The 127,434-nt window shown below is 40.8% G+C and overlaps 1 protein-coding gene across 1 annotated transcript; it reads left to right on the forward strand.

Annotated features, from left to right (window-relative positions):
• Window positions 1-2,425: 2,425 nt before the first annotated feature.
• Window positions 2,426-117,543, forward strand: LOC5566777 (dorsal-ventral patterning protein Sog). The gene is made up of 8 exons (XM_021844237.1): window positions 2,426-4,583; window positions 67,822-67,925; window positions 76,242-76,374; window positions 104,473-104,535; window positions 104,606-106,426; window positions 106,495-106,745; window positions 106,818-107,024; window positions 114,792-117,543. The coding sequence occupies exons 1-8, from the start codon at window positions 4,430-4,432 to the stop codon at window positions 114,987-114,989; spliced, it is 2,931 nt and encodes a 976-aa protein (XP_021699929.1). The 5' UTR covers window positions 2,426-4,429; the 3' UTR covers window positions 114,990-117,543.
• The last annotated feature ends 9,891 nt before the right edge of the window (window positions 117,544-127,434 follow it).

Consider the following 127,434-nt stretch of genomic DNA (forward strand, 5'->3'; position numbering starts at 1 on the left):
AGCAATTCAAATTTCAACAATGGATGAAAGCAAAAGAGAGGCTACTCGAAAATTTAAATTTCGGCCGCAGCCTGTAAATTTTTAGGTCTAGAGCTGTCTAGAATATAATCTACAGTAAGGCCCATAAAAAATGCGAAAATTGTTTGAACGTAAACATAGCATACACAGGCGTTATTTTCATTGTATCTGATAGAAAATGTAATTTCTGATTATTGTAGTATATTCTGACACAACTTCGCTATCTAGGACATTTTTTGTGATATTTTTTTTACTGTCCTAATTAATGCAATAGAGCAAATAAGTTCAAAGGTTTTGTCCGCCCAAAGCTAGAAACAGCGTCTGATTGTCGTATACTATGGTGAAAAACTTTACACCTTCAAAAATTACACTTTATTGTTGAAAATTTTAGTGTGTTTGGTATCAGAGGATGGAGGAGTTCTTAGAGAACGTGTTTTTCATGATCACAATAAAATATTTTGCCAGGGTCATAGTTTTGAGGACATTTGCGTCTTATAGGTTTGATATGCCTTTATTTTTTGTTAAAGTGGAATAAAAAATAAATACGGAGGCCAATAACAGATTTTTGGGGATGAAATTTGTTTCTTCGGTTAGAGACAACTTATATCAATACTAGCTCATAGGTTTTGAGCAAAACGGAGCCGCTTATCACACTTATATGAAGGTTCAATCAAAGCTCTTCAAAATGAGCCGTTTTTTCGAAAATATGTGTAAGTCTCCAATTACCCAGGTATAAACCAATTCTATCATTTGATATGGGCGTATGCTGGAGACAAGGCCTATGAAGAATCCCACGCCATCGTTGATGTTTTAGAAGCTTTCATCACACAGATATTGAACTCGACGTCCGCATGATAAAATTTGAAGGTATGCTTCCAATTCCTCTCTGGTAAGGCGAAAGTAACAGATAAATATCATGTCCAAAGTGAAAAACTGAGTCTTAATAGATTTAACAATACAAGTAATGAATAATATTTATGTTCGATCCACATTTTCTATGTAAAAACTACCATAAAACATGATATGACGATTTTCGCATTTTTTTTTTATGGGCCATACTGTACAAGATATTGACACTAGATTTTTGCAACATTCTCATCTAAATCCGTTTCAACAGTTTACCTCACCAAAATTTATTGAGTTACGGTGCATTTAAAATTTTATTACAAATAACAAAATTGAAAAACAAAAAAAAAATGCACTATACCCCCCGATGGATTATTTTCATTTTAGCAGCAAATGTCTGTCATTGGTCCAAATATGAGACATGCCGATTTTTTTGTTATAAAGTAACATGAAAAAGACACCGTGACTGATCTCTAGCGAGAAAAAATCCGATGTACATTCGATTTTTATAATCGTCTGGTTCAAACATAGCGTGACACGCTCTATCGTGTTATTTAATAAAAAAAAAAAGATTTTATTAGAATTTTCAGGATTCTATTTTACTAGATCAAGCGATTACTAGAATTTTGAAGGTTATAAATTTGAAGAAGAAAACAACCAATCGCACTGATCATTTGATCGATTAATAATGATTGCATTCAATAGATCGAATTAATCGGATATTTTTTCGAAAACGTTCAGCATTTGGGCTTAAATTTTGTAACTGGACGTTTAAAAAAATCTATTGGTGGAACTTTTCCCATACATTTTGTATGGGACAGTTCAAGCTGCAACATTGGGTTTTCTTGAAAAAATCATAGAAAAAAGTCCTTAAAGTTGATAAATTAAACTTTTCTTGTCAGTATATTTCCAAACTTTTAGGGTGTAAAAGTAATGTGAAGATACTTTTCCTCGTCGAAAAATAATCTTAATTTTGTCAATTCGATGGGGTTGGTATAAGCGTGTTTGTCATAGACCTGTGAATTGCATAGCCTTATTTGAAGAAACAGTCTCTACAGTATAAATACTGCAGATTAAGTAATATAAATTGAAAAAATAAAAGTAACTTGTTTTCAAACGGAGTGTAACAGGTGCTCTGCGAAACAATTTTATAAAAAAAAAATCTGCGAGCCAAACAGGCTGAAAACCCCTGTTTTAAATGATACTACCTACCTACTGAAGCAATAAAAAAATTCAATCATGTAGGTATGTCAAATCCCGTGATTAAATGCGTTGTAAATCTGGCATCATTGCACAGCTAGGGCAGTCGCGGTCGCTGCTGCGATTTGCAAACCACCCACCACCAACGCATCGCCCACTATGATCGAACTCAGCTGGGGCAAGCCATTGCGAGAGAGAGCGAGTATCGGCGAAGGGAGAATGAGAGAACCACTTCCGCGCGGTGCGCTCACGGCGCGCCAGAACGGAGAAAGAGTTGAACAGTTGGGCGAGAGCGAACGCTAAGCCGTTGCCGCAGCTGCTGCTGCTGCAGGCAGGCGCGCGCGAAGGGGAACGGCAGTCACCTTTAGCTTACCGCGCGAGCGACATACGCAAAACGGCAAAGTCTCAGTCTCAGAAGCCCCGATTGATCCGTCTGTCTGTCGGTCTGTAGTTCGGGTGAGTGAAGTGAATAGTGTCGGATACCCGCTAACCAAACCAAGAGTCTCGCGATTCGCGATTCAGTTCGGGTTCAGCCAGTTGAACGGGATCAGTTCAGTCTAGCAGCAGACGTTCCGCGAGTCGCGCATGCGTTCTCCGTATCTCCTGAAGATATCGCAATATATCTGGTGTGCCGTAAAGAGGCAGTCCAAGTGTCGAAAACTCAACTAGCATTTCGGAGATTATCCGTCACAGGCGGACGCGAGTTTATCAAAGTGGTTCTATAGACTTTAGAGGAATCTGTGTGAAGTCGTGACGACGTCCGGGAGAAGGCAGTTGTTACGTGTGGTGGAAAAGTGTCACCACTTCGCGGTGTGTTGCCACAAACACTTCTAGCCAGAGACGTCGTAGTCTCGAACTCGAGAGCCGTCACAGATAAAAACAGAAAAATACGCGACACACCGAGTCGCAGGAGAGACTTTGCAGCTTTTATGTAACATGTTATCGCAAAATAGACGAAATCGCGGCACAGCGGCGGTGACAGGAGTTTTGGTCCGAGAGGAAGCGAGCGACTAGGATATACGACAGTAGCCCAGGTGGGTTCAGCAAGCCCCGTGAGGGACGCGTCCACGTGCTTCGAGGATCGAGTGGAAAAATTGCCAAGATCAAGAATCCCTTCGCACGAAGGTGTTGGGAATTTAAAAAATAAATAAACGACCACGAAGACGACAGGGAAAAACAATCACAGCAGCGCACAAGAGACGAAGCAAACGGGTGAGAGAGAGATCGAGGGGAAGGACGGAAGAGTCCTTGGTTGGTTGTCCTGCACCTCTCTGGAAGTGCAGTAGGCGGCGGACGAGTTGACAAAGGAGAAAGAGAAGGAGGAGTAGGCGGAGAAGGAGGCAGAAGAAGGTGTGAAAACTAACAGTACCTGCTGTGAGTGAGGCCGTGAGCCGTGTGTGTAGAGATTAGAAGGAGGCGATCGACGACGAAGAATACGGGTGCAACCGCAGAGCGCAGCGCAAAGGGGGAAGAAGAACTAGCAAGAGCAGCACCAAGAGCGCTCTCGGGAAGAGGCGACGGCGGAGGAGAGCTGCGAACGAGTGTGTAGACATACCAAAAGGAAGCAGTATCCTAGCCGAGCGGTGCATTTCAGTTTCGACCGCCGACGAGCGACGAAGCAGAACATTCCGCGCAACCAGCCCAAGTCGAGAGCTCAGCTGAGTGAGTAGCCGACAATTGCAGAGAGTGCGAATAAGTCAGTCGCGTGTTCAACCCGTATTAGAGCAGGTCATGAATTGACTCTGGTGTGAGGATTACTCATCTATATTTATTAAACGCATCATATTAGGAGCCCTCATCGTGGGCCAACCGTCCCGGAATCGCTCATTTGTGCCGCACACGCGGGAATTTAGAGTTGTTCAGTGCAGCTTGTCGTTTCGCTTTTTGCCGCCGGGTCGCACACCGTAAATCGTAGTAAGCCAGTCAGTCAGTGTGTTGAGAGAGTGTTCTGCGGCCTTTCGAGATTCCTCGACAGTGTGAATCGCGTATAAATTTAAATTTTTCCCACGACTACTTGATTCAATTTTTGCAACGACTTGTGCCCTAGGTCTCAGTGAGCGACGACGATCTGAAGAAAGCAAAAAAAAAGTCGCTGCAGACGGGGAAAAGAAGAAAAGTGCAATCGGCCTGCTCCGATATAAATATCTACATGGTGGAGAAAATGAAGAAAATGGAAGAACCAAAGTGTCTGCCAAGTGCCTAATTAGTGTTGCCTTTCGATGATAAAAAGTGCTTGAAGAGTTGCATCAGCAGCAGCAAGTGAGAACCCCCCTAATACTTAGGATACAGAAAGTGGCTTAGGCTTAGTGTTTCAAACCGTTCGTAATACAGTAAAGAAAAGTGTGGCCTTCACTAACCCAACGGAATGGCCAACCTCCTGAGGAAGATAATGTCCTCGACGATACTACTAGTGGTGACGGCGGCCTTGCTGGTGATTTTGCTGATCGCCCCGTCGGAGGCCCGCCGCCACTCGCCGCTCCTCGTGGAAGACGAAGGAGCCCGTCGGAATCGACCAGCCGGTAAGTTCTTCATCACGCGATCAATCGCGATCACACCCCCAATAATCTTCAATCCAACTGACGTCAACGTCTTCGACGTAGTCGTTGGCGGCGGCCACAAAGGCCAAAGGGCCCGAACCTCGAAGTCTTAATTTAGCGCTTGGTCTAAATCCGGTGAACATGTGTTGACGGCGAAGGTGCGGTGACTTCCTCAATTCGCCACCTGAGTCGGGCAAGTACACAGGTACTAACCTGCCAGACAGCTGGGAAATCACGCGATTGGCCGTGACGAATAGTAGTGGTGGGACGGAATCGTCACCCGTGATTTTTTGGCCACCGATCGAAGTAGGCGGGATTTTTCCTCTGTTGCACGTGATCTAAATTGCATCGGAGTTGCGTTTCGTAGTTCCCTCCTCGTAGTCTACGGTGGATCACTCATCCAACGAAAACCGCAAACCATCACTCACAATTGAGGGAAGACAGGGGATGGGATCGAGGCTTCTTGAAGGTATCCAATTTCATCCGGGAGAACGCGGGCGGCGCCGACGATGATTGGGCTTGAGCAGAATCCGTAGGAAACCTGTTCTCGCCGAGACTGACGTCGAGTTGCCATGGTGATGGTATCCAAGGGCAAAGTGCCGACCGTTTTTCGATCCGTTTGCATATCGGACGGATGTTTTCATATGGGCATTTTGTGATTTATCCTATAGAAGCGTGCGAGAATCTGTATTTTCACCGGTAGAACGCAGTGCTGAATTGTACGGAGTGCAAATTTTCAGTCAAAAATGCCCCGACATTCAGCAACAAAAATTCATATCTAGCATTCTCTGCTGATATTCCTGAAACCATTTTGCTTCTCGATATCTACTGATCTCAATAGAGAAGTAATTTGGTGTATTTAAAATTTTTGGTACCCTCGTTTCCTTTCATACAGCCTGGTAGCCCAAGTAACATTGATTGCTAAATAACAGCTTATTCAGCTCAAATGCTGTTTAACCAGCCTCTTTCAGGCTATCAATGTTACCTGGGAGGTCAATTGACTAACTTTTCCGGATTGCTAATCAATATATATATTTTTCTATAATCGCAGTACGCATTTGTAAAGACATTTCAAATAGTGATATTGACAATTTTGTGTGCAAAATGGAGCTCACTGTAGAAATGGTTTTACTTTTCTTGACCGGAAACTTATCTTTATGCTGTAAAAATGTACAAAAGAAAAAAACAAACCAAATGAAAGATGTTTGTCTACAAAAAAGTTGTTTAGCACAACAATTGCTCACAGTTGGTAAACTGCATGGTTCAGATTTCTATTAGATAGGACTAGTATACAGTGAACTTAAGGCTACTAGTTGTTTGAAAGCTAATTCGATATGCAAGACAAATAGAATATTTAGATTTTCTGAAAATTGGTTGAAAGCCACAATCAAAGAAGAATCTTCGCGAATTGTACTCAACCACATGAGACTTATTTCAATCATGTGGCAGAATGACGTTTTACAACTTTTACGGTTTTCATCAAAGTTGTCACATCAAATTTTAGTAAGAACTAGTGGCATCATCTTGCCATCAAGTAGGCTGTTGGAAAACGTCAAGAAATTTCCCATAGAAAATGACACCTTAGTCTTCTCTCGTTTTCCCGAATATTCCGGCGACTATCCCGATCGTTTTCCTCGCACAAACACGACGCATCCCTTGGAGAGTGCAACAGTGAAAAACTTGCGTCAATCCGTTAGCCCGTTCTCAAGCCTTTTTGTGACATACAAACACCACTCCATTTTTATTTATACAGATTTTGCGTGCAAAATTTCACTAGCACGTCCGAATTAACAGCAAATGAGATTCTCTTATAGGTAAAGCTACAAACGAAAATTTTGTTTAGCTTGACCATCTAATATTTTTCATGCTCAACCCTGTCTTGGATATATTGATTAGTAAAACAGTTTTAGTCCTAGGTCATCATGAACTATCATTATAATCATTATAACTATCAGTTCGCATCGCAATCCCATATCATCGTTACATCGTGTTTGTTATTACTAATAATAAGTTTCCAATCAATAGGAAGGATTCATAATCAAAACTCGTGGTGATAGTTTATGGAAGAATTTATACAAACTCTATGAATTTCTTATGAAATTTGTTGAGGAATTTACTCTATTACTCTTCATCGTTTTTAATAAAATTTCAGACAGAATCCCAAAAAGGATTATTTACAATAGGGTCCTAAAGCCCTGTCCCAATTTTAGTGCCAAACGGTTAAGTATAGGCCAAAAATACATTTTTACTCAATTTTCTAATGTTTAAGTCTAAAAAACAATTTTTTAAATGTTTTTTAGATTTTGTCACACCCCTTAGCTTGAACTCAGATTTTGGGTGTAATTTGTTTTCCGTGTCCTTTCCGAAATGTCAGATAGAAACAACCCCAGTGTTGAAACTAAAAACCCTGTGGTATTTTTGTCGACTAAGCGAACGTCAAACATGATCAAAAGTGTCAAGGTTCATTTATGGACCCAATTTTTAAATTAAAGTTTGAACACGATATAACCATTATTTGAGCGGCGACGGGGTTGGTGGTCTGATGGCTACCGTTTCTGCTTCATAAGCAGAAGTCATGGGTTCAATCCCAGGCCCGTCCCTTTCCACGTACTTTGTAGTTGTATATCTCTCACTTGCTTCTATCTTCCATTCTAAATCTATCACACTCAAACTATTCGTTCATAGCAAACGCTAGAACCAGAGACGGACAAGAAACCGTTTCCCTAACGTTTCCATTCTTCCACGCGCATGCCTTTCCTTACGCCTGATACATACACACTAAGCTCTTACGGTGAATTTCACCGTAATCTCAACAGCTGAACAGTTCGGTGAAATAAAACACCGTAATTCCGTCGAAATTTTACGGATTCCGGTGATTTTTCACAGAATACTGTAAAAATTTACCGTACTCCGATAATTTATTTCACCGAACTGTTCAGCTGTTGAGATTTTTACAGGAATCCGTAAAATAATTTAAGTGTGTAGGCAGTCTGCTAACCACAAAAGCAAACCTCTCTGTCATGCCTTTCCCCCAATCCATACACTCCCGCATGTACTGGCTTAGATGCAGTGGTATATACGGTATACGTGGGAGCCAGTATAATACATCATTAATTCCTTCCCCTTCCCCACATTGGTCTGCATTCTGACGTGGCAGGCACCATTGTCGCTAAAAATAGAAGATCACCAGCACTTATACACTGAGAATGCCTGTTAATCCCAAGCAGTCATTCGGTTGGTTCTTTGTGTAAGTGCAGCTGATCTGGCGATACTGGAGTAGCATCCACGGGCGGCCAATCAAGCTCAAGCTCAAGCTCGATATAACCATTATTTGAGCGGGAAAAATTGCTCAAGTAGTTGCAGTAACATGCTCTTTCGTGTAATTAAATAAAAAAAAAATCGTTTAAAATTTTAGGACCCAATTCCTGGGCAATATTAGCAAAAAAAAAGCTTACGAATTTATCACATTTCACGCAAAAACTCCTGCATATTGCTCTGAAATCGCATCTAATGGTTTTCTTCAATTCTTTCACAGCTCTCGTCAACAAATATTTACGGGATTTCGCCTTGGAATTCGTTCATTACGACAGAAGTTCAAGAAGTTCCATTAGAATTTTCATAGCTCTGCATAGTTTCTGCAGAAATTGGGTCCTAAAACTTTAAACGAATGTTTTTTTTTATTTAATTACACGAAAGAGCATGTTACTGCAACTACTTGAGCAATTTTTCCCGCTCAAATAATGGTTATATCGTGTTCAAACTTTAATTTAAAAATTGGGTCCATAAATGAACCTTGACACTTTTGATCATGTTTGACGTTCGCTTAGTCGACAAAAATACCACAGGGCTTTTAGTTTTAACACTGGGATTGTTCCTATCTGACATTTCGGAAGGGACGCGGAAAACAAATTACACCCAAAATCTGAGTTTAAGCCAAGGAGTGTGACAAAATCTAAAAAACATTAAAAAAAATATTTTTTAGACTTATACATTAGAAAATTGAGTAAACATGTATTTTTGGCCTATACTTAAGCGTTTGGCACTAAAATTGGGACAGGGCTTAAGGACCCTATTCCCCCCAAATTCCATTTTTGATACAGACACAGAATCAAACTGATTTCGTCCAAAAAATCAACCATTTTTTTTTAAATACGCCAACAAATTTTCAGAGATAACATTAAAATCTCATCAAGTCTACCAAATATTCCAACAGACCCCTCAAATACTTATTATTACTTATTTCGTTTATTTGGCAAGCTCGAGCGCCGTAGGGCATAACAGTGCCGAAATCTCTTCTTTTTACACATGTTCTACATTTTTTGTTAGTTTGGGGAACCAAAGTACTCGTGGTTGATTCAAGATTAGGGAATGCACTTATACAATACGAAAGGATTTTTTTTTTTGGGATTTCTTATAATGATACTAAAGCTACTTTGGGTTAGGTGTCTGTTGTTTGCTTCGGACCCGGAGAGATTAAGTCAGTTCAGATCTGATGCCTCGATGCTCACTGCATCCCCATACGACATGATTGATATCCTGGTAAGCCACACAGAGATTGCTTTCTGAGAACAAAATACGGTAGGTTTGCGCGTTCAACGAGTACGAATTAAATCGCGCCTCATGCTCAACCTCTTAAACCATGGTTTTTTTTCGACATCAGCTGATCAAGATCTTCCGACGGGCTAATGCAAAAAAAAATCATCGAAGGCGATTTGACGCTCGTAAACATTGCCTTCTTTAGCGCCTACCTTTGGCACAGAGTCCGCTTTCTCATTGCCCGGAATGGAGCAATGGGAAGAGACCCTAGCCAGGTAATAGTGTAAGAGCGATTTGAGAAAGCACTCAATGCTTGGCGTATTCCATTTAGGCAGTACGCTGAGTGCTTCACCGGCTTCATTGACCGTTCGGTCCAGAGAACTTAGACTGTCGGTAAAACTGAAGAAGTGCTCGGGTGGGAGAGAACTATTGTACTCTAAGGTGTAATGAATAGCTGCTACATATACAGAAAATGGCTTTTGAAGCATGAAGGAGGCGCTATGGAAAACATTGTACACCGAAACCAATAATATCATACGTGTTTGGCCCATCAGTGAAGAACTGTCGGCCCTCGCTGACATGACGTTGAATTTATTTGCAAACATGGGAGGAATATACTTTGAACGTAATTGATCGTATACCATGGGTATCTTGCTTCAAAAAGTACAGAGGAACATTTGTCACCATTGGTATTAACCGAGGATGGGCTGTCCTCTAGCGTCATGTACCAGTACTCTCAAATACTTGTTTTTTATGTTCTGGTCAAATTTTTATCTTTACAAACTTCTACGAAAAAAAAAGATTTATACAACGTACACCAGAAACTTTTCTATAATCCTATACTTGAATATTCCGTCGCAGATTAAACTAGAAATTTTAAAAGTTGAGGAAGAAGTTTTATTTTAACTTCCACTTATAACTTTATTTAGTTCTCTCAAAAAACCGTCTACAAAAATCTCGAAAAAATCCACAAGAAATTCACTTACCAATGATTATAAAGTAATCCTTCTAGAGATGGCTGTAATTTCCGTAGATTTTGATTTAGTATTGTTTCGAACAAATATAATGTTGTTTGCATACACTTTGCGAACATCAACAAATACTGATTATACATATTTTAGCGTGTTTAAATTATGTCTGTATAACCTACACAATAAACACATTACATTAAGTGTGTATGATGGACAGTTGATAAGCGTATGAACGTTAGCTATGTATGTTTGTCGCGTGACCGAAAACCAAGGGGTCAGTATGGTGACCATTGTTGTAGCGAAAGGATGTGTCGTAGTTTTCGAGATCAATCATTCGGCTGAGAAAAGCAGATTGATTTGATTCACGGATACAGGTATGCTCCGTTTTTCCGTTTTTATCACGCTCCGATTTCGTCAACAAATTATTCCGTTTTTATCAACAAACAAAAATATTTTTTTTTTTATTTTCGAACAGTTTATAATATAAACTAAATACTTATTTTGAAGCAATTTAAATGCTTTTCAGTAGCTTCAGAGTTGAATTTTCGACATTATGTTAATGTTGAGTACCTGCGATACATGGTAGGTGTCAAGACAAATACGATTCAATAAGTTTTGAATCCTTCCTATCCACTAATAGGGTCCTAAAATTTTTAATGATATTTTGTTTTAATTTTATAAGACCACTCTTGCAATCTTGCAATTTTTCCTGTTCAAATAACGGTTATATCACATTTGAAATTTAATTTTAAAAATAGGTTTAAATTTGAACCTGGACACTTTAGATCATGTTTGACATTCACTGAGTCGGAAAAAACGCCACAGGGGCTCATCTTATTAACACTGGGGTTGTTCCTATTTGACATTTCGGAAGCGACACGGGAAACAAAACACACTCAAAATTTGAGTTTAAGCCAAGGGGTGTGAGAAAATCTCAAGAATCAGAAAAAAAGTTTATTGGCCGTAAACCAAAGAAAAAAATTGTGTAAACATATGTTTCTGGCCTAAACTTAACCATTTGGTTCTAAAATTAGAACAGGGCTTTAGGACCCTATTGGAGTTTGCAAACTAAGCAAGTTTGCAAGTTTGTTGGACAAGTTTCATCCATTCTTCAACAATCGAGAGTTGCTCTGGCCACTAGAATTTGTGATTAGTTGATTACGTACTTGAGAGAGTTGCTGAGAACTCTCGATATTCTTATATAACATGGCATCAAAGAATTTTTTATGTAAATTTGATAGACACAGTCCATTATTACGTAAAACAATTTTGTTGGATTTTCGAAACACCTCCACCCCTCCCCGTATCGTATGTTTTTTGTATGATAATAAAAAATAACTTATATGGCACGTCAGATAGCACTTTTTTATAAGGGATGCACTTGGGAATGTATTGCTGTTTGCATTTGAGGTGCAAATCTTGACTAAATGTCCTCCAAATGCGGTAACACAAACCAATCAAAGGACTCCTAGCAACGATTAACTAAATCACCGCTGACCTATATAGAAAAACCTATCTTTGACATCGCATTTCTTGTGGAAAATCTTACCGCGTTTGGTGTTCCCGCATTTGATATTTGCGTTTCAAACGCACACAGCAATAATAAAGAATGTTTGAGCAACGGCAAGATACCTGATCGAGTTTATTTTATTTTGATAAGACTGTCGATCAGGTATTTTTTTTACATTATTTTCTATCTCTCAAATTCAATAGCATTGCACAAATTATAGCAAACAGCCATTGATAAGATCTTGTTCCAAGGGGTAGGGGAAGAGGTCCAGCAAAACTAAGCAATCTATAGAAAACGACGGATTCTCCATATAAGTTTGCATAGAGGAAGAGGGTTAAGGGCTGAAATGGCAGACAATTTGAAAAACTGTTGATACTGGACGTTCCCACGTCAGATCTTGATCGTTGAGCAGACATGAACCCCTTCCTCACATTGAGATTGAGAGGTTAATTAGGAGTCTTATACCAACAGTCATACGCTTATTCATAAACCTTTACAATAGAGTTTCTTACAAAAAAGTTCCAATTTGGAGATGCTTGATCTAGAGTTTGTACACTTTTGTGTTTTTCATGAACTTCTATATAAATAAAAATGGAATGGTCTGTCGTTTTGTATGGGAGATTGCATGCGATTTTTCAGCAGCCTACTCACGGTGTCTCTGGTAGAAAACATTAATATAAAAAAATCAGTATCGATGAAACACCCACCAAATGAAAGCTTAGGCTTTCCCCTTTCATTTAAGACCGGTTAAAAAATGTTCTATCGGGGGGTCCTGAACATTTTTTTTTTATTTTAGTAAGAGATACGTACCATAGGTGATCTTCTTCCACCAATAGTATGACACAATGAATCGCTTATACCATATGATGACAACTCAATAGAACCGTAGAAGGCCATGACAAATATTTCTGGACAAACATTTTAAAAGGGCTGGAGAGGTCTTGAGCCTTTTTTCAGAAACGTTGCTGTTGAGCCCTTTTTAGCTCGTCCATGCAAACTAATACCACTATCAGAAAAATTAGTGTTAGCTCTTCCTGATAGCAGTATTGGTAAGCGTGATCGAGTTGAATTGGGCTCAACAGCGTCTTACAAAGACATTGTTTACCTATGTCGATGTGCCCTTTTTAAATGTTTGTTCAGATTTCCATAAAACAAGCTTGTTTTTATTTTGGCAGTGTTCAGTTGATTATAAATTCAGTAAATAGTAAAATTGCATATCTTTTATCAAAATTTATTCATTTATACACAACTAAAATAGTGGTAAATAGTATTTAAAATTTGGAATAAAAAAATGTTTAGAGATTTGTATGATTTCCAATTAATAACCATTATTTAGATTCAGTTGTATGCTACCGTCTTAAAATTCAAATATATTTTCTAGGTTCTAAGGTGGTATAGCGAAACAATGGTGCTTGTGTCGCGTGATAAGTTTATAAATTCATTGTTTTGGGTCAACATTTTGGTTTGCTGATTAGAGGTATGTCTGTTAATAATTACAATAAATATATCCCAATTTCACACCTAATAATAAATATATATATTTACACTACACTCTGTCAGGAGACCTGAAACATGAAACCGAAAAGCCATGAAGACAATCGTTCGAAGATTTGCGTATTGTGTTTAAAGAATTTGTGTCTGCAACCGTTATCAGCAAAAGTGGTTGATATTATTGAACAGCACATTTTTCACGACATCAGGTTTACAGTCTGGTATTGTCCTACAAAAATATGTCGAGCTTGCACGTTTATTCATTTAGTAACCAGTTCAAACTTTTGAATATAGCACTGTATAAATATAAATACAATTTAAAACCTACCACTCGAATCATGTATTGATGTGAGAACAACAATCTCACCAAAACTAAAAGGAAAACGTGGTAGGCACAGTAATGCAAAAAGTAAGAGCCAATTGAATTGGTTGGTTGTCGAATCTACTCGGTTTACCACCCAACTGAGAATCTTATTCAACATCTGTGCAACCTAAAAAAACCATTTGTTCGCTGATGACTTGTTTTTGATTAAAACAAAAATTGATTTGAGCACTAGATGAGCGTTGCAGTTGAGCAGCTGTCTAAGGGGTTTGGATGTTGCAATCGCCCCAAACATCGCTTTCAAAATCAGCAGACCTAACCAATCAGTTCAGGGGTTTTTAGTGGCAACACATTTGCACTTTGATTTGAACGATAATGCAGAAACTGTAATAACGTAAATGTAAATGCATATAAAAGCGTTCAAGGGCCTTCCTTAGCCGAGTGGTTAGAGTCCGCGGCTACAAAGCAAAGCATGCTGAAGGTGTCTGGGTTCGATTCCCGGTCGGTCCAGGATCTTTTCGTAAAGGAAAGTTACTTGACTTCCCTGGGCATAGAGTATCATCGTACCTGCCACACGAGATACGAATGCGAAAATGGCAACTTTGGCAAAGAAAACTCTCAGTTAATAACTGTGGAAGTGCTCATAAGAACACTAAGCTGAGAAACAGGCTCTGTCCCAGTGAGGACGTTAATGCCAAGAAGAAGAACGTTCAGGGGTTAGTTGATTATGTGACGTTCAAAAAGGGGGGTTGGCCTGGGCAGTTCGATCTGCAAGCGATGGAGAAGGGTCCTTTAATCATTTACCCTGTCGATTATCTAGCATAATTCCGACGTCATGGGGACTCAAGGCCGATGTAGGGATACTGGCGTAAAAATACTGTTGCTGCTTGCTGTTGCTTCTGGCGTTCCAGAAAAATATGGCAATATTGAGAAAATGTGGACGACACTGTTGCTTTTGAATAATTTTATTGCTGGAGATTTGAAAATTGTCAATCTGTTTTTTCGTAATGATGGGAGGCAGTTCAACATTTCCTTGCCCATACTGTACCACACAAAAAAGATTTATCCAATTTAGCTGGTCATCCACGAGTACTTTGTCGCATACGCGTCCGCGAAATGGAAAAGTCTCGGCTCGGACCATAAATTGGCGGAGCAGTTCTTCAATTGTATTTACTATCCACTGCTCCAAATTGATCCAAATAATGTCGAGGAATGGGAAAGCATCAGCAGTTTGATTGTGTGATTCATAAAGATGACCTTAAAATCATTCTTTTATCACAAGTGAGGATCATCAGTTGCCAACGCCACAACAAAAGTGGATTCACCAGACGAAACTGTCAGAAGCTTTTGAAAAATCGGCATGTTTTGGAAGTGTAATGGAATCTAAGTTTGCTAGCAATTGTAATTTATCGTACTGTTCTGTAAATTTTCTCTTTTAAATGAAAAAATGTATTTCAGGCGCTTGATCATTCTGATCAGGTACATAAAAGTTGTCTTCAAACGAGTCTGGATGATGATTTTGCAGAAAAGTTGAGAACTTTTCAAAAACGTGGATTGCTTACCCAATTGCTCGAAGTTCCATATTTCCGCTAACATATCCCGGAGTTTTGTGAAATCACAGGAAGTGGTTTGAGCAAATACGGGAAACAAGCCAGTGAAACCGTGCATTTCGATTTTCAAATTGCTTGGAATCATGTTAAGGTTCCGGAGAACTCTGAAGCATATGATCGACAGTTTCTTTGAGCTGTAGTAATGTACAATAGTGAGCATTTGTAAGCCGTATTATCCGTATTTACTTTATCGATATGTCGTGTATATAATTGGTTTAAATAGAATGGTATAGGTAATGCTAAATCTAAATCCTTTTTATTAATTGGTTAACTATTCGTAGTACAATTTCTCATGGCTACCTAGAAAAGCATGAAAGAAAATGACTGTATGAACCATAATTAAGAAATCAGTACTGAAAAAACGGCATTGTACTGTTTTGAAAAAAATGTTCAGGACCCCCCGATAGAACATTTCCAAACAGGTCTCAAATGAAAGGGGAAAGCCTAAGCTTTCATTTGGTGAATGTTTTAGCGATACTGATTTTTTTATATTAATGTTGTTCTACCAGAGACACCGTGTACTTGATGGCAAAACGAAATTTGACGGGACCACTAGTATTTAATACTAGTGGTCCCGGCAAACTTCGTCTTGCCATCAAGTAGGCTGTTGGAAGATGTCAATGATACCTCCCATACAAAATGGCATATTAGTTCTCTCCCGTTTTACCAAATTTCCCGAAAACTTCTCTAAACTTTTTCGTCGCACGAACACGTCGGAACCCTTCAAAAAAACAACAGTGAAAGAATTGTGTAAATCGGTTGTCCCGTTCTCTAGCCATTTCGTGACATACAAACACCACTCCATTTTTATTTATATAGATTATTTTTACTTAACAAAAAACTTGAACTTCAGGTTAGTTTTTTGCCAGTCAATTCGTGATCTAACGTAAAGCTAAAAGGCAATGGTGACGCTGTTCTAGATTGGTGATTAGTGTACCCCTGTCGAAGTTGATAGTACAGTCAAACCTCCATAAATCGATATCTGAAGTGTCCCATCGACTCATGTAAATATCGAGTAATGGTACAGAAATGACTTGGAAAGCTGTTTGAGGGGGCCAGCAAAGTAACTATGAAATTTTGATTTTAGTACCGGGTACCCCCGTTGGTTTGACCACATTTAATCTGAACACTTTTTAATCTGTACCCCGCTAATTTGCACATCGTTCAGATTAAAAATGGTTCAAACGTCATTTAGCTCATGGAACGGAGTGAAATGAGATGGAACGCTGCGGAACGGAACGCAGAATCAAAACAAAACAGTAAAAGAGGTAACCAGAAACACGTTTCTAGGGTGACTAGATGTTCAAATTAAAAATGAACCCCGATGGTTTGCATGAGGTACCGTTCAAATTAGTCGATATCGAGTCATGGAACATCGACTCATAGAGGTTTAACTGTAATAATTGTAGAAGAAAGATCATTACAATTATCAACTGATAAGATCTAGGCAATTCAAAACTTTCGCAGCATACCTCCACGTTTAATAGCCAATCGGGTATGTCCAAAAATTCAAAAAGATGTACTTTGGCAAAAAATCTCTCAGTTGATAACTACGGAAGTTATTACAAGAACGCTAAGCTGAGAAAAAAGCTATTTCTCAGTTGGGATGTAATTAATTGAAATTGTTATATTAATTGAAATTTTTACCAAGAAAACTAAAACAATTAATTATTATTGAATCATATTGATTCATAGGAGTCTGCAATCAATATTCATTACGAACATATAAGATTGGTTGGTTTGACTTTATTAACGAGATTTTTAGCCCTGGGCTAGTTCATCTCGGGACCAACAGCTTTACTTCCCTTCCGAAGGAAGTTGTTACTATAACTTTTTACGTCATAAGTGACTATGTCGGGGATGGGATTCGATCCCAGGTCCTCGGCGTGAGAGGCGAGTGTTCTAACCACTACACCAGGTCCGTCCCCTCGGCGAACATATAAGAATGAACAATTCAAATGCTGCTCACAGCTCCTAAACATCAATAATGTACATTTATATGATGAAAATGTTTCTTATCCTGACAAAACTGCAATTTTCTTTTCAAATTTGTAAAATATTTTGTCTAAAAAAATCATTCCGTTTTTGTCACGGTTCCGTTTTTGTCGATCGTGTTGATTAAAACGGAACATACCTGTACTACAAATAATCTATCAAATTTGTTCAGAGACTTAACCAGAAACTGCATTAGATAGATTTCTGTTGGCAATGTACTTTACTTTTGATTACAGTGCTCTAAATGACCACATCAAAAACGAAATAAAGAATTTATTTGTAGAAAAAGAACGTTTGAGGATTTGTACTGTTCTTTGTTGGCTAATACAGCAATTAGAGCAAATCGAAAACGCCAGCTTATGATTATTCTGGGCGTTCTGGTTTGTTTAGGATCTTTTCAAGAGTACAATTTTCAAGAAGGACTTAGTCTAGATTTAGTCTAGAAGGACCGTATTACAGTGTAAAGTCTAGTGAAAAAGCCTTCACATAATGATTCCAAAACGTTTATCCATTTATTAGCTTTTTCAATTCTAAGATTGCGAACCCCAAACTCAAGAAAACAAGAAGTTTTCAAGGAATTTGAATTCAGTATATAGTTTTTAGCTGAGTTCTTCAAAATTCCGTATTCCGACGAAGTTAATTACGTAAGGGTTTAAGGGGGGAAGGGAGTTTGAATTTTCTTACACGCCACACAGTTTATTTTTTTATTTTCATACAGAAAACGATACCATGGATGGAGGAAGGGTGGAAAATTTCGACATTTTGTCTAAAGTTATTTATGAGCAGCCTCCAATCGGCCTGAATTTTGAATTTATAAGGATCAAAAGAAGAGAAGAAGTTGTGTAACTACTTTTAAAACGCAAGTAAAAATGAAGCAAATGTCAAAAATGAAAAAGCAGTTTTACAGTTCATTTTACTTGGGCCTTAAGGCATCTTTAGCAGAGTTACAAATCGTATGGCGAGTTACTTATTCTTGTAACTCAACATACGATTTATAACCTGCTGAAGATGCCCTTAGAGTGTAGCTTATATTTGATCTCTTCTCATTCATTACGGTGAAGATGAATCGAAGCCAAACCTCAAATTTTCAAAGGCACATATCTGGATAAGCAACCATCCGTTTAAACTGCAAAACTGATCTATTGATCATATTTTCAGCTCAAAGTGATGTTCATTTCTCCGGATTTGTGCTCTAAAATATTCGAAGATTGGCGTCCATCAACCTACACATTAAAACAGCTCAGTAAGAATTTAAAACCTCGTTTCACATCAATCTACCACCCACGATCCCTTTCTGCCAGCCTACTACGTTCTAAATATGCCTACATTACATTACAAAACCCACCGGATCATTCAGCACCAACGGACCGACCGACGGGAGGCGGCGCCACAGTTCATTGACCCTTTTGGCGAAGTTTAGCGCTCTTTACTGACAGACGCGGACATCGAATAATGTTTCTCACTTCGCCCATCCACAGCCTACTCCTGGCCTCGATTGGCGCGACAACACTACTAATGTTTGTACGAAAAATACGTCGCCTTTTTTTGCCGACTGTTTAACGAGAATGATTTGCTTGAAATTACGTACCGCTCGCTCGCCTGATGGTCCACCACCACCATTCGGTTGTTTGACTTTTTTTTTTTATGCGCCTCACTACCAAATCCGCAGTTTACCTGGCGCAAAGATATTGCGAGGAATTACTTTTATCAATTCGACAGGTTAACCCCCCGCGCCTTGCGAGGGGGACGGGAAGGGGGCGTCCGGCGCTTCGCGTCCGCTAAGTAGGCGCGATAACAAACTGACGTACGGGGCGTCCATGACGACCACGCGATAACGTAAACACGGTTCCCCCGTTACAACCCTCTCGCTCCGCGAGATCTTGCGAAACCCGCGATAGATGACGGCGGACGGATGGCCCACCGCAAGGCGTTGGTTAACCCTTGCGTACCCAAGGATACCATTTACTTCGGGAAAATCTGTGTAAAAGTGACTGTTCAACAGATGAATATAGATTTGAAAATCCTGAAAAATAGTCGCTGGGGTACGCAAAGGTTAAGGTTGAAGCGCCCGCGGGCGAAAACCAAGCAAAACAAAGAAAGAAAGGCGCTGCTGGACCGCGGCCGATGACTAGGAGGCGGGCGGGCGGCGAGATAATGATGGCAATTATGTGGCGCTTATCCGCTCCGTGTCCAACAAGCGTGAGGCCGGGCGAATTTCGTCAACGCAGCAATGGCGCGGCGGCTTCGCGCCGCAGAGCGAATCGATCGCCCTCGTGATTAATAGGGGCGTAATTGATCGGGATCGGCCCCTCGGCTACTGGACTGACAGTCCGAGACTAACCGACTGACTGACGTTTATGAACCCATTTTCTATTTTCGGACCCATCATCGCGGTCCGATCATGATCGTTTTGGGAATGAACTACTGCAATGAGTAGTAGGCCATGACGGCTGGTGCGCGAATAAATTTCTCGCGAAGAAAAGGGGGTCCATAAACAAATTAAAGCGCTAATTTTTACCCCTGACGAGGGGTTGAGAAATAGCACATAAAACGCGTTTTCGGAAATATATGACAGCTCGAAGGAGGACTTTGCATGCGGGTTTGGCGAGGGATTTGTTGCGCGGAGCGGACTTTCATTTCTCTGAAATATATTGTTGGATGAATTCTGAGGTCGCCGCGACCGCTGATCCAGATGGTTGTGAGTGTTGGTGGAGGAGAAAAGGAATCATAGTCGAAGATTGATCTACTATTGCGGTGATGGGATCTTTCTTGTTGTTAGTCCATGACTTGCAGCTAAAATTTTATAGCAACAGAGTTACTAAAATTGAGTAAATTTTGGCTATTTATTATCTGCCTGACTCTCATTCCGCACTGCTATCCATCAAATTTATATCATCGACATCAGCAAAACGAATTACGGAGAATCTGAAATTTTCAATCGGTAATTTTCAATACCGGACTAATTTTACCGAGATGTCGGCAATCAATTTTTTCCTGCAATCTCTGCAAACATAATAGATCCTCTAACATTTACTGAGATCTCTGTAAGTTTTATCAAGATTTGGCAAATTATTATCGAGATTCGATTCTCGACTATCGGTTTACCGAGGTGACTTCCCAAATTTAAGTATTGAGAATGAATTCCTACAAAATGTTGTAATGAAATTCTTCAAAAATTTGTTGAGAAATTGGTTTTAAAGGTTTCCAGATGAAAAAACCGATAAAAAAAAACTTAGAAGACCTTCATTACATTTCACAATGAATATTCTAGAGACACTCGTTTCATAATCTTGGAACAATCCTTGTAAATTTTGTTCTCGACAATGTTACAAGAAAAATAACTAGATGAAGCCAAAAAAGAAAGCTTGACGGAGTCTCTGGAGAAATCTCGCGTAACGCCAAGGACATTGCCTTTCGATTTTTAATGAAAATTTACAAAAAGCTTCAGTTTCGCACTCTTATAATCGAAAGAGAGCGAGAGAGGAGAGGTTTCCTCTAGAGGACTTCAGGTATCTTGTGTTCTAGTAATTTCTTGAGGAATTCTTTAAAACACTTCTGGAAAACAATTCGTTGCTGATTTTTTTAAAGTTATACCAGGGTGCATCCTTTTATAAAAGCATTCCTAAAGGAAATCTAAGACTGATTCTCAGATAAATGTGAGGAGGAATTCCATAACTTCTGCAAATTTATTGTCTATTTCATGGCCTACAAAACACGCCGGCCACTTTTCAACAGACCGACACAATCGTCGCCAGCAAACGAATCAAATGAGGTGATTTTTCGCTATGTTGGTAAGACTGGTGAAACGTCAAATTCGCAACGGCTGGTTGGCTGGCGACGATTACAAATCGTCGCGTCCGATATGGTGCAAAATTTACAATATCTTATGGGTTTGTCAAGTTTTTGGAACTATCCCAGTAAAGTTTTTGAAGATATCCCTGGAAATATACCATGAACAATCACTGAATAGCTATCTAAAGGCAACGCCAGACAGTTGGAATCGGTCCTTGGAGTAATGTTACAAAGAATTTATGGTAGAATCTTTTTTAAAATCCTAGAGCAAATAATCGAAAAAATATTGAAGAATCGCACATAAAGTAATCACTGGACGAAATTCAGCGTTAGCGTTAGCGTAGCTCATAAAGTAATCACTGGACGAAATTTTAGAAACAAAAACTTATCACTGAGATCCTTGAAGAGATTTCCTCGGGAACAGTTTCTCACTAACTCTTGGTGTTCTTAGAGGAATCTCAAGTGGAACTCATTGAAAAATACAGAGACAAATCCCTAGTCAATTTCAAGGAGGAAGTCCAGGAGGAAATCTTGGAGGAACCCCTGGAGATATTTTATATGGTAGTTCTTGAGGAATCCCTCGAAGAATCCGTAGAGAAAATACAGAAAGAATCTCCGCAGAAATCTGTAGAATATCTTTAGAAAATCTTTGTAGAAATCTCTTGTAAAATTCTTGGAAAACTAATGGAAATATTTCCATAAAAGTCGCTAGAACCATTTCTTAAGGATGAATTATTTTTAAAGTCAGTTCTGAAGAATTCATTGAAAATTTTTCTTGACGAATATTCCGTGGAATTTCTGGAGAAATTCCTGATTGTATTCTGAACAACACCCAGCCGGATACTTAGATATTTTCATGGAAGAATTTCCGAGGCACCCCATGGAGTAATTCCTAAAGGAATCAGATCCTATTTTTTTAAAGAAACTTTGACATTTTTTTCGCGTTCATATAACAATTGATGAGTGTTGAAACGAACCTTGACACTTTTGATCATGTTTGACAATCACTCCGCTAAAAAAAAAATCCTACGGCTTTGCTTTTTGACACTGGGGTTGTTCCTATCTGGCTTTTCGAAAGATACACAGAAAACATAATTTACTCAAAATTTGAGTTGATATCTAGGATTGTGATAAAAACTGAACAAACAGAATAATTTGTTTTTTGAACTTATACCAATACAAAACATTAGAGAATTGAGAAAATGTATATTTCTGACGTAACCTTATGCGTTTGGTGCAAAAATTGAAATAAAGTTTGAGGACCCTATTCTTGTACGGGATCTTGGAGGAGTCCATTTAGAAACCCTCGTTGGTATTCCTAGATGAATTCATGTAGAATGTATTGCAATAATCTCTAGAAAAAATTCAGAAGGTTTTCGTGAAAGAATCTCTAGGAGATTTCTGATTGATATTCGTTGGAAAATAGGATCCAAAAATTTTGAATGAAATCTTTTTTTTTAACAACACAAAGAGCATGTTCTTGCGACTACTATGGATTTTTTTCTGCTTAAATAACAAATAATCCACAATAATTCTCGATAACTTTTTCAAATCGACGTTAGTAACATTCATAAGGTTTGGAGAAAATTAATTAAGAAGAATCACAACCTGTCTTTTAAAACTGTTTTAAAATGAATAAACTTTTTAACATTTTTTGCCGTGCACATCGCTCTAATTTTGCATACTATCAGCTCACGTAAAACTAGGAAGTTTCTATTATCTTCCACAAAAAATATGGTAAAATGATAAGCCATTTCATTCAGTTACTTAAGACGTTTTTGTACCAGTGTAAAATCGACTCAACTAGTGTTTTGTTTTCATTCGTGCTTAAGTCACTTTGTTTCTCCATTCAACGGAGCGGTGAAAGTAGCGGTTAGGTTGCGAAAGTTGAAAATCTTACTTACGCCGTTTAGTAAATCCGAAAATTAAACGTTCTAAGAGGTAAAAATATAATTGTTGTAAAGCGGAACGTGTTGAATTTCGTCTACGAAACAAGTAGGATCGATAAAGTAAGTTTGTGATGTTTTCTGACTTGAGACTGTTTGAATAAGTTTTCGAGAATTGTATTTAATTATTAAATTTCAATTGATCATGTTTGACGTTCACTTTGTCGACGAAAACCCTCTGAAGTTTTGCTTTTCTGACACTGGGGTTGTTCCTATCTGACATTTCGGATGGTACACGGAAAACATAATTCACCCGAAATCAGAGTTAAAATCTATAGAGGCGTGGCAAACACTCTAAAATAAATAATTTCTGGAGGACCCCTTGGATAAATTCGTAGAAAAAATCTTTTAACGTTTTTCTGTAAAAATCGTGAACGAATTTCTTAATATTTATACAGTTTTTAAGAAGATTGAAAGCGTATTACACTAAACTATCGCATATATTGAAAAACATTAGACCTGTTCACCGAACTGATTCAGTTTTCTCTAGTGACCTTTTTCTCTGATCCCAAACTCAACGAAAATCCATTTTTCAGCGAGAAATGATCACCTTTCGTTGAAACATCTGTCTGGCACAGAGAATATATGTGATGATGATGATGAAGAAGCTGATGCTCCGAGTTAAAAGCGAAAATCGAGGCGAAAATTATTCCAGAGGCAATTACCGGCAATAATGAATAGCTCTCTCACTGCTCGTCGGGTTTAAGCCGGGTTCGGTCGGTGGGCGGCGCGGTCGAATTTATCTCCGAGCACGCGGCAATCGTCTGAACGATCTCGATTTCGCGCGGCGTGTGTAGGTTAGGATTTTAAAATAATGACAGACAACTGTCACGCCGCAGATTGAAAAATTCTAGCGCAATGGGTGAAAAGGTCCCACCGCAAGTGACGTTTTGCGAATGAGACCCTTTTCATTCAGTAACAATCCAAAACAAGGCCTACTTTGTGAGTGACTTGCAAATTTTGAACTCGAGGCGAGTCAGCGCTTGCTTCGCCCCAGAAAGAAATTGCATTTTCTAATAATAAGAAATCCGAACCCCGAGAGCCGATCGGACGCGGACCGTCAAATTTGCACGTTTCCTGTGACTTTCCTATGTGTGTCTGTGTGTGTCGTTTGTTTTTGCGCTCCGTCCGAGAAACGGCCAGACTTCGAGTCCATATTTGTTTGATCCCTAATTATACGGCTCACCTATAAAGAGGGAAAAACACTTTTTTTTTCTCATCCGTGTTTTCTCGGGACCCGAATCGGGAGGACAAAGACAAACAGACATCTGTTACCGGCTTGTTTGCTTTGGGATGGTCCTTCGTCCTGGGCTGGCTACCTCTCGCTTATCGCTCCTAAAATGATCCCCGAGGTTGTGCGTGTTTTCATCCTACCCGACGGCTTTTCGGCACGTTCGATCCGGTAGTAAAAATCCGGCCATAATAATTTGACACCCGTAGCAAATTAAATACGGCCGGCCGGCGATAAGAGAAAACACCGCCCGGTAAAACCAACATCGGAAAACGGAGCGAAATAAGTCACCCGTCATCGTATTATGATCGACGACGGACGGAGTTCAACCGAAAGTGGAATTTCCGAGATCTTAACGCTTTGGACTGTGATCGTAGGAGGCTCTGCAATATGCGTTGAGCCCGGTAAAATGGATTTACCGGGACCGGGAACAGTAGGCCCTGGAAATTGGCAATTATGGCTGGGTTTGATGAAGTATTCAGGAGGATTATTTGCAAATGAAATGGGAGAAACATGGAGATGTTGTCGAATCTGTTTTCGGTTTAGGGCAAACTCGATCGAAGATTGAGATCAGCGTAGTTATGGCAAACGTATCCATGAGGTGAGTGTGAACATGATTGAATCGTCGCAGGCTTTGTTCACCTCGTATTTCAAGCAGTGCTAACTTGGATTTAAAAAAAAGTAGGCAACAGTTGTTTGTTTCAATTTATCGGTCATCTACATCTCAATATGAAGTTTTAAGGATCCAATAACCATCATTGGTTCTTCAGCTGTCAAATTTGGAGTCCTTAACAGAATTCTTGGTAAATTTCGAACTGGAGATCTTTAGTGTTTTAATGGAGAAAAAAAAAATTGAAATTGCCCACGTAGCAGGCGCAAGAAAAGATGCGTTATGGAAGATGGAAATAGGCTACTAACGAAACAGTTGTTGACCCGTTGAACCCACGAACGCTATGAGATGTAGATTTATAGAAATATGCATATGGAACGGCAGCCACGTTATCGCCTACCAGGGCCAGTGGCGCCACTGTTTCTCAAAATCGAAATCATGTTTTCGGCGGCGCCGCACCGCGAAAACTCCAAATCACTGACACCTGTCAAGTCATTTAGCGCCGCCGTTGATCGCTTTCCGGTCGATTGTCGCCGACTTGCCGCTGCTTCGATCGCTTGAGCATGGACGACGCCGAAGAAGACCGCAAAGCGAACGGTCACTCCGCACAAAAGTTATGAATGAAAACTAGTTCCCGTTGACATTTCCAGCGTTTCCTAAAGTCCGCGGTCTCCTCCACCATGATGGATGCACGTTGACGCCAGCTTAATTCCGCCGCCAAAGAAAGGCCGTCCGATCGTCAAGAAGTTAAATTTATGGGCCTAACATTTCTCCGTTTCTGGTTGTCTTGTGTCGTTTGGCTGATTGTCGCCCGCGCCTTATAATAGGAGCCGCCGCGGCCGCCGGCTTAATTGCCGGGCAGCAATCAATCGAACGAACGGCTCTAATTTATGCATGTTTATGTGCGCGAAACAGATCGCGAACGAGAGCCCGGCCACGGCGACGACATATTTTATATTTAAATCATCGTTTTACGATATTTATTTACTCGAACGCTAATTTATTGCGCCATCTAGGCTCCACTGTACACACGATCGGCGAAACGGCGGCGGCGGCCGCAAACATAGGGCTGTACCGTTTTTCCGATTCGTTAGCTCGTTCTCTACAGTGGAAGATCTGCTATACCAGTAGTTCTCAAACTTTTTGAGACTAGTCAGTTATTTTTTGAATTGGGCCCTAAAGCCCTGTTTAATTTTAGTACAAGACGCTTAAATTTAGGCCAAAAATACGAGTTTACTCAATTTTTTAACCAAAAAGCACTTATTTTTTCAGATTTTCGTAATTTGTCACACATTTTTGGTTGAAACTTTAATTTTAGGTGTATTTTGCTTTCAGTGCACCTTCTGAAATGTCAGATAGGAACAACCCCTGTGTTAAAAACATGCGAAACATTGTCGATCATGGATCGAAACAGATGCGATGTTTTTCTTCGCTTGCTTTGATCGTGCTTCGTAATCAAATTGAGAACGAATTCGGAAATGTCTGGTCTGAAATAAAGTTTCCCGAATCGCCCACTTTGGAAACCACTGCAGCTAAACTATTGTAATTTATGAGCACGAGCTATTTGTACTGACTGCTCGTCCGTCGGTCGTTGTCGATCGGGCACACAGTCAATTGATCGCCCGCCCGTTGGAACTGATGTTGTTGTTTGCCTTTGGCGAGCTCGTTTGAATTGAACATTGTTTTCCGAACGGGGGTTGACAGCGGAAATGTGCAATATTTTCCACTTGGGAATCGTCGGCAGAGCGAGCGGCATTCGGACGGTACGGGATGATTTTATGGCCGGAGAAGAATGCTCGCTCGAGTTATGCAACCGGCGCGGCACACGACCTTTTGCCGATTTTATCGACCTTGATCGTTCGCCTTACGCACACTTTGATCGATGGCCACGTGACCAGGGGAAAGCGTACTGCGGCAGCGATGACAGATTTCCAGAGTTGCCAGAGATTTGAAGAATACAGAAGATGCTGTAGAACGCGATCTGAGACGAGATTCACGAGTATGAAAAAACTGAATGTCATATGCTGCCAGATTCCACTGTCACGAAACGTCAAATGCAGTCCGTCACTTTTAAGGCTGAAAAAGAGAAAATTTTTGCTGAGTCTCGCGAGTCTCGTCTCAGATCGCAATAAGAAAGAAATTCCAACTAAGATTACCCTTCAGCAACCCAAATCCGTAGATGCACGCAAACTTTCGTAGATCTGGCATCGCTGTGTTGTCCACTGATGGGTTGCTGCGATCAACCGCAGCCGCCGACCCCTCCTTCGACTTTTTTCTTTTGGCACGGCCGACGGGACATTCGGTGCGTGGTTTGTGCAGAGCTGTCAAAAGTAAATAATTACAGTTGACGCGCCACCATCATCATCGTCGCCATACCGCTCCGTGGCAACACTATTATCAGCCAACTTGGATTCGGCGTCGCTCGTCGGCAGCGCGCTGCCGAGTTGACTTTGGACGATCTATAAATGGATAATTGGTGGCGCCATCTGAACAAGCGTGCGATGCTGCGGCCTTTCCTTCTCGTCCATGCGCTACTTGCTCTATACTGTTGCGTGCGTATTGCAAGGCTCTTTCCTTGACGATTCGCGTCCCCATCGAAAATACGCGTGTCTTATAGAGAAAAAAAAAACAGTGTCTGATCACCACCAAAAAACAACGATCAACAACCACAACAACGACGAAAAGGTGCAAAACACCAAGATCCAGTTTCGCGTTTCTTCGACTGCGATGCGTCTACGTCTAGAGAGCCGTCGCGCGGAGGAAAGAGCGGCGGCCGACGGCTGGCGGCTCCGCGCCATGCCGTCGATCTAATTTACATACAATTTGAGAAATGGAGAAGAGGAAAACGAATTGCGCGATTGCTGTTGATCGATCGAACAGTTTCGCGCGTATCGGACAAGCCGAAAAAACAACGAAAACAACCAATAAACTCGAGGGGGAAATACGCGTCTTGCGGCGAGGAGAAGTGGAAGGCCAGAGAGGGATCAAGGGGATCAACAAGAACGTGTGCAGGTTAGAGGAGGTATGCAGACGGGAGGAAACGATCAATCCGAATAACTACTAGCTTTATTGACTGTTTAACGAGAAACTTGCGACGATCGACGCGCCACCATAATTCATATAACGGAGGGTATTAGAACTAACTTGGAGGTGATGATTTCGTAATTTGGAGGTTAAAATCACCTCCAAACACTAGCGATTTTGCGGTGGGATGTTGACGTTTGATCACGAATCTCGCACCGTTTTTTTGTTCTGGGGTTGTATTTATCGCTGTCTGCCCACCGGAGTGAAATTGAGTCGAGTGACGGATCGTCACTCGGAAAAAAGAGAATAAATGAACTCAAGAACAACATCGCGTAGAGGTACTGTGCGCGGATTGAAATCGGAGTGAGGAACCGACGGATGGTTTCAAATTTGTTGTGTTCCAATTGCGATGATCTTGCAGTCTGGATTCATGGACATTCGTCAGAAGAATACTTCTAAATACTTGGTAAGGTCGATCGTTACTGGTTTGATTATTAACAGGTTATGGGCCCAGAACTGGTTAACTGCACTAGGAGTAGAATGGTATTCTGCAGCGCGGACTGTATTGATCGTATAAGTAATTGAACAATGTCGAGAGGAATACATTACAGACAAATTTGTCGTACAAGACTCAGATTATAAGCTTCGAAACGGAACAAAACTGACGGATATCTGCCGTTAATATTCATTGTAATATTGATGTGCTCAACGATAGGTTATGGGCCCAGAATTGGAAAACTTTTTGGAAAACAATCGGTCGCATGACAAATATTGTTGAAGCGAAACAATCACACTAATCGTGAAATCATAGAAGTAAGTCAGAGGATAAATATATAACTAGACGTTAAGGAGCTCGAAGTATAGAATAGAGAAAAATAAGCAGCCCATTACAGACTCAAACAAGAACAGAGCGGTGGTTCTGACGATAATTCTGCGACAACATGCATGAATGATGATTACCTTGCGAGGTACATAGCTAATGGAATCCTGGAGTGATTCTAGACGGATTCCAGATTCATAAGGACATCCACAGCATTTTTTAAACATCATACACTGATTAAGTTTTAATTCTTCTCTGAAAGAAGAGCCTTTATCACGCATTTGTGAACCCTGCTCATCAAAAGACTGCTAATTGACCAAATCGCATGCAACGAGGATCTCACCAGAAACTGGCCAAGAGTTTTCCCTCGAAAAAGTTTAAGATCATGCAAAGTATTGGCCATCAGGGCTCTGTCAGGGATATCACGGAAAAAATACGAAAAGATGTCGCCAGGGTTCCTGTAAGGAGGGTGCATCTTTAACTTTTTTAACTTTTTTTAACTCTTGAGAAATTTGATACAACTACTGAGATCTCTTTGGAAAACTTCGGAAAGTCTCTGCTAAACACCCCAGAAGATATTTGACTTGCTTCTCCACAGCATCATCATTGATTGATCTTACTGATCAATTCTCGAATGAGTCAAACAAATTTGATTCGTATGATCCCTGGGAGTAATTATCATTCACTTTGGGAGCTCGTAAAATGATGACTAACGACTGCGGTAACCTAGAACAAATCTTTCTACACGCGGAACATTACGCTAATTTAACGCATTCGGGATTCTAAATCGTTCATCGTTGTTAAGGTGAAACTCCGTTGAATCCCCAAATTTAATGTAAATGTAGTGGTAGGCACAACTTTATAAGGCAATCCATGAGACAGCTGCGATCAGCTGATTTTTTGTTTACCACGAGATTTTGACGTTTCGCGGTCGGAGTGACCGTTCGATTACAAAGGAAAATGTTTAGCGCTGATAACACTCTTAAGTTTTGTTTACCCTTCCGTTTCGGTTGCATGCACACTTTTAGCTGTCAGTCATATCTCGGAAAATCCTCATGGATAGCATTATTCTCTTATTTCCGGGTAGTAGTGAAATTTAAATCAAATGTACATCGTTGCCAGGTATTGATGTTCAATTTATTTTTGTGATTGGCGTTTTCGCTTTCAAACTGCTGGATGTCTTACACACCTTCCAACGACACTGACAGCACTGCAACAACAAAAGCGATCAAAAAATAGAAAAATAAAAAAAGTGAAATATTCTAACAACGTGATTGTTTTGACCACGGCTTTGCTAAGTTTTGAGTTATATCTACCAGAAATTATCTAGTACGTGTTCTTAAATATACAATAAGTGAAAGTAAATCGTGCTGAGCGGACTACCTTTAGCAGAAACTAGGAAATTTAGTGAAAAATGTCCTTCGTTTGAAAGTGGATTATTGTAAACAAGCACCGAAATAGTAATCGTGCATGTTGAAAATGACCACGAATCGTCAAATTTCGAGCATATTTAGTTGAGAAAATGAGTAAAATGGAAAGATAATATAGTTCTTACAGTGTTTTAGCAATTTGGCTGTGATTAATTACTGGTAAGTTGCATAATATGAGAAAAAGAGCAAACCGCTGGCTGAATGTGGCTGTATGCGTGAGGGAGCCATCTCTCCTGCCATGACAGGGATTCTTTCCTATATGTCCTTAAGGTTGGCAGTTAATCTCCCCAGAAATAACTGGACTGCAATCGATCGATACCTAGTAAACATTACTTCCTCGTTCTTCTGAGTCATGATATCTTATGATATCAACATTGCTGGAAATGTTCAATGTTCAGTACATCACGAGTGTAAACCAACGGAAAACAAATATGACAGACTTGTGAACAGGCTTGGTGTGAGTAAGCTAGCACCCACATGCTCGTGAGTAGATACAAAAAGAAATAGTTCGCGCCAGTAGCGCAACCAGGATTTGGCTCTGGGGGGGGGTTTTGTAAACTCCAAAGTAATGCCATTTGTGAAGGTATTTTTAGTAGAAAAAATCGGCTTGAAGAATGTAAGTAAAATTTACTATTTTAACACGCATAGTACAAATTGATTAAACAAGAGTATAATTCTTTGACGTTACACCGTGTAATCGTTCATCTGTATTGTTCTTTAAATGTTTTTCAAAGTTTTTAACGATGAGAATGCGGAAACTTGAAGATAGAAATCATTGCTACTATATTGTTGCAGTTTATCGGAAGCAGACCAGAATTGTAAAACTTAACTGCAAGTTGAAGCATTATTGGCTTATTTTAAAAAGTTAACATTCAGGAGAATCTAATCTAAGTTCCAAAAACAAGTTTGGATTTTACTGTGTGGATTTCAATCTCGGATTGAATGAAATGCCTAATATGATAGAGATCGGCAGTCAAATGTTTCGATAACATTCTATGGTTTTTTTTTTCGCAATTTTTAAAACCCGAAGAATGGCTTCTCAGAAAATTCATATGCTCTGAAAAATAGTTGAAAAATTTGGCTTAATACTGAGCTGGCTAAAATATGATAATGCTTCGGATATTGCATTTTATGTTAACCTCTCGTTGACCATCGCCAGAAGTACCTCGCTACTGCTGAGTAAATACAACAGCGCTACTACTAAAGTTTTCAAAAGTTTCCAAATTTGAATATTTGACAAACTTTTCACATAAAACATTCAATTTATTATTCAGCGAAGGCAAAAAAATCGTTATTTAGTAGCTTTATAATAAGCAAGTAACAATTTGCAGTTAGCTTTGCATTTATTCAACACGACAGGGGTCTAAGAATTGAAAAAAACGATTTTGAACATGTAAATGTAAAACCACTGAAACTCACAATGTTAATATAAACCAAACTAAGTAGTGAGTCCGTATTTGTAGGATGTGTAGTGATAAATTTCAAAAATATACTTGGTAATTCTTATATTTTTCGGCTCTGGGTTTTGACTCCCAACCCCCCTGGTTGCGCCACTGGTTCGCGCAAACATTTACTCGCGAGTAACCAATCAAGATGTGATTAATTACGGTTTTGACAGACAAGTCAATTGTATATACACCATATTGTCAGTAAACTACTAGTTTAGAGGCTTAATTCTTTGAAAACCAGAAATCTCGGAAGAAAAATAGTTTTTTCCCAAAATCAGTCAATGGTGCTGTACAACTACGAGCACGTTCACGAATCACTTTAGCTTCGTTTAGTCGCGAGCACGGCAGATGTGAGTAAATCGGCACTATGATGCTCCCAAGAATTTTGTTTTCTTTCAGCAGACAACCATCACTAGATATCAGTAAGATTTAGAGCTATATTCTTGCCATTTGGGTGATTTACTGTAAAGATGATCTGATTTTTGCAAAACACTTGTTCGTCAGATCCCCAGAAATATCACCAAGAATATGCAATGGATCTACATAAAAATTCGAAGATATTGGAAATAGCATTATCGTTCCCACAGCTAATCCCGCGAGGAGTTATCTCACCACTAACTATGGAAGATACTTGCCTGAATCTCATTGAGAACTTCGGGAAGAATTGCTAGGGCTTTGTGCAAAAATCTCCAACCATGTTCCGCAAATTCCGCAAAAAATATGCAAATAATCTTGGAATTTGTAAAATATATTTTGTTGAATTCTTTAAGCACTTAGCCAGCAATCGATTAGGGATGTGGAAGAATTGAAAGTGGCAGGGATCAAAGTGGCAATTCTTTATGGAACATGGCTTCAATGTCTGATATCCCACAAAAAAAAATCCTCTAGATAAACTGACTAAGGATTAAATAAATTAAATTTGCAATTTTTCTTGCTCATGAAACAAGATATTGTTGTACGATGAATGAAGACAAAATTGATGCATTCTTCAATATTACATACTTGACTTATTTGACTTTACATCAATTATCTTGATAAAGCATCGCCAACAATGTTTCGCCAATTCACTCGGCTCATGGCCGCTTCTCTCCATTCTCGACGGTGACCCACGCTCTCCAGGTCCTGGTGCACCTGGTCAATCAACCTAGCTCGCTCCACGCCTTCTTGTTCCGACCGGATTCGCAGCGAACACCATCTTTACAGGGTTGTTGTCCGGCATTCTTGCAACATGCCTTGCCCAGCGTATCCTTCCAGCTTTAGCTACCTTCACGATACTGGGTTCGCCGTAGAGTTGAGCGAGCTCGTGGTTCATCCTTCGCCGCCACACGCCGTTCTCCTGCACGCTACCGAAGATCGTCCTTAGCACTTGGCGTTCGAAAACCCCAAGAGCTTGCAAGTCCTCTTCGAGCATAGTCCACGTCGCATGCCCATAGAGAACTACCGGTCTCATGAGCGTTTTGTACATCGTGAATTTGGTGCGCGGGTGAATCTTTCTTGACCGCAGTTTCTTCTGGAGTCCATAGTAGGCACGACTTCCGCTGATGATGCGCCTCCGTATTTCCCGACTAACATTGTTGTCAACCGTCAACAAGGATCCGAGGTAGATGAACTCGTCCACCACCTCGAAGGTATCCCCGTCTATCGTGACACTGCTTCCTAGGCGGGCACTGTCGCGCTAAGTTCCGCCTACCAGCATGTACTTTGTTTTCGCCACATTCACTACTAGTCCGACTTTTGTTGCTTCGCGTTTAAGGCGTTTCAAATTTTCTCCCAATAATATCCATGTCGTCCGCGAAGCAAACAAACTGTCCGGATCTCGTGAAAATCGTGCCTCGACTGTTCAGTTCGGCTCTCCGCATGACACCTTCAAGCGCAATATTGAAGTACAGGCACGAAAGTCCGTCGCCCTGTCGTAGTCCCCGCCGAGACTCGAACGAACTGGAGTGTTCGCCCGAGATCTTCACGCAGTTTTGCACACCGTCCATCGTTGCTCTGATCAATGTTGTGAGCTTTCCGGGAAAGCTGTTCTCGTCCATGATTTTCCATAGTTCTACGCGGTCTTCAATATTAGAGAATCGAATTCGAATCAACCCTTGCTACTCCTTTAGATAGCTAGAGTGTTGAGAGACATGATTTATTGCAGAGTTGCAGATACCTCTAAACACTCCGAAGGACATTGTGACGGCCTTAAAACGATACTAGTCCGTTATATATGTTATGTGATAAGTTATGATAAGTAAAAGTGATATTTCGATTCTTCTTTTCTTCAGTATTTTTAACTAAAAACATAATGTTTATTCTTATGGGAAGACGCCTTGTCCGGCCAAAAGCCGTACTCCCCATTCGCTTGTTACTCCTTTAGAAACGGCAGAATAATTTTCTCAGGGCACTCCTCCTGGTACACTTGTTGATTGGTAGCCAGACCGCTCGGCTTGAACCACGGCTTTGAAATTCCTCGATCCAATATGGCGATGTACAGCATAACGCTTCCTTCCTTCTTCTTCATAAATATCTTCGCCGGACGACCGCTATCGGCCTTCCGCTCCACGCTTATGGACATGGACTGTACTAATGGACATGGACGTTAAAGTTTTAGTCACGAAAGTGGTCTACCGTAAACTTTTTTTTCCACGATGACCATGCGTTTCGTAGAACCGTACAACACGCTCGCGGAGTGCTTGCTGTTTCGAAGCCATCTTCGATTGAACTGACAGCAACCGAGCGAAAAAAAACATGCCACCCATATTTGGGGAGTCCAGAGAACTATGCTCTAAGAAATTTCACGGCGAAATTCTCTCTTTTACCTCCTTTGGCAAATCTGAAAACAATGGTGACAGTACCTACCAACTTTGACAGGCACTGGCACCGTTGTTTTCAGATTTGCCGAAGGAGGGGAAAAGAGCGAATTTCTGAAGACGTCACCGTGCAAAGGGCATTGGAAAAAAAATCACGCTCTTTAGTTTAATTACAGAGAGGTATTGAAATCATTCTAATTTTTTACTGAACATCCGTTACAAAAACCGTGACAACTATCAATTTAAGTTTCAAGATGATCTAAAGTCATGTATATTACTGAACTGGTAACTTTCTTCCAGAAACTGTTTCAGCGAATCCCCTTAGCACTTTCCGACGGAATACCTTTGAAGCATTCCACCCTGATCTTCTTCCACCGGAGTATCTGAATTGTTTCAGAAATACTCTCCATGCATAGTAAAACATTTTTTTCTAAAAATAGCAACGTTCAAACAAATTAAAACATGTACTTTGCGTCACATACGACATTTTATGACCTCCGAATTCCACCCAAGAGATTCAGCCAGCAAGCAAACTTTCCTCACTAAAGGATGACGTTGACAAACAAGCTTCCAGCACTCGGGGAATCATGTTTTCCCATCGTAAAACTCCATCGGCGCGCTGATTTGTATTCCGGTAGTGCACCACCCTCCATGGACCATGTTGTACAAGTGGAAAGTCGCTTTTGCATATAAATAGACGCGCCAAATCGACAACAGCGACGACATTCGCTGACTGAGACTGCCCTAGATCGATCTTCCCACCACAACGCCACTCAGCACAACACAACGACTCCCATTCTATTAGACCCTAATTGATTGATAATGCATATTATTGATTTTAATTGATGCAAAATTCGCCCGATTGTGCGAAAGTGCTGCTGGCTGAGTGTGTTGTGCTGCCCTCTAGCTGCCAGAGTCGAACCGTTGAAGCCCCCCGTTGAAGTCATCTCTATTTTCGCACCGATGATCGCATCGCGCCATTCTCAATTAATGTGTACCACACCACACTCCGCACTCGGGGTCCCATAGTCAGCAGCCATGTAGCTACCAGTAAGGCAGCAGAGAGGCCCGGCCATCAGCCATCAGCCGGTCCCGGTCCAGCAGCTGACTTGACTTTTAGTTTAGTATATATGGGCGCTACCCTTGTGCGTTAGGGTGCGGATTGTTTTTTTTTAAGTTTTCAAAACCAAGCTACTAAGTCTAAATCAAACATATTGAGATTAAGAGTTGTTGCAAGGGACTTGAAGCTGAATTTTAACGTTATAAAATATGAAACGTCCTTATAACCATCGGAGAAGGGAAGGAAACCAAACCAAAGTGTGACATGCATTGCTACTAAAGGCCGAGTATACCTCTGCATCTTCATGGATGTCACGGGAAGAAGTTTTGGTAAGTGCTGTGATTCATGTAACCTGCTCAATTTCAAAAGTCATTTATTTACAAAAATGAAGACTATTCGAATACAATGAGTGACAATGAGTGACAATGAGTCTGAGGTGAGAATGTGTCAAGGCATAATATGGAATATTCAGAATTCCGAAATTCAAATAGAATTTTATCCAACAGTTTGTTTTAAAAAAATCGCCAAACAAAAGCTTAAAAATAATAAAATTGTTTTCAAACGCCAAACATACAAACATTTCATGTAAAATTTGATGTCTTCAAACTTTTTTTAAATTTAATTTTGAAGCAATTAAGAATCGTGCTGAAATATTATTTTTTTTTAAATTAACGAAATTATGAAAACACCGCTATGACATGAAAATTTGCTTTCAAGTCGCTTGTGTCACCTCTAAACCTTAATATATTTTGCTCAAACTTTAAGGTTCCTCTTTTGATATGATACGATTCAAATTCAGAACAGCACACAAACTATTAGTTTGGGGAGCTTTTGAAAAATAAGCCGCACCCTACTGTGCATGCGTTGACTGTCGTCGCTGCTCGGGGAATGCAAATACGCAGTATTTGCGCGGGACCGATCGCGACAGCGAAGAATCCTTCCAGCGCTCTGCAATCTAATTCATAATTCAATTCACATCTAGCTTGACCATTTCGACGTCGTCGTCGTCGTCGTCGTCGTCGTCGGGTGGAGGTTCTCCCGTGGCCGGCCGGCCACCCAGCCGCCCAGAATTCCAACCCGTCCGTCCCGGAATGAATCATTGCGCGGTGCGCACATTTCGCACTGGAAGGTATGTGCGGCTCCGTCACGGCTTGTTCTCGGTACCAGCCGGCCAACCAACCAACCGACAGATCAACCGCGATCGACGCGCAAAGCCAAAGTAAAGCCAAGCGCGACCCGTTTATCTGTTCATAAATCTTTAATTCATAGAATGAGATTTTTCCATTCCTTGGGAGTCGATTCGCCGCCGACGTTGCCGGCCTCCGCCGATGGACTATGGGCAATCAGGTGGTCAAAAATCGGAAAATAATTTGGTATGACATCATTTCATGGTAATTCTATTGTATAGATATAGTCCACTCTTCATAACTTGATATTCTATAACTCGATTTTTACGGTCCCAACAAATTCCCATACATCGTATTTTCCGTAAGTCAATATTTTCATAACTCGATATCTCCACTACTGCCGTTCTACGCATATTTGTCCCGCGGTCCATAAGGTTTACATAGAACATGAGACAAGTAGGCGTAGAAGGGCAGACTAGTCCATGTCACTTAATAAATAATAAGATAAATTTCTCTCCATAATTCGATATATATTTGGAAATCCTTCTGATTCGGGGAAACTTGTACTAATTCTTGTTTAGAGTCGATGGTTACGAGTTATAGAGAGTCAACTGTATTCCTAAAATATAAACTCTTATGTAGTTTTTTTAGAGTCTGTCTCAAGATAAATTCAATTAGGCAGCGGTGCCAGTACCTGTCAAATTTGAGAGGTACTGGCACCATTGTTTTCAAGTTTTGTTGAGGAGCGAAAGAGAGAGAATTTCGCCGTGAAATGCCCAATTATATGCCCGCCCATGAGCTGTTACACTCTCTGAATATAGGCTAGGAGAAGTGGATGAATTTGTCATCTAAATACAATTTCCATACGAAATCTTCTTTTTATCTGCTATAAATTCACCCTAGGTGAACCACTTCCCCTGGCTTATGGTTCGATCGGCTTAGTCGGATCAAAATCCAAACTCTTGATCGTACATATATCTAGTTTCTAAAACTGGCCAGAGAAACTCGGGTATCATCCTGTGGCTGGAGCAGGCTGGACAGAAACTCCTCCGCGATGAAAAAATGATGCGATTTCGATGAAATTGAGCTCAAAATTCACAACACGAATCCTCAAACGATTCGAGTGAGAGTGCGCATTAAAATGCGAGGATTTTTACTGGCACTCTTTCTCTCTTGCTTCTATGCTCACCCTTATACACATTTCATAAGAACGCTAGAGTGACCTGGCCGAACCAAACAGGCCTCGCAGAGTTGTGATGGCACTCTTTTTTGATGGAACTTTCCTCCGTTGTTTTGTGTAGCATCTTCCTCGCTCGCATTTTTCGTTGCCTCACTGTTCAGTATTTTTTCGCTCCCTCTTAAAGAGGCTGCTCTTGAGCATGCTACCGAGCTCTGGTGATGTTGAGGTGTATTATCAAACCTGAGCCGGAATTATTCCGGAGGGTCTCTGGGTCAGATCGGGTAAAAAGTGACTTTTGTTTTGCTGTACTGTTGTATCCCTCCCTGTTGGTAGGCAAATTTCAAGTCACATATAGTTTCCAGAATATAGCCAGGCCACTCTATCAAAGATTTCTAGGAAAACGTATCAGTGTGAATCTTTTGAGAAACGATTGAATTGAATACCCCTAATGTCTACATTAGATTTATCCTACAAACACCCTTATTTTGAGCTAAAATTCTTCAGTTGTAATGTCGAATATAAGATCCTAATGGTTCATGCAAATTAAAATGATTATCATTGCTTATATATAAATGATTGATGATTTGCTTTATTAAAGAGGCTTTCAGCCTTAGGCGGGTTCACTTCTTGCATATATATACAATTGTGTTCAGAATAATAGTAGTAAACGCTGATTATCATACAAAATGCTCAACTTTGGCTGTTTCCCTATGAGCAATCGGCATTAAATTTTGACAGATAACTACAAATATACTCAACCTCATTATCACTAAATTTCACACTAGCGGTTAAAAATTAAAGCACCAGGTGAAATCAATCAAAATAATAGTAGTTTTTCTTTTGTAAATTTTTATTCAGCAACAAATTTCTGAAAGATTGGCTTGTTCATACCTTTATAGCTTGAGTGAAAATTGTTCAAACAATGAGTGAAGAAAAATTCGAAAACTCAAAATACAACAGATATTTAAATTATTTAAACTACTATTATTTTGAGCGATTTCACCTGGTGCCTCAATTTTTACCCGGTAGTGTGAGAGATTTCATATTTCGTTATGATAAAATTGAGTATAGTTCTCTGTCAAAATTTCATGCCTATTGCTTATAAGGAAACAAAGTTACAACATGCTAGAGTTATTATTATTTATTTAGTTTTACATCAATTAGCTTGATAGAAGCTCGCTAACAATATTTCGCCAATTCACTCGGTTCATGGCCGCTTCTCTCCATCCTCGACTGCGCCCCACGCTCTCTAGGTCCTGGTGCACCTGGTCAATCCACCTAGCTCGCTGCGCCCCACGCCTTCTTGTTCCAACCAGATTCACATTCCAAAGTTGGGCATTTTGTATGAAAATCGGCTTTCACTACTATTATTGTAAACACAACTGTCAAGCTTACTTTGTGTGTCCAAAAAAAACCCTGTAATTCTGGCATTCCAAAAGATATTCTAAAACATTTGTATGACTTTGAGACTCTGGAATAGATTCTTGAATTTCGATGCAAATATAAAGGCTTTCATAAGAATTTTGATTTAATGTGGGCATTTTGGAATTTATAGCGGGATTTTTTTAATATTCGTACACGGAAAAAAAATCCGTTGTCGAATTCATGAACAAAAAGTCATGATTTCATAAAATTTTATGTTTCATGATATCATGACTAAAAGTCATGAAATCGTGACTATTATGCAAGAATTCGTATACTCAGGGCGTTACACAAAACTAACTGTCACTTTCTTCACCTTAGTCAACGTGTCTCATCGGTGATCGGTGATCTTTTCTAGTGAAATTATAAAAAAAAGTTTTGTTTTGAAAAAGTTTAAATTCTTCGGAACCTTGTCATTATATCGATGACATTCTTGGTAAAATTCTCGTGAGTTCCCACATTGTTTCACGACACAATCAATGTACTTACTTACTTACTTTGCAGAACCGGGCAATGTTTGACTTCGAGCGAAGATTTTGCTTGACAAGCTCGTCGGCGATTTTAACTGTTCGGAAGTGATGCATACCCCACATCCTATAACAGAGCAGGTCACAAAAGGCCTGATCCAGTTCTGGGTATCGTCCTATAAAAAAGATTGGCATTTCGGTGGATGTTTTTAGGTATCGATGAGAATCTATGGGATCTTTTGGGAATCTTCCCGCCCGAAAGTCTCCCAAAAGAAAGTCTCCGAGCGATGTTGTTGGAATTTGTTAAAAAGTCATGCAGATTCTGATGGAATTTTGGGATTCCAGAGGAAATCTTTGAGATTTTTGTATATACCTTTTGAACATCAAACCCTTAAAGCAATTAATCCCAAATACTCCCACCAAAATTCTAGCATATCTATTCTAATTTCATAAATTCGAGGATACCGTTAGATTTGCCGAAATTCTAATAATCCTGATTGTTAAAAGTACATTGTGGTGATATGAATTGATGGAAAACAATCACGGAAAACTTGGATTTTAAGTGTAAAATATTTTAAAAAATGGTGCTACATGCTATGACTAAACCAGCAGATTATAAAAATCGAATGTACCTCGGATTTTTCCCACTAAATATCAGTATTTGGTCTATAATTTCATAATCGGAAGGTTTCAAAATGTTCTATCGGTGAAATTATTCCCATACATTTTGTATGGCCTGAAATGTCCTACACATTATCATTGATTTTCATAGGCTATATATGAAAAAATAGCTAAAGAGTGGAAAAAATCAAAATTTCACCGATTGAATATTTTAAAACCTTCCGATTATGAAAACATAACCCAATTATTGAACTCTAACGGAAAAAAATCCGAGGTACATTCGATTACCATAATCTTTTGAAACCTCACTTTTAGCCTATTCGACGAGACTATTACTTTAAATTTTGTCAAATTTTGAATCGAATACAAAGAAAATAAACGATTGAATTGAATTGTTAACAGCATCGGCACAGATGATGCGCATTTATTACAAGGATTCGTGAATTTCTATTCGTAGAGTGGCTTTAGGACATTTCGTTGATGTTTGGTCGATTGGTATTTGGTCGAAAGTGCATTTGGTCGAATGGGCATTTAGGCGAATGACTTTAGAGTATTTCGTCGAACGACATTTGGTCGAATGTTGCTTAGTTAAACGTAAAATTGGCCGAAAGGAGGGGTTTATTGAATGATTATTTGGTGAAATTGATTATTGTTAGCTAAGTGCAAAGTTGGTAAGTTAAAGTATTCTTTTTATTCTTTGTTTTGTAGTTCTCCCAATACCTAGGATTTCAATGGTTATTCGAATGAACTTTCAAAAACTAGTTTTTTTTTTCTGTAGATTGACTGAAATATTTAGCTCTAGTGAATTTATTATTCTTTTAAAATATCATCGTTCTTTGAAAGAGTTCTTCGTATTGAACTGTTGATCTTCATCTGATGGATGCATTTGGAGAGAATGCTCTGAATCTTTTGTTTTAATTCCGAGTCTTGCAGCTTACGTACGAGGGTAAGATTTGAATGGAACGTCAGGAAAAAATTGCTTTAAGCGAAGCCCTTACGGTGAAGTGAATGTTAGATATCGGTAACTTTGGATAACTTTGATCAGATATCGGTAAGTGGGCTTCGTGGCCGTGCGGTTAGTGTTACTAAGCATTTAGCCGCATCGAGTCAAGAAGTCGAACCCAAGACTCCCGCTTCAGTCCGGAAAACTTTTCGTCAGGAATGTATTCCGACTGTGCCACTGGGCGTTGCATGCTAGTCCGTTGTCTAGTATGGTGCTTTCTTCAAAGGACATAATCGTCCACTGGAAGACACGTTAATGCTGGTGTCTTTAAAAAAAAAAACAAAAAACTTTACTTACATATGGGCAATTGACTTATTGTGACTTCCAGCTTAACAACATTCGCCAAGCAAATATATGGCTTTGTTGATGATCGCTAAAAGCGGTAGATGCCTTTGATAATTAAACAAGAAAATTGTGCTTCGCTTATCCCTACTCGAAGAACATGCCTGAATGAAAGAGCAGCATGAAACGTCAAAAACGCAAAAGGTCGATACGTTTTTCTACTATTCAATCACTCTGTGCATTATCGACAAAATGTTACTTTCGACAATAATAGGACTTAACGTAAAACTTTGTTTCCATACTACTTAAATTCGATAACATATCCTTTCCACGAAATGTCGTACGCTTTCTGTTGCAATTAAAACTTTCCGACCAAATGTCCATTCGACGAAATGTCCGTTCGACCAAACGTGCTTTCAACCAAACGTCATTCGACTAAATGTAATCCAACAAAATGTCTTTCGAACAAATGTCATTGACTTTCGTAGAGTAAGTAGAATCGAGGTTAGGGAATTACAACAGCCAGGATGAAATGTTCTACTACCTAATTTCTCAGATACAATGTCGATGGTCTAATAAATGCTCATAGTTTCGTGCAACTGAAGAAAAGGAAAATGCAAATAAAAAAGTACAAAATTAAAAAACAAAACAAGATATTTTTATCAGTAAAGAGGACAAGGAATCTCTATTGGTTATTAACCCAACAAAATTTAGACTGTACAAGAAGATAAATGACACTAGCCTTTTTGCTGATAATTTTGAAAAAAAATATATCCGTTTTTTTCGCTTAGGATATAATTCAACAATTATAAGATGATACAGAAATCAAAAAGGTTATCAAAAGTATAATGAAAAATCATCATTCTTTTCTAAGTTTCTACTAGTATTGAAGTCTTTACTCAAGTTACTAAGAGCTGGAAGCTTACTTAAAAGCTAACTTAGAAAATTTAAAAGAACAAAACAAATGCATATACAAGGCCTATTATTCCAGTGAAATTTCGCAGATTTCCTTACAGATCAGCTGTCAAAATTGCTTTGGTAATCGTAGTTATTACATTAAGTGCTTTAGTGTAGATGTGTTTGTGAAACTCAGAGGAAATCAATATGCATACTTTCTCAAAAACACCAAGAATCTGGGTGTAAATATTTCAAATTGGATGATATTTTCATACACTACCCACCATAAGTAAGGAATCGCGTATTGCAACACTCATACTGAATATTGCAGCACCTTGAAAAGTTTAGCATCACCTCAAATGAATATTATCTCGTGATTCTGAAATGCTAGATCAATGTATTTTTGAGGTCATCTTAAAAAATACGTCTTTGAGCCCCGCGATTTTTTATTTATGTTGAAAAAAAATATCACTGGATTTTGGGTGATGCTAAACTTAAAAGTGCTGCAACACTCAGTATTGCAACGATTCCATACTTATGGTGGGTAGTGTATGCATTTTGATGAGTCTGGAAAATGTGTGCAAGTGTCTCGAGGGAAAACAAAAACAAACTGTGTATGAAGAGCGTTTGCGAATGTTCGTGAGTTCAAATGTCACTAAACTCTATAAGCAGATTGTTTCCTTGAGCGCTTTTTGTTTCAGGTCCGAACTAAGCTTTACACGGAGCCACAAATCAACCAAACTTTGACTTCTTTTTGACGCAGTTCAGTTCTTCCGTGGGATAACCCAAATTTTGGTTAACTGCCATATAGCTACCATTATTAGGTAGTTTTCGATTGACAACAGCGAAAAAAACAACTCAGTGCAAAAAAAAAACTACCCAGCGTTAGTTTTCGAAGTCTCCGTGATAAGTTAAAACAACTTAACGTAAGGTAAACTCGAAAGAACCCAAATAGGGTCCTAAAATGTTTAATGAAATCTTGTTTTTATTTAATAACACGAAAGAGCATGTTACTGCAATTACTTCAGCAATTTTTCCCGCTCAAATAACCGCCATTTCATATATAAACTTTAATTTAAAAATTGGGTCCATAAATGAACGTTGACACTTGAGATCATGTTTGACGTTCGCTGATTCGACAAAAATACCACAGGGGTTTTAGTTTTACCATTGGGGTTGTTCCTATCTGACATTTCGGAAGGGACACGGAAAACAAAATTCACCCAAAATTTGAGTTTAAGTCATGGGGTGTGACAAAATCTATAAAAACATTAAAAAAAAGTTTTTTGTGCTTAAACAAATGAAAAACATTTAAAAATTGAGTAAACATGTGTTTTTGGCCTAAACTTAAGCGTTTGCCACTAAAATTGAGACATGGCTTAAGGACCCTATTTGGCTTATTCCAATGAACTTTGACACTAGGTCGGTGGGTCTTTCTCCGTATTTGACTAGAACTAGATGCAGTTTACCCAAATTTGAGTTTGAAGAACTTATTTTTTGGGGAGCCTGATTTCTCCGTGTAAGGGCAAAAGGTCAAAATAACAAAATAAAATACAGTGGACTCTCCCTTACTCGATATTCCGTATCTCGGTATCGAGTTATAGATCCATAGTAAAAGTTGACTTTCATGGCTACCTCGACGGTCCCTTGGATCGCATTTGCACTGGTTTTGTGTTCTATAACTCGATACCTCTCTAACTCGATGGTTCCTTCAATATCAAGTAAGGCAGAGTTGACTGTAGATCGAAAAGAAAAAAGTCTAAAATGATTCTCTCAGTGGGAAATTTTTCCTTCTTTGAAAATATAATTTCAACTTTATGTCCCATCGCCGTTTTGCACCTATTATCATAAATTTGAAAATATATATGACATATGCTGGACAAATTTATTTGGCCACCCGACTGTATGAAAACTGCCTATAGTGCGCCATTGGCTACGCCTTCGCCAGTCCCCCGCAACGCACTCCGCCCCAACGCCATCGAATGCACGATGCGCATATTATGTCTGTCGAGTGCCACACGATGAGCCGAAACCTCCGCAGAACGACGGGCGGATGGGACACCAATATGAAAAGAACGACTAATTCGCCCGTTTTATGAATACTAAACTAACGAGAATTCTTGTTCTACACCGTTTTATTATACAATAGCGCTCTTATTTCGATCATTTGCTCGTGGAACACACTTTGGTGGAGGGCACTCGATTTGGGTCCCACGCGCCCTCCTCTCGCCCGGTCGGCAACAAGATTCAAAAACGAAATTGCGCCCGGTTATGAAATATATCACCACCAAACGACGACGACGAGAGGAGACTTGATCCGCGCGCCGTTTGTCTGAGGACTCGTCTATTAGAACTGGATCCCGCCGCGTGCTGTCAGCCAGTCACCCAAGCCGGCCGGGATCATTATTTAGAACAGTTTTTTACTTTTTTAACGGTTTACAGAGGTCCGGTTTTTCAAATAGCTGAACAAAACCTAGTTTCCAAACTGAGTTTCAAACTGGAAACATTCATCTACAATTTCAGATTTGGGTTCCTGCATATTGCAGAAGATTCCTCTTGCTTAATTTTCCCTATTGAAAATGAAAGCCTAAATATGTATGAAAACATCAATTTTGTTAGAATTTTGTTCAATGAGAACCAACAAATTGTGACTATTCCCAAAACAGAGTCTTCAATCCTAGATCATGTTTCAAGACACTTTTTGTAACTGAAAATAGTAAAATATTGAAAATGCGGACTTTCTGACAGAAATTTTTTGTCATGATCTTCCAAAATCTGGACCACTGTGCGGCCCGGATTTCGATCCAGAACGAGAACCGAAATGCGGCGGCTCCCGCTAACCTTGACGGGCGAACAATTGATCCGTGAAGTGGAGGGCGCGATCGCTCGCGCTCCACGACAGCGCAAAACTGATAAATCAATGTCAGGTTTTGATCGTCGTCTATATCGTCGTTTTTCAAGCGGCGATCAGAGACAGGTCGGGGGAGGATAACGCAACAATAACACCTCTCCGGGGCAGGTAATTGACGTCAATTATGACGGGTTTTTGGGTCCAAGCGGGTGCGAATGCGATCGGGATTCGGGATTACACCGGTTTTGATTGGGTCCAAACCGGAGCTTCGCCGCAGACGAATCGTTCGTTTATCCGGCGATCAATCCAAGTAAGCTTAGGATGTGTTAGACGGGTGGCGAACAGATGAAGAGGTAACAGCAATGGCTGTCTGCGATCGATTGGCGCGAAAGGAACATTCTGTTGGGATTGATTTGAATTGAAGGTGTGTGCCGTATTCGATAGATTACTCTAATTTCAAGTCAAGGGTATGCTAGTAAAATCCTTTCATTTGAGCGCTGCCTAACATTTTTGATTTCTTATCTAACATCAAATCTGTTGCTAAGATTGTTCACGATTTCAAAAATCGTTGACTGTGGCAATAATTCTCAGCTAAAATTTGTATATTTCATCGACAATTTATAGTCTATATCACGCTAAATGGTACTGGTGCTGTAGTGTAGATGTAGTTGTGACTCCGAAGATGTAGTTGTGAAACTGTCTCAAAAACACACATTTTCTACTTTTCTTCTTTTTCTGGCAAACTCACATCTTTTTTCAGTTGTAGTTTTACGTACGCCTATTTCTGGTATTAAGCCTAAACACGGAGGCCTAGAAAGGCTCCCCCACACACACCTGGGATCCTATATCGAATCCATCAACAGATCGGATATACCTCTCCATCTACAACAGTTCATGCGGGAAGCAGTACTATGGGGCGGCTCCATATGAAATTATGGCCAAAAATTTGACAAATATGATGCGCCAAAACACAAAGTGATGTAGCAGAAAAACTTGGCGTCGAATCATCTTGGTTCCTTGAGCGCGTTTCTCGCGTAATTTTTCATAAAGGGCCTATGTAACAATGAAAGATTCTTTCCTCTCACGCTGTCTGAAATATTTAAGCTTTTGGGAAGTTTTTCACTCCAGAACAAAAGATACTGTTCTTGGCTAGCCTTTCATACGAAAAACACAACAGAAGAGGTTAATATGGCTCAATTATTGATTAAAGAGAAAGTTAACAAAGAGAGCCTCTCATTATTAGACAGGTCCATTTGAAAAGTTACGCGAGATTTGTTCATTGAGTGATGAGGACCAAATGCGCTCAAGACTTCAAAATGATACGACGAGTAGTTTGTCCGCGCCATCACTTTTTGTATTGGATCTTTTGTTTATAGTAGTTCTTTGGCGAAAGCTTTTGATCGTTTCCACTAGAAATCTTCAGATGTTACGGTCCGATACAGAATTGGAAAAAGTTCTGAGATTCATACTACAGTAGACAAGCGTAGCAAATCACAGTCAGGATAGCCAGTCGCTGCTGTAGGCAAAATGCCTTGAAAATAGCAAAACACCCGTTGCTAAGGGCAACCCAAAACTACTGTAGAAACATGTTCTATTTCCCGCTTCATTGCCCGCACTTGCAGCCTTCGATGACACCTAGGACAGGACGTGACAGCTCAACTAAAACTGCCCCGTTGTTTTTCAGTGGATAACCTTGACGATACAAAAGCCAGTGTTACCAGTATTCTTTTGAAGCAAATCTTGTAACGAAATTCAAATCTCAAAGTTCATTATTTGTTTGTTTCTTGTACGCTTCATTCATTCAGTGCACAACTTAACATCGAATATAAATAAATTTGCAACACAAAGTTTTCATGGAAAATTTCTAAACTTTTGATAAAAATTCTAATCTACGAACTAGCAACACGGCCGAGCTAGCAACAAAGTGTCCTGTTGTAATCCAACTCAACGATATGAAAGTAGGCCTTTGCCAAAAGGACCAATGAGAAGTGGTCTTTTTTGACAGGCAATTGGTTTCGTTTTTGTACTCTGACCTGTCACGTCTTGTCTTAGGATGACACTACTGATTTAGAAAATTCATGTACCCAACATAGGCTACTTGATGAGAATCACGATATTGAACTATGGATCAATGCATGAGTTCACTAATTTGACGTTTGAGCGGTGCCGAATTCACTGGTTTCCATGGTCACATAAATAACACGGCACCGCTAAAACGTCAAATAGTGAACTCGTGCATAGGTCCATTGTAGTGAGAAGAGCCACGTGATTTTCGCGAAACTCAAGCCTACTAGGTAATTCCCAGCCCTGGTCCGATGTCCCTTTTCTAAATCCAGAAGTTCATGAAAATCTCGAGGAAACTTTTCTCAAAACCACAAACGCATTCATTGTAATCCACTTTATGGATATTTAGCGAGATCCTTAGAGGATTTCTGGTAAGCTACATTGCCTGGACTTTATTGGTTGATTTCTTCAGTACTAATTGGTAAAGATGTTTGGTTAAGGTGAAGTTATCTTATCGCAAAGGTGAAGATGAATCGACGCCTTACCTCAAATCTTCGAGAGCACAAATCTCAAGAACCACTGTACTTAAGACTGAAAACTTGATCGATTGGGTACCATCAACAAGTGACTAACCGATCAAGTTTTCAGCTCGAACGGCTGTCTGTTTCTCTATATTTGTGCTGTTAAAGTTTTGAGGTGTGGCTTCGATTAGTATTCAGTATGTTTCACCAACTTTCTTCAAACTCTTATTATACACTTAACAGATCTTATTAGGTTATCCAAGATCCTTTTAATGACGAATGTCTCTTCCTTTCTTACTCTTTTCGATTCATATCCCATTGCGACTAAATGAAATTGGTCAACTTGAACAATACTAACCTATACATGATAATTTTGATATCAACCATTATTGGCATGCTAAAGTGGTGGACCAGATATCCTGTGGAGCAGAACCTCGATAACCTGCTTAAAAGGTACCTACTAGAAACTATTACATCCCGTCCAGATTTCTTATGGGATCCACAATATATTCCTGTCGTCTTTGAAGGAAGATCTAACGAAAGAATCTGACGAAAACACTAGCGAAACTTTTGAGATCTCCTAGCGATTTCTTGTAAAGTCCTAATGAGATTTCATTTACGTCTCTGGCGAATTTCTACTAAGGAAATTTTTGGCGAGTTCTTCCAATAAATGCTTGGTGGATGCAAGCTTCTAATAAGATCCCAGTCGTATTCCTGATGACAGAATTGACGGGTTCCTAGGCATATTCTTGTCTGATGTCTGGATATGATCAATGGAGTTTTATTTTTTTTGAATAAGCCTGGTAATATCTTTGACTCCTCAACTCATGATCTTAGTGCGTAAGTAACACTGCGGAACACGTTTTTGTCTCAAGCACCAACATAGCGATATTTACTCAATTAAGGGTGGCTGAATCTATTGCCGTTTTCAGAAATATCACAGCACGTCTAGTTTTTAAGATATTGGCTGTTGAAAATGCTAAATTTGACTATTTCAGCCAACTTGCATGCAAGTTTGCCATCTTGTATATGTTCGTTGTCAGACCCTCTAAAACACTTCTTTCATGATCTTGTTCTGCCTTTTTAATATGAATCTTGGTGGATATCAAATGACATACTTCCGGGTTTGTTTTTTGGAAAGATCGTTCACAGATTCGTGTCGAGATATTTTAGTTATTTTACTTATGATCCTGGGAAAATCCTTGAATGAATGTGAGTTTCATTGTTGGATTCTTCCTTGCAAGATAATGGAGGTTCCAGAATTGTTATCGATTCTCTGGCATGATCCTCAGTGAAGTTCGACAGCAGATACATTCAATTCCTAAATAGGATTGTAGTAAAATAATTGATGGATTTTTGTCAAGGTTATTGGCTAGTGAGATCCTCAACGCTTACGGTATGCTCTTGACCAGTTTCCTGGAGAGCTTATTGAAAGATTCCACGTGGGCTGTTTTCTCAGAAATCTTTTATTAAGACTTTTGGCCAACATCATGTGAGATTTTCCGATTGGATTTATCACAATCTACTTCGCAGATTCATGAGAATCAAGGAAAAAGTCAGGCATGGTCGTTGGTAGATTTCGTTCTGAGATCTTATTATATTTCCTATAGATAGCCTTATAAATGACTTCTGATTAGATTAGGGAATCCGATTGAGTTTCCTTCAGAGCTCTTGAGGATTTCACACCAAAACTTCGACGTATTCTTCTCGAGAGATCCCATAAAAATCGAACAAATTGTTCATAAGATCCTATCTGATCATGTGCATAACAAAATCCATGAAAAAATGTGTAGTAGACTCATTTCGTAATTCTTAATAGAGTTCTAACACAGATTCTCGGTGGCATTCTGAAAAAGGCATTTGTGGAACTCTGGTTCTAGGCCTGGTGAAAACCTCTAGTGAAATTCATACACATTATCTGATGATACTCGTGTCAGATTCTTGACGACAATTTTGTCGGATGTTTTCTTGATAAGATACTTCATGAATTCCTTCCAAAATAATTGGAGGCAAACATTACTATCGTATTAACCCTTAAATCCTTTGTTTATCAAAAGACCAAAGGTTGAAAAGATTTACATTCAAAGAGAGACCTTTTTTCCTTTCGACTTCATGTCCCTAAAGTTTTGTGGATTGCTTCAGAAATCGTTTTCGTTTAGGTATTATGAATTGTGACGAGTTTCGTGGAAGCTACTAAATGAGATAACTGTCGAATGTCTGACGAGAATCTCTACATATTGCTTCTGAGATTGACAGAAAAAGATCATTTCAGTTTTCCTGGCAAATGTTCTTGGTGAAGTTCTGGCGCAAATATTTAGTACCTAAATTTTGAGCTTGTTAATTGTTCGCAAACCAAAATTCGTTTTCCGCCAAAGGTCTCTTCAGGATTTTTTTTAATGATCTACGCAAGAAACCAATTGCTGATATCCTTCAACGATCGCTCCTAGAATGATCTCTGAAGAAATTCGCTAATGATTCTTGGGAGAATTATAGTTAACAATACATGGCGATGCGTATAAACTAGCAGGGTACCCTTACGCTATAAGACTGCCACTTTCAATCCAGATAGATTGCAGAATTCAAGATTCAAACTATCATGGTTTTTGGCATATGAAACTTGTCCCAGTCTTGTGAGCTTTAATACGCTGGAAAATGAAAGGTTTACTAGTTCACATAAGCTTAGCTTAGCTTAGCTTAGACTGACTACACATATCAATGGTTGCTATTCCGTGATTGACCGAAGTCAGTGAAAATGCACAAAGAATCAACTAGAAGTTTGACTGGGATTGGCCATAATCTTCTTCAGTGTGCATAATTCAGTGCCTCTATTTATACAGGGTCAATAACGGCGCCGGCCACGTCCTTGCAGTCAGGTGGGATTGAGGGAAGGAATGTTAGTGTGTAACCTTTGCTATTTGGAGACCGTGTTTGCCTCTGCATCTCCACAAAGGTTACTGGGAGGGATGTTTGTTAATGGGGAGGATCGTTGGGTCACAGGATTCACTTTGATAAGCAATTAGACCATGATAAATAATTATTTGTGAGATATAAACATGATTATGCCGACACTTGGGGTGACGAACCATTCAAAGTTTGTTGAACAAATACCTAAATGAAACATTCCTAACACTCCTATTCTTATGCCGACACTTACAGTGACGAACCATCCAAAGTTTGTTGAATAAAGTGAACCTTTCGGAAGTCTACACTTGTAGTGTCCAAACATTCAAAGTTTTTTTTATTACAAAAATAAAGGTAAAAAGAAAGGGGTGTTTTGCATAGCATAGCATAGCATAGCATAAACTGACTGTACATGTCAATGGTTGCTACTCCGTGATTGATCGGAACTGGTAAGAATTGCACTACGATCCAAATGAATAAGGGATGGGAGTTTCCGCTTACTCTCGAAGTGCAATTTTAGCAGATCTAATATTATTGATCAATAACGGCGCCGGCCAAGTCCTTACAGTCAGTTGGGATGGGGAAGGAATGTTAGGGTGTAATGATTGTTGCTTCTAGAGACCGAGAATACCTCTGCATCTCCACAATCACCACGGGAAGGGTGTTTATTAGTGAGGAAGGAAAAGATCTGGGAGTCACCTCTGGTCGGTGATGCGATCCATGGACAAGGGGGAAATATACGACTTGTATTTAAAGCTAGTTTTGTATTTTTGTCTCGAGAAGTTTTTGGAAAAATTACGTCAACATCTATAATGTCGAACAATTCAAAAGACGTTTTTATTAATGACGAAAACTGAAAATTACATGTATATATTTTAACTTATATGAAACAGGAATAATGCCGACACTTGTAGTGACGAACCATACATAGTTTGTTTGAAAATTACATATGAGTATTACTGTGCATTTTGTCTCGATATGGTAGAAGTTTTAGAAAATACGTCAACATTCACAATGTCGAACAATTCAAAGGATAATTTTTAATAATGTCAAAAAGAGAAAAATATATGTATATTCAAATTGTATAAGAAAAAAGCATAATGCCGACACCTATAGTGACAAACCATACAAAGTTTGTTTTAATATTACATAAAAGTTACGCTTTCAAGAAAATATGTGTTATCATAAGCATGAAACGAACTCACCAGTTGGCCATCCATTCTCGACTGAACACAAAACTGACACTGACAGCAAAACTTCTTGGCGTCCCGAAAATAAACCGTCTTGCTTGGGCCTTCCCAAATACGTACCCAGCAAGACGCTCCAAAACAAAGGGAAAAAAAAAAAAAAAAAAAAAAAAATATCTCCGGCGACGAAAACACGCGCGAAACCGTCAACAAACTCTATCGGACGACGCAAAACCGAACCGTCCTGCTTGGGCTTCTCGAAGCACTGAAAGGTTTACTAGTTCACATAATTACACTAAGTATCTCTTTGAAGATATATGAGGGACTCAGAAACTTAGCTTTACATAAATTGTGGATATCCATTATATAAGGATCTCTACGAAAATCGGCAGAATAAATATGAAGTTCATTAACTCTAATCATAGATCTCACATAGCAACAGCAGTCGAAAGAACTAATCTGACAATGACACAGATCAGCACTATCAGGTGATCAATCAACTTCCAGACGAGTCCATTTCACACAAAGACTCAGACGATCGTTAGAATATAGCAAGCTACCATGTTCTAGTAGATCAAGTAGATCGCTATCGCTCTAAAAGAAGAAGAAAAAGGAAAACCAGAGCATCTACAGCTCCCGATCTTCCCTTTCAAGCGATCGCTTCCCAGTATCCATTCCGTTCCGGTGAGATCCACCGTGGGACCGAGCACCGTGCGATCCCATAACCGCGGGATCTCTCGTCCCGAAATGGAAACCGAACCCGTCCGGTCCGGATCGATCCAAAAACAATCCATCCGCGCGCAGTAGACGTGCAAAAATGCGTGCGAAAATTTTTCCACCGCGAGTGTTCGACGACGATCACGACGGAGCTCCACCAGACTGTTGTTATCAGAAAACGAAAATCTCAATCAAATCTGGGCTGGCCAGTCGTTTTCTATGGCAAAGGTTTATTATACAACATGTAACCTAGAGTAGTATGTGAAATATATTAAAACGAAAGTATATAGGTTTATCAAATTATCCAGAATATCGCGCTACAAACAAATAGTTAAATGATCAAACTGGCTCCGTTATGCTTCAAAGCTCTTGAGCCCAAGTAATACCAGTCAATTTAGAACAAATTTTGTGACACGTAATTGCGATTTATCATTGACAGCATTTCAATAATGGAGCTCAAATTTGATGGATTTTTTTTTCTCTGGTAATAACGCTCTGAGAACCGCCGTGACGATCACTGCAGCCGCTGAGCCGCCGATTCGCCGCCGCCGCCTTCTTGGATGATGATAGTAAGCGATGCGGACCGCGCGCGGCTAATGACAAATTCATGTTTGCCCCCACTTGGTCGCCGCCGTCGCCGCCTACTGCCAACCCCGCCATCACAATCGGCATCGAGATCATCAGGGGTGCCCGAGATCGCTGCACGATATGATACAAGAAAGATCGATTAAGATGATCAACCAACCGGTGGTTCCGGTGGAAGGGTGGCAGATGAAGGAGGCGGCTGGGATCGGTTCGAATCAGTTCTTCTTCCTTTTTTCTGTACTCGCTCGTTGAGCGAAAACCAAGAGTGATCATTTGCGGGGTGGGAATTCTCGGGAAGCCGCTCGGAAAGTGTATGTAGATGGTGCATATTTTTCGATTCGTTCCGTTCCGGCAATTGGTCCGTCGTTCGGTCGCAGGGTTTGTGCAGATTAATTTGATTGCTTTCCGATGTTAGTTTCGGTTCAGAGAGGGGGAGGCATGTCCGGACACAAAGGCGCGTATTACACGATGAATTGCAAGCGTTTCCGACATTCCACGACCGAAAGCGATTCGAGGAATTTGAACGGAGATTGTGTCGGTTTTTGAGCGAAACACGATGTTTTAACGTTGTCATGGAAACCGACTGTCAGAACGTGCCAAGATCTTTAGAGGATGGTGGGTACAGACATAAAACTGAATTCCAGGAATTGGAAGGATTTTTTGGGAAGGATTTCTTGAAGAGGTGAAGAAGAACCTTCAGAGTATTAAATTGAAAATAATATCCTGAAAAGTAGTCGTCAAATAAAGTTCTGCCAAATACGAAATAAAGACATGTCGGGTTCGGAATGCCTTCCAATTTAAGTACTACATTCAGTCCCTTCGTACTACAAAAGGTACCCAAGTTTGACAGATCGCAGTACACTTTTCACAGCATTCCTAGATGAAATAGAGAATCAAGACCTCCTTCCTAAATCCACCAAATTCGGAAATACTGAGCACGATTTGCAGAACCATTTCCTTCCTCGCTTGAATCAAAGAATCTGGATCAGAGGGCGCTGCGATTTGCCGCTTGAAAAATTTGTCTAAAGCATCAAACTGATTGGAACAAGAACTATAAAAAGTTGCTCTGGAAAAACGAAAAACTTTTCTTGGCAGACGGATATTGCGTACGCATAGCACGATAGTGTGTTGTGCACTGAATAAACTTCAATTCTTATTCCAAATCGGACGATTATAATTGCAATCGCGTTATAATTACTGTTGCCAATTAAATTCTCTAAAATATCTGACATTTCGATTCGAAGAATCTTAACCAGAGAAGTTTATCTCACGCCACTTATGGAAATAGATACAGAAATAGTCACCGTTTCTGCACTAAGTTAAAAACGTCGCATAAACTAGGCGACTTTATCACCTGACAAGCAGTGCAAAAACCGAAGAAGCTGGACGCGCCGCCGTCGTCTGACATTTCCTCAGCCACTAATTTGCAATTGCGAGTAATCGCGTCGACGCAGCAGAGTGCCGCAGCGTCGCGCCGTTGAACTTTAAATTGCGAAAAGTCAAACGCACCGCCGCCGCAGCGCAGCGATGAGCACATTGGACTGGACACTGGAAGCGCAGTAAAATGCTAGGCTGTGTGTGGAATACGATCGAAATTGCAACTCCTGGGCCTCTAATCGACGCGAAGAAGTGGGCGCCACAAGCCGCTGCCGCCATCTTTACGATCGCCTGGCGCCCTGTTGACGTTTTGCAGCAGCGCTGCATCGCAGCAAGCGAGAGAGACAAACGCAGCGTACGGGTTTTACTCCGAAAGGATTACGACCTACAACTGTTAATGTACGGAAATGTACATGCGGTTGCCCGCCGGCCAGCCTGCCAGATGCCCCTGCCCTGCGGATCGCTCGTTTCCAACGCCCGGAACGCAACAGTTCATTGCTTTTCGATCAAAATTTTAATGACTGCAACCGCGTCGTCCCCTTCTGAGTCGGAGGCAGTACTAGATTGCTTACTCGGGCGGTAATTTGTACCGTTTGTTTGTAAGCGAGAAGTTTAAATCATTGCTCTTTGATGTTCGAACAAGTCGGTGACGGCCGAGGGGTGCGCGGATACGGGGAATCACTCTACGGTAGTCGCCATTGATGGTCCCGTCGTCGCGTCGATCGCAACAAAAAACAGCAAAAAAATCACGATGAGCTCAGTGTTAATTGTCCAACCAATGTCATCGTGCCGTTATGATGCAAATAAAAAATTTGCCGACGTCGGTCGCTTGTTAAAATACGCTCTCGCCCCTCGAATCGGAAGCGTGAAGCGGGAAGCGGCGGGGAGGTTCACCCTTTCCGTTCGGATCGTGGTTCGACGAGCGCCATGAAATTAGACACTTTCTAACTGTTTTATTAGGACAGTGCAGCGCTCGGCGCCAACCCGGTGCTAGGCAGCCATGTTTTCGTGGTCAGCATCAAACTCAAGAGCAACAACATACATTGGCCTAATCATATTGGGGAATTTTTCCTCCAATACTAAAATGTGTTTCTAGCTAATCACATCAACCCAAATTGACTTGCTATACTGCAATCCAATAGTTTGCAACCGTTTGTTTGTTCGAATAGCTGTTGTTATGCGGGAAAAAAAATTTTCGGAGAAAAAGATTTCGCCATCATCGATTGTATTCCTCAAACGGTTATTTGTTTACAAACATTGAGCTGTCAGTGGGAACCACTTCCCAGTAGGAACCAGAGATGTTTGCTCGTTATTTTTCAATGGGGTTGTATAGGCGGTGTCAGGAGGCTGCTCGGCGCCCACGGAGGAAGCTACTAAGTAGGCGCAGAAGAAATTGACAAATTCGAATCCCGTCCCGAACAACGCTCGTAGTAGAAGAAGAAGAAACGGAAAGCGTTCGTTCGTGGAGGTGGGCGACCCGATTCGCGCTCCTCAGATCAGATCTCGTGTGGGATGCTGAAGCTGCGCTGAGCTGACTCGGTTCGGTCGCTTACACTTAACCTAGAAAGTGGCGTCGGAGCGTTACCGGAGAGGGGTCGCGCCTGGCGAAAAGTGACGAGTCAGTAGACGTGTGCGACGGCGTGGCGGCTGGCTGCCGCCAGGTGTCACCTTCGTCGTTTGCGAAAGAGCGGCTCGCCACGCATTGCACCCGACCGTAGCCTACTTGGAGAGTGGTTGGCCCCACAAAATGCGAATGACTCAAATTATGATGAACGAAATGATCATCATGAGCTCACCTTCCTCCAGTTCTCTAGAGGGTGCTGCCTCTTAGCAAAGCGATGAGATTTTTCGTCGATATTTTCTAATCCGTTCATAACACGATTCATAGAGAACTTCCATCGATCTATTGATAACTTTTTTGCAAGACCACAGTATCTCTTCGAGCAGGGAATTTTCTCGACTTTCTTGTGATTTGAGTGTCATCAAAGGAAGTACTCAGTCCATAACACTAAAACTGCTCATAGAACACCATGCTGAGAAGCAGACTGTGACCCAGTTGGGATGTAACACCCGAAAGAGGATGATCACGATCCGTAGCATGTTTTGAATAGTTTAGCACTAAACCGTGAATCAGAGTCCTCAGAGTTATTTTCATAGTCGTGACCTGCAGTGGCCATGTTAAAAACGTCAATATTTGAGCTTGACCTCGTCACATATTTCTGCGATGGTAAGAATTTCGATGCCGGAAATGTTGCAACGGGTAAACACCGGGTCGATAAATATCGATTCGAGATTTTTCTTGGACGAACCGTCAATGCAAGCTACTCGAACGATTTTGAAAGGCATACTTCTATCCAAGAGTCGATTCTGAAATTCTTCGTTAAACACATCCAGAGGTTTTTCAAGTAAATTATCCGGAAATAGTTTATGAATTTTCTCACAAAAGTCATTCGCAATCTTCTCCATGTATTAAAATACCATCATAATGATTCATCAGAAAGTTAGGCGATGGTTCCACCGATAGTTCTAGAGCTCTAAATAACATGCTTGACATTCCTTTTGGAATTCCACCAACATTTTCTCCAAGTGTAATACAAAATTCGTAGCGAGGGATGCTCCTATTTCTCCTAGATACTTCTAGAAAAGTTTTGTCTGCAATTTTTCGAAAAGAATCTTCTAGAATAAGTGTGGAAATTAAGTCGAAACTTCTTCCAGGAATCTTATTCTAATCTAAACTATAAATTTCTGCATTAAAAGATCAACAACTTTTTTTTCCAGTGTTTACTCTACATGATTCCAAGTGTTGCCCATTATTCATCATATCAAGCAGAGTTTGAAGCGTTAATTCCTACAGGAATACCTTCTGAATTATTCCAGAACTTCCTTCACAGGATTCTGGTTTACTTTATAGCTTCTTAAAAAATAGCAACTTTTAAAGCTCTTCCAGGGGATCATTTGGGTTTCCTCTAAACAAATTCTTCAGGGATTACTTTTCCAGTTTTGCTGTTAACTTCCTACTTAACTTCTGTAGGGGTCTCAATATGATTATCTCCAAGGATTATTGTTGCAATTCCTCCAAGAAATAATCAACCATTTTTCCTGATATATTTCATCCATAATAGGGTCCTAAAATGTTTGATAAAACCTTGTTTTTATTGAATAACACAATAGTGCGTGTCTTGCTACTACTTTGGCAAATTTTCCGTTCAAATATATAAACTATAATTAAGCTTCTCGCATTGAGTATCATACAGGCGTATCTGCGGTGATCGATTTTCGCTTTGAATCGGTGCAAGAAATACAATCAATTCTCGTAATATTTTACGTTGCAACATGACGAAGGGTGATGGCAACTTCATACTCAATCGAACATAGTAGTCGAAAACAGTTGCCCGGCCAAATTATTAGTTTAAAAGAAAATCGATCACTGCAGTTACGCCATTATGATACTGACCGCGAGACTTATTTTTCAACTTGGGTCCAAATTTGAGCTTTGACACTTTTGATCATGTTTGACGTTCACCTAAATGACAAAAACGCCCCATGGGTTCAACTTTTTAACACTGGTGTTGTTTTTATCTGACATTTCGGAAAGGACACGGAAAACAAAATATACCCAAAATTTGCGTTGGAACCAAGGCCTGTGACAAAATCTCAGAAATCGGAAACAATTGTTTTTTTTTTGGAATTAAACTAATATAAAAACATTTGAAAATTATATAAACTTGTATTTCTGGCCCACACTTAAGTGTTTGGTACAAAAATTGAGACAGCCCTTTATGACCCTATTTTTATGCAAACTACTCCAGGAATACCTCTGAACGTTCCTTACAAATATTGATTGATTCACTTTATCTGTAACCTGAAGCCCTTTTCTAGGAATTATTTCAGGTATTTTCCCCGAAATTCTTGTAAGGATCCCTCTTAAAGGAATTTATTAAAGGGAAATAACCCAACATCCTTAAGAGCTCACGCAAGAGTGAATTTCGGTAGCACCTTCATGAGTTTTCCAGGATTTTTTCCATGAAGTCCAATTGCTCTTCTCTGAACTCCTTTTACGATTTCTCTATGAAATCCTTCACGAACTTATTCACAGATTAAGATGAGATATTTTTTCCATATACTCTCAAATTTTCCATCAGATTCCTTCCTTTATGAATTCCTTCAGATCTACATCAGAAATAACTTTATAGATTCCTCTAATGGCTTAAGAAAGTACTTCATTTTTTCAGACGTTTTGCTCCTCTATGAAGCCTTTCAAGGATTCCTTTTAAGTTTCACCAAGATTTATTGTTCTGTATTTGGTTCAACATCAATTATCTTGATAAATTCTCGCAAATAGGGTCCTAAAGCCCTGTTCCTATTTTAGAACCAAACGCTTAAGTTCAGACCAGAAATACATGGAACGGGGCTTCAGGACGTTATTCTAATGCAGACAACTCCAGGAATACATCTGAATTGATTGATTTATTGATTGATTGATTCTATAGGATTCTCTCCAGATAAAGCAACCTGAAGCCCTTCCACAAGGAATTATTTTTGGTGGTTTCCCAGAACTTCCTGTTAGGACTACTCCTATGGAAATTTCTCCAAGGGTAGGTAACATTACAATCCTTTAGAGCTCATCCAAGAGGTTCCTTTAAAGTGTTTTCAGCAGCTCCTTCATGAGTTTCCAGGATTTTTTTCTCTGAACTCCTTTTACGACTCCTTTATAAAATCCGGCACAAATTTTCTGCGAATTCATCTAGGACTACCTCCAGAAGATTTCCCAAAAAATCATCCAAAGATTACAATTACATTTTTTTTTTTTTCAAATATTTTCAAATTTTTCTTTATGGATTTCTTCAGATGTTCATTCAGAAATTTCTTTATAGAGTCTTCTAAGGGCTTAAAGAAGCACTCCAGGGTTCCTTTCAGGGATTCCTCCTTAAGTTTCACTAAGATATATAATTCTGTACTTGATTCAACATAATTTATCTTGATAAATCCACGCCTATTTTATAAGTCGAGTCGATAAAAAACGACTCGACTGGAGTCACTGTCGACCAAAAATTTCGCTCTATTTGGCTCTGTCACTCGAGTTTATCGCAGGTTGTCACTCTATGTGACTGGATTACTATTGGAGTTGACGGGTGACATCTGAAATATGCATGCTTACTTAACGGAGATGAACCAGCCTAGGGCTGAAAATCTCCTTAATAAAGCTATAATAATAATAATAATGATTACTTTGATCGACAATGACTACAGACGAGTCTCTTGAAGACGCTCGAATTACAAAATCGACCCCTTAGTTACAAACGCTTAAGTTTAGACCACAAATACATGTTTACTCAATTATTAAATGTTTTTCGTTAGTTTCAGTCGAAGAAATATTTTTTCGTGTTTTTGAGATTTGACACCCATTTAGGTTAAACTCAAATTGTGGGTGTATTTCGTTTTCCGTGTCCCCTCCGAATTGACAGATAGGAATAACAACCAGAGAGGATTTAAAAAAGAGTGGCGTCAATGTCAAAATTGAAACAGCGGCGAACTACCATTTCGGTACAAATCCGCGTTCCAATCGAGCAGAAGACCTGTCAACACTGGAATATGACGTCATTCTTGTGTATAAGAAGAATCTAAGAATAATCTCAGTGTCGAAAAGCAAAACCCCTGTGGCATCCTTCTGGATCCAATCGGATTTGAAGTGAACACCGACTTTACAGGGTTGTTCTCAGGCATTCTTACAACATACCCTGCCAGCGTATCCTTCCGACTTTTGCCACCTTCAGGATATTGGATTTGCCGTAGAGTTGAGCGAGCCCGTCAGGGTACATCCTTACACATTTAAGCTCGCGATACGAATTCTTTGTGGAATGCAATGAGCTCCTTGTAGAACTTTCGATTCCTGCTGCAGGGTGTGTGATGTATCAGCTCTCCAAAACTCCTCCTCATCACACAACTTCCGAACCGCACTTCACAACTTTGAGCTGGTTCTGTCCTCTGAACTTCTTCTGACACCGAGCTCCTCCTAGCTGCCGAACTCATCCTAGCTGCAGAACTTCTCCTAGCTACGAGCTCCTCCTGGTCAGCTGCACCATACACCTCCTGGTCAACTGCACGCTGTAACAAGCTGCTACTGAGTCTCTTCCGGCATCGCTGAGTGTACCAATCGATCAGCAAGCGTCCGCATCTGTCTGGCCTCGTCCTGCCTAGCGGAGTCCGACACTTGGGCACTTCGTCAAAGCTACCTTCCGTCCAGGCTCTACCTCCTCATTGAGATTCTGCTACCTCGTTCAGGTGCTTCCTCTTGGTCCCTCATCGAAGCTGCCTCAACGTCCTGCAGGCGTTCCTGTACCTGCTCTCCAACAGCTTCAAGTAATCTTTCGGAAAACTCTCCGGTAATTTCACCAGGGGTTACTACTTAAACTCCTCCTATTAAGCAGTTGTTGTCAGTTCGGCTGGAATCCGCTGAGCTCGACGCTCTCTTGATCATATTAGATTTGATACGAACACCGTTTCTACAAAGTTGTTGTCCGACAGTCTTACAACGTACTCTGCCCAGCGTAATCTTCCGACTTTTGTCACCTGCATGATTTGCCGTACAGTTGAGCGAGCCCGTCAAGGTGCATTCCTACACATTTAAGCTAGCGGTATGATTTCCTTGTGGAGCTCTTCTTGTAGAACTTTCGTGTTCCTGTTGAACGATACCGCGGCTCCATTTCTTCACATACCGCTTCTCCGAGCTTCTGGAAGGAGTTGTTCCTGAGCTTCTAGGGAGATTTCCCTCTGAGCTTTCTTATTAATGTCTCAAAGTAGAACTTTCGCGTTCCTGTTGAATGATACAGCTGCTCTTCATAAACCGATTTTCTGCAAGGAGTTGTTCCTGAGCTTTTCCGGAAATGTCTTTTTGAGCTTCCTTATGAATGTCTTCAAGAAATGCTTCAAGACATCTTTCGGAAAATTCTCCGGTATTTTCATCTTGAACTCCTACTTAAACTCCACTTGTTAAGCAGTTGTTATCAGTTCGGCTGGGTTCCGCTGAGCCCCAAGCTTCCTTGATCTAATGGATTTGAAGCGAATACCGTTTTGGCAGGGTTGTTGTCCGGCATTCTTACAACGTACCATGCCTAGCGTATTCTTTCACCTTTCGCCACTTTTGCCATAGAATTTAGCGAGGCCGTCAAGGTACATCTCCAATACATTTAAGCTCGTGGTACCAATTATTTGTGGAATGCAATGAGCTCGTCGTAGAACTTTGGAGTCTCTGTTGAAGGATACAGCTGCTCCATTTCTTCACAAACCTCTGCTTCGCGCTTCTGGAAGAAGTTATGCCTAAGCTTTTCCGGCGATTTATCTCTGAGCTTCTTTATGAATTTCTCCAAAAAATGCTACAAGAAATCTTCCAGAAACTACTTTGGTAATTTCACCAGGAGCTGCTACTTAACCTCCGCCTGTTAAGCTGTTGTTGTCAGTTCGGGATGGGATCCGCTGAGTCCCACGCTTCCTCGGTTTCATCGGATTTGAAGCGAACACTTGTTGTCCGGCATTCTTACAACGTACCCTGCCCAGCGCACTCTTCCAGCTTTAGCCACCTTTGCCGTAGAGTTAAAAGAGCCCGTCAATGAGCTCCTCGTAGAACTTTCGTATTTCTGCTGAATGATACAGCTGCTCCGTATCTTCACAAATCGCTACTCCGAGATTCTGGAAGGAGATGTTACTGAGCTTTTCCGGAGATTTCTCTCTGAGCTTCCTTACGAATGTCTCCACCTTCAACTCTCACTTAAACTCCTCCTGTTAAGCAGTTGTTCGGCTGAGATCCGCTGAGCCCCACTCCTCCTTGATCTAATCGCATTTGGAGCAAACATCTTTTCTACAGGGTTGTTGTTCGGCATTATCACAACGTCCCTACCCAGCGTACTCTTCCAATTTTCGTCATCTTTGCTGTAGAGTTGAGCAAGCCGTCAAGGTGCATCTCTACAGCTTACGGAACGAATTCTATGTGAAATGCAATGAGTTCCTCGTAGAACTTTCGTGTTTCTGTCAAACGATACAGCTGCCTCATTTCTTCTCAAACCGCTTTTCAGAGCTTCTGGAAGAAGTTATTCTTGAGCTTCTCCAGAGGTTTCTCTCTGAACTTACTCATGAATGTCTCCTCTTCAAGAAACCTTCCAGAAACTTCTTCGGTAGTTTTACCAGGGGTTACTACTCAACCTCCGCCTGTTAAGCAGTTGTTGTCTGTTCGGCTGGAATGGGATCCGCTGAGTTCCACGCTTCCTCGATTCCATCCGATTTGAAGCGAACACCTTTCCTACAGGGTTGATGTCTGGCATTCTAACAATGTACCCTGCCCAGCGTACTCTTCCAACTTCTGCCACCTTTGCCGTAGAGTTGAGCGAGCCCGTCAAGGTGCATCCTTAACACATTTAAGCACACGGTACGAATTCCTTGCGTAAAGCAATGAGCTCCACGTAGAACTTTTGTGTTTCTGTTGAACGATACAGGTGCTCCATTTCTTCTCAACCCGCTTCCCTGAGCTTGTGGAAGGAGTTATTCCTGAGCTTCTCCAGAGATTTATCTCTGAGCTTCCTCATGAATGTCTTCAAGGAATGCTTCAATAAGTTCTCCAGAAGCTTCTTCGGTAATTTCAATAGGAGCTACTAAAAACCTCCGCCAGTACAGCAGTTCCTACCTGAATTGATACATACATTCTCAAGGAATTTGTTAGGAGGCTTTTTTGCTAAATCTTTCAGATGTTCCCCTTTAATTCTTTCAGCTATTCGTTTGAGGTTCTCTCCAAGTTTTTAGGAATTCTTTCGCGGACTAAATCTAAACATCCTTCAGATCACATCCAAAAAATCTTAAGGATCTCTTCCAGCGAAGTCTCCAAAGGACTCTTCTGGCGACCATTTGTAAGGTTTTCAGAGATGTTCCACGCTTTCGAAGTTGTATCCAGGATCTCTTTGGACAATTTCTTCAAAAACTCTCTGAACTCCGACAAGGTTTGCCTAGTAATTACTCTAAGGATGGGCATATCAAGGGCTTCTTGCTAGAACTCCTGTAAGGATCTATCTGACTACTCCTCAAAAGATCCTTCGGAATAATTCTAAAAAAAATCTACAAGATTTTCTTTAAGCATTCATTCATTGTTTTCTATAAAGTATGAATAGTCTGCAGAATAAAATCTCAAAAAAACTTCAGAGATTTGAATTACTCAACATCGTTAACTCTTTCGATTCCAAATGACAGCTTCGCACCTGGTAAATCATCGTCCATTTTGCGCCGATGTGCGAACGACTTTTTCCATCATAAGAAAACGCGCAAAATATATTTTCCCGCGAAAAACTGTCAGCGGGCCTAATGAGGGTCATATTTCCCGCACGCGTTCGGGCAAATCGTCACATTCCCAGTCGTCCACACGGCATTGGTCGCCCATAAAATTGTCACCGCAAAATGGCATCCCGCGAGTGTTCGAACGTCAAATAACTGTCGGAACGGTTCCGCCGGTGCCGTGCCAATTCCCTAAGTGGCCACCGAAAGATTAACAATTGTCACTTTAAAATTAAATCCAATAAAAACGACCAACTTTATGGTTGCGCAGCAGCAGCAGTAACCTTCCATGAAGATGAATCCCGCTTCCCCGCTCCGTCAGGGGAGTGATCGTGCGCGATCGAGCCCGCACACCTGTCAAACGTATGTCACTTATGCGCTTCGCATGTCCGCGCACACGCTCCATCAATAGCAACAATAAGAGCCGATATGTGGCCATCGGTGGAGATGGCGGCAGGCGGCTGGCGGCGTGTTCTTTGGGGGCCAGGGTGCGTTCGTTCGCCTGCCTTCTCCGGCATCCGATAATTAATTTAATTTTTATGCTTCCTTGACTTTATCGTGTGCACGGATCGCGCAGCGCACGACGCGCGAAAAAAACTCGAATTTCTACGCAGAATTAGATAAATTAGAGCTGCTCTGAAGCGGGAGGGAGCAGGGGTGTGCTAAAATAGGACCCTCAGCAACCAGAGATGTCGCGCGAAGTAAGCAATTGTAGCGAATTGTGGATTAAGACTGTTAAATCGATGAAATCAATTTGGTTTTTTACGAATCTTTATGGTGCCAAAAAAAACCATAACCTCAAAAAGTTTGACAATACTTTGTATATACATTTTGATAGATCGTGCATAGGTAAGAAACTGACGACTTCATTCCTTGCCTTTGTTTTATCTGTTATCGGAGATTTGTTTTGTCGTAATAATTTAAGTCTATAGAGTCAACTTATTTCCGAGTTATACGGCCTTATGCTTGTGGTATAAAAAGGGATGTCCAACATTCGATTCCATCAATCGAGTGATAGTGACACCCCTAGCGTCTTCGGGACTACGCCGACGGAAATTTTCGTCCACCCGACGAAATGTCACTTGACCTAAGCCGCCTGCTACGACTGCGAAATTATCGCGCACATTTGTCGACCGAGCAGGGGTGGCCATCGAAGCAACGTTTCTGGAAAATTTCGTGTTCGACAGATCCAGAACTGTGTGGCGGAAGCGACGCAGCATGCGGTGTCATCCTAGTCGGCGGCGGCGGTAAACGATCAGACGATGATTTATGGCAGTGTCTCCACCAAATAGAATAACATTCGCTTCTTCTTCTTCGCCTCGATTCCGAATGGTGGAAAGCGTGTGGACCGGTCGACCGTAAATCATCCGGCTGTTCGGTTTCGCCGTATCGTAGATACCTGAAATGCATTCCGATACCTCCCCGCAGCGAAATGCAATTGGGTGGCGGCTATCAATCTCCATCCGATTAAGGTCGATGACAGTTGGGTAAACAGCGGACTGTCGGTCAATCGATCGATCGATGAGTCCTCTTCCGGCGCGGCCCGTTCTAATCTTATCGATCGGCAAACAACGCACCGAAGCGCAGTGATGCGTAGATGCGTTGTCGATGCGGAATGCGCTCGGTCAACACAACACCGACCGCTGTCAGCCGCCGTCGCCCGTCACACCTCACGCAGCAGGCGGCTGGAATCCGATCGATTCATTCAAAGCCTACTGCAACTCGAGCTCGGCTATTTATGACGGGCCATTTTGCCACGGGTTATTTACGTTGATGAAACAAGAGTCGCTTTGTGTCGATCAATGAAGATTGTTTACACCAGCAGAAGCAGCAGCAGCAACGACGTGCCTCAGGGCAGGGGAGGAATTCGTACACGATCCGGTGTGTTTGTGTAAATGTATACAAAACATCCGACCGGGGCGAGATCTAGTAGCCAGGAAGTTCGGGCCGTTGTTTGCGCTGACGTCGGTTGATCGGCTTCTCGCCTACTTCTCGGAAGGTTCCTCGAATGGAGATTTATTTTGTAACATTCTTCTGCGGAGTTAGATCAGACATGGCGTCGTCACCTCACACAGCATCAGCGTGGGAACAGGTAGTCGACGGATCGACACCCTGACACGTACATACGTGCAAGATTGAGCGGTGTGTACAAGAACAGCCAGGCCAACATGGCAGAGAAATTTTCCTTCGGCTCATTGTTGAGTTCTTCAAATTCTTCTTTCACTCTCTGCCGCTTCTCCAGGCCTACTGCTGAGTTATTGTGTTAACACAGACGGAGAGGAAGCGACACGAGGAAGATCGGAATTTAAGAATGAACTCTGCCAGACCAATAGCCGCCGCCTGATTCGGTGCTCAAAACTAGAAAGAGAACTGAAGTCGTCATCTGCTTCGTCCTCCGGCCCCTATTCCCGTCAGCCCACACTTACCTTTTGTATTTACACGAGACACTTTTATGGCTCCGAAAAACGAGGCACTGTGTGAATGAGAAGTGCCGAACACAACTGCCGGAGATAATCGGAACCGATCGATCCCATGAAAAGCCGTAAAAATATTGCTGTGCTTCGGATCGCCCACCCTGGTAGCCGAAAGCCGTGGGTTTTAGTTCGATCCCTCGTCGACATCGTCGTCTCGTAACGAATGAAAATTAATCATATTTCTTAATTTTCCCTTCTCCCTACGCTGATTAGCCGGAACGTCCCTCTCCGTCTTATTGGACCGAGAGCCCGGGGGCATTGATTAATTGCGGCCGGTATAAATTGAATTTACACCTCTTCGGGACTTCGGGAAGGGGCGAAGAATCGGGCGCTTCACCTCTTCTGATGGATGACGCTCTTGTTGGACGATGACGGATGGGTGTTCCGTGAAGAGAGTGTCCCGTGGTGCACCGGCAATTATGGCCGATTTTTGTTTCCGAAGAGCTACAACAATCACTACGACACGGGATGACTCATTCTGTGCGGAGGAAGGAGGCTGTGGCGGAGATTGCAGCCTCCTACGCTTCAAATGATTCCGAGAGATATATTTGAGACAGTGCAGTAGTAGGCGGGAAGTTGGACGGAGCGTCCAAAAACGGGTTGCTTTGTTTTGGACGGATCGGATGCTGCCTTTGTTGCGTGGAGCAATCAATTTTGAAACACCCAAACGTCTGCCGGGAGCTTTCAGATTGGGATTCGTTGCTTTTTGGGACGGGAGGAGAACTGGACCCAGGAAGTGAGCAACCCGAAATGGTCGTCACCACTTTTCTGCTGCGCAAAATGGAATTAACAAAACTGCAATATGGGAAACTTAAATTGAAATCAGATATTTGGTAAGCAAATGAATGGAAAATTCAATCTAAGAATAAATAGCCTTGAGCTTTCTTTATTCATCGACAGCTTGATTGGTATGAGAAATGAAACGAATTCGAAGGCAATCTGACGAAAAAATACGCTGTAAAAAATACCCATTGGATATATTCTCTTCAAAATTTAGGTAGAATTGGTTTAGAGTGTATTGTTTACACATGAGGCAGAGTGGATTTAGATAAGAGTTGGGTCAATGTCAAAATTTGAACAGCAGCGAACTGTCATTCCCATACAAATCCGCGTTCCAATCGAGCAGGAGACCTGTCAAAGCTGGAACATGACGTTACTCTTATTTACAGGCACTCTAACATGAGGTTATACAGGAAAATCTAGTATGCTGTGATGCCAAATGTAGTATTAGAAGTGATGCCAAATCTGAGTCCTACTATTACGGTTGTTAAGAAAATTTTCCGTTTTGCTTCGATATCATTCTATCATTGAAGCAAACCATTCAATCATAGTATGCTTGAAAGAGAAAGCGCTATGAAAAACACCATCAAACAACAATCATCAAGACGGTATCCAAGGTATCATTGAAGCCTACTGATGCTTTACCAATGCAAATCAGTGATCTGACAGCTGCGGTAGCTTTTCGTTGAACCGTAAAACGGAAAGTTTTCTCTGAAATTGCAGTACTATGTCTTTATTTCGTCTTTGACGTAATAAAAGGTAGCGACACTCTAATAAAAAGGAATGAATAATTATATATTTCAACTCAAGTCGCAAGGTGCAATGTCTACGATCTGTCAAACAAACGAACTGTTTATGCTCATCATGCACGGAAACTAAAACTGTACTAATCACTCCTTTTCCTCTCAATTTTCCTTTCAGAATGTCTATTCGGCAAAACGCTACGTGAACTCGGATCCACATGGTTCGCCGACTTGGGTCCCCCATTCGGCGTCATGTACTGCATCAAATGTGAATGTATACCGGTAAGTATCGACTACAACTAGATCATATTGTGCCTTGGATCACCTCGATCAAAACCGGGTCTTTGAGGTCTCTCGGCCGGTGGTATCGCCGCATTGATTCGCCAAAGGAGGCGCCGCCATTGCTGATCATCGCATGCTGCGGCGATCCTCGCTGTCAAAACCGATCCCCCTGAACGATCAATCACCTCGCGGCTGCTCGGCTGACCACCACTCTGCCCATTGAAGCTTTATTTCCCTTTGCTTTTTGTTATTTATATTTTTTGCAAACTAATTGTCGCCACTGTCGTCATGGCGCGCGCGGCCGTAAACACCGCTTCTAAGAGTAGGTAGGTAGTAGGCACTGACATGGGGCTTGCTTTGCTAGGAGGCGCCTACTTCGAGCGAATTTCGCACGTTGTTCACAGCTCAATGATGAAGCTGTGCACAGCGAACGGAGCTTATCAAAACAACCCGCAATCGCGTCGCGTTATCTCACCCTGGTTTTTCTTTCGTTATCACTGACAACTACAGGCCCCAGACAGAGCCGGAGGACGACGACGACGACGACAACACTGCCCGCGAAGCAAACAGAAAACAAGAGTGTCTGGCCACACACAATTGTTTTTGTCCAGTTTGAACGGGCGTTTATTGGTTTATTTTTTCGTGGAAATGTTGAATTCAAGTTTTATAAGTTTTCCTGGTATTTAAATGACGTTTTATTCCTTGTAGCACCTAATGGTTACTTTACTTGCAAATGGTTTGTATTGGTTTAAGCCCAATAAAAACTTCCTTTGTTCTAGGGTTTATGCTCAAATTTTGGATGAAATGTGGTTTTCGTAGACTTCCGAAATGTCATCTGAAAACATTTTGTGTCAAAAGTAAAACCCCAATAGGCCTTTTCACGTGACGTTTCAAATCAGCTGATCTCGAAGCACTTTAACAGTTCTTCTATGAAAATGACAGACCCGTATATGCACCGGTCCTCCATGGATGTAAACAAATGCCTACAAGGACCTGTCACATGAAAACGTCTAAAACTTCTCGCAAACGTATTGTGAAACGCTAAAAAGCTTCTTTTCCATGCTTCTGGTGGAATCCCTGACAAGTAGCTATGAGAATTATGAGCTCTTGTTAATTAAGGCTGGTTTGCTGCAGACAATAAAAGTAATCGACTATCTCGATGTGTGGAAAATTTCTTCAGAGAAATGGTCGAGAAAATCACATTTCTATAATTGCAACACGCAGTTGAGAAGAAATGTCATTTCAAATGGGACTCTCTGTAGGAAGTTTCTTGACAAATTCTATTGAGTGAAACAGCTTACTTAGTTTTACTCGAAAATGACTTTTCCTACTTTGTTGTACAAGCTTTATCCAGCTTTTAAGAGTAATCCTTTGTGTTTCAGAGATTAGCCTACTTTCGTAAGAAGCCTTTTCATCCTACTAAGCGAAGACTAACCAAACAGTTATTGTAAAAGAAAAACTTATAGATGGAAACGATTGACAACGCTGGCTTCCTCAGCCTCGTAGCTTCGTAACAGCTCTTTTAGGTTTATAGGAAAATTATTTCGAAGCTTTTGCAAAAAAAAATCAGGAATCAGCCGTTCTCACCGGTTCTTATCACTAGAAAAGGTCTTTTCAAGCTTCATAAATATGTTTTTCTAAGCCAAACGAAGCGATGCAGCTTTTTCAAGGTGCCAAGTGAAGCCTTTTCGTGCTTCTGGGAAAAGCCTTTCAAAGTTTCTGAAAGCAGTTACTACTAGCATGCGGAGATGCTTTTTTCTTAGTTTCTAAGATAAACTATTGTGAGTTATAAAAGGTAGCCTTCTAGCGCTTCTTGAAGCAGTAACTTAAAAAACAAGCTTCTAACAGAAGTTTATCACAATTTGAATTTTTACAATCTTCCGAAAGAAAACTTTTGAAATTTCTCAGCTATTTCATGCTTTTGAGAGAAGTTATACCAACATTTCCAGGCAACATCTACTAGTGATGGGCGAAAAGAATCGGAGCCGTTCAAAAGATCCGGATCACTCAAAAGTACGAATCATCCGTGGCTCTGTTCTGGTAAAACGATTATTTTCCCCTGATTTACTTCGTTCGTTTCTTGTCTTTATTATAACGCTTGTTTCTTGCCTTGCTTTGCGCGTCATGCCACACACAGTTTTCTACTGCTCCACACTCTCAGTGCTCTAAGCATAAACAGACAAGTTTTCCCCGCCCACTTGCATACAGGCAGGGAAGGAAATTGGCCGGGTTTCTGGGAATGAAGAATGAGAGAGCAAAAGATACGAAAGGTTAACGCATGTCGTGCAATAGGGAGTGAACCGCTCTTTCGCTCTTACTTTGCGAGCCACTGAACCGTTCAAAACATCCGGTTCACTAAAGTGAGTGATTTGGATCGTATCCGTTCACTAAAATGAGCCGTTTTGCCCATCTCTAATATCTACTTACCACCCTGAGCGAATATTAACAAAGCTTCTAAAGAAAGTTTTTTTGTTCTTTTGTAAGAAGCCTTTCAATGCTTTTCCATCCAGCTTTCGAGCGTCAATGGCTGCCACAACTAGCTTCGCTTTCTGGTAGGGATTTATGATCGATATGACGTTTGGCTTTGGTCCGTTCAAAGGAGACGACCCAAGCCAAACGTCAAATCCCCCATTCTCTACCCGAAAGCGAGCCTGCTTTCGGCAGCCATTTTCGGTTCGAAAAAGCTGGATAGTTCCATAGCGTTTGCCGAAAATCTTTACAAGCATCAATGAGAAAATTTCTAAGGCGCCTGAGAGAAGTAGTAGAAATTTGTGAAAAATTTATTTTCAATAACCCCACCAAGCTTTCACAAGCTGAAGAGAACCTCCATACCAAGCTTTTGGTCAAAGCTTTCATATGAACTTCTGGAAGAAAACTGCAATGAACTTCTGGAACTATAAACTGTCCAATTTTGGATCTTATCAAGTTATTATGAAAGACCTATTGAAAAAGTTTCTCCTCCAAAGAACGCTTTCCAAGTGTCTAGGAGAAATCTTTGCAAATAGGTGGGATAGGTCTTCCTGATTAGATGAATTTAATAAGCCAACATAATCTTCTGAAAAACATCTATTTTACTCATTTGAGAGATGCCTCCCCAAGCCAATGTAGCAAGCTTGTCCAAAATTATAGAAAAAAGCATTTCTAAACGTCAAAAGGATTAAGTTTTTGTAACTTATAGAAGAAGCCTACCTAAGCTTTTGGATGAAAACTGTTGAAAACGTTGAATGAAAACTGTTGAAATCTGGGTAGCTACTTCGTAACAGCTCTATGAAGTTTATAAGAAAATTATTACAAAGCTTCGATGAGAAGCTTTCAAAGTTATCTCTCCAAGCTCTGGCAAGCACTTCGTTCAAGCTACAAGCCAAACTTTTTCAAGATTTTGAGGTAGGTCTTCTCAAACTTCAACAGTGAAAGTTATTAGAAAAAGCCTGTTCATCTCTCAGAACGAAACCTTGCAAATGCTTAGGAATCAGCCTTTTTTCACAGGCAAGGAAATGTCCTAATAAACACTAGAAAAAGGCCTTTCCAAGCTACTAGGAGAAGCCTTTAAAAGCCAAAGTCTGGATGCAGCTATTCCAAGCTGCCAGATGAAGCCTTTGCGTTGCTTCTGGGAAAAGGCTTTCGAAGTGTCTGAGAGCAGTTATTACAAGCATGTGGAAGAAGCTATCAACATTCTAAAGCAAACTATTCGGAGTAATAAGAAGAAGCCTTCTTGCACTTCTTGAAATAGCCTAACCAAAATGATCTCCAAAGTTTGTTTTTCTTCTTAATTCTGCTTGCATTGAATACTGATGCAAAATTTCACAGCCTCCAGAGAAAGCTTTAGAGACTATAACGGGTCCAACAGTCTCTTCCGGAATTTCGTCTCAAGTTCCCCGAGTAAAGCTTTCGGAATTATTCATTCAGAGGCTTCTTGGGTAGCTCCTGGAGAGACTTCTGGGAAATTTCTGGAAAGGCTTCTTGGGTAGTTCCTGAGGCTCCTGGAAAGGCTTCCGGATAGCTCCTGGAGAGACTACCGGGAATGCTTCCGGATAGCTGCTGGAGAGGCTTCTGGGAAGCTTTTCGAGAAACTTCTGCGAAGCTACTGGGATTTTTCTAGGGAAGCTCCTGGAGAACTTTCTTGAAATGCTCCTGGAGAGGCTTCTTTAAAAGCTCATGGATAGACTTAACGGCAGCTCTTGGGAAGGCTACAGGGAATCTCATGTAGAGGTTTCTGGGAAGCTCTTGGACAGGATTCTGGGAAGCTCATAGAGAGACTTCTGGAAATCTCATGAAGAGACTTGTTTGGAAGCTCCTCAAGAGGCTTTTGGGAAGCTCCTGGAAAGGCTTTGGGGAACACCTTGAGAGGTTTCTTGGGAAGCTCCTGGAGAGCCTTTCTGGGCTCCTCCCTTTCTTAATTCTGCTTGCATTGAATCCTGATGCAAAATTTCACAGTCCCCAGATTAACCATCAGATACTATAAAGGGTCCAACAGTCTCTTAAGAATTTCGTCTTTAGGAGAAATTCTTCTAGAGATTTCTTTACCAATTCTCACATAAATGCTTCTAGAGATTTGTCAAAGGATGCTTGGAAGAATTTTTTCCAGAATTCGCTCCAGGAAATCTTTGAGAAATCCAAAGCTACTCCAGTAATTTCCTCAGAGCTTTTGAAAAAAAAACACAAAATAGCTGAGAGCTTTTTTAAGAAACCTTGTAAGAATTCCTCCGCCTGTTCATACGGATTCTTTCAAGAATCCATCTAGAATTCTTCCCAGAAATCCAAAATTCGGGGTTCTTAGAAAAAAATTGTTTCTTGAAATTTCTCCAGTTTTTTTCAAACATATTTTAAGAAGTTCCTCAAAAAATTCCAACGCAATCTTCAAAAGTTTATTTAAGATTTCACACAAATGTCCCAAAAATTCCTCCGATTATTACTATACAAACTTCTGTTGAGATTCTGTCCAATGTTTTTCGAAAAATTCCTTTGGAAAATCCTGCAAAATGCTATCCCGTGATTGGAGTGTTTCTTTTTTTAAATTATCTTAGAAAATTATCTAGTAAATCTCTCCCTCAAGAGTACAGGCGTTATTTCGGAAATCATTATTCATTGAGTGTACCTTCCATTAGTTTTATACGACGTTACTTCAGGATTTCTTTTTGAAGTGCCTCACGGATTTTTTTTTCAGAAAATTTTTTTTGGCTTTTCCCTGGGGACATTCATAGGAAAAAACTTTCAAGACTTAGTCGACTACTTACTTAAAAAGTATTACAGGAGGAATTTCTGCAGAAACCATAGAAGAAATCTCTGAAGGTATTTCTAGAGAAAAATACCTACTTGAAATCTATATAAATTCTCAAGGAAAGTTTTATAGGCAACCCCAAGAAATTCGTGGTGACATTTCTGGAGATGTTACTGAATGCGTTTTTGATCGGAATCCTTTAAGGAAATCGATACCCAAGAAATCTTAGAGGAGTTAGCCCTTTTTTTGCAAAATTTCACTAAGAATATTTGGAGAAATTCCTTTTCTGTGGTACTTCTTGGTTAAATACAGATTAAATTCTTGAAGCAACATTCTTGCAAAAATGTCCTGTGAAAATTCGTCAAACTCTTTTAAAAATTTCCGGAAAAATATCTGATCATTGTATCTGAATTAATTCAAATCAAATTCCTAAAAAAAATCAAGTAATTTCCAAAAAGTCCTAGATCTTGAAATGTCTGCTCTGATGATATGGAGAATCAAACTCTTATCTCCTGACTTTCGTTTTGTTTTCTTGGTTCCTTTTCGTTCTCCTTTTGGTTCCTTTTAGTTTTTTTTTCAGGCAAGAAGTCTCTCTCGCTACCAGTTCTGTAAAGACCGGAAGCTTTCTTAGTCTTGTGGTAACAATTGGCATGAAAATGAGGGGATTGAAAGCAGGGTTTCAGTGAAAAAACTTAATTTTGAGAACATTTATTTTGAAGTTTCTCAGCAATTTATTTCAGTTTCAATCTGTACAAATTGTATTCGAGTAAAAAAAAAACAAGCCATTCTTCTAAGAATTATGTTATTTCTTCTCTCGAGAGGAAAAATCACCTGGAAATATCGTTTGAACGCCTGGAAACAGTGTAATATTCTCAACTCAAAACCAAGCAAAATGCCACTTACACCCCTTTGCGTTTGAGCCCCTCGAATATAGTAACTTTAAATTTCCAGTCTTGGAATTTTATTTTTTTTCTAAGCTTCACTACGTACAAAATTTTTACCGTTTAGTGAAATTGACTATAGGAACAGCCCCAGTGTTAAAAAGTAAAACCCCTGTGGTCATTTTGTCACCTAAGTGCACGTCAAACATGATGAAACAATGTCAAGGTTCGAGTTTAGACCCACTTTTTTCAAATATAAGTTTAAATATGATATAGTTATTATTTAAGCGGGAAAATTTGCCAAAGTAGTAGGAAGAACGCATTCTATCGTGCTGTTGAATAGAAACCATATTTCATCATTAGTGTTAAAAGTAGGAAGGAGAAAGAAAAAATTTCTTTAATCCTAAGGTTCAATCATTCTGGGACGGATATGAGTGGACTTTTTTTTCAAATTCAGGAGATCTCAGAACCGTGTCTTTATGATAATCCTATAGTTTTGATGGAGGAGATTTATGAATTCCAAGAACATCTAAGACATCATTATATCAATGGATTTTCAGAATTTTTACGTTACTTTACGTTTCCTTCAAATTTGATGGATCCAAATTAGACTGGCCCAGCTCAGTATGGGAGAAAAATTAAGTTGTATGATTCCACGGGGCACCCCCCAGGATTATTTCTTGGGGTTAGAGGAAGCCTTTCTGAAAAATTCAGCTCATTTGGTCGTTCCATGAGCTAGCGCATTTGAATTGAAGTTAATATGGGATTTTCAACTCAAACATATGAGCAGCTACTGTTTGGTTCAGGAAAATTGATGATCGCGTTCAATTGGACCCAGAATGTCGAAAACACTACTTGATATAATAGCGAAGAATATTGTAGAAGATTGTACCACGATCAAAATGAATAAAGTTGGTGTTTTAACCATCTGAAGTATATCATGCAATACTGCTTGTATTTCTTCAACATAGCTTGGAGGTAACCACTAAGCGCATCATAGCCACCTATGACGCTGGGCGAGCTGAGGCACATGTCGCATGCATATAAGTGACTGTACGGGAGTGCTGATCTAAACCTAACTTTCAACAACTGAAAAAGTAATGAAAATGAGATTAAATCCAGATACAACCTTCTGCAATTATGTTCATTAGGGTATCAACTAGTGTATTTGTCATTCTGGGCTTATTTGAACGCGAACAATTAGTATACGGAACGAAACAGTGACATAGGGTCAATTTTCAACATATTTGAGACGAATATCCCATACAAACTTCATAACGATTGCGCCAGCTGGTGGAGCAACCAATTGAGTTGAAATTTTGAGAGAGCGTTTTTCTTACCCTAAGGCTCATATCTAGGGGGTGCCCCGTTTAGTTTTACAACTTTTTTGTTTAAGGGCCAGTCTAATCCAAATGTTCAAGTGTCTTGAAAAATAAGTCCAGAAAATTTGAACAGTTCTCTTTATCATACTCAGTTTACTTAATAAAGGCCTTTTCACGTGACATTTTAAATCAGCCGATTCGTATGTATCGGTCCTCCACCGATGTAAACAGATGCATAGACAGACTTGTCACATGAAAAGGCCTATTGGACGTTTCCATGCTCAGAGTTCCACGAAGTTACGTCAAATGGGGATTTTTGACCTCATCAATGCTTTCAGCGTTATTCGTTGCTGTGAACTAAGGACCAAGAAAGTCGAAAGAGACATTAGAGCAATTTGATATCCATGATTCGATATTGAAATAATTATCGACCCATGGAAATATCCAGCTATGGAACATAAAGCATTTATAAAGAACTTGTGCGTGAGGACCAACATAGTAACCATAGAAGGGTTTATTCAAAAATTTCATAACGCCCAATATGGCCATTTTCGACACCCACCCACCCCCTCGTAACGCTTTTTGTATGAATATTTTACCAATTTTGTATTAGACGTAACAGCACGAGGACACCCACCCATCCGCTTCAGCGTTATGAAATTTGTGAATGGGCCCGAATATCATGAAATATCGACTCATAGAAGTATCACTGTACAAACACTAATAAAATTTCTCGGGGACTCATAGCAAGCCTTTGCAATGAATTCCTGGCTATCTTGTGACCATCACCATCGCCTACTGCGTTCAGCCTGAGTACCACTGTCCTTCATAAATCCAACCGAAAGAAACCGAAAACGCTAACACACAGTGTTATCTTCTTTTCCCCCATTCGCAGGTGCAGAAAAAGCGACGAATCGTGGCACGCGTTCAGTGCCGGAACATCAAGAACGAGTGCCCGAAGCCGACCTGCGACGAGCCGATCCTGCTGCCCGGAAGATGCTGCAAAACCTGTCCGGGGGACGCACACAGTAAGTTTCCTTGATGTTTGTTGCAATTTTTCCGTGTCGATATCGAACGGGCCATCCACTTGACAGGATTTCACAATATCGTCTCTCGAATGTTGTCTAATTTTGAATGAGTTACACGACAATGCTATCGAAGACTCTTGAAAGACGTCCCAACAAACATTTTGGTGGAATAAGTGTTGAACAAATCACTCTCTAGCAGATTTTAGCTGAATAAACTGTTGTTCAGCTAACATTAGGGGTAGAAGCAGGTCCGTCCCACTCGGGCTCAGATTGGGTACCACTTCTAGTACTGCATTTGGTCCCTCGGTAGTACAAAAGGTACCCAAGTTTGACAGATCGCAGTACACTTTGAACGGCATTCTAGATTACCTTATGAGCCATGAAATTTTGGGCATGGGGGTCTTTAATTTGTCTTTGGTAGAAGTTAGGCTTAGAATCGGTTGTACTTCTGGTACTTCATTCGGTCCTGCGTGAGGTAAGGCGGTGTCTAAGTTTCACAGATCGCAGTACACTTTTTACAGCATTCTTGATTTTGATCTACCACTTCACGGCCACTAAATTTTGGGTAACTGCTAGGGACGTGAACGTCTCTATTTCGCCTTTATTTTATTTCGCTATTACCAAATACGAAATTTGGAAGAAGCACTCGTGCAAAGTTTGACAGATCGCAGTAGACTTTTCTTAGCTAACTAGCTTTTGTTCTATTACCTCACTTATGTACAAAAAAACGGGACTTGACGATCTTATTTTCGTCCTATTTTCACACTATCGCGCGACACCCATCGCAAACATTCAGCGCCAAAGACTCAATAAAAAAATGCGCCAAAGACTCAATAAAAGTTTCCGCCTCTAGGGGGACTTCGCCCTTCGATCCAGTCGTAAACAGCTCTCCATCAACGAGCGCGCCAAACCGGACGGACAAACATTCGCTCTCAGTATGTCACGTTTTTTTATGAGGGTGGCGCCAGCCGATTATGACCCCCTCTATAATGATACGGGTACACACACTCACGCACACTCCTACACATTGGATCGCATCGCATCGCAGGTTGAATGGTGCTGCTGCTGCTGCGTGTGGAGCAACCCGTGGAAGCTCGTGGGCTTGCAAAATAAAATAATTCGCTTATCGGACCGACCGGTAGGTGCCGGTTGTCGGTGTAGAGTCGCAATGTGCGTAGATTTTGATCCTTATCTGAGCAGCGCGAGTGGCGAGATTTCAATTACTGTGCCTACCTGGGCCTAACCTAGAGCTGCGTACGAACGGTTCTTTGATCGGAGCTCTGAGATAAAGGCTTCAGTCAATGAGTTGAGTGCGCGATGTTCAGCTTCGTTTGCCAATGACGCCTGCTGAGATTAGCCAGTGACATATTTTTAGACCTGGCATGTGGTTTTATCAAAGTCGTAGTAGGCGGGTTCAAACTGGGTGTCTGTTCTAGTACTACATTCGGTTGCTCAGTACCCAAGTTTGGCAGATTGTAATACACTTTTCTCAGCCTTCTAGATGTTGCTCTATAAAATATTTGGGCAACTGCACGGTTTCAGAAACGCAGCGTTGCCAGCGTTTGACAGCAAAACATTTGAACCTGCATCCAAAATCGCTGTCAACATCTAGCTCAGCAACTACAAAACCATCAATCAATGGACGCCATTGTGTCGCGGCTTCTGGAGAGAATTTCCCTCTGATGAGAGGGCGCTTGCGTAATTTGCTGCTGCCAGGCTAGAAGAACGAACGATATGCCTGCTGATTGTTATATTTATTTGCCCTTTTGCGGCTCTCAGTTGCAACTGGTTGACGCCACCACCGTCGCCGCCGCGAGTCGCCACCCCTGCCAATGTTTGCTTATTTGCCAAAGAAAAATCAAGAATGTGTGTATTTGCGCCGCGGCTGTCCGGCGCTCTCCTCTCCCTGTGAAGTACCTGTATGGTAGGTTGAGAGGTGCTCGTGCGTGTAACACCATGTAGAAGCCACGAGTAGGCCATAGATATGGGGGAAGGTCGAATGCTGAAACACTGTTTGTTCTGCAGGTGACCTTGCGCTAAGTAGGCTGTCAGGTTGTTTGCCTTGAAGTCATAGTTGGCTGGCCAGGAACACGGTGGTTGGCAACACTGATCCAATTGTTGTCGAATAAATTCGGTTTCTTCTTGAATCTACGAATCTTTAACTTGCGAATGTCTAGTTATGCAAAAAAAAATGCTTTGGAAAACTCTTCAGACGGGACAAAACCGTTTTCCAAGGAAATTCGTAAGACGATTCCTCCGCAGTTTCTAGAATGATCATTCCAGGAAATCCTGTACGAACTTCTCCAAGAAATTCTGAATCAATTCTTTCAAGAATCTCCCAAAAAGGTCGAGGTCTCTCTAGAAATTCAGTCTACAGTAATTGTAGGGATTACTACAAAGATTTCTCCATGGGTATTTTTGAATAATTCTTCCCAGATTCACTTTTCAAAGGAATCATCCGGAGTAGATAGTTCCAAAAAGAGTTAACGAAGAATTAAATTATTCGAAGAAACTCTAAGATGCTTTCAATTGTCTGTGTCTTCCTGTCTCCAGGAGGCTTTGAATAGTAGCAAGTTTGAGCAAGAAGTATGTCAGTATATCGAATAAACCTCGTCCAGAAGCATAGAAAAACTGCCCACAGAAGCTTAATAGTGCTTCCTCCTGAACTTTGAAGAAGCTTATCCCAAAAATTTGAAAAAGCTTCCTAAACAAGCTGGATTATTCTTAGTCCAGAAGCTTTGGTAATCTTCTTCCTGATTTTTTTATGAACTCCTTCCAAAAGCATGGATAACCTTCCTTCAGAAGCTTGGAAAAACTTTCCACAAGCATCAACAAATTTTCACTACAAGTCTGGAACATTCTTTGTGAGCTTTGTTTTTTATTCGTAGAAGCTTGAAAACGCGTTGTTCGTAAGCTTGAAAAACTTCATCGGGACGCTTGGAAAATATTTTTCCAGATACTTGGAAAAATTACTTCATAAGTTGGAAGCAGTTTTTTTTTCAGAAGCTCGAAAAAAAGATTCCTTCAACTTCATTGGAGGAAAATTCGTTGGCTTGGATTAGCTTCTTTGAAGCTTGGATAAGCGTCTTGCTCAATAAGCTCTCCAGCAGCTTGAATAAGCTTCTCAAAAGGTTCCTGTAGTAGCTTAAAAAGCATCATTCAGAAGCTTGGAAAAGCTTACATCATGGAAACTTTTTTAATAGAATCTTGAAAAAGTAGCTTAAAAAAGCTTCTTCCAAGAACTAGGAAAAAAGCTTCCTTCAGCAGCTTTGGAAGAAAATGCATTGGCTTAGATAAGCTTTTCTCAGCGTGGATAAGTTTATTCCAAAAGCTCGAATATGCGTCTTTCAGATGCTTGAATAAGGTCTCAAGATAAGTTACCTTTAGAAGTTTAAAAGGCTTTCTTCAAGAGTCTTGGAAGTACACCCTCAAGAAGCTTGAAAAAGGTTACTCTAGAAGCTTGGAAAAGCTTCACTCAGAAGCTCCGAAAAGTTTCCTCCAGAAGCTTGAAAAGCCTTTCTTCAGAAGCTTCAAACAGCTTCTTTCAAAGGATTGAAATATCTTCATCCAGAAGCGTGAAAAAATCTTTAAAACAATTTCAAGTATTTCAAACAGAAGCTTAGAAAAGCTTGTCGTAGTAATTCAGAAAAGCTTGCTCAAGAAACGTAGAAATGCTGCTTCCCAAAGCTTGGAAAATATATTCAGAAAGCTGCGATGCTTTTTCACGCTTCTGTGGGCAAGTTTTCCAAGCTTCTAGACAAAACATTCTATCTTTTGGAAGAAGCTTTTCCATGCCCATGGAGAAAACATTTCTAAGCTCCTGGAGCTTTATGTTTCTAAAGGAAGCTTTTTGAAAGGAAAATTCTTTCAAGCTAAAAGAAGCTTTTGACAAACTTTTGAAGGAAGCTTTCCAAACGTTCAAGCTCCCGAAGAAAGTTTTTTCCATGTTTCTGAAAGAAGCATTTGGAAGCTTCTCTAGGAAGTTTACCATGCTTTTTGATAACGCTTTGTCATGCTTCTGGTGGCTGCTTTTTGGAGCATCTGGAGGAAACTTTTCCAAGTTCCTGAAGGAAACATTTCCGAGTATATGATAACAGCGCTTCCAAATTTTTGTAGAACGTTTCAAGCAAGTTTTTCCAAACATTTGAAGCAAGAACATATCTCGCGTTCAGTAGCATAAGAGTGTAACTGTAATAATCGATTTCTCTTCATCGATTTTCTCTTTATCTCAACTCATTAACTTTACTCAACGCGAGATATTTTCAATAGGGTCCTAAAGCCCTGTCCCAATTTTAGTGCCAAACGCTTATGTTTAGGCCAATAACACATGTTTACTCAATTTTCTAATGTTTTCCGTTGGTTTGAGTCCGAAAAAACATTTTTTTTATGTTTTCTTTTTATATTTTGTCACACCCCTTGGCCTATACTCAAATTTTGGGTGTATTTTGTTTTCCGTGTCCTTTCCGGAATGTCAGATAGGAACAACCCCAGTGTTGAAACTAAAACCCATGTGGAGTTTTTGTGGACTGAGCGAACGTCAAACATGATCAAAAGTGTCAAGGTTCATTTATGGACCCAATTTTTAAATTAAAGTTCAAACATGATATAGCCGTTATTTGAGCGGGAAAAAATGCTCAAGTAGTTGCAGTAACATGCTCTTTCGTGTTATTGAATAGAAACAAGATTTCATTAAAAATTTCAGGACCCAATTGTTATTAATCAATTTCCCCGCACATAATATTAGAAACACTGTCAAAATCAACTTCATCAAAACCACTTTTATTCTATTCCTGAGATAAGCTAACAAGTGAAGCTGTCCTAATCCACTATCCAGTAGATTGCAGAGCTACATGGGAACTTTCATGATTCACTTTGGTATGGAAGCTTTTGTTGGCCGTATCGTCTAAAATTTTGCCATAAGAAGCACTTCAATACGACGCGTAGTATGGCCAAATATGAACTCAGTTGCTTTCCAAAAACCCCACTGCCGAAGTGAATCAAAAGTGCCCATAATAGAATCCGGCTCCCTGTATACAATCTTTACATCACAAAAACGAAACCATGGCTACCTCTGATTATCTCGACTTGGTTCTTCAAGGATGGCGACTCCTTCCCCAAAAACCATGGCTTGCTTCGTGATAAGCTCGCAATACCAAACCAGCATTGGCGCTAACCGTCAGGTCCAACCATATTGCATATAGCACCAGTGACGTACATAGGACAGGGGGGATAAACAACATAACCTTGAGAAAAATTTCGAAACTGTTTTCGCTCGCAAATTGGCGTCAGGCCCGTCGCGTCAACCGTCGACAACGACAGAGCTCCCACTCTTCGTCAGATAACAAATACTGCTAGCCGCAAGGCAACTACTACGCAATGGATGGCGCCCAACCGCCCCAGCTTCTGCACCCGCACGCATTCCCACATCCATCCGCGCTCCGCGCCATGATGGAGCTATTTTGACTAATTGGTTTCTCATTGAAAACAAATTGGGTGCGTTACGAAGTTTCCCTCGGAAATCGAAACTTACACACAAAGTGCACCCATTTACCGTGGATAGAACCATAAAAAAAAGGTGACCACCTCCGAATGTGCGTCATTGGTGGTGGGGCGCGATCAGCAATGGCCAGCGAGATGATAGCCCCCCCCGTGCAAACAAACAATTAAAACGGTTTTAATTATTTGGTTCAAAAAGCCGGCTTACTGCGGTGGTGGCCGACCATGAATCCGCGCTGGTTGAGCGATCGAAACGAGGGGCGCGCGCACACGAGGGGATCAACAAGAGTGGAAACAGGCGCGCGCGTCAAAGTGACAGCCAGCGAGGGGTGCTAGGAAGCGCAGCAAACACACGAACCGAAAAAGAAAAGAAACCGAGTAGATAAAAATAAAATATTTATCTTTGAATGAATCGCCGTTCGGATCAGCTTTTTGAAAACTTTAATTGTTGACCAAATTAAGCGGCCAGGGGCGGCGCTCGGAAGGGGCAACTGGATGGGGGAAGTCCAAGCAGGCCGGCCGAGAAGGAAGAAAGGCTGCCGCCGCATTCCGATTGCATAAATTATCGGGAGCGCGGCGGACTGAAAATATGGCTTACCGCTGCGTCGAATGGGCTCCGCGCATCGCCAACTTCGATGAGCTTTCGGATCGGACCGGCAGAGCGAATAAGCGAGTTGGACGTGTTGATGTTTGGATAACTCTTGCCCAAAACGTGTGAAGTCTCTCGGGTCCTGTCTGTCCCGCGAGACCGTCTTCGCTCTGTGTGTCTCTCTCTCTCGATCTTTATATATACATATATTTTCGCGCGAACTGTTGGACTTTGTCAGGAAAGAATTTAAATTGATGAAAATAAATTAAACCGTCTGACAGCGCTGAGAAGTCTCCCCCCTCGTGAGGCCAGAGGAAGGGGCCGCAGTACGGGATGGACGAAGCCAAATTTTGTTCCCTGTTGTTGCCGTTCGATGGTTGCCTTCTCGTTTGTGGCCGATGGGCTGACGGGTATTGGTTCGCATCAGATTTTGATGTATTATTTTCACTCGTCAATTTTTGCGCAAAGCGGCGTTCTTCGTCTTCTTGCGGTCCCTTTTCGAACGCAGCGACGCGCAGAGTGACGAAAATGACAGCCGCAAACTGGTTGACTGTATCCCGATTGTGTCTACCGACGAGGACAGGAGCAGGCAGCGCAGTAGGCCAGTTCCAAGCTCCCTTCGTGCTACACCATGACAATCCCGCAGCCAACCCTGACCAAAAGCGGTGACAAACTCTCGTGATTCGGATCAACTAAGCGGAAGCAGTGACGAAATGACATTGCATAATAGACGACGTTTCGCGAGGAAAAGCCCGCCGAACTTCATTCAGCTTTTGTTCACCGGCAAGTGAAGTTCAAGTTGAATGTTCGCTTCTTTTCACCGCGCAACACACACACGCATTACATACGTCAATCCAATCGGCATAAGATCCAGTCTGGGTGTTCGAACCGGGCCAACTGGTTCGCTAATTTTATCGCTCAACAAATTTCACAGTCAACTAGGGTGACTGGGACTTCGATCGAAATTGAGGTGGCGCCTCCGTTTCGTCAGCGACTACTGCGATGACCTTAATCAAACATTGTTTACGGACGGGGCCGCTTAATGTGGCATTTTCAGCTGTCAAAATATGGTGACAAAACCCGCGAAAGTCGCTGGCCGGGAGCCAGGCATCAGCATCAGCGCTGATAGTATTCTTCCTTGGGAAGAATCGTCATTGGCACCGCCACCCATGTCCGCCACCGCCTACTGCTTGCTCAGGAATGCATCTTCATGACGATGTGCGATATCGCGCTGTCAAAATCTATCAACGTCGCCCGTCGCTTTTCGCAACACTGATTGTATTATGGGAGCTTCCCCGCTCCGTATTGTTGTCGGCGGCCCATCGAGTCCACGCCGCTTGCAGAATACTAGAGCACAAGCCGTTGGCTAATTGATTTCATTAGAGAGCTCAATTGGATGTGACACACCCCGGCCGCATGGGGACAGTTGGTGTTTCTACTTGTGCATGGGGAGAATAGATCTTGGAATGTCTTGACGTCTTCGATGTCGCCTTAGACTATGAAGACGAAAAAATGTCGGCGTTCAAAGGACTGCCGAAATTCGGTGGATGAGCTGTCTTAAGGTTAAGACTATGATTGAACATGACTCCCGTTAACTTTAGGATGTTCGAAATAAGGTGGTCCGTCCGATATGAAAACGTACATTGGGCATACGTCGTACCGATGACAGAAGGAAATCTAACGTAGTCCTACGTCAACATTTCAAATTTCTATTTACGGCAAAATGGCGAAAAAGAACTCTTAAAAATAATTCATAATATGATTATGTATTTAACACATAATAATATAAGGCATTTCACGGCGAAATTCTCTCTCTTTTCGCTCTTCAACAAAACTTGAAAACAATGGTGCCAATAGGATGGTGTGCTAGTATCCATCGTATTAAGCATTAATCAGTGAGAACTGCAATTTTCCCAGTATTGCAGTGAATGATGCTGATACAAACCGATGCCAAATAATACTTTCTCAAAACGGCTTTAGCATTGTACAATAAGATTTTGATAAATCTTGGTTTCTTTTTGGAAATAATGCAAAGAAAATGCATCTTGCCGAAGTCTCAATCCGTCATATCGTTTTCTTTTCTGTGGCAATCAGTTTCCAGATTCGTCTCACAACTTACGGCTTACTGTATATCATAAAGTGGTCAAAACACAACAAATCAACGCTATAATAAGATTTTTTAATAGAATATATAGATCTACGGACATCTCCCTCCATTCCTTCAACAAGATGGAATATACTAATTTCCATTAAAATTCATTGATCGTCATGAAAATTCAGCCCAAACATATGAACACAATTCCTTTTGATCGTAATTGTACGGCATTTGCTTACAGTGCAGCAAAAACAACACAATCAAAGGAACCGTATTTTTACGTCGAGCATTGCGCACACATTGATGCGTACAAGCTTTTTTTTTTTGCTTAGTACGACGGATTGAACTTTGTTTACATTCTCAATTTTACGCGGTCGTTGAGGAAACTTCATAAAATTTCGTGAATTATAGAAGTTTTACGGCGTGTGATTGGAATGAAAACCTTCAGTGAAGAAGTACGAAGGTTTTCCATAGTGAAAATAAGGTGGTATGACTAGTGTCGATCGTTAAGCATTTCTCTCAAATCGTGTTCGACCATTCGATTCCGGTGAAAAAGTGCAAAGTGGATAATTGAACTGAAGTTATTTAACAAAATACAGAAGTTTAATTGCATATTTGGGGTACAAGTGTAGAAACCATAACAGCATTCACAAAATTACACTTGTAAAATGAATCTATGCTGCACGAAAGTTGGAATATCCGCCGTAGCTGAACATTTTAAGTTTGATACGACGAATAATAGCGCTTACGACGAAGTAGAACGAAACCCTACCTGTCAACTTTGACAGGTACTGGCGCCGTTGTTTTCAGATTTCCCGAAGGTGGGAAAGAGAGCATTTTTCTGATGTCGGCACCATGCAATAGGCAATATCAGAATCCTGAGATTTTTGGAAAAATGTTTGGGATGTTATTGGGAAAATTTCAGTCAAAATTTGCGGTTGGATTCTTGTACAAACTCCACCATGAACGTTGGAATAAATGTTGACAAATTATATTCTAACCATGTAATATAGCTCATACTGTGGTCAAATTAATCGGTGTTGAATCATGATTGATTCAATAATTCATAGGTCTGGAAAAAGCTAGTTTCCGGTCCATTACCCAAAGACAAAGGCCGCATCTTATGTCAGACAAGGGTTGCTTTGGCCACGTCAAGCAGTATTCTGAATTATCATACAAAGAACAACGTCTGATCAAATTTCAAGCTCATTTGATAAATATTACGGTATGCTTCAAGTTGAAAATGTGTTTTTGGGCTTATTTCAAGGTTTGAAAAATCATAACTAGCATGTGGGAAATTAGAACCACTTTCTATTACCACTATCTGAAAGCTTATTATATTCTGTTGAAGTTTGTCGAAGACGCTAATAAGATTAAATTGAGTTTTAACATTGTTTGATCCAGACTTGTTCGCTACAGTACCCAGAAAACACAGTTTTTTCAATATATATGGTATAGAAAACACACATTGACATTATTTCTTCAAGCCCTAGTCAACGGGAATCAAACATAATAAATCTATGGATTCATTGACCATCAACTGCTTACATGTTGCTTGAGGCAATAAATTACTAAAAAATGCCCAAAGATCGAACTCAGCATCGCAATCTGATGATAGGATTTTGTTCTACTTCGTCGTAAGAGCTACTATTCGTCGTATCAAACTTTAAATGTTCCACTACGGCGGATATTCAAACTTACCTGCAACACAGATTCATTATCCAAGTGTAATTTTGTGAAAGCTGTTATGGTTTGTACACTTGTACACCAAAAATGCAATAATACTACTGTATTTCAGTAAATAACTTCAGTTCAATTACCCACTTTGCACTTTTTCACCGAAATCGCATGGACGAACACGATTTGAGGGAAATGCTTAGCGATCGACTGAGCCCCCGTGGGTGACTTACTTCGCCGGGCACTTATTTTCACTATGGACAACCTTCGTACTTCTTCACTGAAGGATTTCATTCCAATCACACTCCGTAAAACTTCAATAAATTACCAAATTTTACGAAATTTCCTCAACCGCCGCGTATAATTGTGAATGTAAACAAAGTTCAATCCGTCGTACAGAGAAAAAAAAGCTTGTGCGCATCAATGTGTGCGCGATGCTCGACGTAAAAATACGGTTCCTTTGATTGTGTTGTTTTCGCTGTACTGTGAGCAAATGCCATAATTGTACGGTCAAAAAGTATTGTGTTCATATGTTTGGGCTGAATTATGATGACGAACAATTAATTTTAAAGGAAATTAGAATATTCCATCATGCTGAAGGAATGGAGGAAGATGCCCGTAGATCTATATATTCTAGTAAAACATTTTATTATAGCGTTGATATGTTGTGTTTTAACCATTCAATACACACAGTGAGCCGTAAGTTGTGAGACGAATATAGAAACTGATTGCGACGGAGTTGAAAACGATACAACGGACTGGAAATACGATAAGATGCATTTTCTTTGCATTATTTCCAAAAAGAGAATAAGATTTATCAAAATGTTATTGTACAATGCTAAAGCCGTTTTGAGAAAGAATTGTTTGGAATCGGTTTGTATCAGCATCATTCACTGCAATACTTGAAAAATTGCAGTTCTTACTGATCAATGCTTAATGCGATGGATACTAGCACGTCACCGACAAATGAATAAATTGAACATGTTAGCATTGCTTTTTCTTTCAGGATGATGATTACTTTGATCGCATTTCACTGACCATTTAGAACGATTTGAAAACACTCATTATCATCGAATGAGAAAAGGCAGTGCTAACGTGTTCATTTTTTATATTCTTTGAGGCTTCCGGTTATGCTTTTGGCTCACTCACAGCGGATCTAAAAATGTGCTTCATAGTTACCTATTTTTTACTGTTTATTTTCGTAAGATAAAGGGTAACTTTGAACGGGATTTACTTTTAAATATGCATAGTCATCATGCCTGGAAATTTAAAATCCGAAATTTCCATACAGGTATGCTTTTCAGAGAAAACACTCCCCGAAAATTTAGATTTTCATGAACCTCGAGACATAAACCTCAACCAAACTAAGTTAGAACTTGCTCCGATCATGAAACCGTGTTCAACAGAAGTTCGTAGATATTTCCGATAAGTTTTGGTGTTCCTTTCGGTACTTATGATTTTTTTAGGCTTGAAAATAGCCCAAAAACACATAACTGATTTGAAACACACCTAAATTTACTCCAATTTAACTGAAACTTTGACCAGAACTTCATTTCGACATGTAAAATCAAAGTATTGGTTGACTGGGAAGTTTCCAGACATTTTTGAAAATATGAATAGGTCCATTCCCCAGTGATTTCAGTCGAATTTCATGAACTTTAGATGATTGTTTCAGATTTTTTCATTGCTGGGTTGAAGTTTTCCTGGGAGCTTCGCTGAAAGGCTTCAAAAACCATTCGGGAATGTGTCTTCAGCGAATTTATTGATTGGCAGGATTATTAGAGGAACAACTGCTGGTGCACCCACAAATTTGAATGCAAAAATTGGTCTTAGAAGTCTTAATAAGAACATAATTGCAATAATTCTTGGCGATTAGGAATCCGGAGGAATTCCCATAGAATTCGTGGCGGAGCGCTTAAAAGAAATTCCAGGAAGAGGTCCTGAAGAAATTCTTGGTGCTGCTCCGAACACTTTTCCGGAAGAACTGCTAAGAAATCCCGGTGAAGCCCCAGTGGAACTTCAGAGAAATTGCTGGAGGAACTCCGGAGGAATTGATGGAAGAAATGCAGAAGAAATCATGGTGAATCTCTGGAGGAATTCCCAGAAACTCTGAAGGATTTCCCAGAGGAAGTCTGAAGAAATTCTCAGAGAAACTTAAGAGGAAATCCTGAAGAAATCCAGGAAGAATTTCTGGAGAATCTCCGAAGAAATTGACGGTGGAGCTCCGAAGGACTTTCCGGAGGAGCTCTGAAGGAATTCTTGGAGAATATCTGAAAAATAAAGATCGGCCACAAAACGAGAAGGCAACCAGGAACTTCAAGGGAATCGGTTGAGGAACTCCGATGAAATTCCTGGAAGAAACTATGCAGGAAACCAGAAGAAATTCCCGGTGGAGTACCAAAGAAACTAACAGGGAAATTACTGAATCAAATCCATAGGAAGTGCTGGAGGAACTCCGGAAGAATTTATGGAAGAACTCTGGAGCAATTTCCGGTGGAACTTCGGAGGAACTACTGAAGAATTGCTGGAGGATATCCCCGTTTCCCGTCAAAAATTGCTTGTCTCTAAAACCTATTTTTTCACATTTTTAACTGCACCACTTTACGAGGAAACGGGCCATTCGGCGAAATGGCATTCAGAGGGAAAAGTCATTCGGGAAACTGGCTTCCGGAGAAACGTCTAGCATAATCCAAGAAGGCGGCCACCTTCATACAATCGTTTAGGACTGTACCACCTACGAATTTGCGTGACTTGCTCAATGCTAATTTGAATACTTGTTTTCCTAAGTCCCACGCCCATTCGGGCGGGATTCTCTTAGAGTTCGTCGACCAGATTCAAAGCGTTCCGCGAGCTCGCACCGCCCGCCCGACGGATGATCACATTCAATTACTATACATTGTTTCACATTTTTACGACCTGAACTGACGGCGACGACAGCTTTTTGAACGTGCTCAAAGTACGACGCGGCATTTATGCTCACTTGTCATAAAATCGGGCAAACTATTCCCCCGAAACGGTGTATCTTTTCATGTATAGGCTCCGTCCGTGTCTACGCGTTTCGCATTTGCGAAAAAAAAAATCCGAACGCGGCCTATAAATATGTTCTATATTTATCCTCACTCGCGCTCACTCACCTACTCACTACACGAGTGGAGCGAAGCCATTGTCACCCTCGTTGCGAGCGATACGCCCAACGAAGTGTGCACACAGCATTACTACTATACGCGTCGTGGTTAGCCACGACGGATTTAAGAACCGCGCGCTTTGGGCGCACCCAGCTATAAACCGCAATCAATTCAGAAGACTAAACCCAGCAATCTATTTGAAAAGGGGGGCGCCACACAATTTCCTCCCTCACACGGACGACGCCGACGTTGTCCATTGGCCCCTCTCTCCACCCACACGCAAGCCTGCTTCGATCAAATTGTTTGATAACACCCCCATCGCAGCACGCCACACAATCGCACAATTCGGTCGAGGTCGCATTCACAAAACAAAAAAAAAAAGGTTGTACCAGGTCTTAGTAGACCGCGATGTTTTGTCTCCCCGATCTCCGGTCTCGGACCGGGACGATCTCGTGGCTTGCGCTATACAGTCAACCCTGCCTTACTCGATATGCTGTAGCTATGTTTTTGCAATTGCATCGTAATAGGCTGTTTTTCATCACGACAATCTGTCATGAAACGGCCTACTTTCCTGCACTGAAGTGTGCAGTGCGGGAATAGTCATTACGCAACTGAAACTGTTTTGAGTTGCATAATGAATCATTACACAACATTTTTTCGGAAATTGTAAAATAATGGTGAATGAATTCCGATATAATTTCAGATACCCTCAAGTGGTCTTCTACCAAATTACAAAAAATGTTGTACGTAACTCGTTGCAGAACTTGATTTTTACAGCACTCGTCGCAATTATCCTACTCGGCAAGCCTCGTAGGATAAATTTACGACTCGTACGACTTGTTCCGTAAACTACTATTCCCTAACTCGAAGGAATGCGCGGCGGTCTTTTCCATTTAGCATACTTTAATACTTTCAAGACTGTTCAAAAAGTATCAAGTAGGTAAATGTGATAGGATTTTACTATTATTCACGTTAAAATTACTATTTAGTGAATTTACTGTATCCCGACACCGCCCTAGCTCGATTGTCCCTTCGATATCGAGTTAAGGACAGTTGACTGTACAACGGACAGAACAGGCAGCTTCCCGCGCTCAACTCTGCCACTTTTCTGTTTATTTAAAATTATATAATGACTGTACGACGAATCGAAAACAGAGAACATATCGAGCTAACTTCCCAGTTACGCCCCCCATCCCGAAGAGCCGAACGATGATGATAAACGGACCGGAAGATTTAGCAAGTCGCTCCTCCATACAAAGTGGTCTGGATCTGAGTTTGGTCGGGGGATCATATTCCGTCCTTGCCCGACGTACACTGGAGCAATTTTTGGACAATCATGGCTAAAATTAATGTCTGTCTTTTATGCTCTAGTATTATATTAAAAGGTTATTGCTTATTTAGGAATGATTGTGAACTGTCGCAGGACATCTATCCACTTCATTCGTCTGCTTCCTGACGTTACTTCTCAACTGGAACAAAGCCTGCTTCTATACACATCCTGAATGTCATTTTAGTTATTTTACTTACTACAAGCTGTTGTTATCACCACATCGTTAAAATCTATTTTATAACTTATTACAGTGTGTCCATTCAAAATCATTTCGATTTCCGAATTTTTCCCGGATGCCTGAAAAATTTATGACCAGATGACATCATGGTTCTGCGACTGCATATCTTTCAGACATTTCTCATCGCGAGTTTTGTTTAATTTGACTTTTGAAATGATTTTGGTTTTCACCATTAACATTATGCAATTTTATAATCTCAGAACAAAATTTTATGTTTATGCATATAGTGTAAAATATTGGAAAATATTAGGAATACCATTGCAGTTCCGTAAATATTAAACTAAATACAGTCGAGAATTTCAGTCAACTCTCTATAACTCGTTAATGAAGGGACCATAGAGTTAGGGAGTTATTGAGTTATATAACGTAGAACCAGTGCAAATGCGATCCAATTGACCATCGCGGTAGCCATGAAAACCAACTGTCACTATCACTATGATTTTCCAACTCGATATCAAGATACAAAATATCGAGTAAGGGAGAGTTGACTGTATTTGAATCGAACCACTAAGAACTAGTAAATTCTCCAGCTGCTTAATCTTGGATGGAAACAATTAATTACAATATTTGCAATGTATTCGTTTCTATGTTATTTTTATAAAAAGCATGGTAATGAAATTTTTACAAACAGATCAAATTAAGCTTACCTATTAGGTGTAGAGAGTGCTGGTAAAAATATTGATTTGCGTAAAAATAATACTACGCAATAGCATAGAACAACATTTTGATTCAAATGCCGAACACTGCATTCAGCGAACAGCACAAATAGCAGGTATTCAAATGCTATGAGACCCTTAATGCTTGTATAATTTCTCAGATAAATTTATCTGGGCTTGTTTAATTGGGTCCTAAAATTTTTAATGAAATCTTGTTTTTATTTAATAACACGAAAAAGCATGTTATTGTAACTACTTTAGCAATTTTTCCCGCTCATATAATGGCTATAACATGTTTAAACTTTAATTTAAAAATTTGGTTCATAAATGAACCTTGACACTTTTGATCATGTTTGACGTTCGCTTAGTCGACAAAAACACCACAGGGGTTGTAGTTCGACCACTGGGGTTGTTCCTATCTGACATTTCGTAAGGGACACGGAAAACAAAATACACCCAAAATTTGAGTTTAAGCCAAAGGATGTGACCAAATCTAAAAAAAATGTTTTTTGGGCTTAAATTAACGGAAAACATTAGAAAATTGAGTAAACCTTTTTTTTTGGCCTAAACTTAAGCGTTTGGCACTAAAATTGGGACAGGGCTTTAGGACCCTATTGACCTTGAAGTAAAGAATCATCACTACTCCCGAGGTATAAAATAAATTTTAAGATGTTAAAATTGAATTGCAAATGACTGCCATTTCATAATAATTTGATGACATATTTCAGCGAAACATTTCAGTCAAATCGCCATACAAAAACCAAGTGTTCGGAATATGAGACAAAACGGTATGGTACTTCTTGGTACAAATCACAAGACCCTTGATGCTTGAATAAATGTTTTATTCAAGCAGATCAACTAAGATCAATGTTTTATGTAACATTTAGCAGTAGCTATATGGAAAAAAAAAAACAAAGGAATTTACTATTTCATACAACATGACACGAAAAGTAGAAATTGATAAGCGTGGATTTCAACTGTTCTCTGCTGTCTGTTTTGTGCCATCGTTCTGAACCTCGGATGCAACCGAAGATTTGTACCAAAATTTGAACCGCGGTTGCAACTGAGGTACAAATAAACCTGTGTTCGAACCGGTGGTCAAACCGATATTCACTTTACGCATGTTTGGATTGCGCTTCAGGTTCGAGCATTTCGGTTTGAACCCGAGAGCAGAGTACAAGAAGAGAACGAAACCGCCTCTTATTGCCTTGAGTCCCGTTAGGAGTTCTGCAAAAATCTCGTCAAGAATTTTAATGCTATATGTATCTAGCATCTCTAAGCACTTTGAAAAAGTCAAGGATCTCGATCTTAATGATGTTTCGCTTTTTAGGCAGCGTCCATTGACCCCCTTCTTCCCCCTCCGTAACGCTTTTTGTATGAAAAAAAAAATCATTTTTTTGTATGAGCCGTAACGCTTCAGCATACTCCCCCTAAAGTGTTACGAAATTTTTTGGACGGCGCCCTATTGAATCTGCTTAACATCTTCAAGTCATATTCACAAAGCATCTTGGCTTTCTTGGCCACCTTGGAAACACCTTGGACGATTTTCGAACTTTGGCCTTCATTATAGCCCAAAATGCTTCCACCGGATGAATTTCTGGTGAATTTGGGGGGGTTGGAATATTTTGGTACAAAAAACGTTATTGTCTCTGTACCAATCGAATCCAACGTCGATCGCGCGTAATGGAATGATGCCAGATCCTGCCGAAATAATGTCTCACCTCCGTGAGACCGCAGGAAGAGAAAAACGGTACGAGCTTCTGGAGGAACTCAGTGCGGTAAATTTTGCTATTGATAGTACCCATTGTAATGTACGGTTTACTCAGATTACCGCATTGGCATATGGCGTGCCAGAGCAAGTATTTTTTGGCGAATTTGTCCATTGTGTTCTTCCTTATGTCTTCCGGAACATCAAACCGCGATTGGGCAATGTAGAACTCCAGCCCCGGTATCTGCTTTGCGTCTGCCTTGATGTAGGTTTCGTCATTCATAACCACACTTTTCGGTTCCGTTAACCACTCTCGATACAGCTTCCTTGCGCGGGATTTGGCCGCCGTGTTTTGTTGATCGCACTGGTCCGGTGCCTTCCGAACCTTGAATACACGAAACCCAGCTCGTTTCATGGTTTTATGAACGAACCAGGCGGAACACTTGGCCTTCAGAGCCACGTCACGAATCGAAAGGTTCGGATTACGCTTAAAATAATATAATACCTTCCGGGCCTTCACAGAGTCGGGTGTCATCGATTTTCTTCCACTTACAGGCCGCCACTCGGTCGTCTGGGATTCCTTAAAAGATTTTACCACCCGAGAGAGGGTTATACAATTTTGCACATGTAAACAATACACTCCAATCTAGTTATACCAAGATTTTCTTCAATTTTTACCCACGGACAAAAAGTTACATACGGATATTTATGGGAGAAAAATGGTGCATTTTTTTCGAGTACAGGCCTTAGCCCTTCAAAGTTGTCCATTTTGTATTGAAAATCGAAACAGTCAGCGTTAAGAGCTTATGATGAAACAAACATCAAGCAATAAGTTGTTTATAAATCACTCTTTTTTGTACTTTTGAAACCGCCAGTCGGTATACATCAGACTTATAGTAGGTAGATTCTAATAACTTAAAATATTTTTTTTATGCGGTGAAATTCCCTTCAACCGCGTGAAATTCATGCCAAAAATTTACTGGTGAGATAATACAAAATTCGTCGATATAAAACGACATCATAATTGTCGATCTAATATTTCAAGCGTGTGCTAGAATAAGGGCGTAAGTCGCATGATCGATTTCTCTTCATCGATCCTCTCTTTTGTAAATAAAGGTGACAAGATGAGGTTTTGTTAGCATTTTTTCGCTTCTGACCGCTTGGCAGCGATGCATTCTTGCGTCCTGAGGTAAAAAAAAAATGCTGACAAACATGCTGCTTTGTTTTGATTCTGCGTTCCGTTCCACAGCGTTCCATTTCATTCTCCTCCGTTCCATGAGCTAAATGACGTTTCAACCGTTTTTAATCTGAACGCTGTGCAAGTTGGCGGGGGTCAAATTAAAAAGTGTTCAGATTAAATGTGGTCAAACCAACGAGGGTACCCGGTACTCAAATGCACACGCTTGATTTAACCCTCTACTTTCCGAATTCTGTTTATTTTTTACTTAGCAACAACACGCATATTAGAAATGTTGATACGACTTTTGAAACATTTTCGTATTTTCAAAGATGTTTGAAGAATAGGATTTTTCAATAACCTATAAATGCCTGGGTCTAATTTAACGTGTAATGCGAAATATTCCACAATTCATATTTTACAATAATCAGTTATCACAGAACAAGCGCTTGGTGGAATTGAAATAAACTAAAATCGATTTTTTCCGTTAGTTACACGGAAAATAAAATATGTTCAAGAAATTTTATATTTTCTAGAGTACTGCAAAAACTCAATTTTATATCATTGTCCGAAATCGGCACCCAAAAGAGGCTTCGAGGAAAAATGAAAGAGGATAGAGATGTTCAAAAATAAAAATTAGAAAAATCATAAACAAATATTCTTAAATTTGCGAATAAAAATAAATCATTGTCCAAAACGTGTTCAAATAGATTTTAGACAGCAAATAATGATTTGTAGATTGAAAATAAAAATGTTGGTATTAGAGGGTTAATTACATACCATTTTTGAAACAATTTCATGCTCATCTCAATAGAAAATTGAAATTTTCCTTATATATTGTAATTAAGAATCCAAAACGGCGATAACGAAAATTGGATGCCGTCTATTGAAGTCTTGCTGGTGTTGTATGTTTTTTTTTAAATCCATTGGTTATCATTCCTCACATAATTATTTATGAGAGCTTCTCATCTTAAGAAACTTGGCGCAAAGTTCTTAGCAGGCTTTTATATTCCTAAATCAGATTATTTGTTCTGTGCTAACACTGATAGGTTTTATGGCAACTTTGGATTAAACTTAATTGTCTCAGGAAAGCTAAAGCTTCCAAAAAGCTAGACGAAACTATAGATTTGATTTAGTGATACAATCTCGTGAACTAAATTCGTCCCGTTATGTATATAAAAATGTTTATACAAGAATTATTGATAAATTGTTGTGGCACAGCGCATGATTGCTCCGTATCTTCATTGAATTTAAAAAATAATTTTATGAGAGAGATTACTGGTTACGCTATAGCAAATATAAAGGCCTACGATAAAATGAGTTATATATGTTGAATGTTACGATTATTGGTAATTTTTGGTGATGATAGCACACACTAGACTTCGATTTTACATGACATTTCGGTCTACTGGTATTTGGCCATCATAAGATTTTTATGTGAATCGATCGATCGTATCGATCGGCCCGCGGGCCAGACTGATTTTTAACTTTGCCTGCATCGCTAGCGAAGAGTTCGATATAAATTTAAAATTTTCAGCATGGAGTAGACAGACATACTACAAAGCGAACGCACCAACTACCTAATTATTTCTAACGTTTGCTACGTTTGCTGGCAGTAAATTTCACGCAAAAGGCTATTTACCCGCATAATTATAAATCATATTGACACCATTCCCCAGAACATCCACAACTATTTCCGACAATAACCACACAATTCCACAAATAATTCAAAGTAACAATAAAACGACAGTACCCCGAACAGTTTTTACAGTTTGTTAAATGGTAATTGGGAAAATAAAAATGTGGGAAATAGGCGGTTAAGTTATGTTACCATTTAAAAACGTCGATTTTTTCGAACAAATTTTTCGAATTATGTTATTGTTGATATACCATCCAGAATTTCGGTGTCTAACACTATGGCGAACAGTTCAGGAACAGTTGGACAGTTTCTAAAAAAAAATATGGCGGAGATTGCTTGTTGCATCGCAAAATTTCTCAAATCTTGATAAAAATTATGAAAATTTCATGATTTAATCACACTGTCCTCCAATAAATCATGTTTTATTATCATACAAATTATCCTCACTACAAAAAAGTGTGCTGTTCAATGCAAATGTAAATATTTCGCATTCTTAGTACTGCATAATTTATAATACCGGTAATGTGGCGAAGTGAAGTTGTAGCTTTGCTGCTGCTTTGTAGGCTGGATCGTACTTTTTAGTCTGATTTATGTCACTGTTTGTTCTTGAATCTGTTCCTCGTCTAACTCTAGTTCCTGGTGGAGGCAGCGAAAGCGGTAGGCTAGCTTCATTTTGCATCCAACAGCTTGCTCGAGTATCACGATCCTGTTGAAAACACAACATTGAATTGGCCGCAGTTTTATAGAACTTTTAAAAGATTTAATCACCAGCGCTATAGTTTAACCGGATCACAATTAAATTTCCGGAAACATATTCTTTTACAGGCAATCAAAACTTCGATTGGAAATACGCAACTTAATAATTTTTGTTTTGTGTTTTTATTCAATTGCACAAATGCATACACGCTTAAGAAACATCACTACGATAGTTGAAGTTGCACAACATATTTAAAATACATTTTGTGTTTTCACGATTTTAATCAAATGTATCAAACATAATCAATTTTACCGTATTTTTTTTATCTAAAACAAAACTCTTTTACGACCAAATTGTTATGAAAAATTATTATATCTTTGTACGAAACATACACTACTAATTGGTTACTTTTAAGCGTGCCTCTACCATTTGGCAAACCGTGGCCTCATACTTCAACTATTTTGCACGAATTTAAACCCCCCTATAGTTTCACAATGCCATGACAAAATTAGATACTGTTACAATTTGATATGCATTACTCAAATGATTTTTTATAATCTAAAGCTTCAGATTTATTATTGTACAACAAGAAAGCTACTGTTTGTGAAACATTAACCATAACAGTTGAAAGAATGTTACTGTATGAAATGTACGGCGAATTGTGTTTTTCTATGCGGGTATGCTTCGGTGTGATGCAAACGGAATATTTTTTTGCTGAGATGTTCATGTGAAGGTTTGAACGGCTTGCGCATGATTGATATAAACACAGAGTAGAATAAGAAAAAAAAAACTCAGCAATCACAGAAAATGAAAACCGACTTCGCGAGTCTCGTCTCGGCATGGAATGACTCGATGGGTGGGTGTTCACTGGTTGGAAAAAAAATCCAACTGAAAAGCTCTTGAATGTCAAACTAGGCTTACCACCGGCACCAAACCGGAACCAACTCACTCGCGACTGTGGTATTCGACAATAGCTGTGTTGTTATATGCACCAAAATGGTTTTGATGAGTGAGTTTGATGGATAGCGGCGACAAGTTTCGTTACCTATTTAGGATTCATCGAATGTAGCGCGGTTGTTGCACCAGGGCCAGATTCATTTCTCGAGCGCGTACACGGAAAAAAATCACTAACACTCCAGACGTCGTGCTGTTGTATTTTGTCCAACACTGGTGGAAAAACCTCGCTTGTCGTACACAGCATTAGCGTGGTGGTTTTGACGGTGGCAAACCGCGCGACGACTGAGAGGCTAATAAAAGAAAAATTAATCGAAAAACTCAGGCAATCGATATGGATTAATACACCATCTTCTATGGTGACAGAGGGCCCAATAAGCTTGTCAGATGGATCGGGCCCGGGACATCCAGTCTACTGTCAATCGTTGCAGTTAAAATAGGACATGTACAGAGTGTGGAATAACTAAAGTTTATGCATTGATGACTGATGACTAGCCTTATTCTTCTTCCATGTATTTTGGGATTCTTCCAGAAGACCATTTAAGATTTCTGGGATTCCTCTTCCTTTATGACACTACAGAAAATTTTTCAGAGAATCTTCCAAGAATCCCTGTGGGATTCTTCGGAAAAAAAACCCTTCTGGGATTCTTCCAAAAATCTCTCGGAAAGTCCTCTAAGTTTCTTTCGGAAATCTTTCTTAATTTATTATAGTTATCTCTCTGATTGCTCTGTGATTCTTCCGGAAATCTTCCTGGGACGTTCTCTTGGATTATCCCGCAAATTCCTCTTGGATTTTCATGGAAATCTTACAGGTTTCATTCGTAAATTTCCTTGGAATACTGCCGAAAATGTTTCTATGATTGCTTTCCAGAGAGATGGAATCCTTTAAAAAGATCTGTGATTCTACTGAATATCTTTTGAAGATTTTTTCCAGAAATTGTTCGCGGTTCAAAAACCCCGCAGGATTTCTTCTGGAAATCCATCCAAAATTATTAGGGGAAGTGGTGGTAAAATGAACAGGGGTGGTAAAATGAACACCGTGCCTTTTACCGAGAAAAAAACAAATTTCGATAAATTTTTATCACGCACTGACGATTTAGAGCATTAATCTGAGTGTTCGGGTTGATACGTAGGTCAATTGAAGTGAAAATATCAAATAAAACTAAGATTTTAGAAAACCACGTTTGAAAATTAGAACTGACGTAACTTTTAGCTCTGAAGACTAGAGGTTTTTCAGTGATGTGAATATCGTTATGATATGATGTCAAATCTGATATCTATAGAATTCTTTTTGAATGGGTTACAATCATTAATGGATGTTTTTTCGGTGGGGCAATGAAAATTTTCAGAAATATTTGTTTTGCTCACGTTTTTTGCGTGGTGTTCATTTTACCACCAACCGCTGTTCATTTTACCCACATAGTGCAGGTAAAATGAACATTTGCATCGCTTCTCGATAGCGATGAAAATATGTGAAAATTTAACTATTTAAATCTGAATCTATGTCACTGCTTTAGATTACATCCCTATTTTTGATGTTGTGCGATAGAACTTTACAAATTCCTCGTTTTTCTATCAGAAACAAGATGATTTCCTTAAGGTGTTCATTTTACCACCCCTTCCCCTACATCCATCAGTAATTCTTTCGTGAATGTGCCTGGCATTTTAGAGGATTATTCTCTCAGGATTATACCGATTCCTCTTGGATTCTCCCGGAAATCCAACTGAAACTATAGTAAAAAATCTATTTCTTCTTGCTCTTCCGAAGTTCCCGCTTCATTATTGCCCTGTACTGCTCCACCGGGCGCAGCTCCGGACAGTTTGGCGGATTCATGTCCTTTGGAACAAAATGGACAGAATTGGCCTCATTCCACTCCAGGACACTTTTAGAATAGTGGCATGATGCCAAATGTGGCCAAAATAGCGGAGCTTCGTCGTGCTGCTGCAAGAACAGCAAAGGCGCTTCTCGAGGCACTCAGATTTGTAGATCTCGCCATTTACTGTGCCCTTTGTCACGAAAGGCTCACTCCTCAGTCCGCAAGAGCAGATGGCCTGCCAAATGAGATACAGTGGGATTCCGTTTTTGGCAACAAAGTTGAAATTTTCAGTTGCCAAAAACGGAACCGTGCCAAAATCGGAACCCATATTTTAAATTTCATTTTTCAACTACTGGTTTTGAAAACATCATTAGAATATTGATACATCATCTTTATGGGATCATAAGGCATCGAGACTTCGGAAAGGTTCACTTTGAAGCATTTTTTGTAGGCTTATACTATGCTATGAATCTATAGCCCCGTGATGTTAATTCTTGCAAACGTTCCACATACTTTTTACGCCTCAACATCTTCAATGATTTTTTAGAAGCTTAATGTACTCTTTTCGTATAAGTGGGCCATGTAAAATCAATAATCGCATAAGTGACCTTTATTCAAGAACTGGACATTTTCTGTTTTTTTTTTCAAAGACGTGTTCACGAAACAAAAGCGTTGGGTATTGTAAAACGACATGAGCTATTTTCTAATGTAATGAACTTTTGGACTTCAGCGTTATATTTGATAAAATTCGGTAAGTTGCTCCTTTAATTTATGTTTCTGATAAAGTAAAGTAATTCATAATGGTAATGAATGTAATCAAAAGGGCAAACATAAACATGAGATGATTCATAAATGCGACTTGTAATTTTGTAGAATTTAGTTTTTGCTTGAAATAATTTTCAATTGAGCTTTATATGTGTTTAACATCTACCTTCTGAAATCAACGGAAATTTACAGGATCCTGTTATGGAACCTTCTAGAGCCTGATAGAAATCTTAAGGTTCTCATAAGGGATCTTTATTAAAACGCTAGGGCTCTGAAGTATCTTGCCAGACATTCGTAGGATCTCGCCTAGAATTCTCAGGATCTTGTTAAGGATTTTGCTATGAATTAACATCTTGGGATTCCGCTGCGATATTGCTGAAAATTCTCAAGTCACCGATGGAAATTTTCACTGGCACACATCAAATTACTCTGGAAACCTTTTCAAAAACCTCAAACTTCCTCCGCAAATACTCAAAATACCACTAGAAATTCCTCTTATCCCGCTTAAAATTTACAGCACACCCTAGAAATCTTAGAAATGCAGGATATACAGGAATACAGGATTTTGGCCATAATCCTCCATAACCTATTCTTAGGATACCTCAAAAAACCCTCAGTGTCCATTTTAAATTTACAGACATCCTCATGAATCCGTTAAAATTTCTGAAAAGTCCCTTAAGAATCAAGAATCTCCTAAGGATTCTCCAGGTTACAATTAGGAAACTCATAGACTCAGCTTGTAAGGAACATTTTGTTTATGTTGAACCCGTATCCTTGATTTACAATCTTGTACTGAATTCATGAATGATTTGTTCAAACAAGCTGTTCCAAATCTGAAGAAAAGGTTTTTTTTTGTGTATCGCCTACTGGCAGACTCAAGTGGGCTGGTCACTCAATATGAATGCCTAAGAAAAAAGATTGGTCCCTAGTTGAGATACTGGTGGAGTTTATTGGCCTCATGAAACGTTGCGAATGCATGACCAATGACCATCCTGAAGTAAATAAGCGAGTGCGCGTGTCCTTAGTAGGTGGTGAGATTTGGTAGAATATCGACGAAAATGGAGCTCTGGAATGTAATCGGTGTGGAGTTGACATGCTATTCAAATGACTAAAGCAGCAGGCACGATAATATGTACAAACATTTATAAATTTTAATGGTATTGAAAAATGTTGCCAAAAACGGATCCATTTTGTTGCCAAAATCGGGGGGTGCCAAAAATGGAGCATGCCAAAAACGGAGCATGCCAAAATCGGAATCCCACTGTATTTGGAGGCGAACTTCGACATTTTCTTCTTCTTAAATTTTGTCGTCCACATCGAACTTGTTCTTGCCGGTGAAAAACTCCAACTCCGGAATTTGCTTAAAATCGGCTTTTATATACGTTTCGTCGTCCATCACACAGCAGCCATATTTTGTCGATTGTTGCCGCTCATCATGGTTTGGGAAGTTCTGTACCTTGTATGTATGTAGTCCAGCTCTCTTCTTTGCATTCTGGACGTAGCTCTGCGACATGCCGATCTCTTTAGCCAAATCACGGTATGAGACGTTGGGATTTGCTTTAATCATCCGCTTCACCTTTCCCTCCGTCTTTTTGTTCTCCGGTCCCGGTTTTCTTCCAGCTCCTTTGCCGTGGTCCAACGTCAACCGCTCCTGGAACCGCTTCTACAGTCTGGAGACGGTTGAATAATGAATGTTCAACATTTTTCCCAACTGCCGGTGCGGCAGGTCAGGAAGTTCCAGGTGTTTGGAAAGAATTTTGGTCTCTCGACTCGCGTTGGTTCACCTCCATTTTCGTTGAATCGAAAAACACGACTTCGAGTTTGACAGCATGTCAATAATACACATCAATGAGAAAGTGTGTAAAATTTGGTTGATTTTTACCCAATGGTAGAAAAGTTATGCCCTGTTGAATGTGTCGCAATAATTTCGTGTTCGCCCTTTATGACGTAAAACTTATAGTGGAGACTTCCTTCGGAAGAAGAGTGAAGCCTTTGGTCTAAGATGAACTGGCCCAAGGTTGAAAATCCCAATTATTAAATTAGAAAAAAAAAATCCAAAATTTAGAAAATTTGGTCTCTGGCTCAATGTAGATATGTAGTATTTTTAGAAAATGTTAATAATTGAATACCTCCAATCAATCAAATTTTTCAAATTATGACCACGAATCGGTTCCAGTTACTTCCCTGTGCGTCGTGTTGTTTCGGTTGTTTCACCGACGGGCATATGGATAAATATTATGATTCGAACGAAACTACATGCAGAAGCCGCGACAAGTTGACCGAAAAATCGGACCGGAACTCGGTAACAGAACCCTCGTGATCGTGTCGTGGTAGCAAAAAAAAATATCGCAAAATGTTAAAACATGTTAAATATTCCTACCGTCGAAGGAAACGATTTGTTTGTTGTTCGGACTTTGAAAACAGAAACTTGTTGGCTGGCGTTGAATGTCCGTATCGCCCGGCAATAGTAGTAGTCTTATTCCGTCCGGGTGGATTGTGTCTCCGTTGGCGATCCAATTTCGCGCAGGAGACGTCCGCGAGGTGCGTCCGACGCACAAACGTGTCTCATTAGTAGCGGTTGCGATTTTTTTTTTCGTTTTCCTGGATGGCATTTGAGTGAGAACTTCCGTCTGTCTGTGGGGCGTCATTGCTGTCTGAGAGACGCAATAAAACGTATGGGACCGTGTTTTTGCCAATGGCGAAAATGGTGGGAAGGCTGTGACAGTTTAGACTACCAACCTTTCTTGTTAAAATGTTTGATCATATTTGATTTCTTCCATATCACTAATTCAGTCGAAGTAGGCGAAAGTGCATCCAGGTTACCAAATAGCAATTTAATTCGCCCTGTTATCCCCCAGATATAATCAGAGCTGTAGCAGTAAATGAATAAACAGACACTCTTGATGTGCCGTGGATCATGATTGTTACAGAGAGCGATGAGTGAGAGCTACTCTCAATTTTCTCAGAATTCCAACCTTGTTTCTGTTCGGGTTGTGGATGAAAAAAACCTTTATTTCGATTTTTAGACACGACTCTTCTAAAAGATAGTGATCTAAATTCCATTCTAAGGCGTCATATTTGAATGAACAACTGAATAAGCGTGTGGCGAAATAACTATGGCATTGTTTCATTCCCGGTACATTCCTTATTTCGAAATCTATCAACCGCATCAAATGGCCACTCAGATTAGCAAAAATCCTTTCATCAATTCCGAGAACGACGCCTATTGTGTTGAAAAGTAGCCCCTAATCACACAATCGCGTCAATTTTCGGGCCCGCAAAGAATAGAATCGCCTACCCACTATTCCCAGCCTTTCCCGTATTTTTCGTCCACAGCCTACTTATCTCCCAAACCCGATCAACCGCACGGATTTTCGTTTCCTTTCCTTTCGGTTTCGCGCCATTGTCCCCCGGAAACTCTTTTGATCTAGGCCCGTATCGGGCTCTAGCCATCTTGGCTCGGGAATTCTATTCAGACGTGCTCAAATTGTTGGCGCACCGAAAGAAGGGCCTCGAAATTGGAATTTCAACAAAGATCACAACAGTCGATGTTCCATCAGTCGATTCGACTCAAGGAACCATACTTATAACAAAATTTCATGGCTACTATGATGGTCGTTCGGAACAGTTTCCCAACAGATTTCTGTTACATGACTTGCGAATAGTCCCTTCAATTCCGACTCATGGAGACTTCACTGTAGCACAGACGTTGCTCGACCCTTTCGAAAGGGGCGAGACACTCTGCATGACTTAGAAAATGAAAACATCACCCGAAAGGTGGTAGCCGGCCGTCCAACGCCGTGTCTGTCCGTTCGGTCGGTCGGTTATCAGTCCGCTAGCATCGATGATATTTTTAGCGCTCTCGCGACGGCATGCAGTTGTTGTTTGTATGTCGCGAAAGCAAACATCAACCTCACCATCATCATCATCATCATGAGGCGTCATTGTCGTCGTCGTCGACGACGATGTAGACTTCATCAGAACTGGTTCAAATATTTGCCATTCTCAATTACCTGCCCGCATGGTGGAAGTCTACGCACCGCGCCAGCAGCGCTGGTCCAGACTTGATCACGTAATCATTTGATTCGAGTTGCAAATGATACTCATCTGGATTTCCGTCTCTCCCTCTTTCCAGGTCCTGACATCGTCCAAGATCTTCCACAAGCAGTGATGCCCGAAGAAGAGGAGCGCAGCAAACGTAAGTAGTTGATCGACGTCCTGATTTGTCCACCTAAGACTTTAAAACACCTTTCTTCCGCTTTCAACAGATTTCGCCGCCCTCCTAACCGGTCGCACCTCGTCCATCCTGAAACGGGACGACATGAAGTCCGTGTACTCGACGATCAACCCGCTGAACTTCGTCGCCACCGGGAGATTCGCGTTCCACAAGAAGAATCTCTACTACAGTTTCTACATCTCGGAGAAGGCCCCACGCCCGCGCACGATCCAATTCGTCGACCATCAGGGCAACATCCTGGAGGAACACCCGCTGGTCATCCCGGCCGAGGGTCCCTTCAGCGTCTACCAGAACGCAACCGGTAAGATCTGTGGCGTGTGGCGTCGGGTACCCCGTGACTACAGGCGTCTCCTGCGTGACGACATGATGAACGTCGTACTGCTCTGGGGCGGCAAACATCAAGCTGAACTGGCGATCGCTGGTCCGATCGGCAAGTATCCAGCCCTACCTCAGGAGCTGTTCAGCTCTCTGCTAGAACCAGCTCCCGGAACCAATCCGGAGCAGATGAACGGCGCAGGTGGCACGGCAATCGTATCCACCAAGAGCGGCGTCACCTCGTCCATCTACTTAACCATCGTACTGAATGGCGTATTCTCTCCGGACGATATTGCCGACGTTCCCCTAAACATCCGCCTGGAGATGCAGAACAAAGATCAAATCGTCCTGGAAGATACTCAACGCGTCAGGAAGCCGGCCCACGACATCAACATCATTGAAGTGTCGTCCCCGCTGTCCGTAAACGACCTCCGCCTGTTAACTCGCGGTAAGCTCACGGTAGTCGTCGAATCCAAGCGCAAACCCGAAGCCTTACGTATCCAAGGAGTCATCCAAACGCGCGTAGCCTGCGAAGTGTTCCAAACCTTGCTGGCGTCCCACAATCCAGACTCGCGAACCGATACGAGCGGCCTCGCTTGGATGTACCTCAACAAGGAAGGCTCCTTGGTCTACAACGTTCAAACTCACAATCTCCACATGAATCACAACCCAGTGGTCACGTTGATCGACGACAGCGCCAAGCGCAAGGCCGACCTCGAGACGCTTAACATCGACTCCAGTCACATCACCAACATCGTCGACCGCATGGGTCCACGTGTGCTGGAACCGCTGTACTCCGGCGACCTCGCGATAAACGTCGCCAATGACCAGAACCCCAACCTGATCCACGGCAAATTCGTTACCCGACCGGTTGCAGACGCTCGCGACTCCAGCGCACCAGTCCTGCTGAAGCGCATGGGCAACTCCGCCGTACCGCTGCACTCCGTCGGTATGGCTTGGATGGCCGTCGATAACGAATGCAACCTACACTACGAAGTGACACTGACCGGCGTCCCCAGCTCGTACCACCCGGTTCAGCTCTACCTCGATGAACTCCCCATCGAAGCCCCGAACGCTCCGATCAGCCAAACCTCCCTGGAAGAATTCACCGGCAACTACCTCGAAGGGTTCATCCTGGCGCTGCCGTCGGCCGAGCTGGCCAAGCTGGAAACCAGTGTCATCTATCTGGAAATCTTCTCGAAATCGAAAAACGAAACCATCCTGAAGGCGAAAGTCAAGTCGATCAAGGTGCCGAACCACTGCACCGGCCACCAGTACCACGACAACGACGTCCAGAACAACTCGTTCGCCCCGATGGCCCCCAACGACAACACCGTCCCGACGGTGGAAACGAAATGCTACCACTCGTCCCGCTTCTACGACGAAGGGGACATTTGGCACAGCGCCCTCGAGAGCTGCACCATGTGCTCGTGCGTACAGAAGCGCGTCAAGTGCGAACCGATCCGCTGCCCGCCGCTCAAGTGCCGCAAGGAGGACATCGTCCAGAAGCGCGGCGACTGCTGCCCGACCTGCGCAGGTTTGTCCCATCCCACCCAGAAATCCTTTACCTTTGCTAACTAACCTCTCTATCTCTCTTCCCGCCAGGATCGAAGTACTCGGACGACACCCGGGTGGCGATGCCGCGCGGGTGCAAGCTCGGCGACCAGTTCCACGACGCCGGTTCCACCTGGCATCCGTACCTGCCGCCGAACGGGTACGACACCTGCACCGTTTGCACCTGCGACCTGGCCACGCTGGAGATCACCTGCCCGCGGACGCAGTGCCCGCCGCTGAGCTGCAGCGAGAAGGTGGCCTACCGCCCGGACAAGAAGGCCTGCTGCAAGGTGTGCCCTCAGGTGAGTTGCTCGAGGAACTTCCACGTGAAAGTATTCAGTTCTAACTGAACGCCATTTCGCTCTCATTTGCAGATCATTGAACGCACCAAACCAGTTCGCTCGGGCAACCCGGACGAGATGGGCGACCAGGGCAGCAGCAGCGGAACGCTCCGATCTCCCCAGGCGATTCTGGAGAACGGCGGCTGCAAGTACAATGGGAACGTGTACGAGAACGGACAGGACTTCCATCCGATCCTGGCGTCGCACGGCGAGCAGAAGTGCGTCAAGTGCACGTGCAAGGTAAGAATCTTGATATGAATCTGTTGAGGATATCTTAGAAAAGCATTCTGCTTAAACATTGAAGGGATCTTCTATTGAATCTTCAAGTTTTGGTTTCTATATGGCATGTTGAACATTATAAGCGCCTAAATGGGCCCATAACCTGTTAACACGATAGAAACAAATATGACATTGTCTTCAACGCTAATCTATGGAGGCTACTGTTGAAACATTCTCTCGAAGTTGCCAAAACATGTTGCCTTAACTGCCTTTGAAAGTTGCTCAAAATTTATCTGGAAGATGTTTAAACTTCCACTGGGAGTTTTCGAAGCTTCTAATGGAAAGTTCTGAAACTTCTACAGGAACTTTTACTAGGTATTGCTCAAACTCGCGCTGGAAGTTGCTCAATCTTCCACAAGAACTTTATTAAACTTCCACATAAAGTTTCGCAAACTTCCCCATGAAGTTTGTCAAACTTCACAGGAAGTTGCTCAAACTTGCACAGGAGGACATTACTCAGACTTCCGCCGGAAGTTGCTCAGACATCCACAGGAAGTTGTTCATACTTTCATAGGCAATAGCTTAAACTTCCTCGTGATATTGCTTAAATTTCCACAGGAAGTTGCTCAAACTTCCACAAAAACTTCTAAAGGAAGGTGCTTAAACTTCTACAGGAAGATGCTCTAACTTCCACAGGAAGTTGTTCAAACTACCACGGGAAGTTACTCAAACTTCCACAGTAAAATGTTCAAACTTCTACAGGAAGTTGCTTACACTTATACAGAAAGTTGTTCGAATTTTCACAGGAAGTTACTCGAACTTCCAAGGGAAATTGCTCAAACTTTCACAGGAAGATGTTCAAGCTTCCACAGTAAGGTGCTCCAACTTCCACAGGAAATTGCTCAAACCTCCACAGGAAGTTGCTTAAACTTCCACTGGAAGCTGTCAATCTTCCACAGGAAGTTGCTCAAACTTCCACGGGAAGTTGCTTAAACTACCACGGGAAGTTGGTCAAACTTCTACGGAGAATTGCTCAAACTTCCACTGGAAGTTGCTCAAACTTTCACTGGAAGTTGCTTAAAGTTACACATGGAGTTGCTCAATCTTCCACAGGCAGTTGCACAAATTTCCACAGTAAGTTACTCAAACTTCCACAGGAAGTTGCTCAAACTTCTACGGGAAATTGCTCCAACTTCCACGTAAAGTTGCTCAAACTTCCACTGGAAGTTGCTTGAAGTTGCTCAAAATTGTACAGGATGTTGCTCAAACTTCTACAGGCAGTTGCCCAAACTTCCACAGGAAGTTGCTCAAACTTCCACAGGAAGTTGCTCAAACTTACACAGGAAGTTGCATTGGTTATTCACATTTCACATTCACATTTCACATTTCACTAAATGTTGCTCACACCTCCATAGAAAAGTTGCTCAAACTTTCTTTGGAAGTTGAGTGAAATTTCTCATAAAGTTGTTCCAAATCAAAAAGTTACCAAACTTGCGCTGAAAGTTACTCAAGCTGTCGCTGGAAGTTGTTTGAACTTCCACCTAAATCTTTCGCTTGAAGTTGTTCAAATTTAAGTGCTTAACTGATAGCTGTCAAATATTTGACAGCAGACCAAACATTTGTCTTGAAAACTGTGATCGGACCAGAAACGAAACGCGTGTGGTTTGATCGAATATGTCAACTGAATTAATGTGTATTTACGTTTGATAGTTGCACGTTCTTTGAAATATACTCATTTTTTCTCTAGAATGTACCCAGTACACTGTGATCAGTTTATACCCAACTTTAACATCCCTTCTTAAACTAATCACACTTTATGCGTGGTATGCACCTGAAACGTAAAGCGGTCAAGTAAAATTCCTCTTTTTTACCAAAGCAATTTTGAGCTAAGTGTCACTTTTACTTGCGGAATAACTGAGCGGCTCATTTCTCCGTACGGAAAAGCGAAAGCTCTATTTGATTTGTACGGCAGGCGTTACCGACGTTATGAAATCAGCTCTTCTTCTCAGCAGCGTACAGCTCAAGTAATTTCGGTAGCGGAATCATTCCTTGACCGTTTCTTGTCCTATCCTTTTGCACAGTACTTATGATCAGCGTACCAGCCATTAATACCTAATGCTGAAGGATGTTTATCAAATGTTTCGAACGGAAGCCCCTTGGTGACAATGGCCTTTTGATCAGCAGTTGGCACATAACTCACCTGCACCTTGCCTTCTTGTACACACAGCTTGATGAACGACAGCTTTACCTCAGTGTGTTTCAGCTTCTTTGAAGATCAGATTCTGCAATGGCTATCGCAAATTGATTGTCCACGAATATCTTCACGGGACCAGGATCCAACAACTTCAACTCCTCGTCAGCCAGGGCGCAACACTCAGCCTCAGTGAGGAAAGTGTCACGGTTCTTAGCTCCTTAGATCTCCATGATGTCGTTGATCCGTAAACTTGAAGCAGGTATCTGGAAATCGAATGGTTATCGTTGATATCGACCGGCTAGCGTCCACGAATCCAACGATTTATCAATCAGCTTCACTTCTCGTATAAACCAATCCTAAGTTCGAAGTACCCTTGATGTACCTCAACATCCTTTTTGCGTGACCCCAATTGCTGCTCCGAGGGATTACACTTGAACTGGCTGAAGAAGGATACAGCTGCACTCAAATCCGGTGAGGCAGCCGATGAGCTCACGATATGGTTGGTCTAGATGTTGAGCTCCCTGTGACTTCTCGAGCTGCAAATTGGTCTCCATGGCCGTACGGGACGGATTGCATCCTTCCATGCCGAATCGTTGCAGAACTGCGTTGGTGTAGCTCAGCTGGCTGAGTTTCATGGTACCTTCTCTCCGGTTTCGATCAATTTTCAGGTGCAGGAGCACTCTAGCTTTGCCTAGATCCGGCATTCTGAACTCCTTCTGAAGCATTCGCTTGACCATCTCCACATTACTCAAGTTCTTCGCAACAATCAATACGCTATAGCGCACGTAGAGGCAGATGTCTCTACACATCGTTGAAATCCACATTCAGCCATGAATTCGTTAAAGCGATCGTTCCAAGCTTTCGAGGCTTACCACAGCCCATGGATTTGGATGATTTACACACTTTGTCCCCCTCCTCGAATCCTTTAGACTGTTTCTTGTAAAAGTTCTGATGGATGAGCAAGTCGCGATGATGGGCATTTGCAAGCATAGCACGAACAGTGGACATTTTCACGACTAGCGCATAGGTTTCGGAGAAATCAAATCCATATCTCTGACTAGAACCCTTGGCAACCAATATCGCCCTCCGCTTCTGCACAAATCCATCCGGGTTGAATTACGTACGGAGAACTCATTTGCAGTAGATTGGTCTGCGGCCTGCCGTTAAATCTACCAGCTTCCATGTTCCATTGTCAGTCAATGATCGCAACTCAGCGTTCCAACACTCCTCCTCATCACACACCTTCTAACCACCATCTGCCATCGAGATCCAACTGTTCTCCAAGCTCCATCTGGCACCGAACTCCTCATCCGCACCTTCAGCCTCGTTCTCAGCATCTTGGCCTCCAACTCTTGGGCACCTCGTCCAAGCCACCTCCCGTCCAGACTCCACCTCCCTTCCAGGCTCTACCTACTCGTTGAGGTTCTGCCTCCTCGTTCAGGTCCTGTCTCATCGTCCAGGTGCTTCCTCGTGGTCCCTCATTGAAGCTGCCTCAGTGTTCTCCAGGCTTTCCTGGGCCCATAACCTGTTGAAGGATACATCTACTGTATTGTATTTCTTTATGATTTGCAATCGGATGTGGACGGGCTAGCCTCGCTAGGATCTGCGTGGTCTTCAACATGATCTAGCGACGGTAACGGAACTTCTTCGATAACCACATCACGTGCAATGGATATCTACTTGCCGTCCCGCAGTCGGTAGCCTTTCGTCCCGTACCCGACGAAGTAACAGGGCTTACTACGAGCTTCAAGTTTGCTTCGCTCTTCTCGTGGAATGAGGCTCATAGCCAGGCTTCCAAAGATCCGCATCCGAGACACATCCGGCTTGTGGCCGTACCACAACTCGTATGGGATTTTGCTCGACGCCGCTGCCGCAGTCGGTGCCCGTAGAGAGCCACCGGAAGAATCAATGTTTTATACAGGGCGAATTTTGTTTCCGTTTGCACTTCGCGGGAAACGTTGTTGTCACATGGCACAAGTATTCCAAGGTAAACAAATTCTTCAACAACTTCAAACACATCCGCATCAAACACTACCTCAGCACCTACACCACCAAGCCTGACTCTATCTCTACGTGCAACCATGTACTTCGTCTTGGTAGAATTAATGGTCAAGCCTATCCTCGCTGTCTCCCTCTTCAGAGGCACGAAGGCCTTTGCCACTGACCTGCGATCGATTTCAATTAGGTCTATATCGTCCGCAAAGTCAAGGAGCATGTGCGACCTTGTGATAAGAGTGCCATTTCTCTGTACGCCAGATCTCCTAATAGCACCCTCGAGTGCAATGTTGAGCAGTAAATTCGAAAGTGCGTCTCCCTGCTTCAACCCGTCTAATGTCTCGAACGAGGTTGACAACTCGTCTGCGATCCGAGCACTTGATTTCGAACCATCCAGCGTAGCACGTATCAGCCTGATTAGTTTCGCCGGAAAACCATGTTCAGAGTCGTACGCCGCCTTGAAATCAATAAACAGATGGTGAGTCTGCAAGTTATACTCCCGGAAACTAAATAGGATCATTCGCAAGCTAAAGATCTGGTCCGTTGTCGAACGGCCCTCACGAACATCAGCTTGGTATTCGCCAACGAAGGACTCTTCGAGCAGTCTCAGTCTGTTAAAAAGGATGCGCGACAGAATTTTGTATGCCGAATTCCGCAGGGTAATTCCTCTGTAATTGACATACTCTAGTCTGTTCCCTTTCTTGTAGATTTGGCGTATGAGGCCATCCAACCAGCCTGTGGGCAATTCTTCGTCTTCCAATACCTTCTGAAGTACTCTGTGGATCGACTGATAAAGCTGCTCACTTTCGTGCTTGAGAAGCTCGACCGGGATCTCGTCCTTCTCAGCAGCCTTACAGGTCTTCAGCTCGCTGATAGCCTTTTCAACCTCTTCTATGGTCGGTGGGTCCATAGCTTGATCGTCATCATCAATGTTCATCCTGTTCCTCGCTACATTTCCATTTTCACCGTTCAACAATTGCTGGAAGTACTTCTTCCACCTGGCAGCCACCGCCGTTGTATCGGTCAGCAAATTCCCTTCTCGATCATTGCACATGGCGGGCACTGGTACGGTATTGTGCCGCGCACCATTGACCGTTGCATAGAATCTCCGCATACCATTCCGGTTCATGCTTTCTTGAGCTTCAGCTACCACACGTTCTTCTTGCTGCCTTTTCTGTCTGCGGTGGATTCGCTCTTCTTCGGCTCTCGCTGCCCTGTACCGCTCTCTGTTCTGTCGGGTACCGGCCACAAGCATACGGCTTCTGGCGACATTCTTCATGTCTGTCACCCTCAGGCACTCTTCATCGAACCAGTCGTTTCGTCTTCGTCGTTGACCAGTGCCAATCACCTTCCGCGCCGATGTTGTCACAGCTCCGTGAATAGGGTCCCACAGGCTGTCGACATCTCCAGCAACATTGATTCTTCCCAACTGCTCGTCTAGCTGCTGGCGGTACTGTGCAGCTACTCCATCAGTCGACAAGCGTTGTATATTGAAGCGCAGCGTTCTGTTTGTTCTGGAACTTGTGACGCTGGATAACCGCGCCCAAATTTTAGCTACAACGAGATAACGATCCGAGTCGAAATTGACATCTTAGACATCTTAGAAATGACATCTTAGACATCTTAGAAATGTCCCCCATCAACCAGCACGTGGCCTATTTGGGAGCAAGCATCACCACTCGGTGTCGCCAAGTGTGTTTGCGGATATTCTTTCGTGAGAAGTAGGTACTGCTGATTGCCATCCCTCTAGCAGCAGCGAAGGCTACTAGCCTCAGGCCATTATCATTGGTAACGGAATGGAGGCTTTCCGTTCCAACGACGGGTCGGAAGAAATCTTATTTCCCGATCTGCGAATTTGCGTCGCCGATGACTATCTTGACATCTTGTTCTAGGCACTCTCCGTAGGCCTTATTCAGGCTCTCATAGAACTCATCCTTCATGCCATCGAGCTTATCGTTCGTTGGCGCATATATGCTGATCAGGCTGTAGTTGAAGAACTTCCCCTTTATTCTCAACACAGATTCGGTCGCTTACCGATTTCCACCGAAAAATTCGCTTCATCTGCTTCTCAAACACTATGAAGCCAACTCCACGTTCTGCTCTGTCGCCACCGCTGTAGTAGATGTGGTACTTGAATGAAGTGTTGGCGATGGAGTCCACCGCTCGGAATTCACGTTCTCCAGTTCTCGGCTGGATAGCTTCCACGTTCACGCCGACATTCTCACGTTCCAAGATCCAACTTTCCAATCGTTGCCGGATCTGTTGCCGCAAAATCAATCCGTTTGCTCTACTTTTGCCTTCATTGGTTGATGAAGCGTCTTCGATAGGATACCTAACCAGGGTTGCACTACCTACATCGTGCTAGAGGAGCTGCCTCCTCGGTGCTGACATGATACAGTATTGTCCATTTGTTCTTTACCTGATGACCACGGTCATAGCCATCACAACCATCCACCTTTATCAGGGCTTACCCTGACCTATAGCTCTGTTTCTCAATAGTTTCAAGTTCTTTCGGACATGCTATTATGGTGAGCTGTCATGCACTAGCGGTATTTCAGCTCTTGTGCAACAAGCGAGCTTTCACAAAATCCTGTGTGCATTGCTCCGTCGATAGGGTCTCCAGCACTGTGAACAGCTTGTCGTACGTCTTCGGCATCGTTTGGAGGAAGTAGAACACCACCAGGTGCTCAGGCAACTTGATTTCCGTCGAATCAATGTCTCGAACCATCCGGTCGAAAGCCAACCAGTGTGCCTGCATCGACGTTGCCTCGTCGAACTTCATTGCCGACAGCCGTTTCGTCAAATCGAATCACCCGGAGATTCCCTTTCGAGGAAAAGTGGATTGGAGCGTTTTCTAAATTTCAGCTGGGATTCCCTTTCCCTTAATATATTCCAACTGCGAGTCAGCGATGTTGCGAACGAGAACCGATTTACATTTGAATCGAGCCGCTAGAAGCCTTTCCTTGCTCCTCTTTGTGTCGGCATCGTCGCCGATGAGGATCCGAAACATTCTCCGCTTTCACTGCGCACTTTGTGGGGTAATTAGATCCGTCAAAAAGCTAAATTTTCTCCTCCCCCTCCATCGCTACTTGCAAATTTTTCGACCTCTGTGAAAACTAAACGATTAAACGTGTTCGAACGCGCACTATAGGCTGAGTCCATAACCTGAAAATTGTAAAACGGACCAGAAACAAAACGCGCGTGTTCTGATCGAATACGTCAAATGAATGGATGTTTATTTACGTTTGTTAGTTACACGTTCTTTGAGATATACTCATTTTCTCTCTAGAATGTACCCAGTACACTGTGATCAGTTTATACTCAACTCTAATATGTTTGACATCATCAAAATTTTTAAAGTATCGAACAAGTATTGGGCTGTTGTTAGATCAGAATTTTGATAGCGCCGAACAAATGTTGGGCTGCTGTTAGATCTCTGTTAAATATTTGATACCGTTTACTGATAGCTGTACTCTCAAGTCGTAAAATGAAATGTCATTCTCAAAACCCCTCGTCAACTGCCGCATTATCATAACTATTTTCGTTAATATAAATTTATTACTCACCAAATCTTCCTCTTCTTCTTCTCTTCCTCACAGGACAGCAAAATCAACTGCGAACGGAAGCGATGCGCGCGCGCGTTGTGCAACCGTCCGAAAAAGGAGAAAAACGCCGCCATCGACGAGTGCTGTCAGTGTCAGAAGGCGGTCCGGCATCAGCACGGCCGGAGACGTCAAAATCAACAGCAACAGCACAACAACAAACAGCAGCAGGCGGCCATATCTGTAAAGAGTTGAATTGATTAAGTTTCTATTTCTGTGTAACGATCTAGTAGGCGAGCGCGTGTGCGTTTTTTTTAATCGCGGGATGAAAGTGGTTCGTTGTATTATTTTCGGAATATTTTTTGTTTGATTCTTTTGTTTTTAGTTTTTTTACGTGGTATGTGACTAGAATTTTGACATTTTTCATCAAAGTGAATGAACGGTGTTTAGGTTTCTGTGTGAATGAGTTTAGTTTGATAGCGAACCAATCAGTGATACAAAGAGGAGATTTGGCCTGCCAAATAGGAAGTGCGTTGGGAGTGTTTGTATTTATTAAGGTTATTGAAAAAAAACTTTTTTTCGAACAGTATCAGTTAACTGGAGTGTACGCTGTTAAGTGTACAATTCTTATTTTTGGAATACATCTTAGGAAAATCGAATTTGAACAAAACTTATGTCATCCTACTAGAAATTACAATGCAGGGTAAATCGGATGGAAGATTTGAGAGGAGAAGAGCGAGAGGGCGGAATTACGAAATAATTGGAAATTTCTTATTTTAAAGAAATTATCCAGTTGGAAAACATTTTGTATCAGAGATCACTATTTATATTTTTCTACAAATAGGCATAGTTTTCTAAATTGTAGGTATAGTAGAACGTAAGGGAAAACCAATATTTATTTAAAGGAAAAGTTACTGGTCAGCAACTACAGCAGTAAATCATTATAGGTCATTCGCATTTAAACAAATGGAAACACACACTAAGGAATAAGTGCATAGAGGAGAGTGAAGCTTGGAAAGTTGTAAATGCTTGTTGGAACTGTATAAACACCTATAAACGCTAGTTTTTTTGAGATTATTTTTAACACTGATATGATTGATAGCAAGAAACATCTGGGCCCATAACCATCGATAACACCCAACTTGAATCCTCTATCAATTTAAGCAATTTGAAAACGCAGAACAATACTTGACATGAGTATTTTCCTCTAGAACGAAACAGGGAACCGAAGTTCGGTCGATTTCCAAGGGTTTCCCTCGTTTGAAATTTCATTGTTTCTAGAAAGACATTCTAGTCACGTGTCCTAGAGCTACATCCTGCAGTTAAGAAGATAAAATGTATCATTTAGAAGCATGGAAATCGATTGAGGAGGGTTAAACCGGGAAAAGCAGAGTCATCCTATGCAGAGAGAATGCGAAATCACGATCGACGGATTGCGAGGGACAGAATGGAAGAAATCCAAATTACAATTAGAAACTTAATCAATTCACTGAAGGGAAAACCACATTACGCGATTGCTTTTTATATAATTATTCACACCTACTTCTGCTAAGCAAAACAGACAAAACTTAGGTCGACAAGAAAAAGCAAAACAATTCTTGAACTGTTTTTTTCCTGTTACCACGTACCAAAGAAGACTGATATATTAAATCTTGAAAGTTAAAGAGAGAAAAACGATGAAATAAATTTGCTGATGTAAAAAAAAACTACTGAAACCGAACCATCTTTTGACGCTGAGAAACCGAGAAAACAGAAAACTGTCGAAACACACACAATACATACACACTCACAAACATTTCGTCATATTTTCGTCTTCAGAAACGTCACAACCCATACAAAAACCATTACGTTCGGAAAAACTTTCCAGTCAAGACATATTTCGGAACCGTCATCCAACCAAGAAACAGTATTTCCACGCTGCTTCAGACCGAATTTTTACTCAATGAACGCAGCGCAACAGTTCTAATCAGAACCATACACATTAACCCATACAATCATCGAGAAGCAAAAAATAAAAAAAAACGCTTTGATTTCATCACACACATACACCTTCACGCTTAATATATCGTGTAACCGCTATAAACGGAAAACAATCATTTGAAAAATCCCAGCGGAGAGACTATGGAGCATAGTCACATGCAAAGCATAAAATGCTTCCGTTGCGGGAGCGAACGACACCGAAAGAGAGAGAGAGAAAGAGAAAAAACAATCAGCGAAACAGAAATCCAAGCATGCCATAATAAGTTTTTTAATGTTGATAAATGAATAAATTATTGTAAAACAAACAACACGCTACACGATAAGTAGGTACACAAATACACACGTAACTTTATGAGAAGGGAAGAAACCGAGATGAAATCCAAAACCGAAATGTTCGGAAAAACAATACGGCGCAACATGGCGACCGTGTCATTTCTATTTGAGCTAGGATTGAAATGAATTTTGAACAAACAATGTATTACTCCCTAGATTTTGTTTTTTGAGAGAACTCGATGCGTGCAGCCGCAAAAGCCCTGCGCAAACATTCTAAGAGGTAGGTTGCTTACACGACTACGTGCCAAATGGCTTTATACCGAGAAAAAGAGAGAGAGAAGATGAATTAGATAGGAGTGTCTCGAGCGTGCGTGCATTGCGTCACCTACGGCCTACTCTACGGAAGGTGTTCGCATGCGCGCCCGTCCGATTTAGGAAGCAGCGAAGCAAAAGCAAAAATAAGCGATTTTATATTATATCCACCAAAACAAAATCGAAACCAATTTAGGATCAACAGTTGTAACAGCATCAAATAAAGAACGGATATACAGCAAAATGGAGGCCGCGTTTGAATGAAATAAAGATGAAAGAAAGATCCTTGACCCTGCTCTATTGTTCTACCCACCTAGCTTGATGCGCTCTACACCTTTTAGTTTCAATCAGACATAACGCGAAGAACGCGTTTACGAAATTGTTATCCGGAAACCTTACAACATGCTCTGCCCAGCACACTCTTCCATATATTTGTTGGAATAGATATAGCGTAGCACCTCAGGTAGAAGGATCGTCGGTTGAAAAGCATGCGTCGTCGTAGGTTAAAGTGTGGCAGATTCGTTGAGAGAGGTATGATATTTGTGTAGGATGTTGAATTGTAAATGTTGCACCTATGGTTCAAATTAGCGGGGGTATACGGTATTGCCAAAAAATCAGTAACCGGCAAATTGAAGAAAAATGAAAAAGGATAAGGACATTCAGAAATAAAAATTATAAAAATCCAAACCAAAAAAAATACAAATTCGCGAGTAAAAATAAATCATTGCCCAAAACGGTTTTTAGAACGATTTTAGACAACGGAAAATGGTATTTAGATCGAAAATAAAAATTTGTGTATTAGAGGGTTAAATCTAGGTGAAAACTTCACAGAACATTATTTCAAAGATAAGTATTGTAAGGAAGATGGATTTTCAACCTTTTTTAAATTTTGAACGGCTCTAATATACATTCATTATTACGGTTCCGGGTCACTTGGCCGAATGCCGTTTGGCTGAACGCCATTTGGCCGAAAGGATCTTATGGCCGAATGCCGTTTGTTCATATGCCGTTTGGCCGAAATTGAAAACAAAAGTGAACTACAGTTAGCATGTTTTGTAATAAATTTCGAAGCTGAATTTGTAAGAACTACTTATTCAGTTCATTCATAATGAAGGAAAATCTTCATTGAAATACACATAATAAGCTGTTTAGTGTTAGTTAAAAAAAACAGTCAGAGCTGAAAAAAGAACATCTTTAATGTAAGTAATTATTCACTTCTCTGCTAGCGGTGGCTATTGTAGGGGTATTCGCATCGCGGGCGGTGTCAGCTTTTGACAGTACCTAAAACGGTTTAAGTCTTATTCGTCCGTCTGCTGTCATGTCGATCATGATACTTGAAAAACTCTCAGGATTTCAATCATTTCTATACAATTTCGGTTATTCCATCATCCAACGTTCAAAACAAGATTTCACTCATAGGTGAATGCCTTTGTCTCAGACACCAGTTTATTCAGCATTTCTGCCCATTTCCGTCAGAATCCAAGTTTTCGATTCTCTGCCTATGTCCAGCAGAGACCTTTTTCCGCTGGTTTCTGCTTATTCCCATTCGAAACCTTCAGTTTTCATCTCCGCCCGTGATCATCGGAGATTACTGTATGAGTCATTTTATAGGAATTTTGTAAATCGATGCTTGTCAATTCGATTACTTTTGCTCTACCAACTACGCCAATGTAGTAAATTGAACAACGTCTTTGCGAGCGAAGATTAGAGCAATAACTGACATGTTTTTTTTTCCTGTTTTCCATCCTGACATTTCTCTAAGCCTACTTGACATGCTATGTTGGCTAAGATGATTTAATCAAGCTTACACTTTACATCCTCACAGGGTAGCCACAGAATTATTAAATTTTTATAATTTATGACTATTTTCTGTCTGCCTTTCTTTCATACTGCAGGGAATTTTATTCCAATTTGTCAATTCGCCTGTCGAAATGTCGAATTACATTTAGTGTAGAAATAGGGTCCTAAAGCCCTGTCCCAATTTTAGTGCCAAACACTTAAGTTTAGGCCAGTGGTCCTCAGCCTAACTGGTTGTGCGGGCCACCCTTTTACTCTTAAAACACGTCGCGGGCCACTAGATGTAAACATATAAGTTCGATCAAAACGACTCGATTAGAATTACTTTCGACCAAAAAAAAATTCGATTGGCACGGCTCATTCAAACAAGTTTTTCGACATTTGTTACTTAACTTGAACGATTGGGGTCGATTTGAAACGAGACTCAACAACACTTACTTAAATTTCGTGCCAAAATGAACCAGCCTCTGATTGGTCCGCCAGACAGCGTTACCATCAATGATTATTGTACGATAGTTTTAGCACCTTCTGTGTTCAGCTTTTTTTCTCTCTTTTTCAATTTTCAATGATGCGTACCAGTTTTCTGGCAACACAAGGATCATACAAGAGACGAAGAGAACTAATAAGAAGCCAGGTGTCACATCTTGTTTCAGAGGTCGGCAGGTGATTTCTGGAATTTGCGTGCTTATTATGTCTGGCAGTTACTAGCGATTTCAATTATCTTTCCAAACAACACTGATGTCCCTGGATTCTCAAGAGTTCATCCTTCGTGCAAAGATAAATGTTAAAAATTATAGGATTTCCGAAAATGAAAGATAAGGCAAGTGTATTATTTCTTTAAAGATGAGGATGGATTTGATAAATCTTCAATATTATAAACATTTTTAATACATTAATTGTAACATTAGAATAATCCCTCCCCTTGGTTATGCGACCTTGCCGCGATGATCCATTAGCCCATATGATGGAAACCAAAGGCGTAACCTGTAGTGGTGGTATCACATTTTGGCATTTTTGCTTAAAGCCGCGTCATAATTCATATGGCATAGACGCAATAATATCTCGGATGTGATCCAACGGACATTCTGCGTCATTGATAGAATTGATGCCCATTTCAAATAATTAATCTATTCGAAGTGGACATTAATACTATTGGTGACGTTCAGTTTGCCTTTTGCTAACCAGAATGATCCGTAGCCACTCTTACTCTTACTATTAGCTAGCTAGATACATCGTTATCATATACGACGTAGGGAATACTTAGGAACTCTTAGAAAAATGACTAGTAGATTCACTGAGTAGAAATAAGTGGCGACAATCTTATTTTAATATGGTTTTTACATTGCCATAATAAGAAATACCTTTTTTGTAACAGCGGTATAAATAATCTAATTCCAGCTTCATTTTCGCAAAAAATACAAGTAGAAAGTAGGCGTTGTGAAGCATTGCATTTGCCACCGAAAAGTGAATCTTGTAGGAGACTGTAATAGAAGCCTAAGGTAACTTTACTATTCAATATTCACTATAAAAATGACTATGGAAAGTAAAACGCTGAGATCGATCATTAGGGTACACTTGCTAGTTTCGAAAAATTGTTGAACAGACAAGGAAAGCGACTTTTTTCTTTAAGGATATATGAACGTAATGACCAATAAATACATTTAACAACAAAAAATGAAATTAAGTAGAACTCTTACTAAACAGCCTAATTTTGTTAAGACTTCACGACAATTGACATTTAAGACTCTAATCTTATGTAAAAGACAGGAGTAATCAGAATAGCACTTAAATGACAAATTATTCAAAACCATTTTGACTAGACAGTATCAGTAATGACACTACTACAATACTATTTCAAACAAATTCTGATGGAGCTGCTGATTTTCACAATGCTTCCTTTTCTCTGAAGCAAGGGAATATGGGTACTTTTCAAAAACTATCACGTCACAATACTAATAAAAACAGTGTTCATGTGGGCGCCATTGCCTAGTCCGTCTGAGTATTGGTCCTGGTAGAGGGGAAACTTGGCAAAAGCCAGACCGAGGGTTCAGCCTTGACAAGTTAAGCTGTCAGGCAGCTCCAACTGAATACCATACAAAAAAAAAAAATAATTGTAACATTAGAATAATGACAACAATTAACCTCCATAGAAGAAAAAAAAAAACCTTAGCCGAATAAAAATTATGACTTCAGCGTTATTTTAGAATTAAAATAGAAATACTTTCCTTCGTTTCTTGATAACCATTCCATAAGGAAGAAAAAATCTGGAAAATTATCGAATGGCTTACTTTGCCAGATATTGCGGAAGATATCTAGTTATCTAAGACAACTTCTGAAATCACAAGATGCGGGCCGCACAACTCCAATATTCAAAATCACTCCGCGGGCCGCACAAAACCTTCCTGAGGGCCGCATGCGGCCCGCGGGCCGCAGTTTGGTGACCACTGGTTTAGGCCAAAAACACATGTTTACTCAGTTTTTTTTAATGTTTTTCATTTGTTTAAGTACAAAAAAACATTTTTTTTTATGTTTTTATAGATTTTGTCACACCCCTTGGTTTAAACTCAAATTTTGGGTGCATTTTGTTTTCTGTGACCCTTCCGAAACGTCAGATAGGAACAACTCCAGTGTTAAAAATAAAACCCCTTTGGTATTTTTGTCGACTAAGCGAACGTCAAACATGATCTCAAGTGTCAAGGTTCATTTATGGATCCAATTTTTAAATTAAAGTTTCAATATGATATATCAAATAACGGAGCGGGAAAAATTGCTAAAGTAGTTGCAGTAACATGCTCTTTCTTATTATGAAATGAAAACAAGATTTCATTGAAAGCGAGGCAGATAGAAAATAGTCAGGCCTGTGTTGGTAGCAAAGCTCAAAGCTTTGAGCCAACCCTTCTCCAGTAGAGAAGCTAGGCAAAATACAGGATGCTTCGATGCTTACTGACTTTAAAATGGCTTGCTCAATTTTTGTTGAGTGTCATGTACCTGGCGATATTTCCTCCATCGACCGTTCTGTCCTTCCCCCCATGCGAAGTGTGACAGCGACGGTGTGACAGAGATAGAAGAGCGAGTAAAGAGAAGAAACATTTTTTTCATTTCCCATTCCACATGTAACCTTACTGAAATAAAGACGCGGTTATACAATCAGTTTTACTTTTCGATTGGTGCGCGTATTCCGAAGTTTCCTTCCGCCGGTTATCATCGGTTAAGTGTGTCGGAATTCTCTGCAGAACCTGTCCGCTCGTACCGGGTTCTGTCCCACAATTTTCACCACCTAATTAAATTTCAATCTTGTCGCTCCCTTGCGACGCCTATGCACCTATTCGTTTCCATCATTTTGCTTCTATAGACTCCCTTTACCTTTGAGTCACATGACCGATACAGCCATAGAACAAAAAATAATTTAAAACAACCACGGTCGAAACCTTCTCCTATGAACTTCTAAAGATTCAATCATAAATTTCACGAAGGTTTTATTTAGCAGTTCCTTCAGAGTTTCTATCAGGACTAGCTCTAGGGATTCTAGTTCCTCTAGGAATACCATCAAGAATTCTTCTGGGAGTATCATCAGGTGTTTGGCTAGGGATTCCATCAGGAATTCTTTCAGGGATTCCATCTAAAATTCCTCCAGAAATTCGATCAGGAATTCTATCAGGGATTGCACCTAGAACTCAACTAGGAATTTCATCAGAAGTTTCTCCAGGGATTCTATCAGGAGATATTTCAGAGATTCCACCTGGAATTCCTCTATGGACTCTGTCCGTCGTTGCTCTAGTTCTAGGAGTTCTTCTCGGGATTTCAACAGGACTTCTTTCAATGATTCCATACAGAGTTCCTTCAAGAATATCTTTACAAATTCTTCCAAGGATTCCTTCAGGAGTTCCCCCAGGGATTTCATCAGGGGCTCCTGTATCTATATTATCTGTATTTATGTATCTGCATCTGGATTCTATCGGGAGTACCTTTAGGGCTTTCATCAGAGTTCTTCTGGAGATTTCATCAGGAGTTCCTCCAGGGATTCCATCGAAAGTTCCTTCTGAGATTTCACCCGGATTTTTTCAAGAGATTAAATCAAATGTTCCTCGAGGAATTCCATCAATGTTTCTTCTAGAAATATTATGAGGAGTTCCTCTAGGGATTCTATCAGGAGTTCTATCTGAAAACTTATCAGGAATTTTACCAGGGATTTTATCAGGAGTTCCTAAGAGGATTCCATCAGAAGTCCCTCCAATGATTAGGAGTTACTTCAAGAATATCTATAGATAGGAGTTCTTTCAAGGATTCCATCAGGAGTTAATCCAAGGATTCCATCAGGAGTTCCTATAGGATCAGGAGTTCCTATAGGATACTATCAGGAATACCTTTAGGGCTTCCATCAGATTTCTTCTGGGGACTGCATCAGGAGTTCCTCCAGAGTTCTTTCAGAGATTCCACCTGAATTGCCTCCAAAGATTCAATCAGGATTTCCTCCAGAGATTATATCAGGAATTCCTTGAGGAATTCCATCAGGACTCCTTCTAGGAATGTCATAAAAAATTCTTCTAGATTCTTACAGGAGTTTCATCAGAAATTTCTCCAGGGATTCCATCAGGAGTTCCTTCAGCGATTGCAACTGGAACTTCTCCAGGGATTCCATCAGGAATATATCTAGCAATGGATCATTAAAATAATCAAAACGGTCGCTATGGAAAGCATAGATAGCGCCACCGTAGCCTTGTGTGTTTGACAGAACAGCAATGCTGTCACAATGTTAAATCCCATATACAGTGGCGCCTTTGTTTTGATGCGGTGAGCACTGACAAAAACTACCTTCAATGATCCATTCCATTAGAAGTTTCTCCAGCAATTCCATCAGCAGTTCCTTCAGAGATTCCACCTTGAATTCTTCCAGAGATTCTATCAGTGGTTCCTCTAGGGATTCCATCACTAGTTAATCTACGATTTTCATCAGAAATTCCTCCATCAGGAGCTCCTTCAACAATATATTTAGGATTTCCTCCAAGAAATTCCTCCAGGGTTTCTTCTGAGATTTCACCCGGAATTCCTCAAGAGATTCTATCAGGAGTTCCTTCAGGAAACTTATCAGGAATTCCTCCAGAAATTTCATGTGGAGTTCATCTAGAGATTTCATCGGGACTCCTGATTCTATCAGGGGTTCCTCTTACAATATCTTCATATTCCTCCCAGTGGCGATTCCCTTACCTCAAATCTACCTGTCCCACGAATATAAATTCTTTAATTTCAGCAACAAATTTGCATGCAATGAGCAGAGATTTGTTAGAAAGGACGATTTCAATAATTTACTCTTTGATTACTTCTTGATTTATATTCTAAATTTGTCGAAATAGTCATTTTTAGAATCATAGAACAGGTAGAAAATGAGGTTACGATTCGCCACTGATTCCTCCAAGGATTCCATCAAGAGTTCCTCTAGGGAATCTCTAGGAATTCCAATACGGATTCTATTAGGAGTACCTTTAGGGCTACCATTAGAGTTCTTCTGAGGATTTCATCACGAGTTCCTCCAGGAATTCCATCAAGAGTTCCTTCAGAGATTCCAGCTAGCATTTCTTCCGAGATTCTATTAGGAGTTCCTCCAGAGTTTATATCAAGAGGTCACCTACGAATTCCACCAGGATCTTCTAGGGATATCATAAGGAATTTCTCTAGGCATTCTATCAGGAGTTCCAGCAGGAATTATATCAGGAATTCCTGTAGTGATCCCATAGGGAATTCTTCAAGGGATTTCATCAGGAGTTCCTCCTATGATTTCATCTGGAGTTCCTGCAAGAATTCTTCTTCTTCTTGGCATTAACGTCCCCACTGGGACAGAGCCGGCTTTTCAGCTTAGTGTTCTTATGAGAACTTCCACAGTTATTAACTGAGAGCTTTCTTTGCCAAAGCTGCCATTTCCACATTCGTATATCGTGTGGCAAGTACGATGATACTCTATGCCCAGGGAAGTCAAGGAAATTTCCTTTACGAAAAGATCCTTGACTGACCGGGAATCGAACCCAGAAACCTTCAGCATGGCGTTGCTTTGTAGCCGCGGACTCTAACCACTCAGATGAGATGCCTCCCAAAATTCTTCAAGGAATAAATATCTCCAAGGATACTTAAGGGTTACCAGGAGTTACTCCTAATTTTTTTCCGGAAATGTCTCAGGATTTTATCACCAGAATAACTCTACAGATTCCATCGGGAATTTCTCAAGGAATTTCTCACAAAATATCTTCAGAGATTCTTGGGGGTTTTCAGAAATTATTTCAGCAATTTTACCACAAATGTCTTATAAAGATTTCACAAGTAATTAGGGAATCCATCAGTATATCCTCAAGTGACTCTATGAGGAGTTCCTCCTAGAATTCAAAAAAGGAATTCCTTCAGCGATTCCTCTGAGAATTCGTTCATTGAATCCACCAGGAACTGCTTCGAAAATTTCGCTAGGATTTCCTCTAGGCATTCCAACTAAAAACCCTCCAAGAATTTCTCTAAGGATTCCACCAGAGGTTCATCCATGGATTGGATCTGAAATTCGCCCAGGTAATTCTCTATGATTTCCATCATGAAAATCTTCAAGGAATGAGCTGAAACTCTCATAGGGGTTCCACTAAAAATTCTTTCAGAAGCTTCACCAATATTTTTCCGATGATTTCACCGGAAATTCAAGAAAATCTTCTAAAAGTTCTTCCAAAACATTCCCTGAAAAAAAAACGCAAGTTCAAATGACTTTTTTTTCTGGAAAACCGCGAGAGAATCGACCAGCAATTCCACGAAGGGTTGAACTTCATGTTGAATCCCTTGAAGGATTTTTTGGAAAATTTCTGGACAAAATCATGGAATAATTTAAACTGAAATAATTGGAGGAATCACCAAAGAAAACACAGGAGAAATTCACTGGGGAAATTCCTTAATACATCTCCGTAAGAACTTTTAAAGCAATCCCTGAAGGAGTTTCTACAGGATTCTCTAAGGCAATTCCTGGTGGATTCCTTGGAAAAAATCCTCCAAGATATACTGGAAGGAATTGCTGGATAAATTCCTTTAGGAATCCTCGGAGAAATATCCGGTAGATTCTTAAAGTAATTCCTTCAAAAATTCGAGGTCGAATGCCTCGTAGGTTCCCTTAATGGATACAAAGAGAAATCTTTTAAGGAAACACTGGAATAATGCATAAAATAATTTATTGAAGAATCCCCTGAAAGTAACCTGGGCAAATTCTTTTGTAGTATTTCTTGCTGAATTCCCGAAAGATTCCTGTTGAAGTCTTAAGAGGAATTCCTTAATGAATCCTTGGAGAAATTTTGGGTGGAATCACTGTAAGAGTTCCTGAAGTGAATCTCTACATGTATTTCTGTAGGAGTTTTTGAAGGAAATTTTTGCAAAAATCGCGTAGGAATCTCTGGAAGAATGTTTGGGTTAATCACTGTAGAATTTTTTGGAGGTGTTCCTAGGGAAAGGTTTTTGATACATAGGAGAAATTCCTGGTGGAATTATTGATGGAATTCCTGTAATAATTTCTTGAGCACTCTCTAAAAAATTTCTAGATGAATTCCTAGTAAAAGCGCAGGAAAAAAATCCATATATAATCTGTATAGAATTTCTTGAAGTTTCGATGGAAGAATTCCTAAATACATCTGTGGAGGATATTTTGGAGGAATTCTTGAAGGAAGAATTGGATAAATAAATCTCTTGGGAGTTTTTGGTTAAATCTCTGGAGGACTCTGTAGAGAAAGAAAGAAAGAATTCGCTGAAGAAATTCCTTTTGGTTGAATTTATGGAGGAGTCCTAGGAGAAGCCATGAAAAAAGTTCTGGTGAAATCCTTATGGGAATTTCTGGTGATATATTTATTGAGAAGTATCTAAAATAATTCCTTATGTGATTCCTGAATAATGATATAACTGTTAGAGGAAATAAAGGAATCTTTGAATAATTCGCAGAAAAATCTTTGAAGGAACCTCTGGAAGAAAGCCAGCCTGAAGAATTTTCCTCGGAGGAATTTCTGGGTAAATCTGTGGATAAAGTTCTAGAGGAATTGTTGATAAAATTCCTGGTAGAATCCCAGGAAGACTTTTTGGTGCAATCCCTAGTATAATCAATGGTTCTGGAAAGATTTCAAAGTAGAATAACTAGAGGAAACCGCTTAAGACTCCGGATACAAACTTTGAAGAAATTACCATAGTCATTCTCATTTCGATGACTGCTGAGAATAATCCCCGATAGAGATCCCTTGTAATTTTAGAGTTCTGCCGGAATACTTCGTGCGAATTGTAATTGTAATTCCTTCTCAATATCCATTTCTTCCGGTATTTAAATTCTGAAAGTTCTGCTCTT

Source organism: Aedes aegypti, chromosome 1 (assembly GCF_002204515.2).
Source record: "Aedes aegypti strain LVP_AGWG chromosome 1, AaegL5.0 Primary Assembly, whole genome shotgun sequence".
Taxonomy (NCBI): Eukaryota; Metazoa; Arthropoda; class Insecta; order Diptera; family Culicidae; genus Aedes; species Aedes aegypti.

Excerpts from the sequence above, each read along its gene's own strand:
- LOC5566777 (XM_021844237.1), top strand. The coding sequence starts at position 4,430 with ATGGCCAACCTCCTGAGGAAGATAATGTCCTCGACGATACTACTAGTG. Across the intron at positions 104,536-104,605 it reads AGAAGAGGAGCGCAGCAAAC|ATTTCGCCGCCCTCCTAACC; the intron begins GTAAGTAGTTGA and ends CGCTTTCAACAG. Across the intron at positions 107,025-114,791 it reads GCGTCAAGTGCACGTGCAAG|GACAGCAAAATCAACTGCGA; the intron begins GTAAGAATCTTG and ends TCTTCCTCACAG.